At 37.1% G+C, this 108,049-nt stretch overlaps 6 protein-coding genes across 14 annotated transcripts in view; 4 read left to right on the top strand and 2 right to left on the bottom strand.

Moving 5' to 3' along the window:
- The window catches only part of jakmip1 (janus kinase and microtubule interacting protein 1), a 51,403-nt gene extending 33,862 nt beyond the window's left edge, over positions 1-17,541 (top strand). For 4 of the 5 annotated variants that reach the window (XM_049484063.1, XM_049484062.1, XM_049484060.1 and 1 more), the window contains 8 exons: positions 26-121; positions 6,937-6,990; positions 7,794-7,859; positions 8,853-8,921; positions 9,044-9,121; positions 11,074-11,277; positions 13,756-13,821; positions 15,568-17,541. In XM_049484063.1, the coding sequence (XP_049340020.1) occupies positions 26-121; positions 6,937-6,990; positions 7,794-7,859; positions 8,853-8,921; positions 9,044-9,121; positions 11,074-11,277; positions 13,756-13,821; positions 15,568-15,636 (702 nt within the window). In that variant the 3' untranslated portion in view covers positions 15,637-17,541. Of the gene's footprint in view, positions 1-25; positions 122-6,936; positions 6,991-7,793; positions 7,860-8,852; positions 8,922-9,043; positions 9,122-11,073; positions 11,278-13,755; positions 13,822-15,536 lie in introns of all 5 variants that reach the window. The other variant, XM_022683595.2, reaches the window with a different exon arrangement.
- A 12,805-nt stretch (positions 17,542-30,346) lies between these two features.
- Positions 30,347-37,271, bottom strand: rtn4rl2b (reticulon 4 receptor-like 2b). Its single transcript, XM_007234031.4, has 4 exons — positions 37,087-37,271; positions 32,924-33,150; positions 32,219-32,614; positions 30,347-32,115 (listed from the first exon to the last, which is right to left on the bottom strand). Exons 1-4 carry the CDS (start codon positions 37,142-37,144, stop codon positions 31,381-31,383), a joined length of 1,416 nt encoding a protein of 471 aa, XP_007234093.3. The 5' UTR covers positions 37,145-37,271; the 3' UTR covers positions 30,347-31,380.
- Positions 37,272-48,062: 10,791 nt separating this feature from the next.
- On the top strand, positions 48,063-53,708 carry LOC111195721 (zinc finger protein 37). Its single transcript, XM_022683600.2, has 2 exons — positions 48,063-48,207; positions 50,679-53,708. Exons 1-2 carry the CDS (start codon positions 48,192-48,194, stop codon positions 52,295-52,297), a joined length of 1,635 nt encoding a protein of 544 aa, XP_022539321.2. The 5' UTR covers positions 48,063-48,191; the 3' UTR covers positions 52,298-53,708.
- Positions 53,709-58,272: 4,564 nt separating this feature from the next.
- Positions 58,273-64,566, top strand: LOC103034080 (zinc finger protein 782). Of its 2 annotated transcripts, none has more exons than XM_022683607.2 (2): positions 58,273-58,378; positions 62,058-64,566. In XM_022683607.2, the coding sequence occupies exon 2, from the start codon at positions 62,390-62,392 to the stop codon at positions 63,638-63,640; it is 1,251 nt and encodes a 416-aa protein (XP_022539328.2). In that variant the 5' UTR covers positions 58,273-58,378; positions 62,058-62,389; the 3' UTR covers positions 63,641-64,566. The 2 variants fall into 2 exon arrangements, with proteins under 2 accessions (XP_022539328.2, XP_022539329.2); XM_022683608.2 differs by having other exon boundaries at positions 58,283-58,362.
- A 2,399-nt stretch (positions 64,567-66,965) lies between these two features.
- slc43a3b (solute carrier family 43 member 3b) lies at positions 66,966-89,981 on the bottom strand. 4 transcript variants are annotated; one of them, XM_022683603.2, is made up of 14 exons: positions 89,876-89,981; positions 77,933-78,009; positions 76,955-77,198; positions 76,742-76,871; positions 74,905-74,951; positions 74,238-74,314; positions 73,887-73,979; positions 72,773-72,912; positions 71,718-71,857; positions 71,275-71,424; positions 71,041-71,148; positions 69,739-69,925; positions 68,964-69,087; positions 66,966-68,155 (listed from the first exon to the last, which is right to left on the bottom strand). In XM_022683603.2, exons 3-14 carry the CDS (start codon positions 77,139-77,141, stop codon positions 68,042-68,044), a joined length of 1,497 nt encoding a protein of 498 aa, XP_022539324.2. In that variant the 5' UTR covers positions 77,142-77,198; positions 77,933-78,009; positions 89,876-89,981; the 3' UTR covers positions 66,966-68,041. The 4 variants fall into 4 exon arrangements, with proteins under 4 accessions (XP_022539324.2, XP_022539323.2, XP_049340317.1 ...); XM_022683602.2 differs by having other exon boundaries at positions 76,955-77,195; XM_049484360.1 differs by lacking the exon at positions 89,876-89,981 and adding an exon at positions 78,096-78,182.
- Positions 89,982-95,465: 5,484 nt separating this feature from the next.
- smtnl1 (smoothelin-like 1) lies at positions 95,466-100,438 on the top strand. The gene is made up of 5 exons (XM_022683604.2): positions 95,466-95,773; positions 96,845-97,515; positions 98,579-98,693; positions 98,853-99,004; positions 99,523-100,438. The coding sequence occupies exons 1-5, from the start codon at positions 95,726-95,728 to the stop codon at positions 99,902-99,904; spliced, it is 1,368 nt and encodes a 455-aa protein (XP_022539325.2). The 5' UTR covers positions 95,466-95,725; the 3' UTR covers positions 99,905-100,438.
- The last annotated feature ends 7,611 nt before the right edge of the window (positions 100,439-108,049 follow it).

Raw genomic sequence — 108,049 nt, 5'->3', positions numbered from 1 at the left:
GTCCAATGTTGTGTTTGGTGTGTAGGAAAGGGAGCGGCGTTCCCCAGCCTTTAACCTGCATTTCTCTGCCTCGGAAAACAACAGCAGCCTGCAGCTACACTGCCAACAGGAAGGCATCAAGGTATTATCACACATACTGTATATATACGGTCAGTAGGGGTGGGAATCGTTTACTATCTCACGATTCGATTCCGATTTTGGGGGCCACGATTCGATTCAAAATCGATTTTTGATTCAAAACGATTTGAATTATAAAAATTTCTGCTTCTGGCTTATGAATCTTATTGAAAAAAAAACCCTCCATAATATACACTGGTCCTGGAGCAGGTAATGTGTTACAAAAACAATAAAATGTGCAGGAATGTGGGTCCTCAGTGACAGAGGAATCACTGGGATATCACAATGACGTTAATGAACAATAAATAAATAATAAATAACACTGCTTTATTACCAGGCTACTAGCGGTGGTGTGTAGGTGACGCTGCTGGGCTGATGTGATGATAGCAGTGGAGCGCTAAAGTTCAGGAGCAGCTGCTGATTAACTAGTTAATTTAAGGTCGTTGTATTTCTTCAGAAAGGGGGCAGGAGGTGGAGAAATTAATTCATATGGTCCATTCCTTAATTCCTCTGTGATGAGGAGCTGAAATTAGCTCTGATTAGCTTATTGTATTTTTCCGTTCCGCCTTAAATGCTGCAGCCCGCTGCCACCTGTAGCGTTATTTAAGGTGGAACTGGAAAGTTAGCTAGTTAGCTAGCTAACAGTTACTGAAACTAACTACTAGCGATCTTTTTTATGCTTGTTATGAAGCATTCTGCCATAAAACATTGAAACTACACGTTAATCTAATGTAATATAGTGCTTGTTCTGCCATCTTACCGGTGATTCTCAAACACCTACGCTCTGTGTGTGTCTGGAAGATCTCCGTTTGAAAGGACAAGCGCTATCCCCAGGGTTGCCAGGTCCAACAAAAATACCCAGCCCAAAATCAGTCTAAAACCCGCCCCTCAGAATCGATTTTGGGACATTTTAAATCGATTCTGAATCGTAGTAAATGAGAATCAAGATTCTTATGTGAATCGATTTTTTGGCACACCTCTAACGGTCAGGTCCAAAATTATTTGAACAGAAACACAATATGGCCTCAAAAAGGCCATCGCTGGACTGAAAAAGAAACCAAACCAATCTATCAGAGAGAGAAAGAGAGCGTGGAATCGTTAGGACTGGCAAAATCAACAGTTTTTCATCTTAACAAATATTAACTTCTATATGAAGGGAAAGGAAGAGAAGGAAGCATTCTCCATCTGTGAAACATGGTATCAGTTGAATTATACCATGTGTATATATGGCTGCCAATAGAACTGGGTCTTTGGTGTGTTTATTGATAGGGTGACTGCTAGGGGTGTGACGAGATCTCGTGACAATATTTCTCGTCAAGCTTAAACTTGTCTTGCGGAAAAAAACCCCCAAAAAACAGTATGTGAGCTCCACGGTCCAGTTAAAAAGCTCCGCGTGACAGTATGTAAGATCCGCGGTCCAGTTAAAAAGCTCCGCGCGACAGTATGTAAGCTCCGCGGTCCAGTTAAAAAGCTCCGCGCGACAGTATGTGAGCCCTGTGGTCCAGTTAAAAAGCTCCGCGTGACAGTGCTCTTACTGTCCCAAAGATTCACAGCCCTAGTAAATACTGTAAGTAAATCGTACACGTGACTGTTTCATAGGTAGTTGTACTAATCCCTTAGCTCTGTACTGTATTTAAAAAAATGTTCTCTCTCTGTTTTCACTTCAAGCATAGTCTTAACCCATTTATGCCCAAATTTTTCCCAGACATGCAAATATGCAAATCATGTGTTATTAGTAACCCTTTGAAATAATCAAGAATTATTTCCTCCAAAAAAATGAGAAAAGTAGATGAAAAAGTGTGTTTTATTACCGGTGGGATGATATGTGTATTCTCAATGAAAGGTTCCTCAAATCGTTTTTTTTGTTGAAATAAGGGCCTTCTGACAGCAATCACTGAAACAGAATACTTGATCAGGAACTTGGGACTTTCCACACCATAGGAACACTAAGACCCATGGCAAAATATGTTCAAAATATGTTAACCTTGTTTGTTTATTTCAAATACAAATTGCAACAGCTTCACTTTAGTGTAACTTGTATTGAAACATTTATTTGTAAACATTTCAAATTGTACTTTAGTGCAAATATTTTAACGTTGGTATAATGTTTTAGTACAACATTTGCAACTAAATGTACATTACAGTCAAATACTTCATTCAAAACTTCAGGAACGATGTAAACTGTTGTGTATACTATTAGTAACCAGTGTTGGGCACGTTACTTTGAAAAAGTAATTAGTTATAATAAGTAGTTACTTCTCCGAAAAGGAAACTGAGTTACTCCACTATAAAAGTAACTAGTTACCAGTAAAAGTAACTATTGGGTTACTTTTGTTACTCGACCCCGTAACCCTCACCCCCCACCTCCCAGCGCCCACCTTCTCAGAGCGTGTTTCATAAGCCAGATGAATAGAGTGCACGACAGCAAATACAACAATCATTGCTTAGGCGGTTATCTCATCCTCCCCTCCCTTGTGACTCACACACACACACACACACTTGCACCTTTGTCTGTATGCGCGAAGTAAAAAAAAAAAGTTAATTGAGCGTCTAAAGTAACGTGCAGTAACGGGGTGTTGAAAACGATAACGGTAATTAGTTACCGATTACTCCTTACTGAACGCCGTTATTCCCAGCACTGTTAGGAACAGACCTAATTTAACAAAAATTTGATTATAGGCAGGTATACAGTAATGAGGTAGGCACGTGAGCGAAGTGCTTGATTCTGTTGATCAACAATCAGTCAGACATTGTATTACAGTAAATTAGAAAATAAAGTTACCAGATATGGTAGTCCATATCTGACCCATCACTATCACAATCACTTATAATAGCATCTTTCTCATTTTGAGGTATGATAGCAATGCTGCATGCCTAAAATTAGTCATCCTAAAATAAAAAATGTATAGGTAAGATGCAACAATAAATTTGTTTGTATATTAAGTATGTGTGCATCTAGATACAACATTCTATCCCACCGGTCACAATTGTGACTGTTTACATGTTTACTCATTCTGCAAACACACCAAAGACATTTGACTAATTACAAATGCATATGTCATAACAAAACAACTTAGAAACAAATATTTTTGTACACATGCTCTCTATGTTTATCTTAACATACTTTACCAACCTTTTATTTGGGAGTTTTGAGGCAGCCATCCTCTTCTCAAGATGCAACCAGGAAGTAAACAGCTCTGGTCATGTGACAATTTACTAAAAAAAAATGATACTGCCCACATTGAATTGAAACATTGTAATATTTCAATATTTCCTTATAGAGTATTGGAAAATTAACCAGTAACATTTTTATAGGCTTATAATTAATAAAATAAAATTGGTCACAATTGTGACCGATGGGTTGAAATGTTAATATGACTGGTTATGGTTATGCACAGTTAAATTACAAGATATTTAAGAGAAAAAACACAAAATAAGTCTCAATATGACTGGTTATGGTTATGCATAGTTAAATTACAAGAATTTTAGGAGTAAAAAACACCAACCATAGGCTTAATATGACTGGTTGTGGTTTGCACTTATTGTTTGCACTATATAAGACCTAGAAAATTATTCTTATTTCTATTTCTTATAGAATCAATGTGTGAGAGAAACCAGTCTGTTAAGCGTGTGTTACATGATTTTGTCAAATAAAACTCTAGTTTTCAAGCCATTTTTCATTTTTGACATTTTCTTTAAATTTTTTTTTTTAAATCTCGTCTCGTGAACCCAGTATCGTGTCTCGTCTCGTGATATTAGTGTCTCGTCACACTCCTAGTGACTGCTGATACAGGTAGAAAAAAAAACTAAGAGTGTGTGCAGCTATATTTTTTTATCAGATTTAGCCATATTATGTACAATCTGGCAGTACTTCACATGCATATGGATAATGCCCCAAAACATACTGAACAGGGAACACAAAAAATTCTAAATGGCCCAAACCAATTGAGCATCTTTTCATGTACAAATATAAGGCATCCCAGTATTAAAGTACAAATGTCCAAATACTTACTGACCTGACTGTGCATGCACTCAGACACACTGAAATATATCTACACTTCCATATTTTACACATGGATGTTTTTATGAGCACATACAGTATCTACATGTTTTTACATATGTATATGAATGTGCATAGACATGCATATGTAGGCAAATGATACAATCCCATAAATACATTGTGAAGCTGGACTGCTGTGGGCATTACATGCATTACATATTTGATTACATCAAAATGCACCGGTACACCTAGGAATTCACACACAGACCATTAAGGGTGCAAGAGGGTGTTCTTTTTGGCACATAAAACAAACAAAACTATTGGACAGGGGTCTTATTTGGCCAAACATTTATGGGAGTCTAGTCCCATTTCTCTTTTGTTCCCCTAACCATTGTTTTCGAGTGTAACCCTTTCCCTTGAAAAAGAGTTTTTTTCTGTTCCACCGTTTCAAATGCTGCAGCGAGGCATACTTGTGGTCTGTTGCACCATTTAAGGTGGACATGGAAAGTCAGCTATCTAGCTAAATACTGAGATGAGCTAGTAGCAAATTTTATGCATGTTATGAAAAAAATGGTCATAAAACATTGAAACTACTTCTACTACTTGTAATCTATGGTAATTCAGTGGTTATCATAATTTTTAAAAAGGAATATACTCAATTTTGTGGCTTTCTTTGGATTCTTGTGCCACCATCTTGCCAGTGATTCTCATAGCCCTCTGAAATTTGTCAGTTTAAAGAGTCATGTACTAAATCTGAACACCCTATCCATAGGCATGAACGTGCAAAACAGGGGGTAGTGCTAAGTGGTCTCTCCTTCAGGGTTCTTCTGCCAAAATCTTCTCCTTGTCAAAAAAGAGCCTCTTTTTAGAGCTAATGCTTTAAAAAATATATAATTAAAGGATTGAGCCCTCTACTGGTGAGTTTGATTGGGTGGTGGATTCAGCTTTAGGCTGCACAAAAATGCATATCCTTACAACAATACATACATTTATTTATACATGTGCACATACAAACATTTGTACACTATATTGCCAAAAGTATCCTCTCACTTGCCTTTTGGTGGGTGATGTAAGGCTTAAGAGGCAACTGCTTGGCCATGAAAACCCATTCCATGAACCTCGCTTCGCTCTACTGTTCTTGAGCTAATCTGAAGGCCACATTAAGTTTGGAGGTCTGTAGTGATTGACTTTACAGAAGATTGGATACCTCTGGAGAATGTATTGATCTCCTGAGAGTGACTCTAATGATGTAGAAGCATATATATGTACAGTAAAGAAATAATTATTTGATCCCTTGCTGACTTTGTAAGTTTGCCCACTGACAAAGACATGAACAGTCTACTATTTTAAGAGTAGGTTCATTTTGACAGTGAGAGATAGAATATTTAAAAAATAAATCTAAATTTATTTGCATTTTGCAAACAAGACGTAATTCTTGGTGGCAAAACCCTTGTTGGCAACACAGCAGTCAGACATTTTTGTAGTTGATGATAAGGTTTGCGCACATGTCAGGATGAATTTTGGTCCAATCCTCTTTACAGATCATCTTTAAATCATTGAGATTTTGAAGTCATCTCTTGGCAACTCGGCACTTCAGCTCTCTACATAAATTTTCTATGGGATTATAGTCTGGAGAGTGGCTAGGCCAATCCATGACCTTAATGGGCTTCTTTTTGAGCCACTCCTTTGTAGCTTTGGCTGTATGTTTTGGGACATTGTCTTGCTGAAGCCATGACCCATTTTTAATGTCCTGGCGAAGAGACAAAGGTTGTCATTCAGAACTTTAAAGTACATGGCTTCATCCATTCTTTCATTGATGAAGTAGTCCTGTGCGTTTAGCAGAGAAACACCCCCAAAATAATATTTCCGCCTTCATTCTTGACATAAGGGGCAGTCTTCTTTGGGTCACTGTCAGCATTTCTTTTCCTCCAAACACAGCGAGTTTAATTAATGCCAAAGAGCTAAATTTTTGTCTCATTTTACCACAGCATCTTCTGCCAATCACTCTCAAAATCATCCACGTGTTCATTGGTAAACTTCAATCAGTCCTGAACATGTGCCTTCTTGAGCATAGGGATCTTGCAGGATTTTAATCCATTACAGCTTGATGTTTTACCAATGGTTTTCTTTAACAAGTTACCCTTGTGTAGTTTTAGGCTGATCTCTCACCTTCCTCGTGATCAAGAATGCTCCATTTTGCATGGAGATCAGATCGATGTTGATTGATAGTCATTTTGTATTTCTTCCATCTTCTTACTATTGCACCAACAGTCTCCTTCACACCTAACGTCTTTATTGTTTTGTAGCCCATTCCAGCCTTTTGCAGGTCTATGATTTTGTCCCTGACATCCTTAGAAAGCTCTTTTGGTCTTGCCCATGTTGTAGAGATTAGAGTCTGACTGATAAATTAAGTATGTGGACAGGAGTCTTTTTCAATTTAAGACAGCTGTCGTTAATGTAGGTAATGAGTTGAATAGGAGCGTCTAACTGGTCTGTCGGAGCCAGAACTCTTAATGGTGTATAGAGGATTAATTACTTATTTCTCTCTGCAAAATTCAAATAAATTTATATAAATGATACAATGTGTTTTTTTTTTTATTTTATTTTTGATATTCTATTTCTCACTGTTAAAATGAACCTACCCTAAAATATAGTCTGTTCATGTCTTTGTCGGTAGGTAAACTTACAAAATCATCAAGAAATCAGATAATTATTTCCTTCACTGTATATATGTGCTGTATATCTCTTGTACACTAACACATGTAAAATTACCTACACAGCTAAAAATGTAGGTTTTTATACTGTATTGCGTTTTACAGGATGTCATTATTCCTGAGCTCATGAAGAAGCTGGACATACTGGGAGACAATGGGGTAAGACAGCTTTTTAGGCTCTCTTTGTAAGTAAAAGCATTCTTATATAGCAGCCTTTTTTGTGCTTGTGTTTAACATTCATTCTCTAAAATCTTAGCAAAGCAACAAACTGAACCATGTATAAAAATATAAAGATGTAAAAACTTTCTGCTTTCTTATATAGAAATTTACCATTAAACTCATAACTTGTGTATGATTGTGTGGCCTGTATATTAAATCAATAACAATGCATGAGAATCACCGCAAAGTAATTGGCAGATTTCATGCAGATGGCAAAATATCCCAGTAATCCCTGTTTATGAATGAACAAACATGGAACTGCTTGGTCAAATTGGAAAATTGGCTTAAGGTTGAAGTCTTAATACTCCAAAAGATTCAGCCAAAAGAATGAAACCATCTGACTAACACTGTGTTTATCCTGTCCAGTAGTGCAGTATTTCTTGTAGGGGAGGTCGGACCAGACCCTTTAATGAGTCTTTGTTGTCAGTTCTCTTTCTTGAAGCACCTTTTATAAGAAATGAAAAATGCATACTCTGATCCAAACTAGCCATCATTATTTAGCTCTTGTCAAAGATCTTGTCCATGTTTCCTGCTTCCAACACATTACATTTAAGAACTGACTCTTAATTTACTGCCTAATATGCAGATCTCACATCATGAGGTGAGATTCTAACCACATGATCAATGTTATTCACTTCACAAGTGGATTTTATTACATTACAAGTACAAAAATATTAAGTCAAATGTTAAAATGTTAAAATGTCAAATGTTAAAAACTGATGTCTCTCTCTCTTTTCTCTCAGAACTTGCGGAACGAGGAGCAGGTAACGGTCATTCAGGCCAGCACTGTCCTGTCCCGCTGTGAAAAGGTAAGCACTCTGGCACCCTCTACTTGACACATATGGCACTAAAAATGTGTTAATATTTAGTAAAAAAGTGAAAATAGTTGGACCCAGAAAGAAGGGCTGGATTGCAATGCTATTCAGAGGGAAAATAGAGGTTACCCGGAACAATAAATGATTAAAAATGTAGAGGCAAATCTAGCCATATTTATTGACCTACAGATACAGAAATAGTGTATCTATCGCATGTATGACACAGATATTTTGACATGGAGTTAAAGATGTTTCTCATGGTGTCCTGCGTTAACACACCCCCAGATTTTGTCATAGAGATTTGATACTGTGTCCAATAGTATTTCACATTTCTTATTTGCGTAGCATTGGACTGTCAACAACCTGTATTGAAGACCAAATGTGATGTGGAATTGGATGAAATTGCACCCCACACCAGGCCTAGATGCATGATGCTTGAAAAAAAATCATTGACCAAGACATGGGGCCCTATCCTAAAACTTGCATAAGTGGTGTTGCGATGCATGCTTTCACCAATAGTCCAGTTTAATGCATTGCACCTATGTAGTTTAAATAGCAACAGTGTTTGTGAATATATCTACACTGATGTGCATGGTGGTCTGGAAATTAGATGTGTTCAGGTACATTTCTGGTGTATTGGTATCTTGGCAATGGAAAAAACAGGTGCACCACTGACTGAAAACAACCTAGAGAGATGTCAATTGTCAGACATTCATTGCTATATCGGCAGTGCATTGTCAACACAGGCAAGTGCCCAATGTGCGTACACCCTCTGCTTGTTACACACACATTGAGCTACATCCAAGTAACTGCGCCATTGAAATAGCAATCCACCAAGTCAGAGTGCCCCGGCCTGGCTCTTAAAGGGAATGTTGGTTGATTTCTTCTGGATGCAACTATTTTTTTGAATGAAGGATGAGTGAAAATATTACTCTGTACTAAATATAGTCTCAATAAACTAAAAGGTTGTTTGTACCTCTCTCTCAGTGGCTGAAGCAGATAGACAGCACAGAGGCAGCTCTCACACAGAAGATGATTGATCTTGAGAATGAGAAGGTGAGACGGTCACTCTGTGATTATTGAGCTTTGCTTGGTTTGCCCTTCGTTTTAAGTTTGAGAGAGAATCTGCAGTTAAGAAGTGATATATTTCAGTAAAACTTTGCTCCCAACATCTACAGGAGCTGTTCAGTAAGCAGAAAGGCTTCCTTGAGGAGGAGCTGGACTACAGAAAACAGGCCTTAGACCAAGCCCACCTGGTAAGACAGCTGTATTACATTTGTACTTAGCATATTATTGCTGTGCAAACAGTGGTGAGCTCTTTAGCTGCATCTTCATGTCCTGTATATCCATCCAGTCGATCAGAGCTGCGAGCACGATCTTTGACATACACAAAACCATAGTCTTCCGTCCAGGAAGGCTGAAATGCTAGCTTTGTTTTTTTAAGCCGGAGGCTCTGTCATCTCTTGTAACGCTATCAGGTAGGCTAACTTAACTGACTTTGATTAGGCTAAATTTTAACATTGGTCTGTGGGAAAGTGGGCGGGAGCTGAGTGCAGAGCGTTGAGGAGCGAATTTGATTGGAGGATCGTGCTGTCAGTCTGATTTGTGTTTTTGCTGATGCTGGTCCAGCGTGGCGTGTGCCAGTGATTATGCCTTGGCGTGCCAGCAGTGGCACACGTGCCATAGGTTGCAGACCCCTGTGCTAGACATTCTTATAACGTTATGATGCAAACCATTATTACTTCACATGTTTTTAGCATTAATTCTATAACGTTTCAGGCTAATGTTACAGGTCCCAGGCTTGAGACCCATAAACAGATTATACCCTGAAAAACAGGTTTAAAAGAATGAGACAGGAACCATGACTTGCTTTCACAAATGTCTCTCTGATCTATGGTTAATTAAAAAAATAATCCATTAAGAAATCTCATTTACGTATTCTGTTTCTGGGTAGTCAGAAATCAAGAAATCACTGTATAAAACACACAAATGTAGGTGCACAAATATGTATATAAAAAAATACAGAAAAAAGCTTTCTATTTTGTCTCTGACAGTTTCTTTAGCCTGACACAGTGCTATAAATGTATACTATTAGTAGTAGTAATTTATCCAAAATACAGCTCTGAACAACAAGAGACCACTTAAAATGATGAGGTTCTTTCATTTTACCAAATTGAAAACATTTGGAATATAATCAAGAGAAAGATGGATGAACACAGCAATCAAACCAAGCTAAACTGCTTGAATTTTTGCACCAAAGCATAAACTTTATGAATATGAACTTGTTTTCTTTGCATTATTTAAATGCTCTAAATTACAATATTTTTATTTGGAATTTGTAAAAAAAAATGTTGTCCGTAGTTTATAGAATAAACAACAATGTTCATTTTACTGATTCAGAAACTGAAGTGGTCTCTTAATTTTTTCCCCATATATGTATATTTATATTCTAACACTCACACTCACTTGTATATAAATTGTACCTTCATTACACATCATTTACCAAATACCAAAATTCAGAGGAGGTTCAGTTGCAAACTGATTTACATTGAGCTGAACAAGAGGAACAAACAACACACATGCTAAAGCTAACTGTCAATACTGGCAATATCTCTTAGAACAGCCGGTTTCTGAAAACACGTCAAAATCTAGTTAAATGGACAAAATATATCTGTAAAACACTTTAGGAAATTTAATTTTAAAGCATTTTTAACATAGCTGGAACACACCTGCCATTTTACCCTCATCCATCTTAATTTCTACCAAATAATAAGCATTTATTGGATTCACAGCTCAAACTAATTGTATACACATGGACTAGTTTGATTTGAAATGATTTTGGTGCACTTTTAGCACAAAACTCACCTGAAAAACATTAAAAGCATGTCTCTGTGGTCTGAGAGGGGAATTCAAGGCTAACACAGCTAGTCACAGTCAGTCACAGCATAGCCAGCGCTACACAGCCATCTACTGGCACCACCAGGACATGCAGGTGTACATACCTTAGAAATGCTTACATTACATAAAAAAGTGTTACACGGCAGATTTAATTAAATAAATAAAAATATTAAAAGAACACAAATGGTACCATAGTCTGTGGGTGTCACACTAACCTTTTTGGAACCTTTTTACAACATTGCAACATTTGTTCTTTAGTTCTAACTCTCTGTTAGCTGGGATGTAACAAACGTGTCGTTGTGTTCTCTAGAGGGTTCAGGAGCTGGAGGCCACACTGTATGCAATGCTACAACAGGAGCCAGACAACCGACTGGCTGAGAGTTTGAGTGACAGGCAGCGGGCAGAGCTGGCAGAGTCCATGGAGGCCGTGCGGAGGCAGATCCTCAGGCAGAGCCGCCATGCAGATACACTGATCCTACAGCAGCGCATGGAGCTCCTCCAGTCCGCACAGCAGGTCTGATTGTGTGGTTTTATGGTAATCATATGTGTGTGGGTGTGCGTGTGTGTGTAAGTGTGTGTGGAGCACCAGTTTAAAAGGCCTGTAAGTACTGCTGGTTTCTGAATGACACAATTTTACAGTAAACTTTGAGACCTAAAATGAACTGATGATGCTTACACAACCCAAACCAGCAAAAAAAAAAATCCAGTTATATTGATAAAAGCATATTAAACAGTGTTAAAAACTATATAAAAGTCTGTTTATTTGAGTCTGTTTAACATGCTACAAAAATCACAGTTCTGAAATCTACCTTTATGTTCTTTTTTGGCCAAAGAATTATACATTGCTTAAGAGGTTCAGAGTGGTGCAACTGTTTAACTGCCTGCTTATCAAGAGAAAGGAGATAATACATTTACTTAATATTCCCATCAACACCACAGGAGAATATGATAATATGATAATCATACATATGATTAAAATATACTAAGATTCCCCTATATTCTAACCAGCAGATGTGAATATACAATAACTAATTCACGGGGATAGAGCCACAGACATAAATTTATACAATGGCAAGAAAAAGGATGTAAATCCTTTGGGATTGGCATACATTTCATAAAATGTAATCTGATCTTTATCTAATTCAAGGGTATTGACAAGTATATTATTATAGTAAATTATAAATTTATAACATTATGATTGTTTATTATGAGTTATCACTGACCCAGATGTAGTGAATGAGTCAAGCTGTGTTTGATATAGGATAAATTTGCTAACAAATACTGCACTTGACACCAGTGCCACCATGGCAAATACAGTGGTGTAAAAAGTGTTTGCCCTCTTCCTGATTTTCAGATTTTTTGCATGTTTGTCACACTTAAATGTTTCGGAACATCAAACCAATTTAAATATTAGTCAAAGACAACACAGGTAAACACAAAATGCTATTTTTAAATCATGCCAAATTTGTTTCAGCTTGAGGTCATGAACAGATGGTCAGACATTCTCTTTCAGGATCTTTTGGTAGACCGCAGAATTCAAAGTTCTATTTATCAAAGCAAGTCTTCCAGGCCCTGACGCAGCAAAACAGCCCCAGACCATCACACTACCACCACCATGTTTTACTGTTGGTATAATGTTCTTTTTCTGGAATGGAGTGTTTCCTTTACGCCAGATGTACTGGGACACACACCTTCCAAAGGGTTCAACTTTTGTCTCATCGGTCCACAGAATGTTTTCCCAATAGTCTTGGGGATCATCAAGATGTGTTCTGGAAAAATTGAGACGAGCTTTAATGTTCTTTTAGCTCAGCAGTGGTTTTCGTCTAGGAACTCTGCCATGTTGGCCATTTTTTGTGACCTCTTGAATGAGTCGTCGCTGCACTCTTGCGGTAATTTTGGGCGACCGGCCACTCCTGGGAAGGTTCACCACTGTTCCATGTCTTCGTCATTTGTGGACAATGGCTCTCGCTGTGGTTCGCTGGATTCCCAAAGCTTTGGAAATGGCTTTATATCAGGCTTCCAGACTGATAGATCTCAATTACCTTCTTTCTCAATTGTTTCTGAATTTCTTTAGATCTCGGCATGATGTGTAGCTTTTAAGGATCTTTTGGTGAACTTCACTTTGTCAGGCAGATCCTAATTAACTGATGTCTTGATTGGGAACAGGTGTGGAAATAATCAGGCCTGGGTGTCGCTAGAGACAGTGTACTCAGGTGTCAGAAACCACAGTGACGATATGTTTTAACAACAATCACTTTTTTACACAGGGCCATGTAGGTTTGGATTTTTTTTTCTCCCTTAATAATAAACACCTTCATTTAAAAATAGCATTTTGTGTTTACCTGTGTTGTCTTTGACTAATATTTAAATTGGTTTGGATGTTCCAAAACATTTAAGTGTGACAAACATGCAAAAAATCAGGAAATCAGGAAGGGGGCAAACACTTGTTCATACCAATGTACATGCCATTTTTCCCAGCTCTTCTTGTACTTGTCAACTGCACGGACCACAAGGAACACACTGCTAATTTGTCTGTTTTAAATCAACACTGATAGTGGTAAAATAGACCTGTAGTGAGTCTGGCGATGCAGATTGCCATAGTATATTGAGCATTGTCCTATTAAAACAGCACAAAAGAGTGTGTATTGAACAAGGGAGGGCGGTTGCAGTTCCTCTAATGCAGACCTAAGGTTGTCTGGCATTATAAGACATTCTGGATGTGTGATGCATTCTTGCCATTAACTATAGGGCCTCTATTACTGAGAATGTTACTGAGAATGTTGTTTAGGAAATTAAGGAGTTAAAGTAAAAATTTATTTTACACAGCTTTTAAGCGGTCTGTGACACATATGTTACCATGGGTCCTTTTGGGTTAATTAAATAAGGATATTTTGTCATTTTCATTTTAAACTAAACTCTGTCTTTAAATTATGTTAATTATCTAAATGCGAGAAGTTTATTTAGTGACTCAAAATGTGTGTTTCTATGGCAGAGGATCAGAGAACTGGAGGACAAGATTGATATGCAGAGACGACAAATCAAAGAGATCGAAGAGAAGGTGTGTATAGCTGTGTGTGTATTTGTGTGTGTGCCATTGCTTAGACTGAGCAATATGTGAACTGAGCTTCTTAATTCTCTCTGCTGGAAGGAGTTAAGTCATATTGACGAAAACGATCATACACATTAATAAAATATGTTACATCAGCATTGCTGCTGCCAGTTCAGTTTACTTCAGTCCAGGATGATGCTGATGTAAGCCTGTAATTTTATTCATGTACAGCTGGTTAATGATACAGAATGTGTCAATTTAAAGCAGTGTTTTTTTCCGGCATACCTAGCTAATAATATTTATCACATACCATACTGAGTGGGTCTTAGAAGGTTATATATCCTGTCAAACACTGTCACATAACAACCTTGCATTTTAATTTGTAGCATTTTTTACATTTGATATAACATTCAATCTTGTTCTCATTCTTAACATTTCCAAATATTGTCCTTAATTAATTGACCAATAAAAAATCTCCAAAATGACATGGACTCATGAAATGTGTTTATACTGATTTCCATTGAAAGTTTTTTGTCAAAGAGCAACAGTTCATATTTTTCTCAACTTTACAGGAGAAGGACAAAAAATCTTCTTGCCTTTTAATAGATGTCTTTTGTGGAGCATAAGTATTGGTCTATTTGTCATTAAACATTTAATATAAATAATAACTGCCAGCTTTACATTAGGACTAAAAGTGAAAAGTGGCAAAATTTAAATACAAGGTTTCTGTGTGACAGCAACAATAAATACAACTAAATCGGAATACTAGGGTAGTCTTTGGATTTCATATGAAATTGTATGCCTTTCATGTTTTTATGTCATTACCACAATAACAAATGCTATTCTTATGTTATTTACTAGGCAGCTATCTACCTACCTACCTACATACCTACCTACCTACATACATACATACATACATACATAAATACACAAATAGTGTCCTGGGATGTTATATTTACACAGATTATTGCTGTCATCCAACAACGTTTTATCTCCATTTTTGCTATTTTTCACTTTTCATGTATTTTGACTCAAGTGGTATCAATCCTTATTAATAATTCCTTTTCTTGTAAAATTACAATTTTGGAGACTAGATTTTTGCATGACAGCAACAAAATGGGAGCCCTGACAATTGTTTGTTTTGTTGAGGTCTAAACTGTGAGTGTAGTTTACATCTCACAGCTATCACTGTCAGGACAAACACACTCACAGTTTATTTGACAGAAAGTTGGCAGGCTGAGGAGCGTCCTCACAGTAAACACAGGGCTCCTTTAGCACTACTGACCAGCACTGCCCCTCAGATTACAGCTCACTGACAGGCTGCATGAACAGGCTGCTGACACAGACTCTAAGACCCTGTCCACACATAGCCAGATACTGCATTTTGTCAGCTTCCTTGGCCAAACTGGGCAAATCTGATCTGATTTCTCAAGATCTAAACTTAATTGTGTGCTTATCAACATTAAAGGGTTTTCTTGAGCTCTGGAAAACTTTACTATCTGTTATTATTCAGTGTAATATTATTGTACATCAGGAAAATAACATTTATATTGTGATCATGACATAAATAACTCAATGACTGTGTAGTGAGTAACAGTAACTGAACAATGTGAGATTGTTAAGTGTGTGACTTTAATATCTGATTTTTCTTTCCCTCTCTCTCATCTATCTCTCTCTTATGTTTAAAACCCATTTGTGTTTATTATGTTTATTATGATTTATAGTTTTTATTTCTTTTCTTGTTTTTCTCCCTAGCTTTTATTCTCTGGCCTTAAATACATTTACACATACACACATTCAAACGCACTGAAAAATATAATATAGTCAAGCCTTCTTACAAGGAATAAAGTAACTGATCACAGGTTATTTCTTGAGTTAACTTAATTTTATTCACACAAAAGTTGGTACTACATCTCAGTTTAGTCAACAATACTTTTTGAGTTGAGCCTCAAAAACATCAGTAAATAAGCTACAGCTGAAATTGTCTAAGTGTGTAAGATGTTTAGTCTGACACTTGTAAAGGATTTAAATAATAGCCTTATACATGAAGAGCAGGCATTAAATATGAGCCACATGCAAAAAATCACAGTTCTGTTTACTTAGTACTCCCATCAACACCACAGGAGTCTGAGAATGTGATATGATAATCATACAAAAGTCTAAGATATACTAAGATTCTCCTATATTCTAAACAGCAGATGTGAATTAACAATAACTCATTAAGGGGGAAGAGCCACAGACATAAATATATAAATTGGCAAGGAATAGGATGTAAATCCTTTGGAATTTGTTTTCTACATAAATGTAATATTTCGTAAAATGTTATCTGATTTTCATCCAAGTTAAGGGTATTAACAAATATATTGTTCCTGATATAGTAACACAAAAAATCTTATGATCGTTAAGAAGAAACATAAAAACTTTAAAGTGCTAGTGGAAAAAGTATGTGCTAGTATGATAACCCTTGTATTAATGACCTCAAAAATACTAATTAGAGTCAAATGTCAGCATACCTTCTGTCTTGCTAGTTTGGAGGTGTGGACTAAAGTTAATTTGACTAATAAAAAACACTGAAACTTTGTGATTTTGCTCTGCACAAAAAGGATGGCACAAAAGAGCTTTCAAATGATCTACAAAAATAAATTAATAATTGGTATAGTGATTTCAAAGACTGTAGAAATTCACCACTCTTTAATGCAGCAAAGCAGTCTCGATGTATCAAAAAATTCTACAGGATAATGTAAGAGTGTCTGTAGAGCAGCTAAAACTCTGTAGAAGCTGGGTGATGCAACAGGACAATGACCCAAGACAGGATACAACATACTTAATTTAAATGGGAAATAGTTGTTACATTTTACTGTATTTATGTTTATTTGCATCTGTTCAAATCATATGTGGTGATTTTTTTCAGGCAAAAACACTCGTATTGCTGTGATAAATGGAGTAGTGTAATTTGCTTTGGTGCCTAAAACTTTTGCACAGTACTGTACATTGCTAAAGTAGTTCTGACAGGTAGAATGGGCTTATATTCCTCCTGAACGATGTGCAGGTCTCATGCAGAGCTACATGAAATGCTTGATGAGGTTACTGCTGCCAGGGGGTCAACCAGGTCACTTACAACTACCACTTTGAGTGTTGATTTAGTGTGTTGAATAAAGACCTGCAGGGTCAAATATTTTGTGTTATTATTTTAGATACATTATATTTGTTAATACCTTTCACTTGGATAAAGGACATATTATTTTATATAAAATATATAAGCAATTTCAGTTGTAGCTCATTTGATTTTATTTTACATTATGTATTGTTGAAAAAACATAAGTTAAGATACCTCGAGTTAAGTTAAGTCATTAGTTACTTTATCTTTTTAATAAGGCCATACTGTAGATATATTTTACAGTGCACAAACACACTCACACACACACACACACATCCCAGGTGCAGTATCTGAATGGAAGTTACAGACTCCTCTTGCCACTTCTGAACTCTGGTCAGACGAACATTCCTCAGTTATTTTATGATCTTTTTAATATTTTTATGCATTTCAAATTGTCAACATCACAGAGTCCAGGTAAAAGCTGCTTCACTCAGTCTCTCTTAACTGATTATAGTATAGAATAAAGTGTATTATTTTAACCTGAACATTTGTTATAATGAGTGTATTAACACACCTCTACACTTGTCTAATAATTGCTTTTAGTTTCAATAAATAAAGTTGTATTTTCTTCATACTACCTGTCATGTCATTTATAGTCATCTTAGTGAAATTCACAGCCACACACAGTTTTCATATTGTTTCTATCATTAATTCATAAGGGTTCTTTGGAAGACCACCTTAAAAACATATTTTAAAATATAAACGTTGTAGGGTGGCATGCCAGTGGGAACGACCACACCTGTATAAAGCTGTGAGGAGTGAGTCAAACCAGGTGTTGAGAGGCCATGGACAAGACAGCAGAACGATCCGGTAAAACTCAGGAATACCTATGTAAATAATGTTGTTGTTGTTGAATGGCTAAGCTATGTTATGCGATGTGGCTCCTGTGAGCTGCTGCAGTGCCGAAAGCCAGATAATAGAACATTAATCACTTACACTGTGTGTCCAAATGCTTGTGGACACCCCTTCTTATTAGTAAACTCGGCTTCGTTAAATTTGCTGGTGCTGATGTGCCGAGCTTACACAATTTGTATCTCCATACAAAACTCCGGGTGCTCTGAAACAGCTGCTCATTAGCTGTAAGTCATTACTTCCAGTGCCAGGCTACAGTATGGATCTTTATCCAGTCCTTTTGCAATCCAGGAGTTTGTGATCCACAACTAATCATCCAACATCTGTACCTAATCTTACTTATGCTCTTATTGCAATATACAATCCAATCCTAACAGTGGTGCTCCAACATGAAGTGTAAAGCATTCGCAGAGAAGTAGAGGCTGTTACTGTAGTCAACGCAGAGGGCATGGATAAACTTTGGATAAACAGGTGTCTATATGTTTTGGTCTTAGGTTTATAAGAGATCAATGGGCTTTTTATTTTTTTTTTACTACACTACTTGTCAAAATGTTTGTGGACAAACCTTTTGCAACCATGCCTAATGCCAGGCTAGAGGGGTGGTGCTCAATCCAGTGCTTTAGGATGAGTTGGTGAGTTGTAGGAGGTGCTTATTATCCAACATCCTGTTCTCACTAACACTCGTAACACTTAGTATTGCATTGTTCACAGCAAAGCTCCAAAAACTTCCTTTCCTTGACAGTAAAGACAGGTATTCCAAAAAAACTTTTCTTACTAAGCATTGTGTAATGGGTTACAAATATTGTTTATATATTATAATCAACTCAGTAACTCAACAATAATATTCCTTAAGTGCCACCATTGTCTATCTAGTAAATGTTTTTAAATAATTCAAAGCTGACGCTTTTGTGGCATTCAGAGGACTGGTTTGAACATCTATATTTTATTATTGTCACAGTATTTTACTTTCATTGATACTGTCATTTACATTGTGTGACCAAAAGAAAGGCCTGAAGGTCAGAATTAAAGTATGTTTATATATAGATATACAGCTCTGGAAAAACAAGAGAGCACTTAAAAATGATGAGTTTTTGATTTTACCAAATTGAAAACTTCTGGAATATAATCAAGAGGAAGGTGGATGATCACAAGCCATCAAACCAAGCTGAATGCTTAAAATTTGCACCATGAGTGGCATAAAGTTATCCAAAAGCAGTGTGTAAGACTGATGGAGGGGAACACGCCAAGATGCATGAAAACTGATTAAAAACCAGGTTTATTCTACAAAATATAGATTTCTGAACTCTCAGTGTCACGAATGACCCAGGCAGGGAGACGAGGAAAGCGGACACAAGTGCAGGTAAGGACTAAATAAATAATTTAATAAATAAATAACAAATAAGCAAAGAAACAAGGAACAAGTAACACTAAACAAAGAAACACAAATAACCAATAACCAAAACAAACGAGCGATAATAATAAACAAACCAAACAGGGCAGGGAAATATAAACAAGGGAATAAACTAATAAACACAAAGCAGGGGTATATACAAGGAACTAGGGAACACGGAAATAAACAAGAAACTAGAAAACATACACAAGAGAATAACTGAGGTAAACACGGGCAATGACTAGGGCTATGAAACACGGAAGAACACGGAGAGACAAAACAGGGGAAGGTGCAAAGACCGACGGAGACAAAGTGGTAGACGAGGGCTATTTAAAGAAACAAGAAACACTCTAGAATTGGAAACACCTGGGGAAGGGGCGGAGCTACAAATGAGACACAGGTGGAAATCTACTAAGACGGGACTGGAGCTGGTGCTGGCGGCGCGGCGACTCTGGCAGCGGGAGCTGGTGCTGGCGGCGCGGCAGAGACGGAGGCTGGAGCAGCTTCTGCAGACACGGAGGCTGGAGCAGCTTCTGCAGACACGGCAGGAGTCCGGGGGCGTGGCTCAGCAGCCGAAGACACCTCGGAGATGGGCGTGGCCGCCGAGAGAATTTCGGAGCTGGGTGTGTGCAGATCCAGCGGAGCAGCAGCAGGGCTTGAGACTGCGGGTGGAACAAACACCCGGACCGGAGCTGCAGCTTCGCCGGCAGAGACTGTAGAGGCAGAAAGCGCGGGGCCGCCGGTAAAGTCCGGCGCGGAGAGAGTTCCAGAGCGCGGCTGAGTGGCCGCGGAGATAGTCCCAAAGAGAGGCTGGATTGCAGCGGCGGAATTCAGATCTGCAGCCGCCATGAAAGCCAGCTCCTCAACCTGAGGAGCTAGCGCTGCAGCTGCAGGGCTTGAGAGTGCGGTTGCCACAAAATCCCGGACCGGATTTCCACTCTCCCCGGCTGAGTCAAGCGCGGGGAAAGTCTCTGCTCGCGGCTGGCTCGCCGGGTTGGAGGTCCTGTAGCGCGGCTCGGCAGCAACCGCGGGGAACACGGAGCGCGGTTCGACTGCCATCGCGGAAGTCTCGGAGCGCGGTTCGGCTGCCACCGCGATAGTCACGGAGCGCAGTTTCACAGCCGCCGCGGAAGTCCCAGAGTGCGCCTTTGCCGCTGGAGAGGAGAGTGTCTTGGCCGCGGGAGGAGCTAGCTTTGGAGGCGCTGGGGAAGCTAACGCCTTAGCCACCGGGGAAGCTAGCACTGGAACCGCCGGTGAGAAGAGAGCCTTGGCCGCAGGGGAACGGACGGGAGTCGGGACGGCCTCTGGAACTGTGCGGCCGAGAGCCCCTGGGGGGAACGGCAACGGAGTGCGGGCTGGTGCAGGGTAGAGCTCCTCTTCGTCCTCGGAGCTGCTGGGAGCGCACCCGAGAAAGTCCCACGGATCCCGCTCCTTGAGCCTCGGGTACACGGAGGCACCGAGGCTCATAGCACCAACCCGTATCGCCCCCCCAAGAAAATCCTCCCCGGAAAAGGGGTCTTCTTCCGGCTGGCGGGGCCCCTTAGAACGCCTACCCCGAGGCCTGCGGCGTCCTTGAGGCCTCGAGGTGTCCTGCGCCGGGGTCCCGCAAGGAGCACGACGAATCGCAATTCTGGTGCCAGTCCAGGCAGAACCTGCTGTGTCCATGTTCGGTCGGTCTTTCTGTCACGAATGACCCAGGCAGGGAGACGAGGAAAGCGGACACAAGTGCAGGTAAGGACTAAATAAATAATAATTTAATAAATAAATAACAAATAAGCAAAGAAACAAGGAACAAGTAACACTAAACAAAGAAACACAAATAACCAATAACCAAAACAAACGAGCGATAATAATAAACAAACCAAACAGGGCAGGGAAATATAAACAAGGGAATAAACTAATAAACACAAAGCAGGGGTATATAAAAGGAACTAGGGAACACGGAAATAAACAAGAAACTAGAAAACATACACAAGAGAATAACTGAGGTAAACACGGGCAATGACTAGTAGTGATGGGTCTGACGACCCTGAAACCTCGGCACATGCGCCGAGCTGTCAAGGCGAAACCCCGTGTCGGTGCGCGTATCAAGTTAAGGAAAACCACGTGACCGATACACTTCCTGTATCGTTTGGAGGCGATGGGTCTGACGACACTGAAACCTCGGCGCATGCACCGAGCAAACAAGGGGAACCCCTGTGTCGGACCGCGTATTATTTTAAGGAAAACCACGTGACCGATGCAGTTCCTCGCACAGTTGCTTGCAATGACTTTCTCAGTCCAGCAGACATGGGCGTGGTAGTGGGGGGAAAAGTGGACCTGACTACCCAGGGCCCAAGTAGGGAGAGGGGCCCATAAAAATCCTGATTTATTCATTTATTTTTAAGTGGTATTTTTATTATTGAATTGGGCCCTCTAATTAACTATTTATTAATTAATCTATCAAAAATTATTGATAACATCTACTGAGAGAATTAACTTTAGTTACAGTCCTCTCAACATACGGGACATTCTGGGAGCCCCCTCCTGGAGGCGCAAGATGGTTTGGTCCGCCCGACAGCGACCCGGCTACAGGTGTACCGTCAGTGAGCCCAGATTAAATGACCTGGGGGGGGGGGTTAGAGACTTCATGCTGCCCCTAAAACAGAAATCAGTTTATCAGAAGAAGAAAGAAAGAAGGCAGAGTGAGGGGAGGCAGCTGTTGACGGCTTTCTTTCCCAAAGGTGAACAGAGTTTGCTTGTTATGCTAAGTGTAATTAAAGTTAATGTAGTCCTCTCCACACAGCTGCTGCTGATGTCTGTATGCTCACGTGAAGCCGTTAGCTTAGCAAATTACCAACAAGGCTGCTGCTGCTGTAAGAATAAAGGTAATTCTGAGCCGCGTAAGGTTAGATATCGACATTAACCGGTCTTAGAAACTCCCCCTTACGTTGGTATGTTGGTTCAAGAGAGAGAGAGAGAGAGAGAGAGAGAGAGAGAGAGAGAGAGATTTATTATAAGTTATAAGTAAGTTATTATTTTGGTTCAGTGCGTGTGCTATAGCCTATTGTCTACTAACACAGCAGAGCTGAAAGAGAAACAGTGCTGAGACTTAATAAATGATCCACCTAGCAATATTTCTGCTGCATATATCAACATGTAAATAGCCTACCAATATCTCTGTAGGTGCGAGTACACACTAGTAATATATTAAGCAATAAAGCAATTGATTATTTTTGTCTGGTAAAAAGCCTTAGCATTGCAGTGCAGTGCTTAAAAAGCTATTATCAACGCTCAATAAATTCATGATGTTACCAAAGCCAATTAATAATCATGTTAAATAACTGTGATCTCAATATTAATCAAAAATAATTGTGATCATGATTTTTGCCATATATTTTTGCCAGAGATTGTAGCTTAAAACTTTATTAATGCTTTTTATTTTAGATAAATACCGCTTTTTTGCTCACGTTCTTCATGTACTTGATAGGGGCCCACTGACATTGCGAGTGTACAGGGCCCAGAATTTGCTGCTACGCCCCTGCCAGCAGATGTCGCCATTAAGTAATACAGCAACACAGTTTCAACACAGTAGCGATACAGTGTGGGAAATGTGCCATACACCCAATGAGGCTTCATCTGCCCATCACTAATGACTAGGGCTATGAAACACGGAAGAACACGGAGAGACAAAACAACAGGGGAAGGTGCAAAGACCGACGGAGACAAAGTGGTAGACGAGGGCTATTTAAAGAAACAAGAAACACTCTAGAATTGGAAACACCTGGGGAAGGGGCGGAGCTACAAATGAGACACAGGTGGAAATCTACTAAGACGGGAGACACAGGGGAGCACAGGTCACGTGGGGAAGACACACAGAGACACGAGACAGGGCTAAGACCTGACACTCAGCCATTTCTAATTTTCTGCATTTAAATGCTCTAAATGACAACATTGTCCATAGTTTATAGAATAAAACAACAATGTTCATTTTACTCAAACATATACCTATAAATAGCAAAATCAGAGAAACTGATTCAGAAGCTGATGTGGTCTCTTAATTTTTAAGGGCTGTATATTTGAGCTGTTTATATTGGTCACACAATGTAAATGTCATCTCAATAAAAGTATAATACTGTCAAAATGTACAGTACAAAAGTTTATCATTTATATTTTATGGTTAAGTAATTTGGGGCTGCTCGTGCGTATAGAGCAGGCTGGAAAAAGAAAAGCCATCACACAGTCAAGTGTAATTAGGAGAACAGTTCTCACCTAATTGTTAGTATCGAATTACGGATTTCAGGAATAGAACTGGGACACAGTGTGTCATGCTATCCACTAGAGAACAGGTAGGAATCTTCTGACTGCAGTCCTTTTTTTTGGACCAAAGCAGGTTCTCTAGCTCAACTAGGAATGTTGTTCGAAATATGCTTTATACTATAGAAATAGTAGCAATAATAGCAAAAAAAAAAAAACTACTCTATACTTAAAATATATACCTTGCTATTTATGCAGTTCCTCTCTAATTGTGTAGTTAATCAGAGAAGGCACGCTTGCTGTTTAATTTATACGTTCCTTGTTTTGGGCTGAAGCTACAAGACTTATGATAAACAAGTTATGGAAGCTTGTAGACCAATTAGTATCATGCAAACTGTGGAAATGTCACTTTTACAAGAAAGAAACATTTCTGTTCACAACATTTTGCAAATTATTTGTTTTAAATAGACCGGCTGATTGTAATTTATGCCCTGTATTACATCTGTGATGTGGGTGTAAGACGTCTGAATGCGCTCTTACTCATTGTTACATTTTCCTGATTTTGTAGGAAAACTACAGAAAAACAAGGCTACCTTATAATCATTAATTATGTTCATTATCATTAATATGTTTAGTACAGTTTATTATATACAGTCAAAAGTTAGAACCGTCTCATTTAGTGTTTTTTTTTTCACATTGTGAATTAATACTGAAGTCATCAAAACTATGAAGGAACTCATTAGCAATCAATTAAAAGTGTTAAACAAACCAAACTATACTCTGTGACGCGATTAGGTCTATGGACTATGTCTCTTCTTGTTTCTGAGGATGGATGAAATTATCCTGTGTGACAGAGGTAACCCTTGGTCTTCCTTTCCTGGGGCGGTCCTGATGAGAGCCATCATCAAAACATTTTAATGGTCTTTGCGACTGCGGATACTTTCAAAGTTCTTGAAATTTTTCACATTGACTGACCTTCATGTTATTTTTTTTCCTTTATTTAGTTGAGTAGTTATTGCCATAATATAGATTAGAACATTACTCAAATTCACAGTATAACATACCCAACTCTACCCCTTCACAACTCCACTGATGCTCTCAAACACATTAATAGGCAAGAAACTCAAGTAATTAACTCTTGACAATTTCAGCACAGCTGTTAACTAAAATTCATTCCAGATGACTCTACCTCCTGAAGCTTTAAGTGCTAAGATGTGCAAAACTGTAATCTAAGCAATAGGTGCTACTTTGAAGAATGTAAAATATAAAACATATTCTGGTTTGTTTAACAGTTTTTTGTTTACTGAATGTTTCCGGATATTGTTCTTCATAGTATGTATGACTTTAGTACTAATCTACAATACAGAACATTTTTAATATAATAAAAAACACTGAATTTAAGGTGTGTCCAAACTTTTGACTGGCACTGTATATATTGTCAATTTCACCAAAAAATCCAAAATTGCATCTTTACAGAAGAAAGAAATAATCTACCAAGTCATGCTATGTGGTTATTAGAATATATGGGACATGTTATATGCATATAATGTATATACTACAGTTTTTTACAGTTTCTAAAACACAATTTTGTAAACTATGCTGGTTTTATCCAACACAATTTACAAAACCACACAACCAAACTGCAAAATACCTCATATATCCTACAAAATGAAACAATGCAACCAAACTATATATAACATTATCAAAATCAAACCTTTACACCAAATATGAAGGGTGTGTGTGTGTGTGTGTGTGTGCATGTGTGCGTGTGCGTGCGTGCATGTGTGTTTTAGGCTTGAAATCTTGAGCCAGAAAATCAATCTCTGACACATTCTGGGCAAACATGACGGATAGAAATAGATTGATGGACAGGAAAAGAAGGGATTTAACTTAATCACCGTGATCTACGTGATTAAACACAGCCTAGACTAGCAGAGAGAGAGAAAGAGAGAGAGAAAGAGCAGGATGAAAATATTACGGAGGCTGTGAATGAATGTCTGTAGTTAGAAGTCCAAAATCAGCAGTGTTCCCACATAAAGATTAGGAGGCCAAAACAGGATTTGAGTGAAACTTTGCAAAGACACATAAACTTCAAACCCTGCTGCATGAACCCAAATCACACACACACTGATGCACAGTCACACACACACTCCCTGCAGGGGTCGGCTGGCGTGTCTATTCTTAGCCCGGAACAGAAGTTGGGTTTATAAACAGAAGGGTGCAAACCCCCACTTCTCCCCCTGTTGCCACTTCTTAATCATCCCCCTTTCCGCTGCTCACCTTTCAGTGCCAGGCATGCATTGACTCGTATGATTCACTCTTAAAGGCATCATTTATCACTCAGGCTAAATTCATTCACAAAATCCTAATTTACCTGCTTTCATCTTTAGCGCACTTTATTCATTTGCTCTATTTTCTCCCAACTGAGTCAGAATACTATGGATGGAAACCTATATTTTTACATTATTAACAAGCTCACAATAGAGGGACCATCTTTGTTTACATTGTTTTAGAAACTAAAGCTACAGCCAGTCTGACATAGATGATCTGGTTACCTTAATATAGATTATCATTTTGAAAATGTATTTGTATACCAATCAAACTGGGGCCCTATTTTAGAGATCTATAGGTGGGATACAAGCATACTTCATCTTGGAAGTTTGGAGGGATCTGTATCTACAGTGTAAGTACTTTTAAATAATGTTTTGTGCTTCTATCACAGTTAAGCATGAACTTACTTCTTTAAGAACTAATGCTAACCCAAACACTAATGCTCAGCCTATACATGGCATGGCCAGCAACACCTTATTTGCATAAAAGTGACAGAGTTCTTAAACAGCTCATTCTAAAAGCGACTGAAACTGGCAAGAATAGAGCTGGTAAGATCTCTTTTTGTGAGAGATTTTGTGCAAAGAACTTAGACCTATAGACCTATTCTAACTTGTGTAAAACAAGGGTTAATATGTCCCCTTTAAAGGCACAGTAACAAAATTGTACTGTTTTGTTTTGTGGGTAATGTTTAAAGCTAAAGTACACTGCAAATATAGGATGTAGCCAAATATATATTGGATGTTGTCCAAAAGGATCGAAAAAGAAAGGACACATTTCTAATACTTGATTCCAGAAGAAATTAAATTAGTAGGTACAGGTGTTGGACAACAAAACTGAAATACCTGGTTTAGACCATAATAATTTATTGTCCCGACGGACAGTTCTGGGGGAAACAGGAGAGTTGAGGTGCACATTGAATTCTGCGTGATTTGGTCAGCCATGGTTTTGTTTTTTGGATACAATCTGGGTTAGCACCGGAACATCCCTTTCAGACAGCTTCCTCTTGCGTCCACAGTTAATCCTGTTGGATGTGGTTCATCCTTCTTGGTTTTACACTGACATTACCCTGGATACCCTGGCTCTTGATACATCTCAAAGACTTGCTGTCTTGTACCAGCAAGACGTGCACCAACAATTTATCCTCTTTTGAACTTTGGTATGTCACCCATAATGTTGTGTGCATTGCAATATTTTGAGTAAAACTGTGCTCTTACCCTGCTAATTGAACCTTCACACTCTGCTCTTACTGGTGCAATCTGCAATTATTGAAGATTGGCCACCAAGCTGGTCCAATTTAGCCATGAAACCTCCCACACTAAAATGACGGGTGTTTCAGTTTCATTGTCCAACCCCTGTATCTAAATACTTGTGGACACATAGTGTAGCAAAAAAATACTGGCAGCTTTTAGCCCAGTAACAAACAGCAGGCCAACTGCACACGTGCGTCTAACTGTGCAGAGGTGTTTACTGATCTCAAATAGACTTGTTTGTGTCATTTCTGACACTCGCTGCCATGCAGTTATTTATATAACGTGTTTGTATGTCTCTGCTAATACACTGCCCACACTGGACGATGATCACACTGACACGCACATGATGTATTCCAGTGTGACTGTTCTCAGTATGTATTCATTAGCACATAGGGCCACACACACAGATGAGCCAAAACAATATGACTGCTGTGAAACTACGGAAAATTAAAAGCATTACAGTGTTCAAATTGCTGGTTCCTGCTCCTGGGCCTTCCTTATAGTAGGGAAGTGGAATTAATGCTTTGAGTCACCCATTAAGGAGGATACAGTAGATGTTAGGAAAAGTAAAGTATTAAACCAGACATTACACTTTCACAATACACACTCAATCCCAGACTTTTTTTGTTTGCCTACCTCTTTGAACATTAAATCTGAATGCTTGGGCCGGCCAGCTATCGAGTCAAAGCTTGGGTTCTTCGAGAAGCAGGTAAAAAAAGTTCTCAGTTCTCATTCACTCACATTAGCCTCATACAACACATCTCCACATTGGGTAACAACAACATAAAGTCTTTAGGCTAGGGACCCTAGTTAACTGACCTTCGACTTCCCTAGACAGAATGTTTGGTAAAGGGGGTTAGCTAGTGGTTTATAGCGATATGTAGAAAGCACATAAGGCATAATGCATTTCTGGACAAGTTGAGAGATACAAAACCATCACTAAAAGTAAAAGAAGTATGTGGACTGAGGCGGTAAAGTAAGTGCATAAAGTGATCACAGAACTTGTCATTGTAACTGGATTGTTGAGTGATGAAAGTCGGATACCTGATCTGATGGATCCTAAGTTGAGATGGAACAGCATACTAGGCAGATGGTCATAATGCATTGACTTATCAATTTAAATGAATTTAATCTCATTTAAGATGACCAGACTTATGTGTTCACACTGCTCTCAGAAGTCTGTGGCCCAAGACTAGAAACTAGAGAGAAATCACATTATTCCACTTTAATGGTGTAATGTGAATTCTGCTTTAATCTTAGTCTCAATGCAGCAAGCTTCCGTCTTTCCGTTACTTTTGTTCTCAGATTTCAAGGTCTTCCCGTGGAGTCCTTCTAACTCTTCTAAATTCCTCCGTTGTGGTTTTGTGCTACTTTTTTCCTGACCAAATTGGCTTGGTCACCTCCTCCCTAAACCCAATCGTGTCCGGTAATGATCTCGCACTTTGAAAGTTTAGACTCTTTCTCTCTCCGTCTTTTTCCATCCTTATCTCTCAGTCACAGTCACACACAAACACAAACACACACACACACACATACAGACACACACACACAGACAAACACACACATTTAGCTTCTTTTTAATAAGCCCTTATGAATGAAGATGAACGTCACTATAACGCCAACCAAGCCAAGCAGGCAAAGAGAACCATCTGTGGCTCAAAGAGAGAGGCGGGGGGTGTGAGAGAAAAAGGAGGGTGGCAGGGTGATAAAGTGTGAAATGATGATATATAGAGAGAGAGAGAGAGAGAGAGAGAGAGAGAGAGTTTCTGTCAGCCATATTGACAGGCCAACAAAACCAGGCCAGCGTATGAAAGGCTGAGAAAGAGAAAAAAGTGCTAGAGTAATGTAGGAGGGATAAAAGTAGGAAATAAAACTCTGAAGGAAACTCTTCCGGCGGGTATTTATATGCACTTGCGGGTGTGCTAGAGTGTGTAGTGTGTGTGAGTGTGTTTGTGTGTGTTTATGTACGTGTTAGGCTGCGGAGGTGTGTTTCATTAAGAAATGTGAGAAGCTCCTCGCTCTCATTCACTGACTCACGTTTTTTCTCTCTTCAGCCAACCAGCCACACTGGCTCCAAGATACACACACACACACACACACACACACACACAAACACACACAAACACACACACACCAGAGGGTAGCTTTAAAGAGCATTAAGGTTTTAAAGAGAGCATCTTAAGCAGTTTAAGGAGTGAATTGTAATTAAGGGTTTAACTGAGCCCCCTTTGCTTCACCATCTGCTCCACTTTTATCATATATATTATATATATGTTATGCAAGTTATAAAAAGTTACATAGAAGAATTAAATAAGTCATAAGTAATAAGTTCAAGTTAAATAATACATTCAAATATTTATTTGGAAAAACAGATAAAGGTATGTTTTAAATGATGGCATAATACTTATCTATGTTTGTACATTTACTCATCATATGTACTTTAAAAAGTACAATACGTTTTTATATATTTTTATTTTGGGTATGCAAGGTCCACGTTTAACATGTTATATGTGTGTATGTTTTTTGGTAAATATAATTTAATATAATTAACACTTTTGTTTCAGACTTTGTGGGCTGCATGTATGTTTATTTATGTCATATATATGTTGGTTATTATATTTAATTACTTTTCCTTTACGTAATGAGTGACTATCATATTTTCTTAAAATACTTAAGAGTAAAGAAATATTAAAAATTTACTTTATTTAAAAAAGTGTATTTGTTGTATAAAATTCATCTATTTATTATTTATTACATTAATTCATAAATTATTGTGAAAAAACAGAGGATAAAACAAAATGGAATGATAAAAAAATGTTTATATGTAATATACTTTAGGGCCCAACTACAGTTTCTACAGTTTTAACAGTGTTACATGAAGTACCATGGCTAGGTACAGGACCAGGATCAATCTGAACCAAGGGATCAAGATTAGTAGATTTAATTTCATTTACCCATTTATTTCTATATTTAGTCTACAAAGCACATACAATGGACTGTCTGAATATTTCTGCTATTCATTGAAATGTGTAAAAAGCCTAGAAAAATAGAATAAAAAATCTTGTCATCAGCTGCTCTTTTTTTAATGCTTAGAAACTGACCATTGATGAACAGTCTGAAGAAGGGCTAACCAATGGCTAAACATGCTTATATGTCTAGTATACAGTAGAATGGAGCTATATGGTAGGTGTTTCTAATACAGCAGCTGATCATTGTATAGATATGGCTAGATCTATACTGTTTGTGATACTACAGTACAACATAACTTCTTAATTTAAGTTAAAACACAAAAAATAAGTCAATAAGACAGAAGACATGTTTAGTTTGTAATAGAAATAATGTTTATTGCTTTATTTACAGCATGGGGACAAAAGCAGAGTTCACTTTCCACTGTGTACAACAGAACATCTCCTTTTATGGTGAACTCAGGAGCACATCTCTCATTCCTGAGTTCTATAGGCCGAATCGCTGAGCGCACAGTGAAAGCCCAGAATCAACCACACACACACTTAATCATTCACCCACGCTAGTGATGCAGTTTACATAAGCTCCAGAGTGAACACACACTGCAACTCAAATCCCCTGAAACAAGTGCAGGCAGACAACACAGAGTCCTTCTTTACACTCTCAGAGTGCTCTTCTATTACAGCTTCATTCATACTGAATCTAATTCAATAACTAAATCTGCTGCTGTAGTCTAGCTAAGCACAGGCCACACACCATGACACACACCCAATTGTTATGATGCTGTTTTGATGCCAAAGCATTTGTGTGAGTATGTTGTATGCCTATATACATGTAAGTGGATCATGAGTTATTTACATGGTCCCTTGTGATGGCTTTTGAATGACACATCTTTGAGGAGACCACAGAACAGAGAGTAGCCATCTTTTTCTTTAATCTTTTCTGACATCTTTACCTTTGTACTACTGCCTTCAATTTCTCTTTAAGTCCATCTCTTGTTCTGTCTAGCACCATTGATTCATATATGCCTGTTTACCCTTTGTTTTTTTCTTGCTGGGTGCAGAAAGAGTAGAATGGCCCTAAGTGGGGCTGCAAAGCACCCTGGGACTTTTATTCCACCCAATGCAAGCAACAGGCCAATCTAACTCCTAGCACTGCCTTGCAATTAGACTGGATACAGCATTTGTCTGTATGTATATGTGTAGGCATGTGTCTATACATATGCCTATATGTGTGTGTTTATGTGTATGTCTGTATCAGCTTTATCTCTCCCCAGGCTGCTACAGCTGTCATGTGCCCTTTGTTATCAGGCCCCGTTAAATCTTTAAGGGGCCCAAGCACTTGAAAAAGGGTGAAAGAAGAGAAGAAAGTAGCTCAGACAGCTGCACTCAGCCAAAGAGCAAGTGAAGGGAGAGGGCTAGCACGTAGAGAGAGAGGAGAGAAAGAAATGAAGAGGAAGAGAAGGATGAGGAGGAGGAGGAGGAGGAAGAGAGGGCCGTCGAATCATCAGCCTCAGGACATTCAAGCTCGAAGCAGCGGACTAAGGTTGCATCCTCACTGCCGTAGTTGGCCCAGTATTCCTCTGGCTCCAACTTTGGCAGGGCAACCTCCTCTGCTGCCGGCTCGTACTTGGAGGCGAGGTTCGATGCTGCCGCTGCTGCTGCAGCTGCTACGGGATGGACATTCTTGGCCGACGCAAACGGGAATGCCTTGACTGGCTCGCCACTCTTGTAGAAGGCGCCCTTGGACGAGGCAGCTGGTTTGCCTTTGTTGAACCACCAGCGGGTCTTGGTGCTGAAGGTGGTGGTGGTGGTGCCGGACAGTGAGCCTGGGTCAGGCAGTGGGCACAGGGCGAAATCAAGCTCACGCAGGAAGCGCAGATCCTGGCCCTTGCGCTGCGCCGGAGAGGTGCAGATCACCTCGGAGCTGGACACCCGTGCACCCCGGTAGAACTCCCAGAGTGAGCGGGCCTCGCAGCCGCAACCCCAAGGGTTACCGTTGAGGCGCAGGAACTGCACCCCTGATGTGTCCCGCAGAGTCTGGCCAGGCAGCTCCCGTAGCTGGTTGTCGAACAGGTAGAGGATGGTGAGGCGGCCCAAGTCCCGGAACGCCCGTCTGTGCACCTGTAGGGACAGGTATAAAGGTAAGTAAGTAAGTAAGTAATGTGCACCTCCTATGAGCAAAAGAGCTTGCATTTCTTAAGTTCAACATATCTTGGAGTCTTACCTGCCGGATGCGATTGTCATGCACCAGAAGGCGATCCAAGTTGACCAGGCCTCGGAAGGCGTTCTCAGAAATCACGCGAATTCGATTGCCATGCAGGAAGAGGTGTGTGAGGTTGACCAGGTCAGAGAAGAGCCCATCAGGCAGGTGACCCAGCTGGTTTTCTTGCAGGTAGAGGAACTGAAGGCTGTAGAGTTTGAGGAAAAGGTCGGCTGGTAGCTCGGTCAGGCCGCAACGGTGCATGTGGAGGCTCTGCAGACGCTCCAGACCGCGGAAGGCACCGCCATCCAGCCGACGCAGTGACGGGTTGTCACCCAGGTCAAGCTCTTCCAGCACACGCAGGTTACTGAATGCCCCTGCCTCAATCCATGTGATGTTGTTGGAATACAGCCACAGGACCTGGAGAAGAAGAGACGGAAATGAAGGAAGAACTTGGTGAAAAGGCGAAGAGGAGGGTTATTATGAGAAAACCTTTGCATTAGTTATATTCTATTGTATTGTGATGGCAAAATTGTCTCTATGTATCAAGAGTTAAATAAAAAACTATTTTAAGTAGTATCTTGAACGCTTTTTATAAAGATATCATTTCAGGGTTATGTGGTTTTGTTCTTCTGCAAATAAAGGCCCTCTCTCATACTGCGTTGTATTGCCTTATCTCACAATACACTTGTCTATACACTTGTATATCATGCTAATAATGATGAGTACCTGTGTCTCAAAGCCGAAGGAGTCAGCCCTGAGCTCAGTGATGCGGTTGTTCTGCAAGAAGACTCGCTGGGATTCGTAGGGCACTCCAACCGGAACGATGGTAAAGTTCTGCGACTGACAGCTCACAGTCATTGGAGTGTGGTAACACACACAGAGCTTCGGACATGCACGGCCTGGAGCTACATGACATGCCAACAGCCAGACCACCAGCCACAGAGTGAGACCACCTGCAGAGAGGAAAAAAGAGAATATAAGATGTAATTAGCTTTATATTTTGTATATATTGTATATAAGTGTATTTAACTCCAGCTGAAATAATTTTTTTCATAAAATGTGTTTATAGGCATCAGACTCAGTAATTCAGTTTAAGTTAATAATTTAGTTTTGTTCACAATGTTGAGGTAAGAATAAAAGTACACAACATTTTATTTGTTTTCCTCCCTTTTTTCCACTATATATGATAAGAATATGGCTTTTCATTATCTATGTTTGTATATGTTCCTAATACTGCAAAAAGCCACCTGGTGCAGTTATTTGCAATTAATTAACATTGCATTGTGGGATAATAGTTCTGAGTATGTATTGTGGATATTTGACACTTTTATCTACACTACACTTTTATCTACACTATATACTACATACACAAAATCAAGTTAGTATAAGGAATTGAGACGCCCTTTTTGCTGTGTAGTAATGTTCACAAAGGAACAGAATTACATAAATACACAGTTATAACGAATGAGCTAGCTAAAGGCTAATATGCTACCATAGTTTAATTTACAGCCTATTACATTTCACTGAATGTTTACCAAGCTTATGGTTTTCTGTTTGTTTCTTTGAATGTTAATACATTTTACAAGCTATATTTATGTTTGTGAGACATCACTGAATATTGAATATTCCCCATGAGAATGTATCTGTATCATGTTTTTCTCACTTTATGATGTGTATTATTTTGTATATTGTTCTTATGGCATGCTCAATGGCAGTAAGTTGCTAAATAAATACCTGTAACCAAATGAATGCCCTGTGTTCTTGATTTAACGGGAGGGGAGCTAAACACTGAAAATTCGTTGGAATCGTTCTTTAAATCAGTTAATTGCCCCAGATCATGAACCTCTCTCTATTCCTAATGCTCCAGCAGGTTTGTATTATTTATTTATTAATTTTGATTTAGGGGGTTGGTCTTGTCATTTTTTTCAGCACCCTAAACTCCCTTTGATGTGCACTCTTTAAAAGGAATCAAAGGAACTAGTGCGTCACGCGCACACAGAGAGAACCCACGCATGCGCACCAGGCCGTGAGCCCTCCACGCGGCCTGAACTGAACGGATGGAAGGGTGTGTAAAGGCGCGTGAAACAAAAAGAGGTGGGATTAACGTCAGGCGGGTGAAACAGGAGCGGGCTTGAGGAGCGCAACGCATAAAACATTAAGCGCGTGGAAGAGGGTCCAGTGACTCCGCACAATACCCTGCTTATTAGAGCCGCGCGCTGCGTAATTTAATCATGGCACGCGCATTCAGCTTCAGCACGCAAGATTTTCCAGCGCGCCCGTGCCGTGACCCGCTCGGTGGTGTGTGCGTCTTTGCGCAGGTTATTTCACACAGAAACTTAGCCTGGGTTAAATTAACTCTGTGAGTTTTACATTTTAACACTCGCTGTGTTCACTTAACACTAACCGCGCAGGTTTAAAACTGGTAAACTTCCTGCTGTGCAAGAGGAGATATGGTGGCCATTAAAGGGTTTCTTATTGTAAATCCTAATTGAGCACGTGCACAACTCTTTAGCCAGACAAAGAAGAATGTAAACATGTGCATGGTCTTTTGGATTAAAAGTATAAACTTTTATTTTACTGTTGCGGATGCCCTTAGGGTGCTCCAATGAACCTTCAAGAATTTATTTTTTCCTGAAAGTTCCTTCAATTACCTTAGAAGGTTCCTTTACAGTTTTAAATTTAAGAACCACTTAAACCACTAAAGAACTTCAAACAGTTGTTTAGTGGTCTCCAACTCTACTCCTAGTGGGAGAGCTACATTCCTATTGTGCCCTGGATTCAATTTTAATACACCCCACCTGGTCCAACTAATAATTACCCTAAGGTGTGCTTAATTGGCTAAATGGGATCTTCTAGATTTGGGTTGGATTTGAAACCTACAGGAAGATTGGGTTGGAGACCATTTGTCTACACCCTTAAAGAAGTTCTTTAGAACCATCATGACTCTAAGAGGGATTTTAATGTTCCCAGTACTACACTACTGTATATAAGATCTTGTTCTTTTAGAACGTACTAAAGTTTATTTGATGGGCCCTTCCCTATTATTGTTGAGGGGCTTCAAATTATAAAAGTTGTTATTGACCAAAATAAGCCTTATAAGGACAATTAAACTGATATGCTGATATGTGCCTGTACACTCATTTAAAAAATAATTTAAAGAACAATACGAATATTATTTAGTATATACTTATTATTGAGCATTTGGTAATTGTTCAGTAACTTCTAATTATACAGTATTTACTAATTATTCAATTCGAGTTTGGCATTCAATAGTTAATCAGTACCTACTAACAATTTAAAATAATTTAAATGACAGCCACTGTACCTGTACACTCTAAAAAAGAAGCATTCAAAGAACCCTTAAAATTGATGAAGTATATTTAAACATCTAAGAGTTTCTTTACACACATATATACCATAGGGTTGTTTATGAAACTGATAATTGTGGCTTGACAGCACTGAAATGGACAGAGGAGGTTAAATGCTATTAATAATGATGTTTACAGGACCCTAAGCCTCAGCCTGAGCAGGTCTATGTCTGCTCTAGTTTTGAGCCCCCTATAGGACTAGACTTGAGTTGTATAACGAACAATCAAAAATAAAGATGCTACAAATAGGTGTTTTACATAATATTTTTTTCCAACATTAGAGTTAAGTAAATGGTAATGGACAGATACTACATAATTGTTGAAAACAATTAGCAAATATGTAATGTAAACGTAATTTATAGTGAAAACGATGCTACATTATAAAGTGTGTAGCCCTATTCCACAAAGAATAATTTCTTACACTCTAAAAAACAGAGGTACGATATGAGTACTTTTTTGTACTCAAAGGTACACTCTTCATAATTGTACCCTCAAAGGTACAATATTGGTCTTTACAGGGTCAGATTTGTTCCCTCTGAAGTACAAAGTAACTTCTAACAGCAGTAAGTACAGATTTGTACCATTTAAACAGCCAAAGGGTACATTCTGTATTCTGTAGCACTGTACTAATAAACAATATATATATTTAAATTGTACATTTTTATTTGTAAAGCCAGACAATTTTGGATCATCAAGTTTTTGAGCCATATTTAGTTGATGATAATGTTTATAATCTTTATAATCTTTACTGGCACAAAAACCATGGGTACAAAAAAGGACTTTCACTGAAAGGTACTTTTTGTACCTCAATATAAGGTACAGCCCCAGCGACAAGATTTGTACTCTTTTAAGTACAAATCTGTACTTACTTTTCTTAGTGTGTAGGAGATGTGAAAACATCTAAACTTGTAATTAAAATCAAAATTGTTCTTTACTGAGCCAAAAAATGTTAGCATATTTGGAAAGTTGATGTACTGAAGGAAACAGAGGATGTTAAGTAAGGATGTGCTACAAACTGTCCTTCCAGTTTTGCCATACGAACCATTTTTACTTCCACATAGAACCATTTATATAGAAGCTGTGAAAGATGTAAGATTTTCTTTCAAATGTTTAAACACATATTTATTTTACAATTTACTTGAAGTAAACAATAATGGTTGTTCTCCAATTGCAGCACCTTTATTTTCTAGTAATTGTTCTGGTAGATGGTATGGTACTTTTTACTGCTAAGTTAAAGGCTTGGATTAAAAGAAATATCATTATTTACAGTATTGAATCTACTGAATGCACTGTATCCAGTGCAGAATATGTACAGTCCAGAACTTTCCACATCATTCAATTAGAGTGCAAATAATCAGGACAGTCCCTCGAGCACCCAATAACAATTTTGCCAGCTATTTTTTACGTTATGCTACCCTAAATCCTGTTAACATCCTATAAATTATTACGCGTTAATATGCATCCATAAAAGTCAAGCACTAACGAAGACACAGACAGTAAAAACTGTATAAAACTACTCACTTTTGAAGCTGAGCGCACTGGAGGCGCGAGATCGCCGAAGAGCTGCGCGAGGTTCCATCTCGGATGATGATGAGCCTAGAGCCGAGAGCGAGTTAGCTTGAGCGCGAGGACGTGCCTGCTATCTCCGCTGCGTTCAGCTCTGGCGCGCAAGCTCGAGTCGAAGACGACTGAAGAAACAGCGCGAGCGGCCGCGCTTTTATAGCGCGCGAGAGATAGGAGAGAGGAGGAGGAATGAGGAGGATGGCGGGAAAGAGGGGAGCGCGCAGAGGTGGGCAGCTACGGAATCGCCTGTACGTAATGCGCGCGAGGGCGTGCTGGATTCAAAAGAGGGAAATCACTGTGTGTGCGCGTGTGTGTGTGTTTCCTGCTTTTTGAATATAGGTTATGTTTCTGAGTTTGATGGTTTAGCTGTTTTACAAACCTGATCAACCTGACCAAGTTAAACAACCATTAATGAGCACATGAGCACATCATGCACAATGTTTTAATCTTGATGACAAGTGTTTGAACCACTTTGACCATTTTTAATTTTTTTTTTCCATAAATTTGAGGGCCACTTAACTGCCCACCCATTAGTATTCCTCCACACCGTAAAATCTACAGTGTAAAAATCCAGTGTTAACATTTTGGATTCCTGTGGTATTATCCTAACTACCCTCAGTATTAAACCATTCTCAGAGTTGGTGTTTTTCTTCAGAGTTAAACATTTTCCTCATTGTACTCTATCTCAAAGACTCTGCCACTTGCTTCTGCTTCGCTCCCAGCATGCTCTGAGGCCAAAATTACACTCTGTTTGGGGTTATGAGGGACTTTTGTTTATTATGGGTGTTTTGTGTGTTTGTGTTTATACGCTTGTCTAGATAAGTGAGATTTAATTGTGGTTCTACTGGTAGAGTGTTATTTACCCTCTTTGTGTTGGGTACATGCTGAATGAAGGTCTCCACTGGACAGTTATTGTATTTTTATGTATTTTTGCTTTATTGTCTTTTATGATCTTTCCGTTTATAAATAAAGCTTGCTCAGTACAAATAGGTAATTTAATCTATATTGACATAGTTAATATTTTATAATCATATTAAATTTTATAATAGTTTTGGGAAAGTAAAAGGATGTAAGTTAACAAAAAAGGTTTCAGGATTCAGGAAATGATACATACAAATATACAGCTATTGCTAAATTTACTCTAAAATATTACTCCTGGCGTCGGCAGCTACGCTATGTATATATACATAGACTCCACATAGAGAAGCAGGTGCCTGGAGTAATGATGGCGCTCAGAGCTGTAGGTCGCGTCTTAGGATGTAAACTGGTTTTTAATAAGCTTTTTGTGCACTTTGTAGGTTATTAAAACCTTGTTTTAAATGTCAGGGCTCTCCGGATTCTAGCAAGGAGGTGTGGAGCTACTTTGAGCCTGGAAAACGGTGGACAAAATGATTTATTGGGGCAAATTATGCGCTGTGTCATCCAGTCTGAAGGGTGTTTGGACAAACTGTTAAACGTTCTGGATCTCAGAACACTGTTATCAAAGGTTAGTACTTTTAATCATGTTTTATTACACCAAAAGTCCAATATCAAAAGTATTACACCGTTCTCCTTTAATACACATTGTTGTATATACACTATCATGCCAAAATATTACTGGACAGAAAAAATATTGCGTGCCATGACATTTACAATGTCCAGTTGCACAAAAAATATTACTGGAATGCCTCATCCATTTAGCACCAAACTACTATCCGGCCTTGTTCAAACTCACATTGCCTTGCCATGACCACACTAGCCAGTGTTCAACTGCACTCACATGATAACACCTCACAGTGTATACAGGTGTGGGAATTCCCAGTCTGTTCCCTGAGGTAACATGATCAGTTTACATGCTGCTTTACAAAGCGTTTTTAATGAAAAAAAATCCAGATTTCAGAAAAAGATGTGTAGTAAAATCAGTATCACACTCTGATACTGTCAAAGTCATGTGTCAATTTGATCAGTGTAAACTGTACAACAATCTGGCCACCTTCATTACACAGTCATTCACTGTGTAAACGCTATTAAGAAAGGTACAGCTTCGTTCAGCTTTAGACACATAAAAGGAGCCGGAAGTACCCCACAGAGACAAACATGCCAAATTGTATGTGTGTGTGTAACAGCTAGAGTGTGTATATAGATAAATGTGCTCGTGCTTTGGGACACAAAAGGCTGTCATTTTCCCTGGAGAGCAATTAGAGTAAAGGAAAAGGCGAATTACGGTTAGTCATGTTTCGGCATGTAGGCCAGTTAAGGCGGAAACTGCACCAGCAGCAGCGCTAGCAGCATAAAAGCTCTGAGTGGGATGATGGAATACACCTCACACCTCACGTTTTCTCTTTTCTTTTCAGGATCTGTGTGGATTCTGTAGGTTGTTTTTGGAAAGCAGAGCGCAATGCCCAAATCTGTGATTTTTTTGTTCCTGTAAGTATCCAGACAGTCGTTTTAGGATAAAATGGTTAATTTCTGAACACTACTGAATTTTTCACTTCTACAATTCAGTACATAATAATTATTTAAAAAGAAGTTTTTATTTGGAGACAAATAAAAAATAATTACTATTATTATTATTTAGTACCTACTTACGTACCTATTATTGAGTATTTGCTTATTGTCTAGTAACTTCTAATTATACAGTATTTACTAATTATTCAGTACTTATGATTTGTTTTAGTACTTAATAATTACTTAGTACCTTCAGTTCTTTGTAAACTGACATGGGCATTCAGTTGCACTCATACAATATTTAACTAACATAATAATTATTCTAGTAGTAAGTATTCAGTACTTATGTGTTTCGCATCCAATAATTAGTCAGTACCTACTAATAATTTCGTAAGTAGTAACTATTTAATGATTATGAATCATTTTAAATGACTACCAATTATTTAATACATACTAATTATTCAGTATCTTTAAATTACCTGAAAGTAATAGTTATTAGTAATTTAGTACTTCTACTACTTTTTAACAGATTTCTAATGAATCAGCGTAACATTATGAATTAGTTTTGTTCAGTACCTTTATCTTTAGTACCTAATAATTGTTTAGTAAATAGTAATTAGTGATGTCATTTAGTCATTATTAAATATTTAATAAGTGTTATGTGATCAGTAGCTTCTGATTATACAATAAGTATCAATTATTCAGTATCTACTATTTTACCTCACCAATGTTTGTGTGGCTGAATGCTAAATAGTTCACACAGTAATGTTTAAACATGAAGTGTAAAAGTAGAATGATGTAAATGCATCTGAGAGGCACAAAAAAGCTTTGGAACTTTAGAAGGGAGTGGGCAGTGTGTGTGTGTGTGTGTGTGTCAGGGCATGTGTGTGGGCTGTGCTGAATCAGTTCTGACCTGTTCTGTCCTGACCATGGCCATGACAGGTCACACAGTGTTCTCTGGCAAGATGCAATCCATCTGCACATGCATACACACACACACACACGCACACGCACTCACATACACACGCACACCTGTGCCTATACCCACACAAAGCCACACCTGCACTTGCAGTGTAACAGTATATCTATCAATATATCTCCTGGATTGTGGCAGCATTGACTGCACCGTGATTAACTGAAGCACAGTAACACGCAATGGAGAATGACACTGACAAGAAACACACAGGTTTTATGTTACGCAATGTCAGGATGTTGTGTAACATTATTAAAAAACTAAACATTATTTAAAAAGTTAGTTAAAATAATTATAATTCAAATAGATAGATGGATAGATGGACAGACGTAGACAAACATACATTATAGATAGCTGTGCAGACAGATGGATAGGCTGATAGACAGGTATGTAAAAAAACTGTATCATAATATTTTTAATACTCTGTTATATCTGTTGTTAATCTTTTTAAACTTGAGTTTTCAAACAGCTGAATTACATATTAGGTAACAAAATGCCCCATGACGCACATTGCCGGTTCTCCAACCGGTTCTCCAACGACTGATCCACCACTGCCCCTGAGCCACCACTGATCACTTCTTTGAGTGATGAATTGGTGTTACCTTTGGTTCCATAAAAACATATTTGTAGTAGAGATGTGCTGGACATGAAATTCCCTCTTTTCACCTTTCAAAGTTTTTTCCCTTCAGAAAAAATAAAGGTAGACAATGACAGGATAAAAAAAATGTGTTTTACCAAATGTTGCAAACATCATGAATTCTTAGTGGTGACCGTTCTCATTCAAAGATACATTTTGATTTTCTAAAATAATTCTAAGTACACTGATATTTTACCACTGATATTTGCCCACTGGCAAAGATATGAACAGTCTATAATTTTAAGTGTAGGTTAATTTTAACAGTGAGAGATGATGATGAGGTTTGCACACTGTCAGGAGGAATTTTGGTCCTCTCCTCTTTGCAGATCATCCCAAAATTATTAAGATTTTGAGGCTGTCATACAGCAACTCAGAGCTTCAGCTCCCTCAGTAATTTTTCTATGGGATTATGGTCAGGAGACTGGCTAGGCCACTCCATGTCCCTAATGTGCTTCTTTTTGAGCCACTTCTTTGTAGCCTTGGCTGTATGTTTTGGGTTATTGTCATCTGGAAGACCCAACCACGACCCATATTTAATGTCATGGTGGAGGTAACGAGGTTGTCACTCAGGATTTTCAGTACATGGATTCATCCATTCTTCCATTGATGCAGTGAAGTAGACCTGTGCCCTTAGCAGAAAAACACCCGCAAAACATAATGTTCCCACCTCCATGCTTAACAGTGGGGATGGTTTTCTTTGGGTCATAGTCAGCATTTTAATCCATTACAGCATAATGTTTTACCAATGGTTTTCTTGGTGACTGTGGTCCCAGCTGCCTTGAGATCATTACCAAGTTCCCCTGTGTAGATTAATTGAGTCTGTGGACGGGAGTCTTTTATACAGGTGAAAATTTATAATATGATTAGGAGTGTCCAACTGGTCTGTAGGAGCCAAAACTCTTAATGGTGGGTAGAGGAATAAATACTGCAAAATGCAAATATATTTATATAATGTATAAAGTGTTTTTATTTTGATATGCTCTCTCTCACTGTTGAATGAACCCTTAAAATTACTTTGTCAGTGGGCAAACTTACAAAATCAGCAAGGGATCAAAAAAATATTTCCTTCACTATAACTGATAATTTGAAATGACCACACTTCAAAACTTATTGTTATTTCACCACTTACAATTAAATAGCTAAATTATTAATCTTTACCAGGCTGCACTGCATACATGGCCAAAAACCCTGCCCCACATCAATAAAACCTAAAAAAAAAAGTACTTTACAATAAAGATAAACTTTTGTAGTTACATTTTTTGCTCAGTATACTGATATTGACCCATTGAATTTTGTCCTTAGAGAGTACAAAAACAAAACAAACATACACACACACACATAGACACGTGCATGCCCATACACACGCACTACTCTCATAACCACCAAACCCAGTCCACCAGGGGGCCATGGGAGGAGGCACACATACACTCATACACATTCTGTACACACATACATATTCATATTTCCACAGTGATACATCCAGGGATATGTAAACTAATTCATAAACACAGCAATATGACTATAAATGAGGGCAGCTTCCGGCCACACCCACCCTTAGCCATGGTTCTGCCCTTGAGAAACAGCGAAATGCTAAAATAGCACAACGATCTACTACATAAACACACGGCCAAGAATACACACATTCATTAGGCTTGGGAATCGAGAATCGATTCCTGTTGAGAATCGATTCCTTGTGTTTCGATTCCACGGAATCGTTTGGCACCTTGCTTAATGATTCTCTTATCGATTCCAGACAGCACGATCACGCAAGTTACGCATGTTACGCAAGTTACGCATGATTCAGTAAGCACGTCTTTTCAATGGCATCCACTAGGTTAAAACGCTCGAAAGTTTGGCTTCATTTCATGCTACACAAGGATGGCAACAGGGCGTTTTGCAACCATTGTAAATTTTTGATAACATCGCCGGGAGGGAATGCATCAAATATGCACAAACATCTGCGCACACAACATTATTAGAGAGTATTTGCTACATATTGCCAGTTGCACATTGTTGTGGACATGTTGACCTTGTTGTTGAGTTTGTAAGGTCGTATGATATTTAAGTAAACAAAGTTGGTGCTTATGAAACTGTTTGCTCTCCTTTTTTCCCCAAATTGGAATCGATAAGAGAATCGATAAGGAATCGAATCGTTTCACAGAATCGATAAGGGAATCGGAATCGGAAAAATCTTATCAATTCCCATCCCTAACATTCATACCATCATTTCAGCCTACAGACTTTGTCATCCCCGAGGATTCAGAGCTCTGCATGGGTCCGCGGAGGACGACGGACACACACACACACACATACACACACAAACAACCAGATACACACATACAAACATGCTCACACATGAGGTAGTGGGATCAGACAGATGACCAGCCTCCCCCTCACCACTCGGGACAGTGACACACTCATTAAAGTGTAACAGACGGCTTGCTCGGGAGTGGGTAGCCTGATTGTGAATTCTGAGAGTGTGTGTCCACTGTGTGTTTGTGTGAACACACATGTTGATGTGCATGCTAGCACATATGAATGCCCTTTGAGTTGCCAAGCTGTGTGAGTGACACAACCCTGAATGTCTTGGCCTAGTGTGAGGTCATGCTTACACATGCATGTGTGTGAAATGTATGTTACAGTCACAGATTTAAACTCCCACTTTCCTCTATGTTACTGTACATCTTCTTCCTGCTGGACACACATTATATGCACAAAAGTATTGGGACAGTCACTCACTTATTGTTTATTCTAATATCTAATATTAATACTTTGTTGGAGTGACTCTACTGTCCAGGAAATATTTTCAAATTCGTTTAGATTTTGGGTTATTGCTGACTGCGTGCAGCAATAAGAAGAGCATTTGTCAGGTCAGGTTGTTGGATGATCACCATCTCACCTCATCCAAAGCTTCCGAATTCATCCCAAAAGCATTGGATAGAGAACCAGAGTGTTCAGAAAACACTGGTACACTGCTCCATAGCTCAACGCCCACACCTGGCAATAAGCATGGATCAATAGGTTCATATATTTATCTGCTCCAGAAAGTCATATTCTATTAGCAGTAATTATTTACAGGGACTAGACAATCTGTATTAGTGCATGCATGTCAATTAAAGTAGAAAAGGTGTCCACAAACATTTGGGCTCTACAACCATGAATATATATGGACCTACACCAAGTACACAATTGGAAAGGTCTACACTAATACTGGATTGTGCCTCCTATTGCTCTCAAAATTGTCTCAAGTCTTTGTGGTACACTATATCGCCAAAAATATTCACCCATGCGAATCAGTGAATGTAGGTTCCAGTCACTTCCATGGCCGAAGGTGTATAAAACCAAGCACCTAAGCATGCAGCTCTTAGGAAATCCAGCATGGTACCATGATGGGATGCCACCTGTGCAACAACTCTAGTTGTGAAATTTCCTCACTACTAAATATTCCACAGTTAACTGTGGCCCAAGCATTTTGGTCAGAAGGTCACTTTGAATCTGCGTTCAAATCTGGTTTAAATGGACTTTTTACACTCTGGTTGTTCTTCAGCTGGAACAATGCTAATACATTGTATATATTTGACCTTTTTGACCTAATGGATGGCCAAGAGCTGGTTTAAAATGTTATTTTCTCAAAACAGTTTTTATCACTTCCTTTTACAGTTTTTTATTGTATTAATTGTAGTGTTCTAAGTTTTAAGTTGCACATTTGTTACATGTTTGCACTTTATGTTGTCTATTGTAATATTCCATGTTGCACCATGATTCCGGAGGAATGTTATTTCATTGCACTGTGTACCTGTACTCAGATGTAATGACAATAAAAGCCTCTTGACTTGAGTGTTAAGAACCACAGTCCATAGTTTATAAAGTTCCTTATAAGGTGTAGAAAGTAGAGTGCCGACAGGCCCCACCAGTCAGCTTTTCTAATGTCTAATGACGAAAAAGGAAGTGTGTGTGTATGGCATTAATACGTAGAGGATTTATGCAATTATCTGCCTCCACACCAGTCTGTCTGTCTGAAACAAAGTCTCGTTCTGACTCTCTTTCAGTCCCCCTTCATTCATATTCCGCTTCTCCGCCTCATTCCGGTCCCTCAGCCTAATTCTTTGTTTTGCTATGATGCACGCTGTCAGTCACTCCTCCAGTGCCTGCCCTTCTCTTTATTGGATAAACACAGACCTGTCATTCTCTTATTCTGGCTATTTTTGGGTTACTTGCGTTCCTCCTTCATTGCCTCCCTCATCTCTCTATTTCTGCTACACGTTTGTTCATTTGTCTCTATTTTTACAGAGCGGCGATCCCTGTCATATCCCAAGCCATACTGACGCAGATGGGATGATGCAGCAGAGAGAGAGAGAGACAGCGAGAGAGAGAGAGCAGTAAGTTGGCAGTAAAGTAACAGCATGCTGCAGCATTTTAATATAATTCAAACACAGTTCTCTATTTATGCTCTGTTGCGATCTTTATCAAATTAGAGAAAAATAAAATAAAATAACTTGTACTGTATGGTACATATTTTTATCCATTTATTCGAAATCTTTTTCATTTTAATTCTTTAGAAATTTGTTATACCATAAAAGAACCACTTTTTGTTCCTCTGAAAAAAGTTATTACAGTAATTGTTTAGGATCACACTTGTCTAATGCCTGAGACCTGGTATGAAATAAGGTTTGGGCTTTAAATTTATATATATTTTTTTTCTATATTCATGATGGGTAGGAACACATGGCAAAATATCCTCTATTGGAAATTGCACTTATCTCTAATTTATCTTTATTAACATTACATTTTAAAACATACAGATTTTTATTTTATACAGAATAAATAGCTATACTTTTGCTGCCGGTTCCTAACACCACCACAGTTGAAAGTTTCTCTGAAATGTACACTTTTACACATAGGGTTTACACCAAAGCCACTCGGAAGAATTTTGTAAATATGTCTGCATTTTTTTTTTGCTATACCAGTAGTAGTATTCAAGTAGTATTCAAGTTCATGTAAATATTATTCAAAAACACTGTATGTCCATTTTACCACTTTTAGTCTACATTAAAGTCTGGCAGGAATCAGAATTTAATGATAAATTAACCACACAGTTCAACAAAGTTTTAATTTTACTTCTACTGAAAACATTTGTTTGTAATAATTATCCACTAAAGTTGCTAATTATGAGATAAAGTGTTTTTGAATAACAAAGAAGGTTTACCTGATTTATTTGAAGTAATTAAATAGATTAGGGGTGCTCAGCTACAGTCCTGGAGGGCTTGTTAACAGCAAAAGTTTGTCCTACTCAGTCACACCTGATTCAACTTGTCTGTTAATTACCAGAAGTGTATGTGTGTGTATGTGTGTGGGTGCTTAAGTATGGAAAGTACTTAGTAGTTAGAATATATAGTTAGCTAATTGTAGTTATATATTAGACGTAAGTATTCACAGAAACAGGATTCAGTGTTCTTTAATGTGACAAGTATGTATAAATAATTATTTACAGATTATTTGAAAGTATTATTTACATTTTATACAGCTAATATAACAAATCAAAGGGAAACCCAAATGGCAAAAGTATGTCTATATGTCTATGAATCAGTTTTTAATTTTTTCATCTCTATTGCATTAAAATATTATTGAATTCTAATGCGTGGAAACAAAATAATTAAGGCGTGAAAACGAGATCATTAAGGTGTGGCCACAACTTATTAAGGCATGGAAATTAGTTAATTAAATCTAGCTGGAGAATAATAAAGCTATGTCTTAATTAACTTCCTACACATTAATAAGTCATGACCACACCTTAATTATCTCATTCCCATGCATTAGGATCTCGTTCCCACACCTTAATTATCTTGTTTCCACGCCTTAGGATCTACTAGGAACCACTAACTATATATTGCGATATTAGCAGAATTCTCATTTCATTAAAGCATTCTATATGGTATTTGTTTTGTTTTTTTCTGTAAAACTTTAGGGGTATTTTCATACAATTTTTTGTTTTCACCTTGTGGTACACTTTGGTTACATTATTATTATTATTATTATTATTATTATTATTATTACTATTATTATTATTATTATTATTATTATTATTATTATAATTATAATATGTGTATAAAAGTCAGAATCTTGGTAGGTTAGTTTTTTTTTTTGTTTCTACTGAATGTTTGAAACTGTTATACTATACAAAACTTTTTTTATTTTGTTTATGTAGTTTAGCTAGCTAACTAATAGTTAGCCAACTAATTAACTATGGTAGATTTATCTGATTAAAGTAAATATGTAAACAGCTAACTAATATTATGACAAGTATTGTATTGACTCTCAGAGTAACCTAAACCTAATCAAATATTATGTACAGTTTTCATCAGATTTTTTTTAAGTAATGTTAAAACAATTGAAAACTAATAGTTATAGGTAGCTGTGTGACGGAGATGTGCTTAGCTGTGAAATGGTAAATGCATGTGGATGGTGTCTAATCACTGTGTGTAAACTTTATGTAGAAAAACAAATGTTGCGCTTCTTCAAAAAGTAATAAAGTAAAATAAAAAATAAGATTTGTCCAAAATAAAAACAAAATATTTACCTCATACTAGGAACAGAAAATGATTATTTATTAATTTATTTATATATATCATAGAAACATGATGTAACATATAAAATGAATGCGGGTCATTATTTTTGACCAGTGTTGTGCATTAGAGGAGTTGTGATACAAAAAGGGTTTTATTTAAAAAGTAAGAAAGGCAAAAATAAAATAAATATGTATTATTAGTATTAAAAACAAGTTAATTTATGAATACATTTAATACGGAAAAATAAATTAATTTATGGCAAAGATACAGAAGATTCTTCCTCCACACCTCTAGGGGGAGGTGAAACCCTCAGTAACTGCTGCTCTCCGCAGCGCTGCAGAGAATCACAAACAAACCCGTCTCTGAGCATCCAGACTCTCCTTTCTCCACTGCTTTAAACCTTTCTACAGCTAATAATGACGCTCTGGAGACCAAATCAAACCCACACGGCTCTGGGAAAATGATGCACAGATTTTGTGAGTAGCACAGACTTGTGATAGAGGTGATATTACAGCTGCAGCAGTAGCGGCGTCGGTAGAGGAGGAGGAGATTTGTGTTTTATTTATGTAGCCTGTCCGACCCTCACTGAAAAACACTCAAACCATACTTTCATTATTATTATAGTTCATTATCCAACTTCCCGTAGCTCTCAGTGAAAACGAGCACAGTGGAATCGACTCTGAGCGTGTATATAACTGTTTTGTGTGTTTTTCCAATCTAAAATCCAATCTAGGGTTTTGTATTACCAACTGCCAGGGTACCAGACCTGGACCTGTGTTCTAGTTTTTCCTGATCATTATTTTTTTCCCGGTGCAATCTGGACTTGCGGTCATCGTTTGCTTGAGTGTCACAACTGTGTAAAAAAATATAATAAAATAATTTACAACTGTTTTTTATTCACCTATATTGCTTTAACTTTATCCTGATACAACGATTTAGGCTAATCACATATCATACCGACACTTCTACTGCATGCAGCATCTTCTAATAATTTGTATTTTTACAGTTAAACATACACTAACTCGACAGAACACCGGAGCTACGAGCAGTAGCTAAGATCTATAGTTAACTAGCTAGCTAGTCTTTTCTCAGATGACAGATCTGCCCACTCTCGGTATTTTAATCTCAGTGTCTTCATGAGGTAGAGTCTTGAAGTAGGTACTGGAGGTGCTGAACAATAGTTGCTGCTTTTCTTTCACACTGTGAAGCTCCAGCTCATCCCAAAGTTCAGGGGATTCGGGAGGGCAGACGCTTAAATTGTTTACTACCTATTTCCATATGTGTCTCTTAATTGTATTCATGTATTTAAGATGTATGTAAAATGTAGAAAATAATTTGAATTAAAGAATTAAAGAAAAACATTGAATGAGTGTGTCCAAACTTTTGAATGGTGCTCTATAAGTGAGCTCCCATGTATTATCCCAGATTATTATTATTATCCCAAAGGACATTTAACAGCCTCTCTCTCTCTCTCTCTCTCTCCCCCCTCTCTCTTTCTCTATCTATCTATCTATCTATCTATCTATCTATCTATCTATCTATCTATCTATCTATATATATATATGTTTAAATATTTATCATTTTTCTTTATTAAAATTTAAAATTAAATTGGAATTTAAATCTAATATAAAAGAATAAGTGTCAGATGATCAGTCTGATTTTATTTGTATTCGAAGGTGGAGCATATCCATAATCCATATTTCAATATAAATAAAAAGTAATCTACCTTTTTAACTTCTGAGCACTAGCAAACCCATGTTTACATAGCTAAATCTACAAAACAAAATACACACATAAACACACAAATAAGAGATAACAAATGTAATAAATAAGAATAGTATGCACAATATATGAAAAAGGGAAAGAGTCCACAACTTTGCAATAGACTGTTTACATGTGCAAGGAAAAGTGCAGTAGAGTATTTAGATGCGCAAGTAGCTTCAAAACCAATACCATGCATGTGCATTTGCGGTTTAGTCGTCAGTCTTCTTTCTTGCTTCCTTTCTTGCATTTTTATATTAGGTTGTTTACTTTTTTGGTACCACTTTAAAATAAGACTACCTTTGTAAAGGGGTTATAAATGGTTTACAATTAGTTTATTAATGGTTACCAATTAGGTTGTAAATGCCTTAAAAATCATTAATAATCAGTTATAACACATACGTAGAAAGGGCAACAATGACCTGTTGTTTGCCAAATAGTGAACCCATCGCCATCTGTATTGTTGCCCTTTCTACATATGTGTTATAACTGATTATTAATGATGTTAAAGGCATTTACAACCTAATTAGTAACCATTAATAAACTAATTGTAAACCATTTATAAACCCTTTATAATGATAGTCTTATTTTAAAGTGGTACCACTTTTTTAATAATTCAGTTCAGTGTTTAGACGATTCCAGTTGAAAGGTAATTGCATTTAAATGAGCTGTAAATGCATTTAAATGCTATTTTGTTTTCATTATATTAGTGGCATAAATCTTAAAATCAAAATATTATTAATGTTTATTATTATATTTCTGGGACAATATGTCATTCAAAAAGATGGTCTACATTTTTTAATTGACAGTTCAATATAGGTGATATTGAAATAGATACTGATGCTGAGTCAGTATCACAATATTTGTTTCTTATGGCACAGGATTACATTAATAAAGAGAATGCACTCAAAACATAACACATAAAACATAATGTTATGTCCTTAATTATATAAATCTTTTACAACCTAGACTTGATTTTTTTTTTTTTTTACAAAAAAGACAATCCTGTACATTTAAGACATACTGCTAAGAAAATGCAATGACAGTATGTTTTATGCCACTTCCACTCATTTCATAATTGATGTCTCATTCATTCATTCATTTGTTTATGTATGCCTTAATTTGATTAATTATTCTTTGATTTGGCAGTGTTGTCACCTGTGTGCTTCTGTTGCTTTTCTTTCAGCTCCTCTGCTTGGCAGCAGTGGTGTTCAGGAATCTGAGGATGAAGCCCTACAAACTGCAACCCCTCCAGAGAAGAAGCGGAACCCCAAACAACAAGCAAAACATAGTCAAGATCAAGATCAAAACATCACAACAAATCAACAGAGAAGAAGAAGTTGGGTTGAACAGGCAAAAAGGCCACAAACAAGTCCACATCAGCACACTGGGAGTGTTAAAGAGAAGGACAAGCCTAAAAGTGGACATGTGCCTAAGCAACTGGAGACTCATAGGTTCGTCAGCCCATCTGTAAGTGACTCTGAACCACAAAGTGGCATTTCAAAAGCCACTCAAAAGACAAGAGGTCGACCAAAAAAAATAAGGCAAGCATTGGATATATCAAAGGGATCAGGCAAGGAATTTAAAACAGGTGCCACTAAAAAAATAAATACAAGAAAAAGACAGAATGATAAACATATACAGACACAGACTGCTTCTGACCTTGAAAATGAGGGGGTTCCTGCCAAGAGGGCAAAGAAACCAAAGGGACCAACCTCTCAATTTTCAAAAAGTGCTACAAGCCCAAAGCATAGTTTGTCGGACTTAGAAGACTCAACAGGGCAACAGAACTTTGAAAGCAGTTCTCCTGATTTGGAAGACGACAGATCAAGGGGTAGTAGCAAATCGGAGCATTGGGATGAACTTGTTAAGGATAACAATGTAGATTTATCTAAAACGTTCAAACAGAGCAGAATAAGCAAGCACATTCCAAAGGACTCGTCCAGTTCTTCTGAGCTAGGTAGTAATAAAAAGCCACCAGTTAAACGGCTCATTAAAAGAAAGCCCAAATTGGAACATGTTTCTCAGGACTCCAAGAAAAGTGAGAAAGGAGAGGGGATGCGCAGTAAAACAGGTCCGATTGAGTGCAAAGTGTGCAGCCGGTTAATTAGATGCAAGGCTGTAATGGAGAGACACATGCTCACACACACTGGTGAAAAACCGTTTGAATGCTACGACTGCGGCAGACGCTACACCAGCAGCTCCAACCTGCGCATCCACCAGCGGAGCCACACCGGCAAGATGGACTACTCCTGTGAGCAGTGCGGCCAGAAGTTCACACACCTGTCCTACCTGAAGCGGCACCTTCTTAGACACTCAGACAAAAGGCAGCACATGTGCGACCAGTGTGGCAAAGGCTTCTTTCAGAAGTACCACCTAGAGCGTCACCTTCTGGTGCATTCGGGCAAAATGCCCTACGCTTGTGACAAATGTGATGCCACTTTCAACCGCACGGATTACCTGAGCCTGCACATGCGCAACGTGCATCTGAGCGAGGATGGGGAGAGAGAGATGAAGGCCAAGCCTAACAAGCCTTTCAAGTGTGACATTTGCGAAAAAGCCTTTTCCACAGGTACCTCCCTAAAGTCGCACTGGCGTGTTCACACAGGGGTCACTCCGTATACTTGCGCCATCTGCCAGCGCAAATTCAAGCAGTGGAGTCAGATGAATGCACACGTGCGCACCCATTCGGGTGAGAAGCCCCACACCTGTGACGTGTGTGGAATAAAGTTCTCACGCAAGAACTATGTTCGGATCCACAAAGAAAAGAAACATTTAGCAAATAATGTTTTCCAGCAGAGTTAATTTTTTTTTTATTTACCAGTAGATTTTGTATATTTTTATTATAATTTTTCACATAAAATGCTAACAAGCTTTAGCTTTTGTTGTTAAAAGTGATATAATTTGGACATTGGAAGTTATCCAAAAAGATTATGTCAAGTTTTAAAATTATTATTTTTTTGGTCAAAAATTTCTTACAGTAACAACTTTAATACATTTATCTTTAATGCTTACAGGCTCTGCATATCTTACTTCAGAGGGAGTTGAAATTTTTATGATTAGTTCCACAGTACAGAGATAGAAAGCTGGAATCAGCTGGAACTGCTACGAATAATTAAATTGTTTTCAAGGGGTTGAAATAAGGTGTAGTGCTTTAGAGAAGCTTGCCAAATTAGAAATATATATTAAAGCTGGGGTAGGTGATTTTGTATTGGGGCATATCTGAGTGTCTTTTTTTTGTGAACCTAGATCAGTTAGGTAGGTAGGTTGATCGATAAGTGGGCCAATTATTCATTTATATATTGATCTGGCATTTTCCTCCAGTGCAATTTTTTGCAATCCTATGGCCTCCATGGATAGCGATTCATTTTTGTTTTATTATGTATTAATTACCATAGTATGTTGGAGTGTAGAAATACACATATTTTTTTTTTATAGATCACCTACTCCAGCTTTAAATATAAAGCTTCAGCTTCAGTGTACCAGGTTCACTGGTCGGTTTGTATCACAAACACAAATAATATTTCTCAATTTTAAATGTCAATCAATAATGCCAGTTCTTAAGTAACCTTGTTCACATGGTCTTACAGTGTAACCCATCTGCAGAAATATTTTATGTATCCCATAATAGAAGTTTGGTTGGCTTTAGTGAGGTGAGTTTAAACAGGGTTCATTCAAATTACTACCATTAGTAAAACCCAATGTGAACTCAGGTCAACAGTAGTGCAAGCCCTAGGAGTGGCTGAAATGTAAAAATCGCTGTGTACTTCAGGCAGGAAGGTATCCAGTCACAAATATATCAAAGTTAAGAAAGCTAACCCAGCATTTCTCAGTCCTGGTCCTGGCATCTGGCACCCACCTGATCTTTCTTCCTTTAGGTATTACTGTTTTTACAGACCCCTGCAACTCTGAAGCGATTGGTTTATTAACTTAGTTGAATCAGGTTTGCTGCGAGAGGGAACTGCAATAAATATCCAGGACAGAGGGCACCAGGACCAGGACTGAGAAACACTGATCTAATATAGAGCCTACTTCCACCTTTATATCAGACAATAACTGCAAACCACTAGAGGGAGCCCGCGAACCCAAAATGAAGGTGAATGTAGTTAATCTGCTAAAAACTCAAATATAGTAACTAACCACTTGGCCAGAATGTGCTTTTAGATAAATAAAAAATGTAGTAGAATAAAGTATTTTGTCAAAAAAGCAAAGAAAACGTACTTGTATGTTTCCATTTTCTATTGCAAATGTATTAGGCAGTATGCTGACTGGTTAGTGAACAAACATTTTATATTGTTCAGTGTTCAGAAAATGAGTACAGTTTTTTGTATAAAAATTACTAAACATTTAAAACTTTGAACACATTTATCTTTAAACTCACTCTGAGCACTCTCTGTGAGACTAACTATAAGAAAATCTTTAGTGTGTGTTCTCTAGAGATTCTCTGATTTAGCCTTCTGTTTATTGGGTAAAATGCTAACAGTTAATGACAACACAGACTTACCTTGGCAGTGTCTGGTCTTTCTGTTAATTTTGATTTGCATACAGAGACATTCATCACTACACGGCCTAAGTGAGAGATTGTGAGCAGACAAATATCATAAGTCAGCATTTCTTGTGCTTCAGCCGTAGCTGTAGTGTCACACAGTTATCACTTTCTATACAATACCTCTTTCTGTTTGTGTCTTATTAAATCAGACATTCACACAGAATTGCCCAACGTCTATCTAAGGACATTGCCAACATTTTATATAAAAATCAGGCCTACCCACTTAACACTGGACTGCATTAAAGAGGACCCCGGTGAAAATTTGACTTTTTGTGTAGTAAAACATGATAAAGAGTACTAACCTTTGTTGAACGGCCCACCTCTGTCCGGAGATAAGGCTACGCTACGGGTTGTAATCAGTGTTTTTTAAGAAGCTTCTTGTGCACTTTTAAAGTTTTAAATGTCAGGGCTCTTTGGATTCTACCAGTGAGGTGAGGAGCTGTTTTGAGCCAGGATAACGGTGTAAAAAGCGATTTACCTGCAGGGGTGATGCACCAAAGCGCTCGTTGTAAAGATTGCTGGGCAAAAAGCACAAAATGATTGGATCTCCGAGAGTGGAGGTGGGCTATTAAACAAAGGTTAGTACCCTTTATCATGTTTTACAACACCAAAAGTCAATTTTACACCAGAATTCTTCTTCAATTCAAATGAGCACAGTAGGTTATCAGTGGGCTGCAGTACCTGTAGCGACCTGTAGAGGGAAGCACACTCATAATAGTCTGCATCCCAACATGACAGCTTTCACCTGCTGCTTAATAGAGACTTCATGGAAAAATCCGTTAATCGTTTATTTTTCTAGTGATGCTAAACTGCTTTGGTCAGACATTTATAATTGGTTCATATTGAAAATGGATAAGATGCCTTATAGTATTTTAATTATAATGACGGTCCATTATATGGGCAACTTGGAGACAATTATTTCAGATACAGTTAGTCGTGTAATTAAAAGTAAAAGTTACAACCTCTTTTGTCCCATGTATACAGACTTCTGTAGAAATTGACTACATTCATAAAAAAAAGGTCAAACGTTTTTAATGTGACATTTTGATTTTGCGTGCTCCCCATATGCCAACATTCTAGTTATAGCTTTTTAGTGATTGGTAATTTATTGTATTAATTTTTTAAGATAAATGTGTTATGTGGAATAAGGATTTAAAAAATCTTATAATTTCATAATCTAATAGTGGTTTTTTTTACCTGTTTCTTTTTTCCTTTTTTTTTTTTACAACTAAGATGAACCTGTAACGTAAACGTGTGTATAAAAAAGTCAGATAATTATAAATACGAATTAATATTGCCAGTTAAATGTGTGTAGTCAATATTTATTTTGACCTTGAATGCCATACAATTATATTTAAATGTATGTAATTTAATTAAATTAGTTATTTGTTGTAACATCATTTGAATCGAAATCAATAATTTTAGGTGAGCCTAACCTAAGATTTTTAACATTAGTAGCGCTGTATGTTGTTGGTAATGCATGTATTCACACATTAATCAGCAGATTACTGTAGAAGAACATGAAAAGAGCACATATGGTTGCATGAACTTCAGGTTTTTTTGCGGTTAGTGTGCCTTGCATAAAAGAGCACAACATGCGGAAAACGCAAACACAGAAAACGCACAGAATATGGAAATGCATAAAATATAAAAACGCACAGAATAAGGAAAAATACAGAAACGTACAGCAGACAGAAAAGTACACAAAATCAGAAACACCCAGAATAAGGAAAAGAACACAAAATGTGAAAAACACAGAAAAAGAGAAGCACACAAAATGTGAAGGGGAACTTTGGTGCTGTCTTGCACACAGTGACGCTGCAAGATTTACAGTTTCGTCAAGTAATGATAATTATCTTAAGTAAAATTTGAAAAAAAAAAAAAAAAAAAGAAATGTTAAAAAAGGCCTCTAAAAGTCCTTTAAAACATGCGTAAATTGTCAGTCCAATGTATCTGCTTATCACTTACACTGTATGCCCATTTTGTTTTCTTTTTGTTTTGACATTATAATATCGCCATTGTATGGAAGCCCATTCCCGCCACCTAAAAAAAATAAATAATCCAGCAAAATGTTTTTTTATTATTATTAAGTAAACTGCTATCTCAATATTTTGAGATACTAAGTCAATATTTTGAGATACTATCTCAATATTTTGAGATACTAAGTCAATATTTTGAGATACTAAGTCAATATTTTGAGATACTATCTCAATATTTTGAGATACTAAGTCAATATTTTGAGATACTAAGTCAATATTTTGAGATACTATCTCAATATTTTGAGATACTAAGTCAATATTTTGAGATACTATCTCAATATTTTGAGATACTAAGTCAATATTTTGAGATACTAAGTCAATATTTTGAGATACTAAGTCAATATTTTGAGATAGTATCTCAATATTTTGAGATACTAAGTCAATATTTTGAGATACTAAGTCAATATTTTGAGATACTATCTCAATATTTTGAGATACTAAGTCAATATTTTGAGATACTATCTCAATATTTTGAGATACTAAGTCAATATTTTGAGATACTAAGTCAATATTTTGAGATACCTTAAATGCTGGCTGAATATACATGCGGCCACCTGTAGATAATGACCTGGGAATTAGGCCAAAAGTGAGAGCAATAACGTTTTAATTCATATTTAATTTTATTTACATTATATTTCACTCAGAGTTAAACTCTGTCCCTCGCATTGTGTTCTCCCCTTTATTCAGAGCGTTTTCACAGCACTTTGCTTACATGCTGTTTTTTACTGTTAAAATGCGACATCTACAGGCGGCCGCATGAATGTTCAGCCAGCATTTAAGGTGGAACGGAAATCTGAATAAGACACTGGCGAATAAGAAGCTAACTTCAGCCTCGTCCAAGATCCGGAGGCTTATTTTGATATTGTGTGATTCCTCTAAAAGTTCCAATAATTCATGATTTGTGAATCCACGTCTGAAGTAGTCCTCAATGATGGTATCCATTTTGCATCTTTGTCTCACCTGCTTCTGTCTCTGTACAGCCTACTAGTATCTCAAAATATTGAGATAGTATCTCAAAATATTGACTTAGTATCTCAAAATATTGAGATAGTATCTCAAAATATTGACTTAGTATCTCAAAATATTGAGATAGTATCTCAAAATATTGAGATAGTATCTCAAAATATTGACTTAGTATCTCAAAATATTGACTTAGTATCTCAAAATATTGAGATAGTATCTCAAAAATATTGAGATAGTATCTCAAAATATTGACTTAGTATCTCAAAATATTGACTTAGTATCTCAAAATATTGAGATAGTATCTCAAAATATTGAGATAGTATCTCAAAATATTGACTTAGTATCTCAAAATATTGACTTAGTATCTCAAAATATTGAGATAGTATCTCAAAATATTGAGATAGTATCTCAAAATATTGACTTAGTATCTCAAAATATTGACTTAGTATCTCAAAATATTGAGATAGCAGTTTACTTAATAATAATAAAAAAACATTTTGCTGGATTATTTATTTTTTTTAGGTGGCGGGAATGGGCTTCCATACCATTGTTCTTTACTGTGGCAGAACTGTTTAATGAATGACTGGTTTTCTACCTCCACACCGCTGGCGGGGCATCGCCCACTAACTGCCCACAAAACTCCGCAGCGCTGCGGAGAAACACAAACCAGAGCTGTTTTATAGCGAGACTACCCACTTCTTAACCCCCACCCGTCATTAAATGGCTGCTTCCACTAGAGGGAGCCCGCGAGGGAGTCCCAAATGAATGGGAGTGAACGGAGCTAAACGGCTAAAAATTCTTAAAAATTAAAAAATAGTATTAAATTACGTGTGCGAGATATTACTTTAATTTTAGAAACTATTGTCCCAAAAAGCCAAAAAATACAGATATATTTTCTTTTTTTTTCTACAGCAAACAGGTTTTAGGCCATGAAGGCGCTAGCATTATTGCTACTACTGTGTGCTGGCTGGATGGTGAGCTGATGCTAAAGATACCGCCATAGCTCTTTAAAGTCATACAACTGGACTTTAAATATCATATATTTGATACTGAAACATGTGATATTGGTCTGCGTGGAAGAAATGAGAACATATTTCAGTATAAAAGCGGTCGAACAGTTATAAACTCTGATTTTGATACGTTGCTTCATATGAACCCATTCATTTTGTACTCGCTCTGGAGCGCCCTCTAGTGGTGTAACAGAAGAGACCCTTAATGGTCATTCTCTTCAGTGGAGAATCTTCGTCTGTTCCTTCAAAGCTTCCAGCAGCCAATGATGACGCTCCGGCGACCAAAATAAACAAAACGTCTCCGAGAAAGTAAGACACAGATTGTGTGAGTAGAAAATAATAACTTTACTTACAAAATAAAACTTATAAAATAACTTATATTACATCAAAGGATAAGCAGCAGAGCCTCGGGTTTTGTGCTGCAGCAGCAGCAGCAGCAGAAACACAGTTTATCTATAGGCAGCTAACCTGGGTTATACACTACCAGTGGCTCTCAGTAGCTGAATAGTCATGGTTTTGGTGTTTTGGGGTGTGTGAATGCTGTATTTCTTGTCTCTTCAGTTGAGAATTTCTCCCATTTTATGGATAGGGTGTCGATAGGTGTTCTGCCAAGTTGTGCTAGCTTGTGATACTGTGCTACCCTAGTGCAGTTTTATAAATATATTGGACAATGAAACTGAAACACCTGGTTTTAGGCCACAATAATTTATTGTCCTGACGGTCAGTTCTGGTGAAAACAGGAGAGTTGAGGTGCACATTGAATTCTGCCATGATTTGGGCAGCAGTGGTTTTATGTTTTTTTGATACAATCCGGGTTAGCACCCAAACATCCCTTTCAGACAGTTTCCTCTTACAGCGTCCACAGTTAATCCTGTTGGATGTGGTTGGTCCTTCTGGGTGGTATGCTCACATTACCCTGGATACAGTGGCTCTTGATACATCACAAAGACTTGCTGTCTTGGTCACGGATGCTCCAGCAAGACGTGCACCAACAATTTGTCCTCTTTTGAACTCTGATATGTCACCCATAATGTTGCAATATTTTGAGCAGAACTGTGCTCTTAACCTGCTAACTGAACCTTCACACTCTGCTCTTACTGGTGCAATGTGCAATTAATGAATATATATATATATATATACATATATATATATATATATGTATATATATATATATGTATATATATATATATATATATATATATATATAAGTAAACCATACTACAAAGCCCTCATCAGAACCTGCTCCCTGCAGAAGTGGAGAGTCTAAATCACTGTATCAGGGTGAAGATAACCCTTGTGTAATCTTTGACCCCATTTAACCCTCTGCAGCATGGTGTTGCCCTCAGGCAACAATACACATTTTTTGATTATTACACTGTCCTTTAGTTTTCTAAATATGTAAATATTTTAAGGACCATTTTGGCAGGTTGTTTTGTATTTACCTCATAAACCAGCAAATTTGTTGCCTCAGGATAACATTATGCAGTTAGATATTTACACTAAAGCAGGGGTTCTAATTTTAGAGTGATATATAAACAGGCACTCAACATTTTCTTTCATTTTTCTCCCCAATTTACAGGGCCAATTACACAATCCACTCATTAGGACCCCTATTACTAGTGATGCCCCAACACCAGAAGGGTGAAGAAGAGCATATGCCTTCTCAGTTACATGTGAAATCAGCCACCATCTCTTCTTGAACTGCTGCTGGTGCAGCATTGCTGAGTAGCATCACAGCGCACTTGGAGGAAAGCGCAGTGACTTGGTGCTGATACATCAGCTCACAGACGCCTTGTGCTGATCAACATCACCCTTTGGGGTGAGGTGGGGAGAAAGCGCCATCTACCCACCCATAGAGAGCAAGGCCAGGTGTACTCTCTCAGGGCTCCGATAGCCAATGGCGAGCTACGTGAACAGGATTCGAACCAGCGATCTTCGGATCATAGTGGCAGCCCTTAACCCGCAAGACCACTTACAGCCATAGAGGGTTAATGTTGAATGTCTTTGAAAACAATGTTGACATAATTACAGGGCTTTACATTTAATGACTGTTCCTAATTTAATGAGAAAAACAAAGAAAACGTAAAATTAACTTTGTAATATAACAGGACCTCCAGGGCCTCTGAGCTCTTTGATTATCCACCCTAGATGCTCTTTAGGTATACAATGGCATAAAAAGTTTGGGCACCCCTGATAATTGACATGATTTTTCTTTATAAATTATTGGTTGTTAGGATCAGTAACTTCAGTTAAATATATCATATGGCAGACGAACACAGTGATATTTGAGAGGCGAAATTAAGTTTATAGGATTTACAGAAAGTGTGCAACAATTCTTTAAACAAAATTAGGCAAGTGCATAAATGTGGGCACCCAAACAGAAAAATTACATCAATATTTAGTAGATCCTCCTTTTGCAGAAATAACAACCTCTGAAAGCTTCTTATAGCTTCCATTAAGAGTCTGGCTTCTGGTTGAATGTATTTTGGATCTTTCTTCTTTACAAAACATCTCCAGTTCAGTCAGATTTGATGGTTTCTGAGCATAAACATCTTGCTTTTAATCACACCACAGATTTACAATAATATTCAGGTCTGGGGACTGAGATGATCATTTCAGAACATTGTTCTTGTTCCTCTGCATGATTTCTCTAGTAGATTTTGAGCAGAGTTTAGTGTTTAGCGTTGTTGTCTTGTTGAAGTACCAAGCCCCGGCGCAACTTTAACTTTCTCACTGATTCTTAAACATTGTTCTCAAGAATCTGCTGAGAGTGACTGATATCCATGGTCCCTTAACTTTAACAAGATTCCCAGTACCTGCACTGATCACACAGCCCCACTGCATGACGGAACCACCACCAAATTTTACTGTGGGGAGCAGTAAATTGTTTGTCTTGGAATGCTGTGTTCTTTTTACGCCATGCATACCGCCCTCTTAATAACTCAATTTTAGTTTCATCAGTCCACAGCACCTTATACCAAAATGAAGCTGGCTTGTCCAAATATGTTTTAGCATACTTCAAGCACTTCTGTTTGTGGCAGTTTTTATTCAACAACTACATATACTGATGTTTTTGATACACTTTTGTTTTTTTTTGTTACAATATTATTTTATACAAAATAATATCTTGATATCTTTTAAATTCAGTATTTTGTCATATTGCTAAGAATATTGCCAAATCGCACACCCATAATCTAATCCAAAAATGTTATAAACATATCCTCAGGGTTCATGTCCTATGCATGAAGTAATCTGCCTAAACATGTATATCAATACATAAACAATATACTAAAGTTATATAAACTATAAATATTGTGTATCGTGAAATTGTCTTTAAATATTAGCATTAATTATTTTTAATACTTAATATTTACCACCCAGCTTTATCAGTGTGGAATTATATACACCACAGGTGGTGGCTTTTATACTGTTCTTTTTAATATTGGATTTATTTTGTATCGACTTAAATTAAGAAATATATTGTGATTGTGTATTTTGTAAAAAATAATTGGTGACAGGCCTATTTCTTAACTAACCTATTTAAACAAAAGTATATGTTTTCTGAAGAAAGAAAACTGAGAAATATTCATTGACCAGCCTCCATGTATTTACAATTGTTTTCCATATTATAATCTTCACTGAGTGTATAATCACAGACTGAAGTCCTATATCTGTTTTTCACCCTGTTCTTCAATAAACAAAACCCTCAGACATGTACTGCATACTGAGTGTAGTTAAAGAACTGCAGCATGCTCCTATATGTTCAATGGAGATTAAATGTGGATATTGAGTGTAGAAACAAGTGGATGGTGTTAAAGCAGTGGCCAGTTTGTGTATATATATACTTAATTAAGGGACATATGTATGCATATGTTATCAAGATGTTTTGTTTATCTTCATACTGAGATTCAGTTTCAGTTGCAACATTGTACTGTCAGATTTTCTCATTTTAGTTCTGAAAACACTATTTCTACTCACTCACACCTTTCCCGTCTTTCTTTAAGCTTTTCTACATGGGAGCACTGACGATCAGGAGTCCAAAGAAGAGCCCATAGAGGATCCACCCCCTCCAGACAAGAGGCAAAACCACAAACTTCAAGCAGGATGGTGACAGCACCTCAGTTGGGGAGAGGTCAACCAAACAGAGCAACAAACAAAGTAAAGCCTAAAAGAGGAGGTGTGGCCAAGCAACCGAAGAGTCACATGTCTGACAGACCAGCTGCAAGTGACTCTGAGATACAAAGTGTTATTTTGAAAACAACACAAAATCGAAAAACAAGTCCAAGTAGAGGAGGTATCAGAAAGATCTGATCAGGAGTCCGAAATTGGTGCCGATATGAAAGGGGATACCAAACAACGACAGAACAGGAAACATATCCCAACAGAGACTGGTTCTAACACTAAAAATGAGGGTGTGCCTGCCAAGAGGGCAAAGAAACTGAAGGTACCAACCTCAAAAACAAGGCACAGCACTACTCCAGCAGGTGCTTCAAGCCCAAACCACAGTTCATCTGACTTGGAAGATGCAGCAGGGCAAAAGAAAACAGAAAACTCTGATATGGAATATGATGTCTCAATAGGTAGTAGCATTTCGGAGAGTTGGGATGTACCTGTTAGTAACAATGAAGTAGAATTTTCCTCATTGAAACAAAATACTAAAATGCTCATTCAGAGCAGAAAAAGCAAGGACTGTTCAAAGGACAACACTGAGAAGCTGCCAGTGAAACGTCGCAACAAAAACACACTTAAGCAAAGGACGTATGTTTCTCTGGACTCTGATCACTTGGAGTGTCCTATAAGTGGTTTTTCAGCCAGACCACTGATCAAGAAAAAAGAGAAGAGTAAGGAGAAGCGCAGGAAGAAAGATCCAACCCAGTGCAAACACTGCAGCCGGTTAATTAAGGGTAGGGTTGCAATGGAGAGACACATGCTCACACACACTGGTGAGAAACCGTTTGAATGCTACGACTGCGGCAGACGCTACTCCAACAGCTCCAACCTGCGCATCCACCAGCAGAGCCACACCGGCAAGATGGACTACTCCTGTGAGCAGTGCGGCCAGAAGTTCACACACCTGTCCTACCTGAAGGTCCACCTTCTCAGACACTCAGACAAGAGGCCACACACTTGTGACCAGTGTGGCAAAGGCTTCATCCAGAAGTACCACCTGAAACGTCACCTGCTGGTGCACTCAGACAAGATTCCCTACACTTGTGACAAATGCGATGCCACTTTCAACCGCATGGATTGCCTGAGACTCCACATGCGCAGCGTGCATCTGATCAATTGCAATGAGATTAAGCCCAACAAGCCCTTCAAATGTGACATGTGCGAGAAAGCGTTCACCACGCGTACCTCCCTAGAGATGCACAGTCGCATTCACACAGGGATCACTCCATTTTCTTGCTCCATCTGCCAACGTAAATTCAAGCAGTCAAGTCAGATGCATTCTCACATGCGCACGCATTCGGGTGAGAAGCCCTATGCCTGTGACATATGCGGTATGAAGTTCTTGCGCAAGAATTATGTTCGGATTCACAAAGAAAAGAAGCACTTATCAAAAGTTTTAATAAGCACAGTTAAATGAATTTCATCCACCATTGATGGAGTTCAGGGAATGCTTCAAGGACGATTTTTTCTGTTTTTGTACATTTGTACATTTATTATCATTTTTTTATTAGTGGTGTCAGTCGATTAAAAATCTTCCTAAGACACAAGTTTTTATAGTGGACATTTAAATGTAAATAAAAGAATGAATGTAAGAAATGCAATTGTATTTGTACTGGTGGTGTCCATAAAATACTAGTATATACTTGTATGTTTGAGGGGAGATAAAACCAGTGTGGAGCACTAGAATAAATAATGTATGATAAATTGGATAGAGGAAACTTTTTTTTCTTTATCGTAAACATCTCAGCTTGGTTGTAAGGATTTCTGTGTTTCAAGCACGCACACCACGCGGACAGCAGGATGTTCAGACCAGATGAGTCCTAGGGGTGGAGTTCAGATTCTTGCACAACCCTGTACCACCCGTATACGAGCCCTAATTTACGGTGGGAGTTAATTTGCGGGAAAAAAACGCGTTACTGATTTCAAATTAATCATGTGCGATAACGCTTTAAAGTTGACAGCCGTAGTTTACATGTATTTGGCACCTGAATTGTAGTGTCTGTCAGTGGACAGTGCAAACCCGTTTTAGGTTGTATGATGACATTGATGGTCTGTTTGTGTTTGTCTCTACATTTTGTTAGTAGAGAAAGTTAGATTGTACGATATTGCCAATTTTAAAATTATTAGGGTTCAAGCACCGAAGGTGCGTAGAACCCTATTGTTTTTGCTAAGATTTTTCTTCTTCTTCTTATTATTATTATTATTCTTTTTCTCCTGTAAAAACAGTTGTGCAGCCTAAACCGTAAGTCATAGAGAAATGAAACTTGGTAGGTAGATGTAGGATCAGTGCATCTCGGTGGACAACAAAAATGGCACCGATTGGTCAAGTGGTGGCGCTATAAACAAGGAAATTTATTTTTCACAATTTTCTCAATAACTCAAAAACCATAAGACCTACATTCAAAATTCTTTTTTTGATGGATTCCTTGGGTCAATACCAACAACTTTCCAATTTGGACCATGCACTTCCGTCTATATAGATTTTGTGCTAATTTGCATAATATGCAAAACCTACTTTTGCAAACTAGTCCTAGGAATTTTGACCAATCCTGGCATGTTTGGTATCAAAACACTCGTGAGAGCATGCGCTTCAATATTCATTAAGAAAAAGTTGAAATATGTAAACAATATGGCCGCCATATGCAAATTAGTCCTTCCGGATATATGCCCCATTCACTTCAAGAGGTAAATTTGGAGCACTGTTTCTCAGCAACCGTGCAACCTAGCAAGTTGAAACTTTGCATGCAGAATCTATCATACAGCCTCTAAAGGATGTTCAAAGGGCAACTTAATCAATCAACATGGCTGAACACCATCAGCCAATCAGCATTCAGCAGACATTTTGGCAGGCTGAATGTTGCCCAATCTGGATGATATTTGGCAGTTATGTTCTTTGTAGTGACCTGCAAAGTGCTGAAACAATCTGCCCACTGGGGGGCGCTGTTCCAAAAAAACGAGTATATGTCAATCATGCTGTACTATTTTGACATCTAATTGTTTTTGCCATATTTAGTACAGTGGCTCTGACAAATTTCTCAATACAACTATGTTTAAAAAGTGCTTTGTTCATTCATAATTGCTAATTGTTTGAAAATAGCTATATTGAAACTACTCTCTGGATATTTGGCCTATCACCTCCATTTCAGTCTTGCTGCACACTGTAGAGTCTCTAGGTAAATGTTCATTAAAAACATTTGTGAAAATTTCACATACAATACTCTCCAGGCATCAAGCAATCTGTGCGTCCTTGGAATTTCTAACCTAAATTGCTGTAACTCTGCAGTATTTGCTGTAATCTCACAATGTTAAAGACCTCTGTACAATATCACTCTGATGAAGCGCCATTTAATACAGAACTAGATTAAGAATAACTTGACATTACATGTCATATCAGAACATTCACTCCTTTGTGCCTCTTCTCAACATTAATAACAGGTGAAAGACTTTTGATCATTTTAAATGTGACAGAATGTCTCCAATTGTGTTAGACCTTCTTACACATCACCATCCTATGCTCTAGTAGGCACCATTGTGCTAGTTGGTGCTTGATGAAGCGCCATTTAATTCAGAACTAGATTTATAATAACTTCGTAATTACATGTCATATCAGAACATTCACTCCTTTGTGTTAAGTTAAACTTGTTTGGTCAAACATTTCAGCTTGTTCTGCAAAGGTTCAAAGGTCAATCTGAATACCACTTTGTGAACATTCTGGTTGAAGCCACCTGATCAATACCAATAACATGTAGACACCTTTTGACTAGTTCTAACTCACTTAATGAATATCCTACAAAGTTCACTAGATTTACATGTGAATTTAAGCACTGATCAGGTTGAAAGGCCTCTGCTCAACATTAATAACAGGTGAAAAACTTGATAATTTCTAAATGTGACAGGGCATCTCCAATCATATTAGACCTTCTTACACATCACCATTCAATGCTCCAGTAGGCACCATTGTGCAAGTTGGTGCTTGAACCCGATGATTGCCGCTTGCGGCTATATTTTCTTTTTGGTTCTGTCAAGCATGTCTTTTATAAATTTCTCTTTGACAGGTACAGACTCCCCATCCCTTTACTTCAACAGTTTCACAACTTTTACATACAACTTCACAAATAAATGTTATAAACACTAAAAGGTCCAATCCCAAATCACACCTTGCCCCTACCACTTAGCCCTACAGCTGTTTCCATTAAAATATCTAGCTATTTAAACAATCCCAATCCACCTTGTTATCTACCTGAGATAAATGCCCCTAAAAAAAGTCACATTGACATCAGTGACATCACATCTTCATGCTTTTTTTTTCAAGGGATGGAAGATGCTTGGTGCATGTTCAGTAATTAATAAAATATTAATTTCATTTAATATTTCTTATGTTGTCTCCATTCTTAGCTGAGGTAAAGCTTAAACTGTGCACTTTGTCATGGAAAAATGTCCCAGTAATTAGAGTATTTAAAAAAAAAATTAAATGTTTGTTTGAAAAAAAGAACAAGGTCAAGATGAACAATTCAAAATATCTGCAACTGTAAATCTATCACTGTTTTCATTAAAGGACAATTTTCTCTAACCTCCCTGTCACTGTCCGCCTTGTCATGCAGCTTGTCATGATTAAAAGTGATTGGGAAAATAGTTTTTGTGTATAGATTCATGTGTAATAAGAAGTCTAAATACATTTTTTCTAAAGGTGTTGAGGGGAAAAAGGCACAGTATACTGATAATAATCCTTGGAATGAAACACATAGATTAAACAATATTTTATTTAAAAATAATATTCATCATTTTTAAAACAGCACATAGGGGGTAATCAGTGTTTTGGGATATAATGCCTTTAGTGACTTGAAGAGGACAGCAAACATATTCTATACACATACAGTGACAGGAACACAGTTCATTTAGAAGAACACTTCTTCAGAGGTGTGTAAACTTTATCCATATTGGTTCACATATTGCTCTCAATAGTGCAAAGTACACTGTGTAAAGCATACAGTATATATAGAGTATCTACTGCAGCAAACTAGTTCAAACTGAGCACTGAGACAACTAGTGACCTGGTTAGCACAGTGACTTGGGTCCCTTTTAGATCCTGGACTAGTTAACTAGTGTTAATAAGGGAACAGATAATACGATAAAAACAGGACTGCCTACTTTTAAGTATTTTAGAGGTTGGTTGGGGAACCCCACCCTGACCTAACACCTAACGTGCATGTGGACCAGCTTAGCTTAACGAAATTGTTTTTTAGGAGAACAAGGGGTTATTACAAAATGTGTAAGAAACAGCAAGGCTGCCTCAATTATCCTGCATCCGTTTGGTGGGACGGTTTGCATATCCTCAAAAATTACTGTGATGTCTACAGATGCAGTACACACAAAAAACTGTAGGGGCAGTTCAGAAATCAGCAGGATCAAATTGGCAGACAATTTTCAAGAAAAGCCACCTGAATCTGTTTGATGTGTCCTTGCTACCGAGGCAAGCGGAGGCTCCTAATAGAAGCTTCCAGTAAAACAAGAATGTGAACAGCTATGTTCACAATGCAGCCAGTTCTCTACATTAATGCATGAAACAGGAAGTATATCTAGTCTTAAAGTGATACAGTAACAGAGAATAAAATCACAGTGTAGGGTACATATGTATATCTTTCTGAGTTTTGAAAGGCTACTTGTATCCTGACAAACATAAAAAATATACAACATCTAATGTTATGCTAATTCTGCTTTCATATTAATGCCATAAAGAATCTTATAGTAATATTTATTTCGAGATTTCCTGGAAAAAAAAAACAGGCTCAATAAGAAACATTCCCTTTGGGTTTTGTTTCTATGAGGAGGTAGATTTCTTGGCCCGTTCTGCTGCTTGACGTCGGCAGTGCAGGTAAACGTAAAAAGGGTGGATAAAGGCCAGGCAGCTCAGGATGGTCAGAGCAACGTTGACCTACAGGACAGAGAAACCAATCACAAACAAATGTAAAGTGACGTTTAATGCTTATGACTTCATGTCCAATCCAAATGATAATGCAAATAAAATTTACAGACTTATAATACAGAAATCAGTTCAGAGTGCTTCTCAAGTTAATGATGAATTTTAGTCATTAACCAAATAATTTCTTCTTTCAGAAAAGTCTTTCCACTGGCATTGCTATTAAAAATAAATTTTTGCACATGTATGTTGAGTAGTATCAGTATCAGTATATAGTAATAAAAAAATGTACAGCAATCTGAAAATATACATGAGAAATGATTTGAATTAGTATAACCTAAAGAGATTCTTTCTTAAATTACCCGTAATATGTGTATTCAATTTGGATGTGTAAGAAAACATGCAATTGAGTTTCACAGTTTAAATAAGAATTTCACAGTTTACAGTTTGCACAGAATTTACATAAGGTCAGAATATGTACCCATACTAAATTATATTAAACAGTACACAAGCCAAAAAAAATCATAGGGTCTGGCTTATAAAATGCAGTATGCAGCAGGGTCAGTAGGAGTCCAGAATACGGGAGTGAGGCTGGTAATAAATCTTAATAAAAAAGTGAAATAAAAAAAATTAATAGAGCATAATTCAATGCTGCTGTTACTATTGGAATGTATTTGTTTTAAAAATGCAATAAATATACCACACTCTGTAGTAGTGACAGTTCTCATGACCCTGCCTGAAGAACTGTAATGAGTGTTTTACAGTCAGAGAAAATGATGTTGCGTATGCGGAGTGTGTGACTGTGTGTAAGTGTCTGACTCACAGCAAAGGGATTTCCTCGAAGAGGTCCACTGACGAGAGCAAAGCAGGGGTACTGTAGGAGTGACACCACAGCTGAGAGAGCCATCACTGTTCCATACACCTTCCCAAAATGTGCAGGAGGAAAACTACACATGGACAAGTACAGTAATAAATCATTAGTTTTTGTTTTTAAATTTTCTTTTAAATTAAAGGTTTCGTAATCATTTACTCAAAAACAGAGAAATGCAATTCACAGTTCAGAAAAAAGGTCCTCTTGTACCCTAGACGAGTTCAGAATCGGTCCTGAGTACAGAATCATTTATTCAGAACAAGCAATAAAACTCCCTAAAACTCTGGATACAAGGTGCAAATACATAGTCTGATTTCTTCAGATTTCTTCATATATTGTGTAATGTTTTGATACAGAGTAAACCCTATACTAATCAAAGTCTTCGCTTAAAGCCTTAATGTTTGATACTATATGGACTAATTAATAATAATAAAAACACAGCAATATACCGTAAAACTGTCAGAATCTTAAAAAAATACTGTAGTATACATTTTTGGTCATGCAGCACTGTCCCTGTTCGAACAATGCTACCAAATGTAAGTGAATGGATTATATGACACTTTTAAACCAATTAAAGTTCATGTGCTAACTAATAAACTATAACATTCCATTACTCAGCTTTTTTAGCTTTGCAGGACAACTGGCAAACTAAAGAAGCCAACTTTGTGCAATATGAGAATATTGTGTGCAATTTTTGGGCAAGATATCACTCTGTGTGTGGACTTACGCCAAGCTGATGAAGGCAGCATTGCCTCCGTAGAGGAAGGACCTGTTGAGGACTTGTAGGATGAAGGTGAGATATTGCAGCGGCAAGACAGGAATGGCAGCACACAGTGAGAACAACACACACTGCAATGCTGTCAAACACAGAGACAGTATGGCTGCTTTCAGGTCTGCCTCAGTCTCACTCTGGCCTAAGAATGAACACCCCAGAAATAAAATGAAAATGTGGTTAGTAATTATATTTTTGCTCGGAAGACAAAAGCATTCTTACATTACAGGATTACATTAAAGTGGTAGTAGAAATCAACTCAACTCAAAAACAGCCTTTTTGTAGCTAATCTTAAGCTTGTCTAAGATGGATAAGGTGGCTAAAGAGCTGGTCACCCAAGGGAAAATATTCCCTATGCTGGTAAGCTAGCTGGTAAGACAGCTCTTGAGCATTATAGTAAATAATTTTTGGTCATGGTCACATTTTTTCATACTGGTTGGCTTATATAGGTTGATTTATTTATTCTTGTAGACCAGCTAAACTACCAATCCCAAAAACATACCTTATACTTTATCAAAAGCAGGGTATTTAGCGGATTTTTGTAGAATTCAGACTTCACAAGTCTCCTGAAAGTTAAGGGACCACATATCAATAATGGCTCCCTAATGCCTGCAAGTCAGATAAAATCTCCTGGAATCTAGAATGAGTGGCCCAAGACCTTTTTCCCCAATCGTGTGTGTAAAAGAGAGGGAGAGTGAAATAGGCAGGGGATAGGGGGGTTCAAGTCCAGGCCCGGGGATACCTCCCTGAAATGAATGTTTGCAACTTGGGATGTCAACTTTAGTCTTTTAGCTCCTTTGCATGACTTGTATTCACCATAGAAGAGCACCAATCAGCTTGAACTAAGCTTAGCATGGTAAAATGCTAGTGTGCTTGTGTTGCTATGTGTCTTTACTGCCCATATACATTGCTTTGTTTATATTGTACATCACTGCTACAGGCTGTTAATATAATTTATTTATGGCACCTCTAGCACAGCTGTGCAACAGAAAAACGGCTGTGAATAAAGCCTAAAGTAGCTGATGCTTGCTGAGTCTCATTTACCTTGACTTGCACTGACATCCCTACTTAGGAGACTGAAAAGCAATGGAAGTTTTTATTCTTCCAAAATGCTAAACTGCATACCAATATCATCACACATTTGATTTTAAATTAAGTTGTGGGCTAAACACAGCTGCTACTATGTTTTTAGCTGCCTTATGCCCCTTTTTCAGTAGATAACTTCATTAGGTTTTAAGTGTGTGTTTACAGTTTTACCTTCTTCTCTTGGTTTTCTTTTGTGGCGATCCATGATTAGCCCATTCCAAGGGGCACAAAGTATTCCACAAAGCTGGGTGATGGCAAATGCATTCGTGTAGGTGCTCACTGAAAAAAAGCATTGCAGAGATGTAAGCATAATCAGAGCCTGTGATTTTATTTGTATATGTGTGTATAGGTTGGCATTTTCATCTGCAGAGCTGTGTATGAATGTGAAGGTGTGTGTATGTGTACCTAGTGCAGGGTCTCCATCTGTAAGGCGGTTGAGCATAGGGTTAAGTGTCCCAATGAACAGGTAATGCCTCAGTTGCATGACTGACAGCCATAGCAGGTGCCACAAGAAGAACCAGGAGAGGATGCAGCTCTTAAAGCTTCGCTCTGTAACTGGGAAGCACATTAGCATACATCAAATTATGGTTAACTGTACTGTAGAGGGGACGAATATCCACCATATATGTCTGGCTAGGGCTCAATGCAGTTGTTGAAGTAGTTAAACTTCAGCAATGAGTGCTGCTCTAGCCCTACAATTAATTTTATTTTCGTACATATTTCTTCCATTGCAGCTTAAGTTATGGTTAGATAATGTGTTAGCATTCACAAGATGCAAAGATTTTATCACCAGAACAAACAGTAAACTAGATAATTTCTACAAGACATTACCAACTAGCCCTTCTCACCTGCTGTCTCTGTTTTGGAGGCTTCTGTGGAATTCTCTGAATGAAATGGTGTTCTCTCATTAACCTGGGAATCCTGGATGTTGCCGTTAGCAGTTCTGTTTTTAGGAGTGGGAGACCTCTCCGCCTTTCCACATGTCAGCCTAAAACAGGAAATGAGACACAGAGACAATGAGCATGGTGGGATTTGAGGTAGAAAATATGTTTTTACATGCAGTGCCTGTGTTTTAAAAAAATTGCAACTGCAAATTTGAAAGAAAGGGAAAATATGCGTTTTTAGATTGGCGAAAAAACACAATCAAACCATTTAATCCCATTTGTGTGATGACAGCAAAAATGTAATATGATATTTTGATATCTGACTTGTAGGATGAAGGTGAGATATTGCAGCGGCAAGACAGGAATGGCAGCACACAGTGAGAACAACACACACTGCAATGCTGTCAAACACAGAGACAGTATGGCTGCTTTCAGGTCTGCCTCAGTCTCACTCTGGCCTAAGAATGAACACCCCAGAAATAAAATGAATATTCAAATTTGAAAGAAAGGGAAAATATGCGTTTTTAGATTGGCGAAAAAACACAATCAAACCATTTAATCCCATTTTTGTGATGACAGCAAAAATGTAATATGATATTTTGACATACCATTTGTTGCCAAACACCTTGCTAAACTTAAAGCTGATTGTATAGCTTTAGACTTCTATGTAGCTTTTGCAAATATTACACAATATAATGTATATGCGATATGGACAAAAAGTCTATTTTTGCTCTCTAATGTCCAGGGAATAATCTTTACTAGATTTTGGAGCATTGATTTGAGAATTTGATTGCATTCAGCAATAAAGCAAGAATCTGTGGGGCTTTATACTCCTTTATTACCATGTCTAGCATGGTGCCAAGAATGTCCTAGTCTATTACTAATGATAGGCATGCTGTGTATGTTACTTAACGTAAATGAATGCATTCATTAAAAGGGTTGTCCCCATACATTTGGACATACAGTGTATATGTAAACAAACTCAAACCCTCAGAACAAAATAAATCATAATATTTTACCCATAGCTGTAGTTTTCTGGAAGAGGGTATGGTATGTGTGAGCGAGGCAATAACAGGAAGGTACGGATCAGATGAAGCACACTACAACTGGAAAGGAAGATGAGGGAGGAACGCAGGGAAATTCCATCTTGGAACAGCAGCTGAGAAAACGAACAGGATCATCTTCATTCTTCTCATCCTTTTTATCATCATCACAAATAAATAAAACTAGTTATTTAAATAACTGATAGCACTTGTCCCATCAGATAACTGATAATCAAAACCAACTCTATATAAAATATCTACAGGGTATGTCTACTAATACCTAGGCCATTTTTATATTTTAAATTGCTATATGCAGTGTTGTAAAAGGACAACATTTACTGAATGAATAACATACTTTCAGTCTATTTACTGCTTACTTTCTATCTGCATGTTATTGACCATTAAGAGATGTGATTAAAGATGTGATGTTGATGGGTCCATATATGGTCTATAAGTGTACATGATACATAGCCGTTTTCTTTGCAGTAAAATAAGTTATTTTAATTCTGGAGACTTTGAGGGCTATGGCGACTCCAACAGGACACTTTATAGAACCAGTGTGTTCACCCTCTACTCCAACGAATAATTTCAGAACAGTAACAAGAATCAATCCCAAATTCTGCATGGTGAAATTAGACATGAAACTAGACAACCGCAATGAAACAAACATGTTGGAACTGTTTGGTTTGTAGTGACTAAAATACTGATTTTAAAATCAAGTCTAGGAAAGCAACAATTTTGTGGATTTTTTCATCATATTTTGACAGTTGCACATTTAAAATATTTATTTTGGTATTTTATATTACAATTAAGGTTTTCAGAAACACTTCTTATCCAATATGAAACCTGTCTCCGGTCCCTCACTGTGCTGCCTCCAAGATAATACCTTACAACCTAAACAAGTTACATTCTGATATCACGTGTCTTAGGGCATCTCACTGTATATTTACAGTGTAATGTTACTGAAACTACTAATACTATGGCATCAGTACAACAGCAACACTATTTTAATCACTGAAATTTACCACACTCTTCTGAATTATTAACTGCTGTACTGTTTGTATAATGTAACTATTCCAGAGTTTTTTACCTTGACCACTAGAAAAACGGCAGAAGAAGAGTCGAATGCTCCATTATACAGCGTGATGATAGTGGAGCGATGGGTTCCAAAGAGATTCCCCACCTGGAGGGTTGCAAACATTTGTGTAGAAAGAGAAAAAAACAACATAGAACAGCTGATTATCATGAGTTTAAAACATGACAAGGTCAAGTATGGAGTAAAGTATGTGACCCTCTAGGCAAATTCACACAATGCATAGTACTGAACTACTGAACAATAGAAGACTCTGCTCTGAGTATTAAGAAGCTGGACCGATTTATCATCTGTTCTTTTTTGATCAGCTTTAATATATTATTAACTTGCATCAAATTAAAATCATACCTGCATGTTAGTGACTAAGAAGAGTATCCCTCCAACAGCAATGAAGGAAAGTGCAGGATAGAGGAGGATCGACAGTGCTGTAAGAGATAAAAAATATTCCTCAAGATTTAATAAAATACAAAAAAGTGTGCAGAAGGACCTAGATGCATAGTTTTAAATACTTACTTGTGTGTGCAAATACTGTTAAAATATGTGTACAGAACAGTTTAACTGAACATGTCATGATAGTTTTTAATTCTATGATATTTAGTAAGAATTAAAAACTTCTGACAATCTGACTTAGTAAAACTAAGTTTTACTATGCAGGATATGTGAGTAAAAAAAGCACATTTTCGAGGTAAAGGTTGTTCCATAATCTGACAGGTCATGGAATAGCAGTACATAAATTGAGTATAAAATGTTTCCTCAGGAGAAAGCTGGGTATAAATATACTTTGTGTGGTTTCATCTTGTGAGTTAGTTTAAAAAAAAAGTGACCGGTGTGCTCATGGCAAGGCTATGTGAAATATATGCATGGGACATTCCATTTCACACAAAGTGGACAGCTCAGTAGATGGTAATGATCATGACCTGTGGCATCTGATTAGAATTGTCTGTGCAAACTGACTAGCAACTAGTAATAGTTGAACTGTGCAAATAAATCCAGAGAAATCAAGGAAAATCTTTACCAGCATCTGAAAAGGCTATCAGCAAGGCCCCAGTAGTGTAGATAGATCTAAAGAGAAAAAAGACAATAGAAGCATTAGCATTAGTGTGAAATTATGAAAAAAGGTGGAAGGTTCCTGGTGACAAATCGGACCCCCTGAAACTGTATATTATTTTAACTATGATCTAATCTGTCTTGTTTTCCTGCCCCTTTCCATCCCCTCTCCACACTTCTCACCCCCATTACTGCCCCACCTCTTTCATTTCCTTTCTGCCTCCAGCAAAAACTGATTCTTATTGGAGATTTGAGTTCTCTACTCCAAGCTAAACACACAGCTGGTCTATGTTAGCCAGCTCACACATGTGATTTGCCCACCTAAACACACACACACACACACACACACACACACACAGTTAGAAGAAACATTCCAGTGTCTACCTATTACACACAGCAGAAAAAACTGAACTCTTGATTGTAAAAATACACTTTGACGTACATACACATTCTCCCTTTCACACATCTCAGCAAGATGTTTTCTTTATTTTGTTTATTTTGTCTGCGCCCCTGTAGGTCATTGGTATTCTCTCTCTCTTCATCTCTTTCACTAGTCATGCAATTCCCAGGGCTCTCCTCCCTTTACTGAATTTCTGACAGCATTTATCACTAACACTGAACTTGCATCAATTTATTTTCTTTCCATAATGCTGCAAGTAGTAAACATGATTTCAACATAAAAATACCTCAGCCATTCTCAGTGGAATGATGTTTTGAAACCACAACCACAGTATTTAAGAACAAATGGTGGCCTGGGTTTTGAATATTCTAAACCACAGAGGGAATCAGTTCTTCTAAGTAAAAAAACATTTAAAATCCAAAAACCAAGTGTAATATTATATGTAGTACGAGAATGAATAATATATGTCAGCCAATAATAAAACAAAACCAAGTGTAATATTATATGTAGTACGAGAATGAATAATATATGTCAGCCAATAATAAACTGTCTGCCAAACTGCAGTATTGAGCTTTCAATACTTGTTACATAAACTATACTGTATGTTAAAATAGCCTGACATACCTTCCAATTAGTACATTAATCTACTTTAATTGAATTTATCTTTATAGAAAAGCACATGTGGGGCAATAAAGCAAACCTAAGAAAACAAGCCTAAAATCAACATGCCTAATGCCAAGAGTCAACCCCCCAGGATAGGGCTGTGGAGTGGTGGAAATGATTATTGTTTTTTAATAATTAAGCTGCATCCAATACCATCTGGATGAACATAGTCCTGTCAATAATGCATTTTGATAACAATTTTAAATATCTTATTAATGCTCCTATTGGTAAAAATAATTAAATCCTCACAACAGTGTTTTCAAATCTGTTTTTAATAAAAATATATTTTTCTTTATCACATTTCTTTTTTTAGTTTGTATACACCTGTTTCCCCAGAGTTTCTTTTGAAATTAAGGAAGATAACAGGGGCGTCCCCAGGGGTGTTTTCCTTTGCTGTTGAAACAGCCTCTCTCTTCTGTAAAGGCTTAGACTAGAGAGTAGAATTTGAAAGATTACTGTGAGGATTTGATGATGAGTAGGTCAGGCCAGTGCTGCATCTTTTAATCAGGTGTCATGTTCATGGGGATTTTAGACTTAATGTTTGCTTACTTTTGAATGTACAGCATACTGTACCAGGTGCATGAACTTGTACAGCCATATTGCATCCATATGTTTCAAAAAGGTGACTGATTAACCAGCTGATTTTTTAGGTTTCAAGAAGGAGGACAAATCTGGACTTGCCAGTGTCTACAAACATTTGGACACATAGTGTATGTGCTAAAAAATAACAAATAAGACTCACATCCCCACCAGTCTGGTCACTGTGGTACCACAATGGTCAAACAGGAAGCCATTTGGAAGAGTGAAGAAGTTATTCATGAAGGAGGCAACAGTGAAGATGATGGAGAACTGTTCATCCTGCCCGCTGCAATCTGAGAGAAATAAACACACATCACAATGTATGTTATATGGACATCTGCAGTCAAATGTGTCTGTAAGTGTGTATCCATCTTACCTTCAGTGATGGTCCCATTCACTGTCTTGTTCACACACAGGTAGCTGAAGTAGCCATCGCTTTTTAGAACAAAGACCAGCGAGGCCCATCCGAACACAGCCCCAGCGAAACACAAACACTCCACCAGGCCTGAGACCAGCGTCAGCCAGTATCGCACCCTCAGCCCACCACCTTCAGACCCCAACATCCTGCTTTTCTCCGTTTGCTCTTTGTGTGTATTCTGTCCTACTGTCTCAGAGCGCTGCTGAGCATGGAAGAAAAATAAATAACACAAAGAAAAACTGTGAGAAAAAAAAACAACATAACACAGAGTAAGAAGTTTTGCTGGACTCTGTTATCAGTGTTGACTGGCAGTACCTTTTTTTTAATTGGCATGAGGAGTGTGCCATATCACATCGCACACAATATATTGTGACAGAACTATCAGGGTTTTAAAAAATACATAATGTGAACTTTGCCAATACTAGCAGTATATAAGCAGTATACAATATATTGCTTTTAAGACAGAGTATTGTGTCTTGCAGTATATTTTTGTATATATGTTTGCAGTATATGTTTTCAGTTTATATGCATGCACTTAATATTCTAACATTATTATTATTTTACACAAAATCATTCTTGGTAAGGTACTGTTGTTTAGAAAACATTTTTGTTTGTTTCTGCTGAATGTTTGAACTTTCTTAAATATTTATGTATTAATTAAATACATGTCAGTGTTTTATCATTGTGCCAAGAACATCATTATTGCATTATTACCATGAAATATATATATTATATATGATTTTATTTTGGAGTCATATCGCCCACCCATAAAGGACATTATATAATTACATACTTAAGTGCATAGTAATGAATTACATACACACAGATTTCCAGTCAATAGCAAAGGATTGTTCTTGCACAAAGCAATCCAGTACCTGCAACAATAAATTTACAAGTTCACCTCACAATAAATAAATCATCTAATCTTCTACTTACAAATCAAAATTTGGTGTCCACTGAAAGATTAGACTCCGCACTTCAGTCAGAATTTCTTCACTGGTTTGAGTGAGTCTCTGTAAGGGAGAAATACAGTGAAATATAATGACTTTTGCTCTAGTTATCGCCTGCAATACCTGCAAATAATAAGAGTCAAAAATACTTGCAGTTTCTTCCGTTGCCTTCTAACAAGAAGAACCTCTGCTGTGTCCTCAGCTCTCCCTTTCTTTATATGGACGTTTCCCACTCCCTTCTTACCCTCCCTTTTCTCTATAACGACATCCCTCTTTTTATAAGCGTTCTCTGATTGTCTGAATGAAGTAAAGTTCTTTTTTTTCCAAACTAAAGAGGAACCTACTCATGTGAAGCAGAGAACCACATGAGTACCACTTTTTTCTAACCTATTTGGTATGCTGTCAGTGAGCCTGACCTACAAATCAACAAAAGTATACAAAACAGTGCTCAGTGCGCCGGGTTTTTTCACTGCCTCCAGCTGTCTGGGAATGATGTTAGCCAGAGATAGGCGACTTAGAGGAATATGGGTCAGGTCCAGTCAGACCTGATGAGACCACATGGCTTCAAACATCATAGGTTGCACAGTAGTCTCATTTTCACCTTCAGCAAGTTGCGAGGAGATTTTATAATTTAGGTGCACAATATATTTTAAACATATTACAGCATCATGAAAGCAGACAAGGCTTAAAGGGCCCATATACTACATTTCTGATGTAATAAATGTGTTCCCTTCACCTAGCTTGCTAGCTAACATAGCTTACTAGTGCACCAACACAAGTAGCTGCTAGCCATATACCTGCACGGATAAACACTATCAACTAAATGTTACCAGAACATTTCATGTCCAAAGTGTTTACTTTGGTAATGATTTGCTTACTTACTTGCCAAGTGCAAGTCCAGTGTAGCATTAGCCATGTAGCTTAGCTGGCTAGCATGTAGCCAGTAATTGGAAAGTTGAAGTTAATTAAAACACTCTGAAACACACTGGACTAAACTAAAGCATCAAAAGCTTTCAATACCAGTTTTAGGTCTGGTATTAGTTACTCCATCAAAGTTTCAAAGCTGTATTACTGGTTGAGCTATTTTAAAGGGAAAACAGATATTCCTGTAGTAGAGCAGGAATATAGTAGGTCTGCAAATAAATACTTTTTGCTTTGTAATTTTAATCATATACCAGTGGCAGACTGGCACACTAATAGACTAATCTAATACAAGGCAGAAAAAGGTACACACTATGGTTTATTTTATGAAAGCTGCTACATCTTAAAATATTCAAAACAGTCTATATCAATCTCATTCTGGTGTAAAAGGTAGTTCTAATTCCTGTCTAGAGGCTGTGTTAAACATTACTACTCCTATAAAGTCATAATATAATTTTATGACATTATAAACTTCTGTTTTTGATATCTGTTAAGTGTGATATAAGGTGAAGTGCCATTAATTATTTTTTTATGTATTATTTAATACTGATTTGCATTTTGCCTAATGGCAGTGACTACATTTTTAAAGACAACAACAGTAAATTTATCACAATTCTAATCATGTAATATAATGTGTAATAAAAGATTGCAAAACAAGTAATTCAGACAGGTAAAGGCTGTTTTTTATTTTAAATGTATTTTTTCTCTGCATGGAATTTAGTCAATAATATGTGTAATTAATATATTGTAGCCCTACTTGACACTGCAGTTCAAGGGAATGTTTGCCTATATTTGTGTGTCTATTTCTTTGTTTGGTCAGCTAAGCTCCATTTATTTGTCCATATGTTTCAGCTTCACATGTGAACTGTGTTTACTTTTGGAAAGCTGTTTGCACAAGGGGGCAACACAGAGATCTTTGATGAACTATTGTACTGTACTCTCCTAGGAAATCAGGCAGTATATTTTTGCCTTAGTATAATGGATTTATTAGAGAAACCTCATTAATTAATCTACATAGTCTATCATCTGTTTCTGTGCCCTACTTCTTGGTTTTTGAGGAACAATCAACCTCATTAGCAGTCCAGTGCTTGCCAAAACAGATTTCCACATGACTGCACCAAAATCTACCAGCAAAAAATTAGATAAATAAAATAATCAACAGACAAACATTTTGGGAAAAAGTGGAACTACTTGACAACACAAGTTTATCATCCATATTCATCCACACTGACCTCCAAACGAAACTGACTGAAATAAAAAAGCCTTGCAATGTTAATGAGTACCAGGATTCACTCTCTCCTCAGCATGCTCTGAGCCAAGCTCAATAATTCACCAAGACTTGACAAAAATGTGCACACAGAGTTAGTCCATGGAATGAAGGATAAGAAGGAATTTTGATAACCAGGGTGTGTATAAAGTGCTACAGATTTGAGGGAGTTATTAGACGTACAGTGCACAGTTTCACAGTGGTGTTTTTGAATGTTACATAACACACAAAACTTAATTTATGGTGATTTTTTTATTAACCCATTGCAGCACAGTGCAAAATTGTAGGTCACCTAAGACAGATTAAAAACTTCTTATCTGGGCAATAAGTTACTCAGTAAATCATTAATACTAAAATAAGCTAAAATAACACTGATATGATATAAAAGGTAACGGTTTTACATCACAGTGTTCATTAAAACATCTCCAAAGCTCTCTATATGGAAGTCTTAAGGATGAAGATGAAATTAAACAAAATACATGCGCTGACTGGGGAATCCAGGACAAATCAACAACCAAGCTTTGCACTTCAGACTAGCTTACAAGATCTTACATTTTTTATTTATTTAAATAAAAAAAAATCTTGTTACTTGTTATTTGAACTGTTTTAGTTTTTTGCAATAAAAAAATATTGTTAATAAAATGTTTTTAAGTAATGTGTTTAGGTGACAATAACTTCTGAACAGTACTGAATATGTTTAAAAATAAAATATAAAGACACTGTTACTGTTAATATCTTGCTATTTTATTTAAAGATTTAAATATTTTAATTATTTTTTTGGTGAAATTTACTTTTCTTGCATTACTTTTAATCATATACTATATAAAAATAAAGTATCAATGGAAAGATTGGACAGGTTTTATTTATTTATTTTCTTCACTCTTTCCAGTTTTGCCTGTTAAAGACCAAATGACAATAATATACAGAATGGTATCATATGTTTATGTAGCTCGTGCAGTGTGGAGTCTGTTTTACTAAAAATCTGAATTAAATTGAATTGTACTTAAATGTCTAATATCTGAATTTGCCGTTGTTATTATTAGTATGGAACAGAACAGAATAGTGACCTTAACTTGTGAACTTACATGTACTCTGGTAGGCTTCCCCAGTTCCTCTTTTGGAGAAAAACAAACACATGCTCACTCATACACACACACACACACACACACACACACGCAATCCAAGGCTAAACTTAAGCCTGGAAAAACTCTTCTGCAAGATACTTCTTCATAACTTCCTACTTTAGTACAGAATTAAGTGTGGTGGCACAAGACAAGCTTCCTCACTAATCCACGGGTTTTTTAACTGACGTAGGCATCGCTCAGAATAAGATCAGACCTAATCGCACTTTCACACAGCTTCATCACAAGACTACCAGAAAATTAACTAGCTGTGTCAAATACTGGCATCACACACACACACACACAAAACTGCCATATGAACCAAAACAAATCGCAGCCATTCCCTCACTTTGTTATGAATGTACCGAAATCTATTCCTTAGTATCTATTATAATCATGTAATAGCTTGAAAAGCTGTATTTATAGCTGTGTATATCTAGCTTTATGTTACATGTATTACAATACACAACAAAGTATGTAACATATGGACTGGCCACAAGAGCTGTAAATTTATTATGAATGTATTCACCATAAATATATATAAATATTCTAAAAACTTTTCAAAATTCAAAATACACTGTGCTCCTACGATTTATTACAGTATTTAAAAAAAAAAAAATATGGCAATACTTTTGTACATCAATATTTTTACACCTCTACACTCTATCCACTCAACGGTTACTAGCAGTCAGGTTTTTCCCAATTTGCCTTGTCAACAATTTTTAAAAGAGATTCTGTCATCTCTCTTCAGAAAATCATGAGGTTTCCCTTCATCTTTCTTCCTCAGAAGAGGGCTAAATCTGAATGCAATCACACTTTCCATCTAAATTAACTCCTTAACATGTGAGTTTAGAGGAAGGAGCTCCCTGATTAGGCAATGCACATATTTAAGGGAAGGAAACATTGGCACATGATCAGCAATTCAAAGTATTGCACAGTTTTTACACATTTATTATTATTATTATTATTAATATTATTATTATTATTATTATTTATAACTCATAACTATAACTTATTTCCTAGAGAGATATCTTGACATTTCAAATACAAATGTGAATATAACCATGGCAGATAATTGTATACTTCTTACAGTACACTGTAGTTCATTGAGTTTTGGTATTTAACTTTATATAAAACTGACATGGTTGGGCTAATGGGTGATTTGTGTGTCAGCTCCTCTCAGCTGTGAGCTTAAAAATAAGCATGTTGGCTAACTCACCTACAAAACAGCAGCAAAATCACAAAAGAAAAATAATCTTTAGCGAGCTGTCCATAGTTTTTACGAATAGAATTGTAATTGTTTTTTGTCCCTGATAAAAACTTTTATTATATAATAATAATAATAATAATAATAATAATAATAATAATAATGATTTAATTATATATTTTGAAATACATACAATTAACCAAATGCACAGTTAATTTTGCTGTCAAGCCTGGATCATCATCAACTAATTCTTTCAAAGGACAAACTCATGTTCTCTGTTCCAGAGCTAGAGTGGTCTGAAAAAGTTTGGGCACCCCTAATAATTTTCATGATTCATGATCATTGGTTGTTCAGATCAGCAATTTCAAGTAAATATATCATATAGCAGTAGAACACAGTCAATTCTTTAAACAAAATTAGATAGGTGCGTAAATATGGCCACTCTTGTCGTTTTATTATTTTGAATACCTTTAGCACTAATATTTGGAACACAACATTTGTTTGGTAAGCTCGTTGACCTTTGATCTACATAAACAGGAGAATCCAATTATGATAAAGGGTTAAGGAGCCGATTTCAAGTTTCTCTTTTCTTTGCATCTTCTCTGAAAAGTGGCAACATTGGAGCCTAAAAACACAAAACTCTCAAAACTCCCACAGCGCACAGAACAGCTCCAAAGACCTACATCCTCATCTTGCTGCAGATGGTGCCACTGTGCATCGTTTAACTATTCAGCGCACTTTACACAAGAGAGGCTGTATGAGAGAGTAATGCAGGAGAAGCCTTTTCTGAGCACACGCCACAAACAGAGTCGCTTGAGGTATGCTAAAAAACATTTGGACAAGCCAGCTTTATTTTGGAATAAGGTGCTGTGGACCGATGAAACTAAACATTTAGTTATTTGGAGGGCGGTACGCATGGCAGAAAAAAACATTTTAGCATTTTAAGAGAAACACTTGCTACCCACAGTAAAATTTGGTGTTGTTTCCATCATGCTGTGGGGCTGTGTGGTCAGTGCAGGTACTGGGAATCTTGTTAAAATTAAGGGTCGCATGGACAGTCAATATCAGCAGATTCTTGAGAACAAATGTTCAAGTATCAGTGACAAAAAGTTTCAGTTGTGCCAGGGCTAGATACAAGACAACGACCCTAAACACTGCTAAAAAAAGCTACTAAAGTATTCATGCAGAGGAACAAGTACAACATTCTGGAATGATCATCTCAGTCCCCAGACCTAAATATTATTGAAAATCTGTGGTGTGATTTAAAGTGGGCTGTCTAAGTCCGGAAACCATCAAATCTGACTGAACTAGAGATGTTTTTTAAAGAAAAATGGTCCAAAATACCTTCATCCAGAAGCCAGGCTCCCAATGGAAGCTATAGAAAGTATTTAGAGGTTGTTATTTCTGCAAAAGGAGGATCTACTAAATATTGATTTCATTTTTCTATTGGGTGCCCCAATTTATGCACTTGCCTAATTTTCACACACTTTCTGCAAATCCTATAAACCTAATTACACTCAAATATCACTGTGTTTGTCTACTATTATGATATATTCAACTGAAATTGCTGATCTAATGACATGTGACAACCAATAAATCAAACAATTATTAAAAAATAAACTTTTTTATACCATTGTATGTATAGTCAATCACAGTGCAATTACTGGTAATGTTGCTTGACCACTTGAACTGTTGACAAGCACAGGTTGTGTTTAAAAATGATAGTTTAGCCGGTCTGTGAACGACTGACAAACCTTACCAAGCTAACACAAACAGATTGACCAGTATCACCATGCTAGTCAACCAACATGACAACCAAACCAAACCTGGTCAACTGACTTGACCAACATGTACACAGGTTTTGAGACAGATTTTAAAGCAGGGTATTTAAAAGTAGTACAAATTTAAGCAAATAACACTGATATACTGTATATGTGATTTTAATCTAATCTATATCTGCAGTGTTTATAGTTTTAACTATAAACTTTTTGCTATACATGCATTTAAATATTTATTTGCAATACTGATTAAGATACAAATATATATATTTTATTTTAATAACTTGTAATAACAAATCAGCTCAGTAACACATTTTGCTGGTAGCTGGTTTCAGTCTAAATTGGTCTAAATTGGTCCTTCATAGTGAATGTGGTAATCCAGGTGAAAGAAAACATTTGACACTAGACAGTGCATTTGATGGTTTAGCTCATGCTGGTGGACCAATGTGGTCATGCTCTTCGACGAGCATGGACAAGCTGATCATGCTGATCAAACACCTCAGCCATGATTGGTCCAGTTGTTCACACCTGTAGACCAGCTAAAGCATCAAGGTCAAACATCATCTCTATTTTTCAGGGATAATCTACTGATTATGGAAGCCCATTCCCACAACCTAAAATAAAATAACACAAATTATTTTCTCATTATTAAAATAGCAGTCCTTGATGTAAGATGTAGTACTTCTTAGTAGAGATGGGACAAAATAATATTCTAATAAATGCTCTCAGCGTGCTTCTCTGACCATCACTGCAAACCTAATATATTAATTCTAAAAACAGAGTGGTCTGGTAGGTTTCCCTGGGATTTTTTTCTAGCCAGAACAGTTTTTGCTGGTTACCAGAGCAAGTATATATCAGAAAAGCAAATCCTTTTATCTGCTAATTTATGCATCTTTAAACCAAGGTAACTTAAAATCAGCACTGAAGAATGTCTTTGCTAAATCATCAGATTCTTCCATTCTGAAAGGACACTGCCCCACAATGCATGTTTTTATATGTATGCAGTATTATCATAAGGCACACGTAAAATACTTTAATTTTCCCGAAAATCGTCACTGCACCTTATAATCTGGTGCACCTCATGTATGAATTTTACGAGTCAGGTTGTAAGAACAGTCAAACCACTCTGCTTAAGTACAGCGTTATGCTGGAATTTTAGTTTAGTTCTCCAGCAGTATTGGCATTAGCCACTAACTGCGCTAAATGCTATCTCTTTGGCCGTTCAGAGGTGAGTATTATCAGCCTGTAGCCTGCTACTAACCCTGGCTAGCACCGCTGGAGGTTACCCGCTAATGCTAATGCTCCAGTTTTAGTGGAAATCTGGTAATCTAATTTTACTGAAAATAAATAGAAGAGATTTACCCACCCAAATGATTTTTTTTTAGGAGAGTAGGAGAGAAACCTGTGTAGATTAACATCCAGCACTAGTTTGACTCCTGACTCATTGGCGTAGGAACCGGGGGGCGGGGGGATATTAGAAACAGGTGAATTTGTCCTCCCCAAAAATGATATCGTTTCGCTCAGATCAGCTGTACTGTTAATAAGGAGACAGACCGGACCAATCACGGAGCCGGTTCAGGTATTAAGTCCCGCCTCTCAGTAGAAACAGCCAATCAGCTTGCTGGTTTTGCGGCACGCGGATTAGAGGCAGTTTGCTGTTGGGGAAGCCCCTCCCCCTCGCTGTGAGATTTAGCAGCGGGATCGGGATGCAGCAGCTTCAGCTGATTTTAAAACAGATCTGGATATAAGGAGATTTTTCTAAAAGAAAGGTAATGGTAGGATAACCACGTCAACTGTGATGATATGTTTCTGATAGCTGGTTAAAAATACACGTCTCTGAATCAGCACACAGATTAAACCCACTTTGATTAATAAACTGCAGCTGTGTTAGTGAGTTAGCTTAATTTTGGATTTAGCTATATTGGGAATCAAGGTTAAAGAAAAAATAAACTATATATGTAACTTAATGTTCAACTTGCTCTGTACCTGATCAGCTAATCACTATTACATTTTCAAACTGTGTTTATCAATTTAGGATTACAGGACTTACTGTGAGCTATAATGAACGAACATTCATTTAGCTAACTAGTTAGCTAGAAGCCAGATGTAGTAAATAGCCAGAATTTAGTACAGTACTTTATGTTTGTAGTTTAAAACAGTTTCTTAACCCTGATCACTGCCCTAAAATAGTGTTTTCCACCTGATCCAGCTGATCAGCTAATAAACACTCATTTACTGAGTTTACCTGTTAAAACCCCTTAACTCCCTATGGAGCCTAAATTAATCCAGCAGTGTATTAAACACATCATACCACCACTTACTTTATTAAATGCCTTTAAAGCAGAGAAAGCTCTAGAATATGTAAGAACAGGGTTGAGAAACACTGCTGTAACGTGACTTCTGTTCATTTGTATTTCACAGTAAGACCACATGTCCTGACGTTTATAAAAATCTTTATGAAACGTAAAGTTACATTCTTTTACATAAAAGGACACCATCTTAAGAAGAACTCTCAGTACAAAAAAAACAGGAGAAAATGTAAATATACAACAGAATTGACATGCCAATACATAATAATAATAATAATAATAATAATAATAATAATAATAATAATAAACAAATCTGTTATATTATTTTAAATATTAGGTTATAACTGAAAATTTTTGTCATACGTATATAATTCAGACATTGCATGCATAATTTTTTCTAACATTAGTAACTGTAACGTGGAGTAACGTTATTAATGGAGTAACGTGGAGTAATGTTTAGGTTGTAAAATCACCTTATAATAATAATTTAATTTTAATTAAAAGTAATTTCCACAAATGTTGTTCTAGGAAGCTATAGGGTGGGCTTGGCTTCATATTGGCAAATGTGTCCCGCCCTTGTTCTGACTTATCTGAAATGTTTTTGTTTTTTAAGAATTACAATTTTGTTTAATTGGCTTAGCTTTACAGGTCTCACCACCCAGCGGTGAGACCTGCTAAAGAAAAACATTGCGACATCCCTGTGCCTTACTAGACTCATATAAAATCTGCCTTATAATCCGGTGTTCCTTAAAGTGCGAAAAATATGGCAAGTGCTAAGTGCTATTCTCAGTGTAAGAATCTTTCAAATCTCCCAAATGTACGGAATAGAATCTTGAAATAACAACTTAGTATCTCAAAATAACATCTTGTTTCAATAACAAGAAAGTGTCAAAATAATCACTTCTTAAAATAATCACAAAAAACTTAGTGTCTCAAAATAACATCTTACTCTTTCAATAACAAGATCGAATCCCAAAATAATCTTAAAAGAATGAGATATCATCTCAAAATACTGATTTAGTATCTCCAAATAACGACTTAGTATTTGAAAAGGATGATCTAATGTCGCAAAATAACAACTTATTATCCCAAATAATGATGTAATCTCTCAAAATAGTGACTTAATATATCAATAATAAGATAGTATTTCAGAACAACAACTTAGTATCTCAATAATAAGATAGAACCCTAAATGAATGACTTAGTGTCTCAATAAAAGAGATAGAACCCTAAAATAATTACTAAGTATGGCAACATAAAGTACAATGGCGTTTTAGGGCCATACAAATAAAAAATAAAAACAGTTCACTTCGAAAATAAAGACGTAATATTACCAGAAAAAAGACGTTATATTATGAAAATAAAGTCGTAATATTTCGAGAATAAAGTTGTAATATTACGAGAATAAATTTGTAATATTATGAGATTAAAGTTGTAGTATTTTGAGGGAAATGTAGTTCTAACTGTGTGGGTTGCCGTTTAAGAGCAGCGCATTGAAAAGGGGCATTTTCCGCTCATTATCTGTTACGGGCTAATTGCAATATGCATGTCAATTATCTCAATGTGGAATTGTGTTTATTATTTCTTATTTTCAACAAAAATATAATGTAAAGAAGTATAATTTTTATAAATATACAATTATAAGACTAAGGTCCCACTGTACACTGTAAAAATTAGGAAATAAAAATGATTTTAAAAAATGATATATTGCAGTGTGTGACACTCTTGGTTGGTCAAAATAGCTGAATGGGCAGTTTATAATATAATTTGAATCGATTTGATAATTTATTCCAATACCTAAAAATGTGCTTTAGAAGTGACCAAATGTAATTGTTGCAGATGCAGATGTAGACATTAATATCAAGAAATTACACTAAAGACAGTTATCCTGTTCATACAACTAATTTGTATGTCTAATGTAAATTACACTTGAATGCAAATTAAATGCAAATAAAACCATTTAAATATATTATTTTCTGATACATCATTACGAATCAAAACTATAATGCAGATCAATGAGCTCAGAAACAAACTGTACATAAGCAGTGTATTCACAGATACTGTTTCTTTAAGCTTCCCATATGGTCACCTTTCACAGGTAAATGATGGAAACACAAAATTGCATTTCATGTATAAAATATATGCACTGAAGATGTGCATATTGTCCAATCACAGTGCCCTGCCTACCAAACATGTCACAGGCTTTATATAAAAGACATAACATTTGTTAAAGCTATAGTTTCTGAATTATGTGTTTATTTTAATTATGTAACCAGGTTAAACAGGGTGCATTTTCTTGGAGGCTGACTGAGTGTCTAATACTAAAAGTACTACACGGTTGGGTGTACAGATATAGAAGGTGCTTTGTAAGGTAGACTATCTGCTGGGAAATATTAGGAATATTTTAATATGAATCATGTTTATTTAATTAATACATGTTAGCCCTATATTTCTAAATAGTTATTGAGAATGGCTGTAATTTACTGTATTTCTATTCCTTTGGTCACAAAAACCAAACTAAAAGGCAGGAAATGTCCACCATGGGAAAATCTGGACACTGTATTATCTAACTATAAAACTACATTAATACTCTGCAGGTTATAAATGTAGACAATAAATAGATAAATGGCGATTAGCCCTGTAACAGATAAGAAGCGGAAAATGCCCTTTCAGTGCTTCGTTCTTAGAACCACATTTCCCTTAAAATACTACGACTTTAATCTCGTAACATAACGACTTTATTCTCGTAATATTACGATTTTATTTTCGTAGTATTAAGACTTTATTCTCGTAATATTACGACTTTAATCTCGTAATATTACGACTTTAATTTCGTAATATTATGTCTTTATTCTCTTAATATTATGCCTTTATTCTCGAAGTGAACTGTTTTTATTTTTTTTGTATTGCCCTAAAAGGTCGTCGTACAATGAGATATCATCTCAAAATAATGAGATGTATTCAATTTATCTAATAATGAGAAAAAAAAAATTATGTTAAGGTAGCAGAAATGGACTCCTGTAAGGTTGCTGTATGTTATATGTAGCGTTAACGGAATTCAGGGCAAAACCTTTTCAGGATAAAAGCAGGAAACTGAAGTAGCCTATATCTAAACCCAGGGCTAAATCGCTATACAATGTCCTTCCGTCTCTCCCTGTCAGCAGCCTTTGAACCGACTGCAGCTATTTACATTATCGCCACCATTCCAGACCCGGACAATGTGCTCTTTAGTCTTTGTAAGAAGTGAGCGCTATTTTTCCCGCTATTCTCGGCGCTGTTTGTGTGTGTTAATAAAGAAAAAGGAAAACGGTTATTCCGTGACCGACCCGTCTCCAGCTGCGGGATGCGCCGCCGGGGGGAAAACCTTCCGTGTCCCGCTGCTGCTACTGCTGCTGCTAAGAGAAAAAAAGAGAGAGAGGAGGGGGGAGTGGGGGTCGTGGTGCGAGTCTGGAGCTGCTCACACTGATGAGTTTCACATTAACCCCCTACATGTACTTTGAATTTGGCTCTACCTCCATTCCTTTTGGCTGGAAAAACAGACTGCAGCACAGGGTGACTGAGCAGTGCAACACAGCTGCACAACACAACATCTTAAATCCCTTTTATTGTTAGGTTCATTTATTTATCATATAATAACTTTTATTGCTGGGTTAATATCAAAATAATGTACATTTTGCGTCTGTCAAATATTACACGAATACTGTGTAACAAAACATTTATTCCGAATGAACACATACAATTATAGGAGAATCTCCTGGGATTTTTACCATGTTCACACGCTGCCTGGTTAGGTTATATACTTATTTTAAGAGATTAAAAATATACTTTTTCATATCATGCTACTTAAATCCTGTCCTTGGGGGAAAAAATACCCATTTAGGAAAGTAACCTTTGACCCCAAAACATTCAAGGGACTTTCGGCATCAAAGTTCAGCAATTAATAGTTAACGGACCAATATGTAACTAATTTTCAGGAGTAAATGATAAAATGATCAGGATGTATCATCAGATGTTAAGGAAACATGTTGAGTGAAAGCACTGGCAGCTCTTGTCAGCATGGCTTTTAAGTGTTCTGACTCCACCCCCATGGTTGCCAGCACCCACACTACACTACAGCGATCCCTGCTGCAGAAAAGGATCTAGCTAGCAGAGCTGCTTCAGTTAAACCTCAGCTGCTACACAGCCTAAAAAGCCTCAGCATGTCTCAAAAAAGCTCAGTGACTAAAGAAGGAATATAACAAGAGTGAATATTGGCAGTGAATTTGAACTTAGTGCTCAAAAAGACTAACTGTTACAAGACTGACCCAGAGCTGCTACTTTTCTCCTGAACCGGTAAGCTAACTGGCTAAGAGACAGTTAGGTTAGGTTAGGTTAGTACTTTATCACCACCTCCAGGATAGCTTACTAGGGACTAGAGCTGTCTCTTACGAGGAGCATAGCCGCCCTTACCGCAGCGCTCCCTCATGCGGAGTTGCCTGCGGTGCTAACTCGCACCGACCGTGGTGCTCCCTCATGTGGGGCACAGCTGACGGCAGCGCTTCCTCGCACCTACCGTGGTGCTCCCTCACGCGGGGCACAGCCGATCACGGCGCTCCCTCGCACGGGGCACCCTCACGCGTGGCTCCCTCATGTAAAATACAGTCAATATGATGCTAAATACGGTTGATATAAGAGTTTAGAATTGCTGTATGTCTCCTCTCTCCTCTGTTTCTCCTACTAGTCTAAATTTGTGATTGTGTAGATTCAGTCTGCTGAATTTGGCAACCTGAGGTAGTTTTGTGGCTGGAGAGGGGTGGGCAGGGCGGACTACTCTCTGTGGTGTTTTGAAATTGGACTGCTGTAGCCATTTCACACACTCGCTCTCAGTTCATACAGAATGTACCTTTAAGTGATAGAAAAAATAATTATTAATGATTAATGAATAAATTAATTACATAAATTCATTCATCAAACTATTTTAAACTGAACAATTCAATTACATTTTAGCTAAGGAGATGAATGAATAAACAGCATAGACTTAAAAGCTTCCTGTAAACATCAGTCAATAACAGGTAATGTAAATACTGTCTCTCACTAGACCAATTTTATAGCTGCACTTTTATTTACCTTAAAAAAACGTATGCCGGGTTCAGAGTGGTCCAGCGGGCTAAGTGGGACCACTATGATCAGGGGATTGCTTCTTGGTTCATGTAGCTTGCCATCGGCTACTGGAGCCCTGAGAGAGCACAATTGGCCTTGCTCTCTCTGGGTGGGTGGATGGTGCTCTCTCCCCACGTGATTCCAAAGGGTGATGTAGCTCAGTACAGGGCATCTGTGAGTTGATGTATTAGAACTGTGATGCTAATATTTGAAATATGCTGCTCTGTAATAATAAAATTTACCAGTCCTGATTAAAATGAGATGCAAATATGATTAAAGTATTTGACCATATTTTTAATAGAAAATGTACTTAGTAAAGTCCAAATTAAAATATATTTTTTACATTATTTTAGTCAATATAGTCATTATATTTGGAAATATCTTTTCATTTATATTTTCTGGGGCCGTTAACATGATGCCCAAAATGGCTTAGTTTTACTGGTTCTGAGGTTTTATATGATATGTGGAATACTGCCATAGTTCCCTCCAGTCTTTAGTTATTGACCTCAGAACACCGGAATGTATGGCGAGAAATTAGTGCCAAATTGAAAAGCAAACACTACTGTGAAAAAATGTAAATGCAATACACAAGATGCATGGCTTTAGTGTATAGTATAAATAACCATGGGGTTTAACTAAGTAACTTGTCTTAACTCAGTAAACAGCTGGTGATATGCTGATATAAGGTTAACAGGCTAATTGCTGGTATAAGTGCAAACTTTTCCACCTGTTTCTACAGTTGCCTCATACTGAACCTATCATCTATCAAACAGGCAGACACACTACAGCATTAGGGTAAATGATCATTCATCATATTGTCAATATCTGGAGCTTTTGTATCGCTGAACTATGGGGCTATGGCAAAATCTACATTCAACACAAAACCAAATATAACAGATAAAAAAAAACAGTCTTATTATATTAGTTTCTTTATGGAACCTTAGCAGTCTCCATAGTTGTCTAGTAATGAGGCCGGTGCCCCTGTGTGCACTCCATGTCACCAGGCAGAATATTATGATGCCTTAGAGCAAATGTCAACTAATGTAAGCCAAATAGTAAACCATCTTTTAAACTATGTTTTTTTCTGTCATTCACAAAAATGCTATGTATGGCTACTGTAAGAGCAATTAACTGAAACACATTCTAGCTATGCTAAGTGTTAAAATGTTAAAATGGGTTGGGGTAATTTTGGAACAAGTTAACTCACATGACAAATAGGTTACTCTGGGAATCAAAATGGTAAAATAGTTTTAAACACCTTCATTCACAAAGACTGTAATTGTGGTCAGATTATTAGAGTTTGAAATTCCAGACAACTCTTGGCAAACTTACCGAAAATGTTAATGATAATATTCATTTCAATGTTTTAAGCAGAATTTCAAGTCAGGTTTTTTGTCCTAAACAAGGACCTGCAGCAAATTGTGTTCATGGTGCCCTCTAGTGTTTAACACACTGATCTAGAATGTCAAGAAAAAATGCTGTTATTAAAGGTCACCTTCCGCGAAAATCCGATTTTTCTTGTTTTTTGTGGAATACAGTAGGTCTCTCCGAGTTGAATGTGTACACCTGCACATTAAACTGTTTTGCAGCCCCCATTGTCTGCAGGAGCTAAGCAAAGAAATCCCCCTCCCCCCCTCCGAAAAACGGGTGAATTTTGAATTATCTTTCTGCCTACGTAGGCAGAAACTCACAGACCAGCCCACCTTGGCTCGAGAAACTCCCAGAGGCGGAGCTGAAGCGACGCAACATCACCGCTCATCAGTTAGGAGGTGGGAGGCAGTGAGCGGCAGAGCGGTGGAGGGGCGTCGCAGTGCTCCTGGCCAATCAGAGGAGAGATATTTGCATGCATTGCATTTTTTTTTTACAAAAACGGCTCACATGTCATTCATTCATACTAGAGACCACAACTAGACATTTTAAAATGAAAGAAAAAACGACGGAAGGTGACCTTTAAAGTAATTTATTTAAATTCATCATCATCCTACTTTTAACATTTCAGTAAATCATGTTCAGATAATTAGGGGGTTTTGGAGGAGCATGTTTTATTTAAACCTCAGACATTTAGTTTGGTTTGCTTATGATGGCTGAAATAAGTGGCATTGTCATGGCCAGATCCAGAGAGCTCTCTTTTGCCTCCAGAAGGATATAGATTTAAAAACATTTAGAACAATTATAAACCACCAATTCCACTGTTCACAAAATAATTTCCAAAAGGTGAACATGCTAAATAATGCTGTAATACACTGCCAAATTTCTGCAGTTGGATAACCTTTTTTAAGTTTAGACCACAATGCAAAATGCAAAATTTGTTCTTTGGCGGTGTGGTATCTCATAGTTAATCACAGGAGTGTTGAGGAGTGTGATTTAAGTGTGTTGAAATTTGAAGCAACAATTTCCCCTTACTTTATTTTGGTAGAGATTTTGAGCAAATATTACCGAAATTTAACAGCTAAGACTAAAATTTTTTAATGTCTTCCTAACATTTGTACAAAAAAGTATATATTTTTTGGCTTCTGGTATCAGTTACTTACTTATAATAGACGTATCCCCGAATCCTTGATAACCAACGGTGTGTAGACTTGCCCACCAGGGCAACCTTCCTGTGTGTATTTATGTTCAGTTTTGAATAAAGGTTAATTGTCTTGCTACAGTGTTGTAGGCTATAAGATTAAGTGGCTATTTTTTTAACTGAAAATATAATTTAATGCTGGCTAATGTTAAAATTAAATCAAATAGTTTACTTTAGAAGAGCTTAGTGTTTTTACTGCTGAAATACGTTAAACGATGAACTCCCAGAAAAGTATTACATTAAGTCTTCCCTAGGGTCTATTTAATGGACACATATACGCTCGAAATCAGTTGATTTAAACTCACAGGGAGTTTATTCCAAAAGGCAGACTGTGCTGTCTAGTAAGTCTGGCTCAAGAGCAGATCGCAAGGTCCATAAAGAGAGACAAATCTTAAAATGTCTTCACAGGCCCAACAGGAAACTCTTGCAACAGCTTATGTCAAGGATCAGCATCCACCATCTGAAAGAGACCAAACAAGTTAGATTTTAATATGACGTTGTGTAAGTTACTCAGACCCTGTATTTAAAGCAGCTTACTTGCCTCACAGTGTGAAAAAAGAGTGAGATGGTCAGACACATAAAAGCGCTGACATTTTAACCACAGGGGAGTAAGAAAGAAGAGACAGTAGTGGAGGAGGGTGGGGGGGAGCAGAGATAAAGATGGGCACCAAGAGAATGAGAGGAAAGATAGCAGTTTATTTTTAAAAAGCCATCTGCTTTGTGTTGAGGGAGAACACACATCATTAGAAGACAAGCTGGATCGTGTGCATGTATAGATACCAGTGTTGGGGGATGGGATGGGGTGGGGGAAGATGACAAACAGACAGAAAACATTAACATGTTGTGGAGAATGTACAGATGCTCATTCACTCCCACATCCACCCCCCCCCCTCCTCTCTCTTTCCCACACACACACACACACACACACACACAAAAAAAATAGGGTAGCTGCCTCAGTCAGCAAATCCATTCACAATGTTCAAGGGCCCGGGCCACAGTGGTAAGACCCTCAGTGTTCTATGTTCCTTATAAAATTTTATGTTGTCAAAGAATAGTAACTGCTGGTGTGTTTTTCAGAGTACTGGCAGACTCTTGTTAGAGTGTTCATTAAGATATGTATTCTTTAAATATGTCAACAAGTGTAACTCTAGGCAGTGATAGAGGAATGTTTTGGCCCAAGGGTAAGGAACACTAGAGAGATCTGTGTGTGTGTGTGTGTGCTGTCGCTTGGTTTCCAGCAGTAGCAGCTGTTAGGGGGTCTGGCTGAGCCAATATAACCAACACAACACTGCCTATTTCTGTAGCATGCGTTGTTCTAAAGGTCAGAGAAAGAGCAAGAGAGTGAGTCAGAAAATTTACAGGAGAGAGAGAGAGAAAAAGGAAAAGAGAGGAAAAGAAATACAGATCTCGCTTTGACTGTGCAGTAACAGTGAAGTCTGAAAATTCTTTAGGCAGAACCCGAACACAAATGGATAACTCCACAGTGGCCAGTGGGACAGAGGAAAGCAAGAATAAGGTGAGAACATCACTGATTCACAGATGTTTATTTTTTTATCTATTGTTGATTAGTAGCCAAAATCTTACTTAGAAGTAACTAACAGCAGTAATGCTTGCAATCTTTTGTAGTAAAACAAAGTGGATGTAGTAGAATATTGTCACTTTTACTCAGAAACATATTTTTTTCTGTATGCCAATTCATCATGAAATGGAAAGAACATCTAAAATAATTTTTTTTTTTACTTTATTTTGCTCATGGAGACATGGAGATGGAGATTACATGGCAACATCAATGTAATCTTAAGCAAAAAGCTCCTTAAATGGTTATGCACTTGAATATATCATTCTAGGAAAATCTTTAAAAAATTGACAATTTTCAGCATTCTTGCACATCTCACTAAATGTCATTTAACGTTTTTCAGCACCTTTGATTAATAATGAGATGTGGAGCTAAACATGTCTAGTTTGTATATAATGATTAGAATATGCTATATACTTATTATTAATTACAAATTGTGCAAAAAGTGAGTTAGATATTATACACTGAGCCTTTTCTAAAGATTATAAAAGCTTTGTCTGAAGCTTTGTGCTCATTTTTTAAAACCATTTTTATGAACCTTCTGCCAGCCAACTAATGTTAAATAAGTATACTTCGAATCGATTTGTAGTAACCCTGGACAGTACCAGTTGTTTCTTCAATATTAATGTACATGCATACTCCTCCCCCCTCCCCACACACACACCTGCTTATACAGAAGAATGTCTGTAGCCCTTTTACAACTGGTGAGTCATGACCTCATGACCTTTTTTGACACCTGGACCTGTTTCTCAAGAGCTGATTTCTAGCCAGACACATGCACCCCAAACTCCACCCACACACAGATATACATTTATATTGTACACACTTTCTGTACCCATAGTTTATAATGTACTTATATTTCACATACAATTGCTAGGTAAAGGCTCATACACATGAATATACTGTTTTTTTTTAAGTTTAAATGAAGGGAAGAGGAATAGAAAAATATATCTGAGACTGAATATACCGTACTGTATCTGTTTCATAGACATCATTTGACATTTTTTACAGAATGTAGCAGAAGAATCCCCTGAGGAAGAAAGTGACGCTGGGTGGAACTCTGAGCCAACGAGCATGACCTCTAAAAGTAAAGGAGAAACTAATGAGGAAAATGGAGAGGAAGAGCCACATCCACATGCAGGATCCAGTGAAGAAAAGACAGAAGTTACCACAGAGTGTAATCATGCCCAAGACACTGAAGGAGAAAAGGATTTAAACAAAGACAGAGAGGAAGAGACTTTGACAGAGGAAGAGAAAAAAGAGTGTGGCAGCAGAAAAGATACTCATATAGAGAGGGGCAAGAGTACACATAAAGATGAGTCAAAAAAAGAGAAAGAAGTCACAGAAACAGGAGACAACAAACTTGCTGAAGAAGAAGAAGGAAAGACTAAAGCTAAAAGCGACTCAGTAAAAGAGCAACCATGTGAGAAAGATAAAAACATGAAAGAAGATGAAAAAGAGAATGAGAAAGACAAAGCCTCAAAATGTTCAGTTCAAGAGACAGCAGATCAGAAAACCAAGGCCAAAGAAAAAGAAGAAATCAAAGATAAACCAGAAAAGGTGAAAAGCAAAGGTGGGGCCACTCCGTCTTCCTCCAGTCTTCGAGCACTGGCTTCTTCACGGCCGAGGAGTGCCCGACCTTCAGCCCGAAGGGAAGCCATGGCAAAGTTTCAACAGGATCAGTGAGTCACCCTCGTTGCCCCTATCATCATCATCACCACATCCATTAGGATCATCATGATTAGGATTATTAGGTTTTTATCAGTTTCTTCACAGCAGTCATCCACATATCTAAAGCCACTAATCATCATATTTTGCTTATTATTACTATATTAAGCTGTAATGCTTTTTCTCCCTTGGGACTGATGCTTCACTTATATACAGTATCGTTCACTAATGTAAATTGCTCTGATGTCTGATTGTAGATTAAGATTAACATTTATGACCAAGTTTCCAGTAACAAAATTATAAAAGTCATTTTGACCGTTGGCAGTATTGAGAGATTGAGAGATAGCATTCTCCTCCAAGCGTGTAAAACTGTCAAATGATGCCAGTGTTTTAATGTAGCATTGTGAAATATGGGAGGATCTTAATTAATATACCATATAATAATATACACTTTCTGTCTTTAGATCTACCTTAACGTAGTAAACAGGAAATTTGGCAGTGTTAAATCAACACTGTTAGTGTTAAATCAACGCTTATTAGTGTTGATTTAACACTAACAGTGTTGATTTAACACTGCCAAATTTCCTGTGTAGATTAGTAAAGATATGTTTAGTGTCCACATTTTAAAAATCCAAACACATATTTAAACGCTTACTGTATATTAGCTACACAACCTAATTTTGTTGATTCCCATGCATAAAAGTCAATGAAACCGTTCTAGTTGCTAGATTATTAGAGTTACAATTATGTGGAATTTATCCTACAGTCTTGATCAGAGCAACCTACATTTGAAACCATGATAAGCTGGCAAATGTAAACTGTCTGTTTTTGTAGCATGGAGAAGTCACCCAGCCAAGGAACTGTAGTCTTTCATGCGGAAGGCATCGTACACCACACCATCCATCCTTCTTTACCATTAACAGAGTAAATGCATGCTGTTGTGGACATGCTAAATGCTAACAGTAACATCTGCACTGTCTGTTTTATTTTGTCTTTAGTGTGTGTTGCTGTTATGGTGTGCGTATCGTATCCGTCTGTATCGAATGGATGAATACAGGCTGTGTTGACTTGTTGTAGGACTCCGGTGGTCCGCAACTTTAAGGTCCAGAAAATGTCTGTGGGCGTGTCTGGTGGGGCATCGATCAAACAGAAAATACTCCAATGGTGTAGCAACAAAACACGAGACTATGAGGTGAGGGTGCAGATGCTGCTAGTGTGATAGTGAGAGTAAATGCATCTCATAAAATAGCACCTTATAAAGCCAGTTGCAGTGTGTTTTGTTCCACATTTAATGTCATTATCGCATCTTGCAGTTGTCTGTGATGAAGTAATACCTATTGTGTCTTTCCAGGGTGTTTCGATCGAGAACTTCTCATCCTCCTGGAGCGATGGCCTGGCTTTCTGTGCACTTGTTCACCGATTCTTCCCTACTGCGTTTGACTTCTCCACACTTAAAGCCAGTGAGCGAGAAAAGAACTTCACCCTGGCCTTCAGCACTGCAGAGTATGTGTTAGAGTTATAGTATTGTGACATTTTTATTTTATTTTATTGTACTGTATCGATTCTCAAAAAAAAAAATCTAATTTATCGATAGTCAATATTTAAAAATTAGTGACAAGCAGTGGTTCATTTTGTGTTATCTGTAAATTCTGACTACTGTATGGATTTTTAAAATTACAATTTTTAGGACACCGGCAAAAACGTTGAATTTGCATAGAATCTACATAACTGTCTCTATAGAAAGCATTATTGTATTCTGTCTTTAGATCTCACTTTTCTGGTTGCATTAAAGGAGACATGTAGATTTCATGCATATGATTTTCCAGAAAAGTTATTATTATTATTTTTAATTATGATAAATCGCCTTGCCTTCTTGGAAATGTTGGTATCACATACAATTGGAATTTGAGTGTAAATAGGTATATGACTCATCTCTCTCTCTCTCTCTCTTTCTCTCTTACACACACACACACACACACACACACACACACGCTCCCTCCCTCCCATTCTTCTTTTCTCAGAACTCTGGCTGACTGCTGCCCCCTCCTGGACGTATCAGATATGTTACTCATGGGAAAGAAGCCAGACCCTTTTAGTGTATTCACCTATGTCCAGTCCCTCTGCCAGCACCTCTCTAAAATAGAGCGAGAGAGGAAAGAGCGAGAGAAGGCTGACGATGCCAAGAATAAGGGTGAAACTGATGAACAAGGTGAAACAGAAGGACAGGAACCAAGTGAAGACAGACAGCAGGTGAAAAGAACAGGAGAGGAGCAGGAGGAGGAGAAAGCAGAAGGAGAAGGAGAGGGGGATCCCGCTGAAGGGAAAGTTGGACCTGAACAAGAAGAAGAAGGACCAAAGATGGAAACAGATCAAAATGACAATGTGGTAATCAGTGAGAAGTAAGACTTAGTAAATCTAGTAAATGAGCTACTGCCAGACAAAGCATGTGAGGAAGATAGAGTGGGGTAAGAACCAGAGGCACAAGTCACAAGAACTAAAGATGATTAGATTGTTATTATTAATAATATAGCTATAATAATGTGGGTTAAGTCCCTTCAATATTATAAAAAACAGTATTACTAATGTCAGCTACACTGAAATAGATACAGCAAATATACAGTTTTAACTATAATAGCTGTAATAAAATTGATACAGTATTAATAATATATACAGTAATAATATTATACAATGCTTTAAAAAATATAGTGATATTTATGTTGTGTGTTTTTGCCAAGATTGTTTTTGTTACTATTATAAGCTACACAAATTACTGAATAGTCTTTAATATATGTTATGCTATTTTATTATTCTCTCACTGAATTATTATTATTAAATAATTGAATGTGATTGTATGGCACAGGAACTACTGTTGATTTGTATGCTGACTGTTGTTAAGTGTTTGGAAAATATGTAAAAAAATAAATACAAATACATCAATTTATTATAATAATTTACCATATGTATGTTTTAACAGTCTCTGAACAACATCAGTGTGCTTTACACATACAACCTTACTTAGTATCATCACATGCCTGTGAGATTCTTATATTATGAAATCCTCTAAAATAACAGCATTCTACGCTGTCGACTCCTACAGTAAAATCTGAACTCATTAACTCTTATGAGGGACCTGTTAGGCAATGTTGAACAATGAAATATATAATGTGGTATATAAAAGCTGTATGTTAGATAGTCTAAAATCTATATATCTGCACCTTTGGGCAGCAAATGTATGTACAGTTATAAAATTAAAGGTTTTTTATAGGGTTCTTTGAGGGATGTCATAGGACCCCTGAATAACTTGTATATAATATTTGTAAATAAGATGTGTGTGATACGTTTTAATTGGCAAAAAAAAATCAAATGTATAGTATAGTATACACATCTTCTTTTTAATCCTAAAGCTAAAGTCAGTTGGTGTCCAATAGTCTGTACCTTAACTACACTTAATAATTCCAATAATTAGGTACAGTACCTACAGTATATACTGTATTGTTCATTTTCTTGTTGTCTGCACTGTAAAATTTGATGAGTTGGTTGATTGATTGATAAGAGAATTGGGAAACTGATAGCCCTGAGAAACATTTTATAAATATAACTCTATTATAATAGTTATTTTTTAAATATGTTTGCCTAATGTGAACTATATCAGTGTACTTAAAACAGTTTTATTTATTCAATTTATTTTATTTTAGTTCTACTGACTTTAAATAGCATAGTAACATTCACATTAAAAGTAAATAATTATTGGCTTGTACCATCATCTATTTGTATAATGGATGTGTGTCCCACAACCACTAACTTGCCATCAGTGTCTAGTCTTTCCAATAAGGGCTATCTTTTCTTGGGTCTTTATTTAATAACCAAAAAAAGAACAAGTAATTTTTTATTTGAATCTTAAAACATCTACAACTACTGTTTGTTCAGACAAGGTTAACTTGTACATTAATAGAAAATACAGTTTCCCTGACTTACAGACTATTTTCCCATTAGATCAGGAAATAATAATTGGTATAATGCAGTTTGTGCATTTGCACATGTCCTCTTTTTGGGATGTATAAAAAACTTCTCACTGCCACTATCTATCTATTTTACTTTATTTGACATTTACAGGTTTTTTTTGCATTTATTATTTACTTCATGTTAAGGCACATAATTAAAGATGATATAATATGTGAGATGGAAATATGCTATTTCATGGTCCATAGAAAAAACACTAATATTAGTAAACCACTTTTTTTTTTATTATTGCTTAAAGAATCTTTCATAGCAACTTTACTTTTTAATAATAAGTGTAATAAAGTAGTTCACTATTAGCTAACTGCTTAGTCATGTCTGTCTGTTTCTTCCATGTCTTTTCTACAAAACAGAAAGTTGGAACCTTAGCTCTTAGAGTATTAGAGCGTGGTGCAATGTGAAACCCATGGAATGGTCATATATTTAAAGAACTAAGAAAGAGCTGCAGCTGCAGTTTATTTATTGTATATAGTGACAGGGTGTGACTGTGTCCAACACACACACACACACACATACGTACACTCAAATACATACACATGCACTGCATGGGACAGTCATTAATCTCTTAAGTTACAGAGTTGACCTCTTTGGCTGCCAAAGTTAAAGCTACACTGCTCTCAGATCTGCACACACTGCTTTATTGGCAGAAACACAAGATCCACAAATGCTTCCTTAAAATGAATAATTTTATACACATTCTATGTGTATTTTCTGTTTGTGTTTGTGAATATATAAATGTGTGTGAGAGAGACAGAGAGAGAGAGAAAGAATGGGTGGTGGGGAGTTAGTCAGAGTAAACCGATAAACCAAAAGTTGATAGATTTAATTGGCCAGTGAGTACAAGTGGTTTTAATACTAGTGAACAAGAACATGTAATGTGTCACATTTGTGCCTGGTATGCTCCATCTGCCATCTTCCACATGTTTCTGTCATTTGCCACTAAATATATTTAGGGTCTAATCACTTTTTCATTTGCTCTAGCTCTCTCTCTCTTTCTCTCTCTCTCTCTCTCTCTCTCTCTCTCTCTCTCGCTCTGTCTGTATCATATTTCCCTGAGTCTTGGTTAGCAAGAGTGTAGCTGAGATCTTTACACAACAGATCTGTCAGTGCAGTTTAACACTACTGCAGAGACGTGTGTATAGATTTCAGCTGCAGAGAAGCCATTACAGAGGAAAAAAAGAAGAAACAACATTGAAAATAAATGAAGAAATCTTACAAAAAAGGATGGAGAGACACATATGTGCTATTATGCTATTTAAGCTGTGTGAAATACTGAAAGATATCTTCGTTTCAACAGCAAGATAAATGATTACCTCTGAAGACCCAAGAAGACTTGTCCAAGGACATGACATCTAGTGATTACTACAAGGAAGCAATTATTGGAATAGGCCTATAGGCCAATAACAGGCCATACACTACAACAGTTTTCTTCATTTTTTGTTTTTGTTTGGATCACACCTATATGGGCTGGTTTTCATGAAGTTTTGGAACTACTCTTCTAAACAAGTGGATTTCCCTCTTATTTTTTAGACATGGGTGATCTTTCTCTTCAATCCAATGATCTATCTGTCTCTGAAGATGGCCCTACTTCGATCGCTTCCACATCCCGGCGCACCACCCACTATCATGATAAAGGTGGGATGATTTATGGTTTGGGTGTGGCCTGGACCCATATTCGACCCTTCTTGCCATTTTTCCTGATCTCCTGCCTGGTGGTAGTGTTGGTGTACCTGCTGCAGGTGATTGTGTATGGAGGGCCTTTCACTGATCCACAATTCTTCAGCAAGTTTGAGCAACGCTGGCCAGCACCTGGCCAGAAAACCCAGGTGGGCAAACCAACAAATGAACCATTTGGAGAAAACAGGCAGAATCTGGCAACCTGAAGCAACATCTAGTTTGGTGAATTATGGATCTAGTTGACATTCAGGAAGATCCAGATGTCAATAATCAGTGAACAAACATAACAGAATAAAAATGCAGTGGAGACTGTACTGTATTCTGGATTATACAGTTGCGTGCCCCATTTTGTGCAAGGAAAATCTATGACACTGAAGCCACAATCCAAGACAGAACATTTGTTAGATTTAAAGGGAAATATGCAAGAATTAACTATATTTGAACTGTATAAAGAACAGGAAAGAAAGGTGCAAGGTCTTACATAGAGAAATGTGACATCAATACTTTAGAGAAACATCTTTAAGTACATTGAAATAAATGAATGAAATATTTAACATCTACAAAATGATAACATGTACATTTATGGTATGTTTAATTACTTTGTGTTGATGTAACAATTTGTTTCTTTGGACTGCTGTACACATTTGAAAAAGAGCTGACATGTAGATCCTTTTAACCTGAAATGTAAGAAATTAGTTGAAGTAGCTCAGAAATCAGCACACTTTGGTCCTTCCAGGCCCTTGCAGTACAAGTATTAAAGAATGACAGACGCATCTGATAGGTGGGTTGTTGATGACCAGTTATATGTGCAAAAGTAATGGCACATTAAATATGTTACATTTTATTCCTTAGGATTGTTTTTTTTATTATGAGTGTTTATCTATATTTTTGTAATTTTTGTAATTGGACAATGAAACTGAAACACCTGGTTTTAGACCACAATAATGTATTGTCCCGACGGAGAGTTGAGGTGCACATTAAATTCTGCTGTGGTTTGGGCAGCCATGTTTTTATGTTTCTTGGATACAATCCGGGTTAGCACCCGAACATCCCTTTCAGACAGCTTCCTCTTGCGTCCACAGTTAATCCTGTTGGATGTGGTTGGTCCTTCTTGGTGGTATGCTGACATTACCCTGGATACCGTGGCTCTTAATACATCACAAAGACTTGCTGTCTTGGTCACAGATGCCCCAGCAAAACGTGAACCAACAATCTGTCCTCTTTTGAACTCTGGTATGTCCCCATAATGTTGTGTGCATTGCAATATTTGAGCAAAACTGTGCTCTTTCCCTGCTAATTGAACCTTCACACTCTGCTCTTACTGGTGTAATGTGCAATTAATGAAGATTGGCCACCAGGCTGCTCCAATTTAGCCATGAAACCTCCCACACTAAAATGACACGTGTTTCAGTTTCACTGTCCAACCCCTGTATCTCATGTGTTAATTCCAGTTATTCTATCCAATAAACAGCATCTTTTTCTTCTAGTATAGTAAATAGCTTCACATACAATACAGGCCAAAAGTTTGGACACACCTTGCGTTTTCTTTATATTCATGACTATTTATATTGTAGATTCTCACTGAAGGCATCAAAACTATAAATAAACACATGAGTTATGTACCTAACAATTTTTTTATATATGTTTATACTCTAGTTTCTTCAAAATAGCCACCCTTTGCTCTAATTACTGCTTTGCACACTCTTGGCATCATTCTCTCAATGAGCTCAAAAAGTTGGTCACCTGAAATGGTTTTCCAACATTCTTGAAGGAGTTCCCAGAGGTGTTTAGCACTTGTTGCCCCTTTGCCTTCACTCTGTGGTTCAGCTCACCCCAAACCATCTGGATTGGGTTCAGGTCCGGTGACTGTGGAGGCCAGGTCATTTTTTGTTAAGTACATAAAACTACACATGTGTTCGTTCATAGTTGTAATGCCTTCAGTGAGAATCTACAATAATAATAAAAAAAAGCATTGAGAAGGTTTGTGCAAACTTTTGGTCTGTACTGTAAACATCATGCTTTAAGAATTCTGCTTCATCTGAACTGCCATTTTCCAGTGAATGCCAGCAGCTCTCCCTTTCCAGTAAAAAGAATTTTGGTGGACCTATCAAAAACAACACAGAAAATCTGCTAGTGTTGAATCAAATTAATTACTTATTAACTAATTTAGGACTAAAGGTTTTGATTTAACAATTGCAATTCGCATTGTAGAAATTTAGTTAACTTAACTAGAAATTTAGTTAGATTGGCATTAGCAAATCTCTTTGTTCTTGATCACTTTATTTGAATTAACCTTGATTACGCAGTAAGTGTTAATAGACACAAGAGGGCGCCAGTGTGACAGCCAACACGGTGCCACTGGCGAAATTTTATATATATTAAGCTTTACATCTGAAACAGAGGCAAAAACGTAACGTAGTACAATATACAAAAAGATAAATTATATATATATATATATAAGTAATTCAAGGTAAAAAAAAAAAAAAAAAAAAAAATATATATATATATATATATATATATATATATATATATATATATATATATATATATATATATATGAAGAATGACCTTGATATTGTTGCGTGCCTTTTTCTTTAGTAAAAAGGCAACAGGGTATTTACTACAGAAAAAAATAATAGACATACTTTTTTGGATCCAGAAAAGTAAGGTTTTTCTCAACTGTATGTCTGCATAATGCTATAAGCAAGCTGTTGGCTGTGTCTCCAAAAGGCGAAAAAATGCTGCACAGCCTTGACCCACAGGGGGCGCTCTACGCGCTACTGCAGAGCCATTGCCATTGTGGCTGGGCATGTGTACAGCATAATTAATTTATGTACAATATTTGATCATGGCATATTTTTTAAAATCATCTTGTGTACAGACTACAGAATGTGTATCGTTTATGTGATCGACAAGGAGCCTTTGCAATGAATGAAGCTGTTTTTGTGTGTCAGTTGAAAATATAGGCAATGTACGACGATGGAAAATCTAATTATTTCTTTGCAAAACCTAATTAGGCATTAAAAAAAAGGTTAACGCCAGCGCCTGAAACCGTTTTTGTTTAATAATCCCATTACTGACGGCTCATCATGTATAAAATGGCGCAGAAGGACACAAACTTTCCACTTGTTAAAGTGATTCTCCTAGAAAAAGGCGAGGCCAGCTCTACTGTAGCCCATTTCTTAGGATATGAACGCGATAGGAGACGGAATAAGATACATGGAAACGCTGTAAGTAGAAAGTCTGTTTCAGTGTTTGACGTGATTTTTTTTTTCTTTACTTCTTGTCTCGTTTTGGGTTTTATGTGATGGGTTGCAAATCTTTTGTAGAATGCTGGGATGTTTTTGTACGTAGAAAGGAAGGCAATGCTGCTGCAGTGCAGTTTTTTTCTGCTTGGATCACGTTTTCATACGACCAGCCTACGTGACAGAGCTTCTATTCTCAGAGGGACTCTGCAGCAAAGACTGCAATTAAAGCTATTTTATACCAAAATGTATAATAAAGAAGAAGAAGAAAGAAGAAAAATCTCAGAACCAGGTTGCTTTTAATCCGTTTATTACTGTGGTTAAAAAGGAGTTTTTATACTTTGCGCATTGGCATATATCTTGCGAGTTTGCACAGTTGTTGCAGGAGAATTTACTGATGTTTAAAATGTTATTATTCGTAGATATACTAGAAAACACATTTGTAGTTACCCGCTCTTCAAACTGCAAACAGCAAACTGCACTAAACGTGCACTAAACGGGAATTTCATTTATCACCTACAAAAAAGAGAAAAGACAGAGAATATAGGCGACAAAATATGTTTAAGCATTTTAGCAAGACCTAGGCAAATACTATGGCAACCAGTTCGCTTTTGGACCCTTAACCTTTTGCTTTTTCCCAAACGGATCCATCACTAAAGCTGGTGAACAACAATAGAAAGAGACTGACAGAACGGAACTAAAGAAAATTAGCACTGCCTCGCCAAAGCAGTGCTATTTGCAAGAAAACTACAAAAATGTACATAGTTTCAAACATTTTTACATGTATTTTTACATGTATTGTTTTTATTATTATTATTATTATTATTATTATTATTATTATTATTATTATTATTGTTTGATATCGCTACTTTTTCTAGTGTTAAAATCACTGTACATTTAATGTACGCGTTTTTGTTTCAATACACTCAAATCGAGTTTTTGTTTTTGTTAAGTTACATTTTTTTTGTTAAGCTACATTTTCTAGCTAAACTAAATCACAAAAACCTCGCTTTACAATTTATGAGAAAGCTGTACTTTCAGTACGATGTGTGTCCTTATATAAAGGGCTTATATAAAGGGATCAAACATAGAGACATAAAAAGAGCGCAAAGACACGAAAGAAAGGGGGACACGGTAGAGAATCGATTTCCAACAGCCTTTTAAAACGTTGATCAAAGACACAAAACACTGAACACTAAACGTGCAAAAAGTTCTCTCATTCAGCTCAGTGCGGTTTAAAACTAGACTTATTAATCGAGATTTATACACATTAATTTCACGCCAGTCTATTATTAAAATTAAAAAGATAAAATGGTTAACGCTATTTAGATGCGCTGTAAAGAACCTGATTTGTGGTAAAAACATTAACTCGTTATTCATTTTCAGTGAAACTATTTTGCCTTATTCGTGTAATTTATCTATGTATAACATTTATTAATATATTATATATTTATTTATGTTATTTTCATTTTTTGACATCAATGTGGAATGTCAGAACTGTCCGCTATTCGGATGAATGGAGGGTAACTTTCTGTCATTATTAGCACACATCATTATTCTTGTAGCTTTGCTCAGTTGACTTGGTCACTTTGAATTGATGAGATGGTGC

Source organism: Astyanax mexicanus, chromosome 10, assembly GCF_023375975.1.
Source record: "Astyanax mexicanus isolate ESR-SI-001 chromosome 10, AstMex3_surface, whole genome shotgun sequence".
NCBI classification, from domain to species: Eukaryota; Metazoa; Chordata; class Actinopteri; order Characiformes; family Acestrorhamphidae; genus Astyanax; species Astyanax mexicanus.
This window is presented reverse-complemented; position numbering and strand designations above follow the sequence as displayed.

Excerpts from the sequence above, each read along its gene's own strand:
- smtnl1 (XM_022683604.2), top strand. The coding sequence starts at position 95,726 with ATGGATAACTCCACAGTGGCCAGTGGGACAGAGGAAAGCAAGAATAAG. Across the intron at positions 98,694-98,852 it reads ACAAAACACGAGACTATGAG|GGTGTTTCGATCGAGAACTT; the intron begins GTGAGGGTGCAG and ends GTGTCTTTCCAG. Across the intron at positions 99,005-99,522 it reads CTGGCCTTCAGCACTGCAGA|AACTCTGGCTGACTGCTGCC; the intron begins GTATGTGTTAGA and ends TTCTTTTCTCAG.
- LOC103034080 (XM_022683607.2), top strand. The coding sequence starts at position 62,390 with ATGAAAGGGGATACCAAACAACGACAGAACAGGAAACATATCCCAACA.
- slc43a3b (XM_022683603.2), bottom strand. The coding sequence starts at position 77,141 with ATGTTGGGGTCTGAAGGTGGTGGGCTGAGGGTGCGATACTGGCTGACG. Across the intron at positions 72,913-73,886 it reads CCGTTTTTCTAGTGGTCAAG|CTGCTGTTCCAAGATGGAAT; the intron begins GTAAAAAACTCT and ends TCGTTTTCTCAG. Across the intron at positions 71,425-71,717 it reads CTCCAAAACAGAGACAGCAG|TTACAGAGCGAAGCTTTAAG; the intron begins GTGAGAAGGGCT and ends TGTGCTTCCCAG.
- rtn4rl2b (XM_007234031.4), bottom strand. The coding sequence starts at position 37,144 with ATGGAACCTCGCGCAGCTCTTCGGCGATCTCGCGCCTCCAGTGCGCTC. Across the intron at positions 33,151-37,086 it reads CAGTGCGCTCAGCTTCAAAA|GTGGTCTCACTCTGTGGCTG; the intron begins GTGAGTAGTTTT and ends TCCTCTCTGCAG. Across the intron at positions 32,116-32,218 it reads ATGACAATCGCATCCGGCAG|GTGCACAGACGGGCGTTCCG; the intron begins GTAAGACTCCAA and ends CTGTCCCTACAG.